This window comes from Genypterus blacodes, unplaced genomic scaffold, assembly GCF_046128005.1.
Source record: "Genypterus blacodes isolate CSIRO-AG114 ecotype Tasmania unplaced genomic scaffold, CSIRO-AGI_Gbla_v1 ptg000192l_1, whole genome shotgun sequence".
In the NCBI taxonomy this organism is placed as follows: Eukaryota; Metazoa; Chordata; class Actinopteri; order Ophidiiformes; family Ophidiidae; genus Genypterus; species Genypterus blacodes.
The window spans coordinates 58,398-199,873 of record NW_027466992.1 but is presented as its reverse complement, the minus strand read 5'-3'; the positions used below and the strand labels follow the sequence as shown (position 1 = coordinate 199,873).

At 46.9% G+C, this 141,476-nt stretch overlaps 6 protein-coding genes, 1 long non-coding RNA gene, 16 other non-coding genes and 1 pseudogene across 26 annotated transcripts; 3 read left to right on the top strand and 21 right to left on the bottom strand.

Moving 5' to 3' along the window:
• Window positions 1–6,945: 6,945 nt before the first annotated feature.
• nrarpa (NOTCH regulated ankyrin repeat protein a) lies at window positions 6,946–11,576 on the bottom strand. The gene is made up of 2 exons (XM_076169167.1): window positions 11,392–11,576; window positions 6,946–11,172 (listed from the first exon to the last, which is right to left on the bottom strand). Exon 2 carries the CDS (start codon window positions 10,645–10,647, stop codon window positions 10,309–10,311), a length of 339 nt encoding a protein of 112 aa, XP_076025282.1. The 5' UTR covers window positions 10,648–11,172; window positions 11,392–11,576; the 3' UTR covers window positions 6,946–10,308.
• A 4,643-nt stretch (window positions 11,577–16,219) lies between these two features.
• exd3 (exonuclease 3'-5' domain containing 3) lies at window positions 16,220–46,247 on the bottom strand. 2 transcript variants are annotated; one of them, XM_076169165.1, is made up of 22 exons: window positions 45,945–46,247; window positions 45,531–45,644; window positions 44,903–44,962; window positions 42,545–42,609; window positions 41,837–41,998; window positions 41,572–41,757; window positions 41,431–41,484; window positions 41,190–41,329; window positions 40,978–41,084; window positions 40,801–40,874; window positions 40,654–40,692; window positions 40,409–40,566; window positions 40,151–40,307; window positions 39,848–40,046; window positions 39,648–39,757; window positions 39,361–39,544; window positions 39,110–39,279; window positions 37,484–37,720; window positions 37,344–37,397; window positions 37,121–37,252; window positions 17,220–17,286; window positions 16,220–17,129 (listed from the first exon to the last, which is right to left on the bottom strand). In XM_076169165.1, exons 3-22 carry the CDS (start codon window positions 44,928–44,930, stop codon window positions 16,771–16,773), a joined length of 2,682 nt encoding a protein of 893 aa, XP_076025280.1. In that variant the 5' UTR covers window positions 44,931–44,962; window positions 45,531–45,644; window positions 45,945–46,247; the 3' UTR covers window positions 16,220–16,770. The 2 variants fall into 2 exon arrangements, with proteins under 2 accessions (XP_076025280.1, XP_076025281.1); XM_076169166.1 differs by having other exon boundaries at window positions 45,531–45,641.
• Window positions 46,248–46,698: 451 nt separating this feature from the next.
• Window positions 46,699–53,705, top strand: cdc37l1 (cell division cycle 37-like 1). 3 transcript variants are annotated; one of them, XR_012965373.1, is made up of 9 exons: window positions 46,699–47,004; window positions 47,894–48,196; window positions 48,339–48,432; window positions 48,536–48,651; window positions 49,009–49,131; window positions 49,221–49,397; window positions 50,234–50,360; window positions 50,472–50,565; window positions 53,257–53,705. XR_012965373.1 is itself a non-coding variant. In XM_076169163.1 (8 exons), the coding sequence occupies exons 1-7, from the start codon at window positions 46,924–46,926 to the stop codon at window positions 50,348–50,350; spliced, it is 1,011 nt and encodes a 336-aa protein (XP_076025278.1). In that variant the 5' UTR covers window positions 46,699–46,923; the 3' UTR covers window positions 50,351–50,360; window positions 53,257–53,705. The 3 variants fall into 3 exon arrangements, 2 of the variants coding, with proteins under 2 accessions (XP_076025278.1, XP_076025277.1); XM_076169163.1 differs by lacking the exon at window positions 50,472–50,565; XM_076169162.1 differs by lacking the exon at window positions 53,257–53,705 and having other exon boundaries at window positions 50,472–52,768.
• A 323-nt stretch (window positions 53,706–54,028) lies between these two features.
• On the top strand, window positions 54,029–54,374 carry LOC143015204 (uncharacterized). Its single transcript, XR_012965374.1, has 2 exons — window positions 54,029–54,171; window positions 54,219–54,374. It is a non-coding gene; the product is annotated as an uncharacterized LOC143015204 (long non-coding RNA).
• ak3 (adenylate kinase 3) lies at window positions 54,168–59,610 on the bottom strand. Its single transcript, XM_076169164.1, has 5 exons — window positions 59,234–59,610; window positions 57,689–57,808; window positions 57,199–57,371; window positions 55,682–55,800; window positions 54,168–55,174 (listed from the first exon to the last, which is right to left on the bottom strand). The coding sequence occupies exons 1-5, from the start codon at window positions 59,379–59,381 to the stop codon at window positions 55,063–55,065; spliced, it is 672 nt and encodes a 223-aa protein (XP_076025279.1). The 5' UTR covers window positions 59,382–59,610; the 3' UTR covers window positions 54,168–55,062.
• Window positions 59,611–68,767: 9,157 nt separating this feature from the next.
• Window positions 68,768–68,857, bottom strand: LOC143015255 (U6 spliceosomal RNA; annotated as a pseudogene).
• Window positions 68,858–72,630: 3,773 nt separating this feature from the next.
• On the top strand, window positions 72,631–75,218 carry LOC143015208 (N-alpha-acetyltransferase 25, NatB auxiliary subunit-like). The gene is made up of 3 exons (XM_076169168.1): window positions 72,631–72,808; window positions 72,898–73,038; window positions 73,581–75,218. Exons 1-3 carry the CDS (start codon window positions 72,722–72,724, stop codon window positions 73,701–73,703), a joined length of 351 nt encoding a protein of 116 aa, XP_076025283.1. The 5' UTR covers window positions 72,631–72,721; the 3' UTR covers window positions 73,704–75,218.
• A 1,594-nt stretch (window positions 75,219–76,812) lies between these two features.
• On the bottom strand, window positions 76,813–79,112 carry LOC143015212 (ATP-dependent translocase ABCB1-like). Its single transcript, XM_076169175.1, has 9 exons — window positions 79,107–79,112; window positions 78,793–78,939; window positions 78,598–78,702; window positions 78,270–78,406; window positions 77,993–78,083; window positions 77,680–77,877; window positions 77,377–77,583; window positions 77,114–77,260; window positions 76,813–77,010 (listed from the first exon to the last, which is right to left on the bottom strand). The coding sequence occupies exons 1-9, from the start codon at window positions 79,110–79,112 to the stop codon at window positions 76,813–76,815; spliced, it is 1,236 nt and encodes a 411-aa protein (XP_076025290.1).
• Window positions 79,113–90,927: 11,815 nt separating this feature from the next.
• LOC143015245 (U6 spliceosomal RNA) lies at window positions 90,928–91,033 on the bottom strand. The gene has a single exon (XR_012965402.1). It is a non-coding gene; the product is annotated as a U6 spliceosomal RNA (small nuclear RNA).
• A 3,168-nt stretch (window positions 91,034–94,201) lies between these two features.
• On the bottom strand, window positions 94,202–94,307 carry LOC143015241 (U6 spliceosomal RNA). The gene has a single exon (XR_012965398.1). It is a non-coding gene; the product is annotated as a U6 spliceosomal RNA (small nuclear RNA).
• Window positions 94,308–97,476: 3,169 nt separating this feature from the next.
• On the bottom strand, window positions 97,477–97,582 carry LOC143015239 (U6 spliceosomal RNA). The gene has a single exon (XR_012965396.1). It is a non-coding gene; the product is annotated as a U6 spliceosomal RNA (small nuclear RNA).
• A 3,168-nt stretch (window positions 97,583–100,750) lies between these two features.
• LOC143015244 (U6 spliceosomal RNA) lies at window positions 100,751–100,856 on the bottom strand. Its single transcript, XR_012965401.1, has one exon. It is a non-coding gene; the product is annotated as a U6 spliceosomal RNA (small nuclear RNA).
• A 3,152-nt stretch (window positions 100,857–104,008) lies between these two features.
• On the bottom strand, window positions 104,009–104,114 carry LOC143015238 (U6 spliceosomal RNA). The gene has a single exon (XR_012965395.1). It is a non-coding gene; the product is annotated as a U6 spliceosomal RNA (small nuclear RNA).
• A 3,169-nt stretch (window positions 104,115–107,283) lies between these two features.
• LOC143015237 (U6 spliceosomal RNA) lies at window positions 107,284–107,389 on the bottom strand. The gene has a single exon (XR_012965394.1). It is a non-coding gene; the product is annotated as a U6 spliceosomal RNA (small nuclear RNA).
• A 3,166-nt stretch (window positions 107,390–110,555) lies between these two features.
• Window positions 110,556–110,661, bottom strand: LOC143015249 (U6 spliceosomal RNA). Its single transcript, XR_012965406.1, has one exon. It is a non-coding gene; the product is annotated as a U6 spliceosomal RNA (small nuclear RNA).
• A 3,168-nt stretch (window positions 110,662–113,829) lies between these two features.
• Window positions 113,830–113,935, bottom strand: LOC143015236 (U6 spliceosomal RNA). Its single transcript, XR_012965393.1, has one exon. It is a non-coding gene; the product is annotated as a U6 spliceosomal RNA (small nuclear RNA).
• A 3,168-nt stretch (window positions 113,936–117,103) lies between these two features.
• Window positions 117,104–117,209, bottom strand: LOC143015248 (U6 spliceosomal RNA). The gene has a single exon (XR_012965405.1). It is a non-coding gene; the product is annotated as a U6 spliceosomal RNA (small nuclear RNA).
• A 3,168-nt stretch (window positions 117,210–120,377) lies between these two features.
• On the bottom strand, window positions 120,378–120,483 carry LOC143015235 (U6 spliceosomal RNA). Its single transcript, XR_012965392.1, has one exon. It is a non-coding gene; the product is annotated as a U6 spliceosomal RNA (small nuclear RNA).
• Window positions 120,484–123,651: 3,168 nt separating this feature from the next.
• Window positions 123,652–123,757, bottom strand: LOC143015234 (U6 spliceosomal RNA). Its single transcript, XR_012965391.1, has one exon. It is a non-coding gene; the product is annotated as a U6 spliceosomal RNA (small nuclear RNA).
• Window positions 123,758–126,910: 3,153 nt separating this feature from the next.
• LOC143015233 (U6 spliceosomal RNA) lies at window positions 126,911–127,016 on the bottom strand. Its single transcript, XR_012965390.1, has one exon. It is a non-coding gene; the product is annotated as a U6 spliceosomal RNA (small nuclear RNA).
• Window positions 127,017–130,171: 3,155 nt separating this feature from the next.
• Window positions 130,172–130,277, bottom strand: LOC143015232 (U6 spliceosomal RNA). Its single transcript, XR_012965389.1, has one exon. It is a non-coding gene; the product is annotated as a U6 spliceosomal RNA (small nuclear RNA).
• Window positions 130,278–133,429: 3,152 nt separating this feature from the next.
• On the bottom strand, window positions 133,430–133,535 carry LOC143015247 (U6 spliceosomal RNA). The gene has a single exon (XR_012965404.1). It is a non-coding gene; the product is annotated as a U6 spliceosomal RNA (small nuclear RNA).
• A 3,169-nt stretch (window positions 133,536–136,704) lies between these two features.
• LOC143015231 (U6 spliceosomal RNA) lies at window positions 136,705–136,810 on the bottom strand. Its single transcript, XR_012965388.1, has one exon. It is a non-coding gene; the product is annotated as a U6 spliceosomal RNA (small nuclear RNA).
• Window positions 136,811–139,976: 3,166 nt separating this feature from the next.
• LOC143015246 (U6 spliceosomal RNA) lies at window positions 139,977–140,082 on the bottom strand. Its single transcript, XR_012965403.1, has one exon. It is a non-coding gene; the product is annotated as a U6 spliceosomal RNA (small nuclear RNA).
• Window positions 140,083–141,476: the final 1,394 nt, after the last annotated feature.

The following is a 141,476-nucleotide window of genomic DNA, read 5'->3' as shown; positions in this document are numbered from 1 at the left end:
TGACCTTTCTGTGACATACACACACACACACTGAGAGAGAGGGAGGCTATGACCACTTGGTGACACTAGCAGACAGACAGACACAATAGGAGACCCGGCACATTCCATTCCCCAGGTGGCATAAGAGCCTCAACCGGATCAATGGACCTAATGGGCTCCAAACCAATGGCCAATGATCATTAACCCCTGACGAGTGTGAGGTCCTCATAACCCCGGCCAGACTATTGTGTGTGTGACGAGTGTGTGTCCGTATACAGACTATTGTGGAGCTGTTTAACTGCGGGATGAGAGGGGTCTAACTTAGGCAACAGGTTCTCAGAGGGCCTGAACGTGTGAGACCTGAGGAAACTGGGAAAATGGAAATTGTGTGTGCCAGAAAATGACATCTAATGCAGAAAAGCTGTCTTGTCCATTTGATTTGCAATTGCATTAGTGGTAAATAACACATTAGTGTTGTAAATCGTGTAATGGGTCTATATATGTTGTGTACTAAATATTCCTACATGTGTAAATTGCATGTGAAAGTAAGTCTCATATGCAAATGAAGAATTCCTATTTAAATTGGAACCTTTTCATTGATTGATCCAATGGTATACAGTATTTTTAATATGAATGGGCACATGTATGTAAAGACAGATCGGTAGGGGGGGCGGTCCCTATATGTATGACCATATGTAACACATACAGTATATAGAAAGAGAGAAAGGGCCTTTACAATCTTCCTCCCATCTGCTGCTGCTGCTGCTGCTGCTTCCTTCCACCAGATCCCCTCTTTTCCTCACTTCACCCCCCGAGGAGGAGCTCCCTCATCCGCCAAAACTCGATCCCTCATTCTCCTCCAGGCCTCCACTCCAATTCCCCCATGTGTGTGTGTGTGTGTGTGTGTCAGGAGTTGGTGGTGGGAGGACAATGGGCAGTAAGGGGGCCGGCTGAATGGGACCATTGAGTCTGCTCAGCCAAACAGAAAAGCATCTCCCATCTCACTTCAAACCCCACAGTTTCACTCCGTACAACCAGGCCTTTATTCTCCATAATTACTCTCTGACACACACGTGCACGCGGCGCACACACACTCACACATACACGCACAAATGCAATAACATAATCAGTTTATATAGAATAATCCCTGATCACTGATGTCATCACAGTGTCTGACTGAGACAAAGAGGAAAACCTTTAGAGTTTAAAGTCACAGTTACACCTTTAACACCTTAAATGCCTGTTTGTATTACTGTAAAGTGACTGGTTGATTGATAGAGTCAAAGTAAAGTCATTATGGGATGGTAGATTCTATTTCAGGCCTGCAGAGACGTGATTTCTTCCTCACTTCTATCTTTAATGTACAGGTTTGCTCACTGTAGCTTTTTAAAGTTTAAAACGTTTACAAAACGACGTCAGCCTCTGAGTTTGTTTAATCAGAAAACAAATGGCAACAATTTTGTGAGGCAACAGCTGTGGAACAATGTGCATTAAGAACCTAATTCACTGTAAATCCTTGAACAGAATGTATTATCATAAACACCTGTCACACACACACACACACACACAAGCGCGGCGGGCCGTATCACACACAGGATTTGTAAGCGTTACACTGGGCCATTTAAAGTCCACCGAGCTCGTTAGCCTACATCCAGCCTGCTCTTTGTGTGCCACACACACTAAATCATTGTGTAGGGGGATAATCCATACGTACACACACCATCATGCAACGTATAAGGACAGTTTAAGTATGAATGCATGAGAAGATAGATAGATGGATGGATGATAGATGATAGATGGCTGGGAAGATACACACACACACACACACACACACACTTGTTTGGCAGATCTGGTGGGGCGGGGGCACAGTGTCATGACCCTCATCCAGCTGGACTCTGTGTGTGTGTTTTCATGTGTCTATCTATCTATCTATCTATCTATCTCTCTCTCTCTCTCTCTCTCTCTCTCTCTATCTCTCTCTCTCTCTCTCTTTCCCTCTCTCTCTCTCTCTCTCTCTCTCTCTCTCTCTCTCTCTCTCTATCTATCTATCATGCATTTACCAATATAAACAAACCCAAATCCCTCCACAGCCTCCACCCCCACTCTGCCTCTCTGTGTTGGAATGGCATGGCATCACACACACACACACACACACACGCACGCACACACACACACACACACACACACACACACACACACACACACACACACACACACACTCACACACACACACACACACACACACACAAACACACACACACAAAGGAAAAGGTGAAACAAAGGGTGCAAGCAGCAAGAGATGTGTGTGTGTGTGTGTGTGTGTTGGGGGGGGGGAGGGTGTCTCGTGGCTTGATGCTCCATATGGGCACCCCACCCCCTGCTCTCCATGCCCCCACACCCCCACCCCCCCTCCCTCCAGGCAGATGTCATATGGGACATCCCTCCCCAGTGGGGCACAGGGTCACACACTGCACAGAGAGAGAGAGGGAGAGAGAGAGTAAGGGAGAGAACTTCCTGCCAACAACCCCCCCCCCCCCCCCCAACCCCACCCCACCCCCAAAACACATGGCGCGCACACACACACACACACACACACACTGCAAGCAATGTACACCCCATAAAGCTCACAAACATGCCAGCACAGCACAGAGCATCAGGCAGAAGCATCACTGTCAACTTTACTCTTCATCAAATATATTCACTTCCAATAATGTGGGACACATGAAGAGTAGAATCTAATATCTATAAATACAAACACTCATTGATCTGCAAAGAATGGACATTTCCAATAAAGGGTGAGGTGAAGTTTACCTGCTTTTATTTACTGCAGTAAAAGCTTTTATTTTGTAGTATTTTCTGCTGGATATCAGAGGGGAAAAAACAACATTCACCTGATGACAATATTGCTGATGTCAGCTATAATTTTTGAAGTGTAGACGTCCCTCTGGAAAGGAACATCCAATCAGCTGATCAGACAGCTTCAGATCAATCAATCTTTTCATTCATTCTCCCTCATTTTGAAGATTTAACACCATTTACCATTACCAAGGTTTTTGTGTTTCTTGCGTGTGTGTGTGTGTGTGTGTGTGTGTGTGTGTGTGTGTGTGTGTGTGTGTGTGTGTGTGTGTGTGTGTGTGTGTGCATGCACGGGGAGATGCAACCAGGCTGGAGGACAGGTGTCAGTTGTGTGTGTGGAGGTATGGGCTGCAGTCCCAAACAAAGCAGGGGAATGGTCTCTCACTCACTCACACACACACACACACACACACACACACACACACACACACACACACACACAGTGTATTGAGTCCTGAATGGCTGTGCCTGCAGGGCAGGAGTAAGGTTACTTTACATACTGCACTTACAGCTCCCTTTACCACTGGGGTATAAAATGGATTTGAATGAGAAAGAGGGGAACAGAGGGGAGGAGGGGGGAGGCAGAGAGGGGGAGGAGGAGAGTGGGGGGGTCTCCCTTTGTGTAACAGGAGGTCTGCTGCTGCTCTGGCATGGCTATGGAGATTGAGGAGCGGGGTCACTCTCTGCTCTCCTTTTTACTATAGGCTGGCTGCTCTGTCTCTCCTCTTCATCCCTCCTCCCTCCATCCATCCCTTCCTCCCTATTAGCATAGCAGCTGCCTGATGCAGGGCGTAGGGTGGGGAATGGCCAGGTTGCTGTGTGCATATGTGTGTGTGAGGGTGTTTTGTGGAGTGGGGAGGGTGTGTGTGTGTGTGGAAAGGGGGTGGGGGGGTCCAGTCAATGGCAGTCCGTCTGGCTGGTGAATAGCAGCTAAAGCAGGCCCCCACGGGCGAGACAAAGGAGTGGTGAGGGAGGGGATGGGGTCGGGGTGGGGCGAGAGGAGGGAGGGGTGGAAGAATGAGGCAGTGAATGGAGCGCCTTGTCACCAGCGCTGTGGAAAAAACACAGAATGAACTGGAAGAATGAAAGAAAAGTTCAAAAAGGAGCGGAGGGCAAGAAAAAGACCGGCCTGGCCACCTGTCTCTCTCTCTCTCTCTCTCTCTCTCTCTCTCTCTCTCTCTCTCTCTCTCTCTCTTTTACTCCCAACCAGACTTTGGGGATGTGTGGGGGGATGCATGAGTGTGTTGGTTGTGTTTAGCGACAGACATGTTTTTGTTTTTCCAGAGAGACTGCGAGAACGTGCAGCATCAGCGGGATTTAAAACTCGCCGTCATCCAGCAGCATCACTGCATCGCCGCCGAGCAGTAAACAATCCAACTCTGGAGCCACAGTGAACGGAACTGTGGGAAAAACACCAGCACCTGTTAGGCAGAGACACATGTTTACACTGAGAGCCACAATGTCAAGCAGCAGCCAATTAAAACATCAGGAAACTGGGATCAACTGATGGCATAAATAACAACAATAAAGACAAAGTTGATACATAAAAACCCCAAAACATCAAGATATTATGTGAATAGAATTGAATGGTTTAAGGGGGAAGTCCTACTACGTGAACTCCAAATATCTCCAAACTACAAGAAAACCACATCAGTGACTAAGTTCAGATGTAAACTCTCCTGTGCTTCACTTACAGCAGCATTTGAAGTGAGAACGGGAAGCTTGGGGACTTTTTATAAGGAACATGCTGGAGGAAGTCCAGATCACTGAAGAGATGATGATGATTATTCATCCTTCTCCAGGCTCCAGCTGTTCTGGAGCCGAACCTCAGAAACATCATTTTCCCACAGGGATCAATACAGACTCCTGTTGTTATTGCACAAAGAGGAGGAATGATTACTGTACGTCACTTTGACAGATTTCAGAATTTCAGCCGTGACATATCGGTACACATGGAGGACAAAGAGAGAGAGAGACAGGAGAGGAGAGACGTGCATGTTCTCACAGATCTGGATAGAGGAAAGGGAGGGAGGTCCAACATGCGGTGCCAAGGACCAGGAGGAGAGAACATGTGTCCACACTGATGATTTGCTTTTTGCTTTGATGCTTTGTTTTTGTTTTGGTGATATTGCTGTTGAATGTAAAGGGACTCGAGCCAAAAGCTGCAGAACTGAAGGTCAAATCTCTGCAGAATTGTTTTTCGGTATGAAGCAGAGATCCAAACTTTGGACCTCAGCAGTCCTCACCCTGGCAGAGTGTGTGACTGAGTGTCCCAAACCCAATAAAGTTGTATTTTACACACATAACAAGACGCTTGGTTTGTTTTTGTCTCTTACAGGTCGTGCGTATCCGGACAAATGAGGCAGAAAGCAAGATATGAATATTTGATGAGGCGCTGGACAAAGAGCTTTTCAACGCACTGAGGCTGAGCTGCGACACGGAACCATAACACACACATCCAACAACAACTCCACTGACTCTCCTCCAAACACACACACAGCAGTAAATGACTGTGTATATTATTGTTCCCTGCCACTAAGGCATGAAAGCGACTCTCCTCGTACCATTCTTGATCTCAATTTCTCTCACAGTAAAAAACCGCTTCCAAAAATGCCTTGTGTTGTCTGGCTGACTTAGAGTATGAGGCTGCTTACAGGGCCAGACCAAGACGAGTGCACAGAGCCAAGGCACATGAAGAACCTATTAGGGGGCCTAGCAGCCAGCAGCAACCCTGGGAGGCCGGCCAACTCAGTGTGTGAACAATGGGAACCCAGCTCAACAAAAACATCCTGCAGAAGTGAGAGACTGGGAGGGAGGGAGGGAGGGAGGGAGGGAGAGAGGGAGGGAGGGAGGAAGGAAAGGAAGAGCGAGCAGCAAGCCAGCTCGCTCGCTGGGCCGCCACGGTATCAAAACACGCGGAGGGGCCTGGACTGGCTCTCTACACCGTCAAACTCGCATCTGACGGGTTCAGCTCTGGAAACTCAGAAAAGCGAATTGGACAGCTGCTGGAGCAAAAAACCCCGAACTCACCGCAGCCATGACCACATTCAAGATGCAAACCCCCAAAACTCCCAAAGCACCTAATAATTGTTCAAGCTCTTTCCATCCAACCAGCGAAGTGCAGAGCAATGCCGAAACCGCCGACACCCAGGCGGTGTCGCAACACGAACAGGTCTGACATGCGCACAGACGTATTGTCACGGCAGCTTTCCCACGGTCCTCACAGACGCACAGTCACAGTTTGCAACTCAGGGGCAAAGTATGAGCAGACGACGTGCAGCAGGCCAGCACAAGAGGTTTTACACCTGTGAGTCAAACAGAAACTCTGCAGCACAGAAACCAGTGAAAACGGTCGTATGCACGCCAGATTCAATCAAAACACAAGTTTGGTTTGCGGCACATTGGATCAGTGTGACTGTGGCTGCTTCATCTGTGGCTCCATGAAAGGAGGCTGGCATGATTCACATGGAGACATCTGCACAATCACACACACTTCAGTGAGCAACACAACCCATAAAGTGATACACATTGCAGTAGTAAGTGTGTTTGAGGAGTAGAGAGATGCAGTATAGGTGCTGGGGTTTGTAAAATGTAGCGAAACCAAGAGGATTCTGGGATAGAATGAAAGAAGTGAAGTGTGTGGAGAACCGTGCAGAGCTCAGGCTTTAATCATTGGAGAGAGAGAGTGTGTGTGTGTGTTTGGAAGTTTTGAGTGTGTGGGGGTAACATAAAACCAGCTCTCCCACAACACACACAGGGGAGGGGACCCTTCTTTAAACCGAGCCTATACCCACAATGCACCGGGGCTCTTTTATCCCGGCAGTGAAAGGATGAGGCCAGATGAATGACAAAGGGAGAGAATGGGGATCTGGGCTGGGCCCGGCGTAGAAGACAGAAAGAGAGAGAGAGAGAGAGAGAGAGAGAGAGAGAGAGAGAGAGAGAGAGAGAGAGAGAGAGAGAGAGAGAGAGAGAGAGAGAGAGAGAGAGAGAAGAGAGAGAGAGAGAGAGAGAGAGAGAGAGAGAGAGAGAGAGAGAGAGAGAGAGAGAGAGAGAGACTTTCTATGAAAAATTAAGAGGGGAGTGAGGAAGAAATGTATGCAAACACAGAGATTGGAGTTTAATGATTTCTTTACTGGCTTGTACACAAACGTACAAAAAATAATACAGCACTCATCTCCACATCGCACGTCATTATCACAGTGTTACAAACATTCAAAAATAAATCAAAAGAATATAAACAAAAAAAAAGAAAACCCAAAATCAATCAAAAAAGATGGAACATCTGCATCACTCATGAAATCAACCGTTTCCTCTCTCGCTTGAAATGAAGCAAGACCGGAAACACAACTTGGTCCAAAGAAGTCAGCACTTTTAAAAACAACAAGTCCTCTCACTCATGTACACCAATCCGGCGGCCGGCTCATTACGTCATAAATGTTATGACACCGGTGAGCCAAACAACCACACAACCGTGCAATTTTAATCATGTTACAATGATCTTACCATCAAATGTATTATTCCCCTTTCAAAAACAAACAGGAAGACAGCACTTCAGAAAAGAAAGTGCCCTGCGATATCATCATCATCTTTATCATCATCATCATCATCATCAGCGTCGATATATATATCCATATGTATATATACATACACCCAATCACAGAGATACACGCATCTTTGTCAGAAAAACATCACGTCTTTCCTCACAAAGTTAACACACACCCTTACGGACATCACCTGGAGCGTCTTTATACAATAGTATTTTGTTGTGTTTGTTTTTTTTTCTATTCAGAAAAAAATTAAATTGTTGACACATAAAAGCCAACTTTTCAACGACAGTCATCAGTGCAATATTCAAACCAAAAAAAAAGTCAAAAGAAAAATAACAAAACTCAAGTTTAAGACAAAGCGATGCATATTTCATTTTGTTGCTTGAAACCAATCGAGACCTGCGTGGGATGGATCAATCGCTTCAGTTCAATGTGGTCATTCCAGGTTTGTTAAGTGGGAAGTTCTCAGTCACTGGTTTCTGTGGCTGAGACACACACACACACACACAAACACACACACACACACACACACACAGCCACAAGGGATCTCATGACAAGCAATCACACACACATACGCAAAAGTACACAGACTTCAGTTTAAAAACACACACACACACTTGCAGCTTCTCATGAAATGACCCAGTGATGCTGTGAAGCTTTTACTCTATCTCTCTAACTGTTGGCCATTGAGCAGTAGGCTTTAAAAAAAAACAACATCAACAAAAACAAACAAAAACAAAAACACACAAGCAGCATTGATACAAATGTTAGGGTGCCATGACTTTCAAAATGCAGCAGGCCGAAAGTTTTCCAAACCAAATTCCTTTTCTTCCTTTATCCTTTTTTTCTGTGACATCCTGCAAACAGTCATGTGTTGTAATTAAGTCTTCATCATCCAACAGTATTAGGGTCCTGCTCAGTAGTAGTAACTATTCCAAAGCCTTGGCTCCTGCAGTTACCCCGTAGAAACACTGGGGGCGCACAAGGCTCCGCATTTTGTGCAATAAAACTCCCTGCGTTTACGACAAGTCATGTCATACGATTCCACTCAGGGACGAACGGAAAGAGAAACTTTCAAAACTACATGACCACAGATAGCGATGAAGAGAGCGAAGACTAAAGAATTATAGGGAAAACACGCAACAATGGCACTGTGTGTGTGAGTGTGCGAGAGAGAGAGAGAGAGAGAGAGAGCGAGAGAGCGAGAGAGCGAGAGAGAGAGAGAGAGCCACAGATTACCTTGCAGAAAAGGCAAAAATGATGCTATGCTTGTCAGAATTGGTTTGGTTGTAGTGTGAGATCATACTGTCCCAACCGAGGATACAGGAGGAGGTGACGATGACGAGGGCGTCTTCAGCGTGAAGTCCACCTGCCCGTTAAGGCTACACGTAGCAGAAACATACTGACAATCGGATGAATCACAGACAAGTCGCAGGCGTCTCTTACGGACTCCGGAGCAACTTGGCAGAGAGCGAGCGGTGAGGGAGCTGGAACACCTTGAGAATACTTTACAGTCGAGGTAGCTGGCAAAAGGAAACCAAACAAAGTCCTTGGGAGGGGTCAGAAAAGTCCTCTGGATGGGGTCAACGGGGTCAACGGAGGGGGTTTGTGGGGTGGTGAGGTGAGGAGGGGACAGTTTATACTACGAGTGTGAAGCAGCTTGAGTCACCCTAGATATTCTTAAACGTATAGATCTGTTTGTTTTTTTAAAGAAGAACCACAACATATTAAAAAAAATGCATCTTCTCAATGTACCTTCATAAATAAAATAAAAAACCCAGCCTGCTTTCACAGTGATGACCAGGATGTTAATAAAATACTGAAAGGAGATTATAAAGTGAATTCCAAATGCGACTTGATTTTCTTTCTTTTTTTGATACAAAGCAAAAGCAGCGGTTTTGTTGTTTTGTTTTTTTTAAAGTAACACAAACGACCACCGGGCAAAGCGGTCGCACTGGCCTGGAAACGATGGACGCCAGTGTGGCAAAGGTCTGCGGGCAAGTATAGGCAAGAGCGCGTTCGGCTATACTGTCTCTTTAACAAAAACAGAAAAGTAAAGCTATTGTGTACAGTACTTCACAAAAAAAATCAAATATCGTCAAAGTCAATCGTTCTTACATCATGATTACACGTCTCGGAAAGCGAATTGTATATAATGCCGCTCTTAAGTAGGAAATAAAAAAATCACAGAAATAACCAATTGGATTAAGGAAATGAGACCTGGTGGCCGACAGGGGGCGCCCCTTCTTCTCTTATTCGTGTTCTTCCCTTTTCAGATATTCCAGCATGCAGCCGTGTAGCATCAAGTGCTGTGTTTTCATATAAAATAACTTAAAAACAAAAACAAAAGAAGGGATCTTACAAGTGAACAACGAGGAGCGACAGGAGAGGAACGAACCAACTGGACTGAGGCTGCTGGGAGGGGGGGAGAGACAGAGGGACGACCCGGACCGGATCAGACCGGACCAGACTGGACCGGACCGTTTGCACTCAGGTGTCCAAACACACACACACACACACACACACACACGCAGGCAGGCACACACACGGACTGGCTTCTTGTTATACTGGACGAGACACACATCTAGTATAGACATTCAAGAGGAAAGCTTTAGTACCAACAAAACGGCCTTTTTTTGTCTTTTTGTTAAAGGTTCGCGTGGTGCGCCAGGTGCGTGTTTGGACGCTGGAGTGGAGGTCCACGTTTGGCTTTGACAGTCTGGGCAGATTGAGTACTTTTCCTTTTTATCTTTTCTTTTATAATTTGGCACAACTATATGGACAATGGCAGTGTTTTGTGACAGCCTGGCTTTCCCGTGTGATGTCATTTGTTTTTACTTTCTACTTGAAGATGTTTTGTTTTTTTGATTCTATCCTCTTTTTTCTTTTCTCTCTTTTTTTTTTTTTACCTGACAGCAGACACAGATCACCGGGCGCCAGAGGAGTACTTGGCCTTGGTGATGAGGTATAACACAATGTCTTGGTGGCCCCCGAAGGCGGCGATGTGTAAAGCGCTCCACCCTTCCCTGTTGGCGAGTCGGATGTCTGCGCCAAACTTTACCAGCAGCTTGACCAGCTCCAGGTTGCCGTCGATGACCGACTGGTGCAGAGCCGTCTGCCCCTCCGGCCCGAAGGAGTTGACGTTGAACTCGCAGTTTGTCATGTTCTGCAGCAGCGAGTGCAGCTCCTTGGTGTTTCCCTTCTTCACCGCCTCCTGGAAAACCCTCTGCGGCGCGGAGCACGTCGACACGTCCGCCTGGCTCATGGCTGCAGCTCGCTGGAGTGATGCGGGGGAAACGATAATCCTGCCTGCGCTCGAAGGCTGAGAACAACGATCGTCTTCTGCCTGTGGAGCGTCTCTGGTCTGGTAACAATGCCAAAGTTACACTGGATTACAACCAGCTATGAAGGCACTTAAAGGTACTAAACAGGAACAAAAGATCACTGTGTATATCCCAAAAAGGACAAGAGAGGAAATAACACACTTGGTGTGCAAAAATGTCAATATTTGAGAGATCCTAAAATCCCTAAAACATTAATGGTGCTTTCGAGCGATCCCGGGGTCTGTGGGTGCGTATCTCCTCTTCTGAGCCTCCGTAGCAGCAGCAGGTAGCCCCGAGCAGGGATGGAGAAGGCTTCAGATGGACAAAGTAGAAGTATGACCGCTGTCTCCGCGGGATCGCCCCCTCCGTGTTGGTGGATCCCCCGGTAGGTTTCCCTCGGTGAACGGTCCGACCTGTTTCCCGGCTACGCGTCCCTGCAAATGCCGCTGCACTCTCGGCCAGGGTGTCTGAGGGAGACAACAACAACATAAGACAAGAGAGTCCCGCAGCAGAGCAAAGACACACAGAGAGAGAGATAGAGAGACGCTGCATTCCGCCACATCCGAGAGAGAGAGAGAACCGGGGATCCGTGCGCGCACGTTTACGCACGGCCACACTGCCCGGTGTCTGCCCGCTACACACGTCTGGAGGAACCCGTAATCCGCCGCAGATTCGAGGGGACTTACCTGAGACAAGTGGACGGGTCGGTAGCGACGAGAACGTTAGAAATCCACCGTGTGTCCCCGGTCTGCGTCCTCCGCGCGGCCGTGTGAGTGTCTGTCCTGCGCTGCGCTCCGGGGGAAGATTTTACGCGTCCTTGATTTGCATGACAATACCTCTCCAAAGAATCAACTGTGGAGGAATGGGCGGCAACCAGGGGAGGTTATAGGCTGCCGGCTCGGCGAGGGGGAGGGACCAGAACCCTGGGAGAAATTCGGGGGGAAGGAGGCGTGGCTAAGGGTAAGGGAGCTCCAACGGTGCTGCAGAACTATTAAACAAGCAGGCTGCGGGGATATTACGGTGAGTTCTGTATTCGAGCCCCCGCGACCCCCGGGAGCGGACAGACAGCCGGAGGCGCCATTAAGCACCGGATCATTAGGGGGGGGGAAGGTGTGAAACCGAAAATAAAGTGAATCTTTCTACTCTGGACATCTCTGGCAGGGATGAGAGGTCTGGAGGAGCATCAGTGATCAGCTCATGCAAAGTGGAAAGGTTGTGGAGATATTGTAGAATAACCAAATTAATGAGTGAATCCGTGTTTAAAATGTGAAATTGAGCTTTAATTAAACTTCAATCTCACTCGGGACAGAAGTGCAGGATTCCAGACAGACACTCTTTACATTGGGAGCTATAAACTGGATTCATTTAACGGCCTGTTTGGCGCTCATGTGGGGATGAAAGGGTGTCGAGACTGACACACTAGCCAGGAGAGGGTGCGGTTCACGACTACGTGCTGCTGAGACGTTCATGGCCCAACTTTCTATGTGTGTGTGTGCGCGTGTATGTGAGAGAGAAAGAGACGGCGAAGGTCTCAATCACTAAAAGGAGGTGAAACATGCGGTTCTGTCTCATCAGGTTATTAAAGGACTGTAGATCTTCTATTTAAAGGGCATATGTCAAATCCCCAAAACTTGTACTGGTGTCACCTGGAATCAGCGTAAACTCACAATTTAGCGCATCCGGAACGCAAAGGAAACGCACACGTAAAAGTCACGTCCATTTGTCACGTTATTTAAAGCTTTTACTACCTGTACTAGTACCCCCACACACACACGCACGCACACGCACGCACACACACACACACACACACACACAGAGACACACACACACACACACACACACACACACACACACACACACATATATGCTGCAGTACAAGGACCGTAAACGCCTCGCCGCCTCCGCCACACCTCGCGGATGAGCGGCTGTTTAGAAGCATAAAGTGCGGATTTATTCCAGTTGTTTCAACGACTCGACCGCGGCACTTCAATAACAAAAGCACCGCGCTACTTCCTCTCTGCGAGTGAAAAGAGTGACGCTGTGCGCAGATTGACACGCCGCTCAGCTGCCCCCGCCACCGTGGGAACTGGGCGCCTGTGTGTGTGTGTGTGTGTGTGTGTGTGTGTGTGTGTGTGTGTGTGTGTGTGTGTGTGTAAGAGAGAGAGCAAAAGAATGTATGTGTGTGTGTGGGGAGGGGGACAGACAGACAGACAGACAGACAGACAGACAGACAGACAGACAGACAGACAGACAGACAGACAGACAGACAGACAGACAGACAGACAGACAGACAGACAGACAGACAGACAGACAGACAGACAGACAGACAAGACAAGACAAGACAAGACAAGACAAGACAAGACAAGACAGACTGTGCGTAAAAGGTAAGGTGGAGATGGACAGATAGGACCGTTTACTCCGTTTGGCCTCATCGCTGCTTATGGTTCAGTGTTTCCCACGCTGAGTTGTACATTTTGCGGCCGCCGGTGCTCGCATGCGTGCATGTGTGTGTGACCTCGAGAGCGTCGCAACACACACCTCATGTGATCAAAGCCACAACCTATATAATAGAAACAGGAGATTCATATCTGTGAATGCAACTGACTATGGAGTCCTGACTGTTCTGGCTCAGTGGCCTACATGTCAACACAGAGGAGACGCTGCTCTGCTGAGGCCTCAGAGGGGATCACAACATGGACTTGAACATATGGGGGTCTGGCTGTGTGCTAATTCGCCCTATGGCTCTGAATCTAAAGGTTAAAGGTCATAACTCAGTCTGTGTTGTTTTGTGAATCAGGTGCATTCATATGGAATCATCTCTGAGGTCATAACAGATGTGTCTCTATAACAACATATATACAACATTGCTCATCAACTCACACAGGCAAACACATTTCATTTGAGGATGAAGGAGGAACACTCATGCCAGAGGAAGAGTGATGCAGTCTGATTCTCCTGCTTGTGACTGCACGCCGTTGCAGCTTGTTTGTTCCTCTGCAGCTGGAGGCCACAGCTGCAGAGCTTCTGCCATCTGAAGGCTGGGAGACCAAGACTGAAACAAAGAGCGAGCAAGAGTGCGGTGCTGAGTCATTCTGAGAGATGCTGCTGCGGTGTGGTGGCAGGCTAGATAGTGTGTGTGTGTGTGTGTGTCTAAAGATCACATGTTCCTGATGCACTACACAGGTTATTACAGCTACTATAGGATCACTGCTCTCCCAAACCTCCATTACAGTGATTTTCCCGTGTGGGAGCTTCCTGCGCCTGAACATCTTCTGGAAAAGCAGGAACATCTGTCCGCTATCAGAGACTTTGGCTGCAGCACGTCTGGACACTTGAAAAACATTTGCACAAACCACAGGAGCCAGAAGCTTCTCTGACCCCCCCACACACACCGCACACCCCCACACACCCCAAACCCTGTGGCATTTGCTCTCTGCCCCCCCCCCCCCCCCTCCTTGGAAAGCAGCCCAAACCAAATCCAGTTGTGCAGATATACTCGAAATGAGGAAAAAAAAACTCTGGCGTGCCTCGAATCATTTGTGGAATTGGCCTGGAGGCGCCAATTATCGTGATTAATTGGTTCTTTTTGTTGCCTCGTAAAGAAATATGCACGTCGGAGCGCGTACAAGGCTCGCGCGAATCACGGCAACATTACCTCACTACCTCGCGCCACCGGTAAACCGCCGTCTCACCTTTGGGTGGGAGCGAGAAGCCTGAGAGGGGTCACACACTCTCTCTCTCTCTCACACACACACACACACACACACACACACACACACACACACACACACACACACACACACACACAAGATAATACACATCTATTCTGGTTCTATTTATGCGGCCGTATCTCGGTCCTATTGCTGTGTGATGATAAACAAGTCTCTCTCTCTCTCCAGCGACAGAGAGAGAAACCAGAGCCGTGCGTGCCGCGTTGCGCACCGGCCAGTCTCGGCGCAATGTGCCGGGGTTTGGCGCCGAGACCCGGGGCAGCTGGGGCCAGACGAGACGGAAGCCCCCCGCCCCGAGCCGTCCCGAGCGCGTGGCTGAAGAGGCTCGACACACACACACTCACACAAGCCACATAAGTCCAGAAATGTTCAACTTCAACATCAAAATGCTTTTGATTATATCGATCTTCATAGCGAGAGAGAGAGAGAGAGAGAGAGAGGGAGGGAGAGAGTATGTGTGTGTGAGAGAGAGAGAGAGGTGTGACGTTGTAACAGGAGGGAGGGTCCTCTGAATCCAATTCATTCCGGGCACCACGTGTCCTCAGAGCGTGGGAAAGAGGCGAGCTTTTCTTCCCAGCAAAGAAAGAGCAAGGATCAAATAACACGGTGCTGCAGCAGAAAGCTCGCACTCTGCAGAGAGGCATGAGGGGCTGCGACCACCCGGACAAGGACGGGACAAGACACACACACATATACACGGGGAGGAAGAGAGAGAGGTCGGCTTCATTTCATAACAATAATTTAAAAACATTCGGGAGTATCAAAGTTTAGATCATTTATGCATCGTGTTCAAACCTCACTTTCTGGATCTGCTGGATGTTTTATGGTTGTATGCGTGATGCTGAAGTGAAGCAGCAGCCACGCAATCCAGTCAATACACTGTTGGCGATATGAGTCACATGCAGATCCTCATTAATCTCCTCATATCTCCATCAAATCAGGAGAGCGAAGCACACGAGCTGCATTTTCCCACAGAATCACAAACAATACCATGGTATTCCTGTGAAGGATTAACGCTCCCAGCCAAGTGTAAATGCCATAAATCTCTCAAATCATATGGTGTCGCCCGCACAGCGGGGCTCTGTGACCTCCATCCTGCGGTGGCCACCTGCTCCGGGTCCAGTCATCCTCTTCATCATCATCATTCTTCATCCAGAGCTACAATTTTTTATTGTTTTCCCACAAGTTCAAGTTATGAGTTTTCTCCAGAGAAGGTGAACCTCCATTTACATCTTCACGGGTCATCGACCCCATCCGATTGAAATGTGATTCTTTAGAAACGACACCCAGCAGGTAAATCTATATGGGTGGAGCATCAGGGGCCTTCATCTCATCGTCTTCCTCGAGGATGTGCCATTGCTTAAACGGTGTTACGTGACTCGTACGTATAGAACATTGCTGCCCCTCTGCTGACGTGGCTTTGATTTCTATGAATGTGTGTGTGTGTGTGTGTGTGTGTGTGTGTGCGTGAGACGGGAGGGAAACATTTGGCCCTGGCGTGTGTTTTTAGTTTAAGTTCATTATCAGGAATGTGGTACAGGTAAAGTGGACGAATGCTTCATTACATTTACTTCTGCCAGGAGAAACACTGTGGGATGAGGTTTCAGAGTGTGTTGGGTTACTGTGTGACCTAAGTGCTCTTGAGCCTGAGGGCAGTAACCCAGCATACTGTTAGTGTTGCACCTGACAGAGGTCACATCAGTGTGTCAGTGTCGGTTTCATCAATGGAAATGTTGCGAGAGGTAAAAAGAAAAAGGTCAACATTTGTGTTCAAACTGATAAATGAGGTCATAAATGCCTTTAATAACACATGATCAACATTAGGATAAATTATTACATATTTATCATAAAAATATAGCACAATAGGCAACTGTGTCAAATGAATTTCGGAACAATACATCAAAACAAGCAACAGCAAGTTTGATCTCAATAAGAATAAGATTGAATAAAACAGTAACTTAACACCGGAGGAACAAACTCATCTCAAGTCTCTTCATAATGTAAACGGCACTTTAAAGAACTGTAAACGCATAAAATGAATACGTAAGTCAAATGACATTTTGATTTAAACTCTTGTGATTGAAGCTGATCAAAATCATGTGAAAAACATTTTGATAATATATAAGAGAGATTTGGAGGACGAAATGTGCAAATGAGGACGCAGCAAAAGATTCTGGTTTCATCCACGGGCGCAGCGGTGCATTATGTAATGGAGATGACATAATTATGCAAATCAGAAGTATTATTATTGAGTTGAATAAATGTTCAGCTCATAACTGTAGAAACAGGTTTAGGATGTGATGAAGTGTGTGCAGTTGTAAACTTTGCGGCCGCTCAGTTTCGTGGTGTCGCTCTGCCATTTGAGTCACTGACCTCATCCTTTAGTCGCAAGATGTCTTCGAACTGCGTGAGGACGCGGCCAAAGTGCGAGCCCTCCCAGAACACCTTGCCACATCTGGTGCAGGCGTAGAAGAGCGGTATGCGCGGCAGGAGGCCGGGGGGCACGGCGTGGAGCTGGACCTGCGCCCCAGAGGGAAAGGTCAGCGTGTCGGGGTCCAGCGCTGACGGGGGGGCCCAGCGGCACTGAAGGGCGTACCTGGGGAGGTCGGGGGTCGCGCTAGAGGTCGGGACGTCGCCAAGCGCCTCCTGGTCCTGATGGGGGGAGTTTGGCTGAGCGTGATCCTGCAGAAAGCCTACGAGGAAAACAGCGACAGTTCTTACATTATAGATTCTATACAGGATGGAACAGAAGGGTGTGTGTGTTCTCATGGTATTTCACTGACCTTTCTGTCTAAGCATCGTGGTCATGTTCTCTCTGGGCACTGCCAGGTATTCGTCATTGTTACACACCTGGAACAACACAGGAAGTGGAAACACACACACACGAGCAGGTTTAGTAAAGTGATTTGATAGGAGCGAACCCACCCAGAGTGAGCCCTCCTGACTGAGCTCCTCTCCTCACGCCGCCCTGAGTTTACACCGGCCAGCAAATCACACGAGCTGCAACTAATTTAAGGAGAAATCTGCAATACGGAAAACAGATGTGTTCCTTCTGCAGCCGTGCCGCAATTTTATTTGAAGTCCTTACAAAGAACCTCATCTGCTGTCCCGACGGCGAAAGAGACTGACGGATGCGGACAAGTAAGACAAAATAAATGTAAACACAGTTGCCAAGAAACTTTCACTGCATCTACAAGAGACGCAGTGCCGCCACCACACACACACACACACACACACACACACACACACGGTTTAAACAACTGAAGCAAAACCTGTGCGAGGACCTCAAGGTTTACTGTTGTCATGTAACTATGGCAACCAGGTGCACCATTACCTGTGATGACCCAACGGCAAACACAACTTTTCCCCAGGTTGTTGCTTTAGTGTGAAAGGGGTTATTGTGTATGTGTGTGTGTGTGTGTGTGTGTGTGTGTGTGTAGACAGCGTTTACGCCTCAGTAACGTTCACGTCTGTGCTGCTCTGTCTTCCATAGTAAAGGTTCCCCTTTTAGGACATTAGTGACCTCTTGTCTGCCAGCCCCTGACACAAGTGCACACACACACACACACACACACACACACGTGCACACACACACACAGAGCTGTCTGTAGGCCATCCTGCCAGCATGTCAGTGCTAAAAGCCTTGTCAACACACCTGAGCTCCACCCAGCAAACAGCATTCCACTTAGAGCCGAGCTGTAAATCAGCACGCGCATGCGCGCATGCACACACGCACACACGCACACACACAGGCCTCTCTAACAGCCGTCCTTCATTATGTGCTAATGCTCAGTTAAAGCTCTGTGTTACTCCCGCCTGCACACACACACACACACACACACACACCTAGGAGCACATATATAGTGTAATGAAGCATGCATTCCATGCAAAAGTGTGTGTGTGTCTGTTCTGTGTGCACAGGCAGCGCTGTGTTTGCCTCTGTGGTGAGCGAGGGCCTGGCTGAAGCGAGCAGCGAGACGGTGGAGGTGTGGGAATAGCAGAGGTGTCGTCTGTCTCGTCTGTGGGAATGGAGCTCATCTCTCCGTCCACATGTCGCACATTCAACACTTTGTATTCCACCTCGCACATGCACGCGCGCACACACACACACACACACACACACACACAGAAATTAACCACACAGACAAAACACTTTTGCCGTGTGCGCAGGCTGTGAAAAACTGCATGCAACACGAATACTCACAGCACACACACACGCACACACACACATCACACGTAAGACTGTGGCCGCAGCCAGGAAAACACACTCAGCTATTTGCTCAGCTCAAAGTTTCCCAGAGTTGAGCAAGCCAGAACCTGCACTGAACTCTCAAGGCTAAGCCACGGAGCGGCAGGCACACACGCACACTCACACACACACACTCACACACATGCTGATTTATTGTCTTAATCCAAGTTTTAAAGTGCAGGTAAATGTGTGTGCTGTCATTAACTGCATCTTTACGAGTCCTCCAGTGGTTTCTTTCCCAAGCGTCACTCAAATGCCATAATGAGATTGAACCTGCAATCATCCAGAGTCACTGCACGGCGATTAACAGAGCGACGCTACGCCGCCGTGACTCGGTGAACTCGTAACACGTGAACTGCACACACACACACACTCGCTCTGATGGCCTTTAAGTCCAAAGCAAACAAAGCAACGCGTCGAGTAGATTCAGAGAGTGATCAAATTCTTCACACGTTCACGAAAAAACACGTGTGTGTGCGTGTGAGTGTGTGTACAAATAAACTCTATACTCTGGCCTCCTCAGAGCTGTCGTCATGGTGATTCACCCCACACCATAATCCTTTTAAATGCCATCTACAGGTGTTTTGAACATATTTCTAGCTCGTCACAATCTTTTATTTATTGACTTCATACTTCTCCTCTTCGCAGCATTTCTACTGAACGTGCTGTAACTGTCCACATCTCCCTAAGGCACAGACCCACTGATGAAGCTGCATGACAGTTCACACACTGTGAAGCTGAGTGTGTGTGGCAGGTCTTCACAAGAGAAGAATCTCATACAAAAGCTCCAGAAACTCCAACCACCAAACCCAAAGTCTGCATTTTAAAGTTTTATTTTACTCGCACTCATTAAACCGCCGCATTCGTTTTGTTTAGGGTTTTTTTTACTCCTTCCGTCTTTGTGTTGTGGCCGTTTCTTCCAGGGGAACCTCATGCGTTCTCACACCCCGTGTGGCCGCGCCAGAGAAAGAACGCTCCTCGCCGTGACAACAAAGGCTATCTAAAGTGTGATACTGTGTTTCAAAGGATGGGAGCTGGTGGAAAGAAAAAGGACGTAGGGGAGAGGGAGGGAGGGGGCCAGGGAGGAGGGTGGGAGACTTTCCCCTAATGCACTCACACACACACACACACACACACACACACGCTGCTCCGGCTCTGTGGGCTGCTCTCATGGGAAAAACCCTGGACCAATCTGAAAGGTGGAGCCTTTTGGGTCTGCGGGTCACATGGTGGGATCGGCCAATGGGGCTCGGTGATTTGATTCAAACGGTGGTGAGTCAGGTAAGGGACAGCGTGGGAACCAGGGGGACGGAGAGCGAGCGAGCGAGCCAGCGGAGGACGAACGGCTGCAACGTCTGTCCCGTTTGTCTTGTGGAGCTCCAAACTGCACCTCAAAGTAAAAACAGTGGAAAACACATAAACATCTCCAACACCATCGATTCCTCGCTTGCGTGGATTGACCTATTTTCTGGCAGCTTTCATTCTGTGTCACTGGCTTTTATTACAGCTGTGGAAACCCAATCTGAACTGGAAAAACCGGTCTCCTAACGCGCCACAGAAAGCAGCAGTAACTCTTTGACCTTTCCTCTGCGTCCTGGGGTCACACCAGGTGATCTGCACACTTTCCCACAGTGGGCTGCCTCACTTTCACCTATTCATCACACTTTGGCTGGAGAGCAGAAAGCCGTAGAGCTGAGAACTGAGTGAAAACGTCTCTCGCCTCACTCAGCACGTTGAGCAATTAATCATAGTCAAGTGGAAATTCCGATATCAGAACTCAGCGATGTGACACAGAGCCAGAGGTCATGTTGTGTCATTCAAACGTGACTTTAGTATATGGATGATGTCGTGATAGTGGCAGATCCGCGTTCTCAACTTCACCTATGTCCCTCAGTTTGTGTTTACGTGCAAGTTAGAACTTTGATTTCAATGCGATTAAGCCACTTAGTGGATTTCTTCACGTATGAACCGTGATGCATTTAAAATCAGTGTAAACTCTGAGTAACAGACTTCTATGTGCAGAGTGTAAATCAATTTATGTGTGCAAGTAAACGTCTCATGCGATTACGTGACACGCCATGTATACTCAGAATCCTGTTAATGCTGTGTGTGTGTGTGTGTGTGTGTGTGTGTGCATGCATTTATCACATTATTGCTTTAATTGCAGTACAAACTCATAATCAGTACTGAGTGTATGTTAACAAACTTCTACTTTTTGACAGGTCAACTGACTTTGTGTCCCACTATTCTGTCCCATGTCTTTGATTCTGAAGTGTTACACACATCCTGTATGACCGTGTGTCGGCTCTGTTCTGCTGCAGCGAGCCAGCGAGCGTGAATGAAGTACTGGACCGGCCGGTACAGGAGTGTGTGTACTTTCCCACAGCACCCTGAGGGTTCCTGGCCAGTGTCTGAGCTCAGCAGTCTGAGGTAATTACCAGCTCTGCTAACTAACCACTACCACCTGACTGCAAACCTGAACTTCGACCACAGAAGAGCCTGTCTGGGCTTGACATCACACACACCTTCCTCTGACTCACTGCATACACACTCACACACACACACACACACACACGCAAAAACTGGCATGCACAGATGCATAAGCTGAAGCGATTCACGCACGCACGCACACACACACACCCTTCCCTGAGTCACCTCACACCTCCACGTTTCACCCGCATGAGGACAAGTATGCTTCCGTCCTTAGGTTGAAGCAAATCGTTCACTGTGGACAGTAACGGAGCGACAGTGAGGATCAGTGGTAAACTATGATGTAGGACGGGGAAGTGGAGTTTGAATTTGGGTTATGGTTTTATATGATTGATGAGATCATAACAGAGGGCGACGGTGTTATAGAAATGTCGAAGGCTTCTTTTACTTTCCTTTTTTCCATTCATGAACTGGAAATGTTACTGGAAATGCTCAAAGCTTTGCTCACTGAGGTGTGGTTAGATTTCACATGCAGACCATCCAGACACTCCACCTGCGTTTACCTTCTCATTGAAAAGCTGCAGCATGTGATCTGTATGTTCATCCCCTCTTACATGTACATATGGTATTACTTTGCTTTGTGTCCTCCATGTAATGGTAGTAAGAAGTTCTGTGTCGTCCCTTCTAACTCCTCAGACTCTTCCTCCTTCCCTCTGCTTCCCTCACTCGACACCTTTTTGTTTCCTCCTTTCTCATCCATGTTCTCACCCTCCGCTTGGCCCTCCGCATGTCTGCCCTCTCCTCCCTCTGTCCCCCTCCTCCCTCCTTCACCTCCCTCCACAGTCCCTCTTTATTGGAGCTCAGTAAAATGGGTGTAATGAAGAAGATAATAGTCTGGAGTCTAGAAGATAACAGTCCAGGCCGTCACACAAACAGCACTAATGCTTTCCCTCGGCTTGGCACAGTCGGTTCATTCTGTTTTTTTTTTTTTACCCACTCAACCTTCAACCTCAACCTCCATCTGCCCCCTCCTCACTCCTTCTCTCCATTTGAACCCATGTCTTCCCTCTTGTTCCGTGTCTCCCTTCTTCTAACTCTTTCTACCCCCTTCCAGTCCTTCCCTTCAGTCTCTCTCTCTCTACCCCTGTCTCTCTCTCTCTCTCTCTCTCTCTCTCTCTCCGGTTGTCCCTCACCTCTAACCTCCTTCTTTCTCTCCTCCTCCGAGCCCCCCTCCTTCAGATGCCAGATAGCTGGGGCCGGCCTAAGCCAAACAGGCTCAGGAAAACAACGCGGTGAAAAGGCTCGGCTGACAATGCGGCTCGCCGGGTAATGGGTTTTGAAGAGGGATAAAAACAGCTCATCTTAAAAACATTAAGCTGGATTAAACCTCCTGATAGACTCTATTGATATGTTGCCTTTCAGTGTGGAGTAAAACTGAAATAACTTAACATTCTTAAGTTGCCGGGGGGGGCGATGCGACGGCGGCGTGTAACGAGCAGCAAGCACTTTAACTTTCGCCTGTCAGGGAAGTTTGCTTTCTGCTCCGAAACGATGATTTCTAAGGATTTCTCTGGCTTTGTTTTGTAGCAGAACATCAGAAAAATTACCTAAAGAAACTAGAAGGCACTCAGAGGGCCCATACCTCCACCGAGGCAGATAAGTCCTCCAATTGTGACTCTCCCAATAATCAAATGTAACAGGTTATTGACATATATAGACAATGATCACTGACAAACCAACACATGTTTGAGTGACTGACTTAAGGTAACAGTTGCTGCTACAGCGTCACCATCAGGTCTGACTGAGTCGTGAGTGCACTATGTCTATGTCTACCAAGTGTGGCTACCGGTCGACCGACTCATTCACAAGACACAGCAGGTTTGAAGAATGAGCCTCGCCCACTCGACTTTGGCAGCTGATTCTAGCAAAACGATGAAGAAAATCTAAACTTTCTATAACACGACCTCCCTTGGTGGTGGATTGTTATCCCAGTACAAATTGGGAACGTTTGAGCCTGGGAAACCCTGGGATCCCTCCCGCTCTGCTTTGTGTGGAGTCATGTGTGCCGCAGAGACAACTGGCTCCAACTAAAATAGAGGATCCATGCAACTGGCCTGGAACATTTGTCTGTCTGAGCGAGTTAGGGCGCTCCAAATGTTCTCCCCCCCCCCCCCATCTGTCGAACGTGCACACACGCACTGGTTACAACACCAACGCTTCCCTTCGCCATGCCTCTTGATGTGACATGCACAGACAGTCTTCAAACTGCCAATACACCCACACACACTGCAAACTGAAATTTCATCCAAGTCTACCTGAATCTATTCACCCAGAACTCCAGCTGCTCTCTCACACACACACACACACACACACACACACACACACACACACAGAAAAAGAGAGAGAGAAAGAGAAAGACAGAGAGACAGACAGCTCCGTCATGGGAGAGCCACCGGCAGATTCCTTTGCTCAACGTTTATCGCTGCTGGCGCATATTTCTGTCCCCCCCCCCTCACCCCTGCCCACTCTCTCACTTCTCTCTTCCCTTTCTCTCATCTATCCCAGATGCACGGGGCAGGCAGGCACGCCGGGAATGTTATTGTAATGCAGAGCGATTCATCCAGGACTGTAAATATTGACAGTGTTGATGGTCGCCGCGTCGCTCAAGCTCACACTGCCCCCGTTTCAGCCGGGTCTATCTTCAAGCTCCCCGGGAGGGAACAGGAAGGAGGCGACTCTCCCATAAAGCCTTTTTTGACAGACAAAGTGTCACTGACGGGGCCTGTAGGAGCCGGCCAAACAGTTTACACACGGATAGACCAGACCGGTTTGAGAGTCAAGCGATGACATCATGACGTGAGGCTATTATTTTGTTGATACTTTCGTTCAACTTGATGATGTGCGACCCAGATGCGTCTGTTTCCTGTCGTTTCTACCAGCACGTACACTCGTTTCTTTACTTCCTGCACCACCGGCAGGTTCCAGCAGGTTATGAAGTCTTGAGGCTTGTTTGACGATGATTTCATACAATTATTAACATAAAACGCCAATAAAATCAATCCACCTCTGGACTGAATGAGATCTCATTTCCAGATAAGGCATTGGCAGCTCAGGCAGTCTTACCAGCATGACAGGCAGACTTTATATGAGCCTGTAAGGATGTCATTTTCTACTTCATACCAAATATGTCTCTCTGATCCATCATGGGACCGTCAGGAGGTTAAATATATCTGAAGTCCCAACGCGCTCATTTAGCTGCAGACCAGAGCTGAGGATGGATTAGTTTGCTGTATTTCCTGTGGATTGCCATCTAACAACAAAACCTGCATGCATTCACACAATTGCAATCCTGGCAAATGCGGCGAGACCACCGCGATGTTCCACACTTACAAGCCGCCTGTGACATTTAGTTTCTGTCATTACGTCAGCCATGCAGGAGAACAGGCCAAGAAGCATCCTCCCCTCCCTCTCTCTCTCTCTCTGCACGCCCATAAAGCCAAGCGGGTGTTTATCTTAAGACAAAGGCGAGCTCAGGGTGCTGCGTCGCCTGCCAACACTGATTTTATTGGGACCACAAATGACCAAATGGGCCTTTGGGACAATGGAGTCAGCGACATCATTATGGCTGCAAACTGTTATCTGACTGAGATCACTGCTGAGCTGGTGTATCGACACACACACACACACACACACACACACACACACACACACACACACACACACACACACACACACACACACACACACACACACACACACACACCCTTCAACATTTCTATCAGGATACCCACATTTATTATCACACACACACACACACACACACTCACACATATAGTGGACAGGCAATGGCCGGCAGTTTGAGATAAAGGCAAATAAAAGAGGCAAGGGGCTCGGGGTTAAGTGGCAATGATCTGGCAACGATGCAGGATAACGTGCGCGTGTGTGTGTGTGCGTGTGTGTGTGTTCAAACTCACTTCAAAGTGTCTATGGGAGCCTTGTTCATGTCAACAGGAGATGCAGGAGCATAACACACCATTAGAAATGCAGAGAGGTATAGAGGGGCAGACAGGGGGGTTAAGGTGGGGGGGGTAAAAAAAGGAAGCAGTACACGATGGCGAACAAAGGCTCAAGGGAAAAAGAAGAGTGGGGTGGAGGAGGGTGAGGGAGGGTTAAGGAGAAGTGGGTCGGAGGTGAGAGGTTGGGGGTATTCGGGGCGGAGGGGGGGGTCACCTCTGGTGTGAATGCAGCGAGGTAAAACCAAAAGAAAGGACGATGGAGAGTTCCTGTGTCATAGACCCTCTTTAATCCCCCCCCCCTTCTCTCCCTCTCTCTCCCCCTCTCTCTGCGACCGGCCCCAACAAATTCCCCAGGGCCAGGGGCAGTCCCCTTTCAGTCTCCAGTGACACAGTAATTAGAAGTGTGGGAACTGAATCCGTCCCTCTTCTCTGAGCACCGCACTGCCCCCCCCTCACCGGCCCCCCCACCACCCCCGACCCCCCTGCCCTCCCTAACCAGCTCCCGGCTCCGCTCTGCCCCCTCCGCTTCCTTGCCACCTTCTCTTTAAGCACCACACCTCAGGAAGTAGCGTGACCGTGACACCCTCCCCCCCCATTCCGTCCCGGTCTCTCTGGGTAGAGGTCTCAGATGGGATTCAGGCGAATAGATGTGATGTAACAAGCAGATATTGTTTGTTACCGTCCAACATGAAGACTTGATCCAGACATCAGATATGATATTGCACGAGGTCAACTGCTGTCAGAATCATTAGGAAGGCTTATCTGTAATGAAAAACCATTTCAAATGAACCCTCATAGGCCACCTGTGATGTTCATGGGAGCCACACACACACACACACAACCCCATACCCTTCCCTCGCCCCCTCCCCCCGTACAGCCACAGAGTCCCCTATCTCCTCGAACAGAGCAACGCTGTCTCTCCCGCTCTCTGTCAAGCCCACCACCGCCATCCCAACCCCCTTCGCTATCTCCGCGGCGATAACCATGGGAACAGCAGCACTGTGGGAACGGGCCACAAGTTGACCAAAATAGACAGCAGGAAAATGGAGGGAAAGAAAGAAAAGAAAGGGCTCCCTGCGTCCAAGGCGGCCAGTGTGTGTGTTTACGTGTGTGTGTGTGTGTGTGTAGGAGCTCCATGGGATCATCCAGACAGACAGGTACTCAGGCACTCAAGTCACCTCTGGTTTCCACCGGCAACAAAAGGGGGACGCTGGGTGGTTTGAGTCGGAGACGTTGAGGCATTAATGCAAACTCTGCCTTGGTTTGAGTCGGTACGATCTGCCAAGAGCTGCCACACACACACACACACACACACACACACACACTAGATAGCACGAGTCCCACGCAAAACGCTACACCCATAACCACAAAACGTCCACACCCATACAGCACACTAAAACTACACCATCGCACACACACAGGCACATTTACAACCACACACACACATCGAGGCTGCAGGGTGAAATAGGAACTCAAATAGATTTTAAAGCATCATAATGTTTAATCATGGGAATATTCTTTTTCAAATATTCAAAATCAAACTTCAAATCTAATTCTTCTCCTTCTAAACAGGAGAGATGTATTTGTTATATAAATGTGCATGTGAGAGTTTAAACACACACCAAAATAAAACAATATAGAATAGCAGTTAAATGTATAGAATCTTGTTATTGGGTCTGAACTTGTGATTGCTCCACAGGCGGTGCAGTGAGCCGCCCGATCGGGGAGACATGTATGGAAATACTGGTTGCCGGGTTACAGGATTCCTCAAGAGTTCCTATGAGAAAAAATTGGTTTTCCTTGGCCTGTGAGAGGAAGAGGAGGAGGAAGTCGGGCAAAGACGCAAGCGGCGCATCATAATAATCATCATCTCATATTTATCCTCTACCTACTGAGGCTCCAAGTTTCCATTCCATTTATATCCGGCTCGTCTCTCAGAAGCCATCTTTCATCGTTTTATCATTACTGATCCCCCGCAAACACACACACGCTCTTTACTCCTCCGATCTGGTTCTGTCCATACGGCCCCTTTGCTCTTTCTACTCTCTCTCTTTTCCCAGGCCGAGCAGCAGCGGCCTCTCCAGTCCTCTACCTCTCTGGTCCCTGGGGGTGGGGTTGGGGACGGGGTGTCTGCTTGGGACCATTCCCATCCTGCCAGGACTTTCACTTTAATCTGTCTGCGTGAGCCAGTGAGAAAAACAGAGGGAAGGCATGTGTGTGTGTGTGTGTGTGTGTGTGTGTGTGTGTGTGTGTGTGTGTGTGTGTGTGTGTGTGTGTGTGTGTGTGTGTGTGTGCCCGTCAAAGTCTCGAGCTCCCAAAGCAAACAGACTTCTAACCTCCTGATAGCATCGCATCACGCAAACGGCCGGCTTTGGGAAGAGCCACTGCAGGGCTTTAGTTAGTTTGAAAGCTGGGCCGGCCTCCCATTCCTGAGACCAACAGGCACACACAAGCAACCAAAACATGAAAGCGTAGCAGACACTTGAAGAATGTTCACGGGAACACACACACAGACCCACACACGCGCAAGCGGGCGAAGTCAGAGGGCTGCGAATACACACGGGCAAAATCTCACAGTGATGGATGACACACAAGCGACTTGCACACTCGAGAAGGAGAGAGAAGTCAAACACTTGACAAAAACAGCAACATCACCAGAGCATCCAGTGTGACACACACAGTCACAGTACAGTGGCTGAGTTCATAAATCTAAAGCGTGGAGTATGTGGGGGTTGCCAGCTATTATCTCTGCTTTCATGAGGTTTAAATTTACATGTTGACACAACTCATTCTCGGAAACCCCGCACGCACAAGCCCGCGCAAACGCACACACACGCAGGAATGCAGTTAAAAACAACTCCACAAAGGATGGGGCGAGGGATGTGATGATATAGGTCAGCCGTTCTCAGTTTTGGTCGGGGTGTATTGTTCCCTCTCCCTGGCCTATCGGTGGCTTTAGGGCAAAGTGGTGATAGGAGGTGCACACCAGTGCCCCATTACAGACTGACTCTCCAACTATCACACCAAGACTTCAACCTGGTGAGTGACGCGTTTAGCAGCAGCATGTTAGGTTACAGAGTAGACTGCAGGTGTCTGTGTTGTGTTGCAACTTTTTCTTTGACAATAGACAGAGCAGACAATGCCTGAGTGGATTCCTAGACAGTGTTCTAACCTCAGCGCCAGGAAGCTTGCCAATTGGCTATTCACGCTGTGGTTGATGATCACAGACTTGAGCAAGACTCTTAATGTGATATACTACACACACACACACACACACACACACACGCACACACACACATACATGCACATGATGGAATGGAACAGAGTAAGGGTCTCCAACTGGTACCATCTGGTTCTTTTGGTCTTTGGATTCTGCATGAGGGAAAGCAAATGTATATTCAAACCCTACCACGCCTTTAAGGCAACGGCATAAAATTGCAGAATATTCATCCAAAGGACGCAGCCAATCTTGCGAGTTGGAGGTCTGGTCGTAACTAACTACTGACTGTCTATCTACTCAAGGCTCAACAGGAATGCTGTGTCTTCTGTGTGTTTCTCTTAATCCCTGCAGGACTATAAACTGGGATCTTGGAACGGCACACACTTTCAGTTTGACTTCTCTCCGTTAAGCCCAGACTAAGTTTACAGGCTCTCAAAGCTCTCCTCGTAAACACGACGTGTTGCATCATCGCATTACGATCCTGTAGGTCTGTTCCTTAGACGGACCGTGCAAAGACTTCGCATTAAGCGTGACATTAGACGTGACAATTAGTTGCCGTACTTCTTGCAATATAATCAAAGTGTTGAATCACACGGGAAAGCTGGAAAGGCAAACAAGACACAGATGATGTTGTCTATCACACCTACGAACAACTCCGGAGTGGAGGGAGTAAACCAGCGCGCCCAGAACGCAAACAATCGTCAAGAGATCAAGGGATAAATTATTTGATGACGCCAAATCCTTCCTGCCAGAGGGGACGTTAAAAGAGGAGCTGAGTGAACTTGGCGAGGACTCGGCTTTCTCTTCGCGCGCTGCGGTTTAGAGATTTCATCGCCGCAAAACAACGTCCACCGGAGCTGCAACACTAAACCACATGTGCAACGCATTTAGCGACTCGACGGGATGATGCAACGAGTGAGCGAAGCTAGACTGGAATAAAGTACTGTGGTCATGGCAACTACGGGAAGGGGGAATAATCTGTGAAGTTGTCTGTATCCACGAAAAATGATGTAATTCTTTAACGGGCATATCCTGCAGGGAGCAAGAAATGGAGAAAGTGGCTGTTTAGTAACAAACGTGAGCAAGCGTGGTTACGTAAAAAGCATGAATGTGTGTGTAGGAGTCACACAAGCTCGTCTAACAGGCGTGTGTGTGTGTGTAGAGAGTGTGTGACAGAATGACCTGCAGAGCTATCAAACATGTCTCTGCGATTGGAGTTATCATGGTAAAGGGGGCGAGCGAGCGAGGCGAGGTGAGGTGGCGTTGGAGTGTGGGAGAATGATCTACGATTCCCTGAGCTGCAAAGGAGGAAGATCACGTTTCACCATGGTGGGGGGAAACCATTATACCATGACCACAGACGCAAAAGGCGGTCGTGCCAGCAGGACCCAACAGATGAAGTTGTTGTCTTCTCTGCAGCTTCTCCTCATCGTTCTGAGGCTCGATTCCACTAAATGTTTGGCTGACGGAGGGAACAAATGGTTAACCTACTTTTGCAAACTGGTTTTTGTGAATCTTAAAAAAGGCATCCGAGCGCACAACAAAGCGTTTTCCAGTGGCTCGGTATCCCTCCTTTGCTGTGCGTCGGCCGCGTTGTCACTCGCTGAACCGGAGCTTTGTTTTTCTCCTGATCGCAGAGAGGACGCCGCCTCCCACAGGAGACTGTTTAGAAGCAGAGGGCAATCACTCACAGAGGAGAGGCACAGTCTGGATATGCTGCTACTGTGCTCGGCAAAACATGAGAAACTTCCTCTTTCTGTGCCTGTGTGTGTGTGTGTGTGTGTGTGTGCGCGCATGTTTGAGAGGAAGGCATCAGTAAGTGGTTCCGTCCAGCACTCCTACCCACCACCACCCAGAGCAGCAGGGGAAAGTAGACCCCCCTCGAGTGCCTCTTTGGCTTCCCCCACCTCCCCCGTGAGCCAATAACACAGTCAGAGAGAGAGGGGCACACACACACACACACACACACACACACACACACACACACATTCTCTCTGCCGCACACAGACACACACGCACGGTGTGGTTTCTCCTCTGGAGGGGAACATAAACAGGGCTGTCTGTCTGCGAGCGGCGAGCTAGTTCTCATGACATCACCACCCAGCAGGAATGCTGCTCTCTCTTCCTCTCCCTCTCTCTCCTTCTCTCTCTCTCCCCCCTTTCCCTCCCTCGCTCCACTCTGGCCCGTCAAAACCCCTCTTCCGACCCTTTTGGTCGATCTATTTTCTAGTCTGTGGAATTTTCTTACTCCATTATTGTTTTTCACTTCTCAGCACTCGTCCCTCCCCTTCTCCTGCCCTTTATTTCCCCTATAATTTCTCATTCTGCCTATATTGCCTTGGCCGTCCTCAGAGTCAGACCACACACACACACACACACACACACACACACACACACACGCATGCGTGAGAGAGACAAATAAGTGTGAAGCATGTTGTGTAATGAGTCGATATCTTCAGCATCACCTATGAGAAACTGTGTGTGTGTGTGTGTGTGTGTGTGTGTGTGTGTGTGTGTGTGTGTGTGTGAGGGTGGGTGGGTGAGGGTGGGTGGTGGGGACATGGGAAATTACGCACTACTTCATTGTATTAGTGTTTGGAGGAAAAGCTCTATTGAAGCTCTCCCTCCTTCCTTCTCACCTCTCTTCCTCTCCCTCTAACTCTCTCCTCCCTTTTCCATCCCTCCATCACTTCCTCACTCATCTGTCTCTTCCCGGAGGTCTCTCACGCCATCTCTACCCTCTCTAACCCGCCCCCCCCCCTGCAAACCTTGTATCCGTCACTTCCATCTCAACCTGTCACCGCCGGCGTATTCTATAAATTCCTCTCGCGTCTCTTATTCCTCCGCTCGTTCTCTCAGGCTAGTGGGGGGGAGGGGGGGGGGAGGGCAGGGGGGGGTAGCACAGGCAGGAAGCAGCTTGGCCCTCAGACAATGGAACACATCAAAAAGCAGCACCAGCCTCACCAACTTCACACACACACACACACATACACATACAACAACAGAGCAAGACAAACAGGACATTCCAGCTGCCGGCTGCACCGGATTCCTCGCCATGGCTAATCTGAAACGGAGAGTGAGACGACTGGGAGTGGAGCGGAGAGGGAGAGGGAGAGAGTCAGAGGGTGAGAACGGGTGGACGAAGCAGAGAGATGGAGGGGGGGAGAGAGAGAGAGAGAGAGAGAGAGAGAGAGAGAGTGTCAGAGAGAGTCAGAGGGTAAGAACGGGTGGTTGAAGCAGAGAGACGGATGGGGGAGAGAGAGAGTGAGAGAGAGCGAGAGAGAGAGTGAGAAGGTCTGAACAGGTGTGAATGTGCAGTGTTATACTTCATATAGAATCTTTGAATTCAAACGTGACAAAATATACAAATCAAACAGATTTCTCAACTAAAATTTGGGCTGGGAATTATTTTCATAGTTAATCTTGGAGCTACAATGAAATGAAAAAGTTCTCGATACAAAATGAATATAAGGTGTGTGTGTGTGTGTGTGTGTGTGTGTGTGTGTGTGTGTGTGTGTGTGTGTGTGTGTGTGTGTGTGTGTGTGTGTGTGTGTGTGCGTGCGTGCGCAGATCAACAATTGAAAGTCCTGGAGAGCGCAAAAATCTCACAGGTGCTCATCTTCAAGTATGCACAGAAACCTCAGGGGCTTCTGGGTAACGAGTCAAGTTTCTCCTGTCACGCACACAGACAGACACACACACAGGTGTCATCGTGTTGCTCTGCTATCCTGGGGCTAAAATGGAGCGTGGGAAAAAGAAGAGGAGAAGTGGGCGCCATTTCTTTACAGCGCTCGCCGGCTCGTCATTTTCCTTATCTATGCAGGCGTGCGCGCGCATCGCCTGTTGTGTCTGCAGAGGCGGCTGTGAGAATCGACCTCAAAAACGAGACAGCGACACCAAAGAGGAAGAAGAAGTCCAACAGGTTAGAAGCTGCAGGGATCTACTTGTTGGACGGCGTCATCGTGTCACAGCTCAACTCAACGTTCTCAAGCTTCTCCAAACAGTCACACAAAGAGCTGAGCGGCATCAGACGCAGCAGAAATCAGAGTGGATGTGTGTTTATGTTTTCTCTTACATAAGACGTCTTTAGGGTTTGAGCCGCAGCTTCCTCTTGGCTTCAGTCTGAGTTACACAGCTGAAACCATGTGAGGGGAAATGAGGTCTGAGACGTTTAGGAGCGACTTAATGATTGTGACGCGGATGCCCATCCATGTTTGTGCGGTTACCAGATGTTTACCCACCCCAAAAAACCTTCCTGAGGTGATTAAAGTGATTGAATTTGCCGTGTTTACAGTCAGGACGGGGATGTGACGCCTCCATGTTGCTTCAGTTCCGACACGACAACGAATCATCGCAGTGAACGCGACCGCCCGAGTGTCTCGGCCGGATTCTTATTTGCCGTCTGGCTGTAACTGCGCTTTACTCGCTCACTCATTCATAAATTCACACACACACATTCGCAAACACACACAGGAGTCACAATGGAGCTTTCCTGACTCGGAGCCTCGACAGATAAACCGAGAAAAGAGGCGAAAAACGCAGACTAAAGAAAACTCGTAAATGTCCGTCGCTCCTCTAGGCTGCCACCGTTTCTGCACGTGTGAAAGTCAGACGCTGCCGAACACTTTCTCCTTCTCTGTGTGTGCGTGTCTGTGTGTATGTGTGTGTGTAACAAGAGACGCGTAGCCCTCGCCACACACAGTGGGAAATATTTGGGATGGTTTCCCTCGGAATGTCTTGGCGTGCCTATGGAATGCCCCGCTCACCCCCCTCCCTCCTCTCCACCCTCCCAACCCGTCTCCTCCTCCTCCCCTTTCTTACCATCGCTCCTTCTCGTCTCCAGAGGAAAGGGAGAGCGACACAAACACACACTCACACAGAGATTCAGTACAAGTTCTGCTCTTGTTTTTAATGGACCAAACAGTAAACATGCAGAGGTGGCACATTACACTCACTCACTCACTCACACTCACACACAAACACACAAACACACACAACACACACACACACACACACGTTCATGTAGCAGTGTTGTGTAGCTCCGGTTACACACTCACAGGCGCTGCAGGAACCTGATCGCTCACAATCCTGTGTTTACACAGAGCCGGTCAGTAATCCGATTTGTTTTTCTATTCCCAAAGCTCCATTAGTGAACCTGGACAGACTCAGAGTTTGTTTGTTGGTACGACGCTGCAGCTTCGGCTTATTTAGCCTCAGTTTGTCCCGTTTCCTTGTCGCAAACAACTTCTTGCAATCTTAAAGGTATGAATCCTCAACTACAGTAACACATCCTGCAGATTGAGAGGTGTACACATCTGGAGCACAAGTCTGCCTTAAATGTATATAATTATGGTGACTGATGTGCGTTTAGAGTCGTCGTTGTCATGGACACACACACTCTCACATGCACAACGCCTGATAACTCGCCTCGAAGTCAGTCAGTCAGTCTGTGAATCACTTAGACCAATTCAGGAGAACACACATACACACACACTTGCACACAGACGCACACGGACACACAATCTACAGTCATAACCGTGTGTGTGAGCTGCAGGTTGTGGTTTGGCGGCTGCAGTGTGACGCTGTGTGTTTGTGATGAGCGACTCCAGTGAGTGAGGCAGCGGCGTCGCAGGAGAGAGCGACGCGGCTTCAGCGCAAACGAGACTTTAAATACATGTGTACGGCGGAGCAGACTGACCCTTTCACTCGCACAAACTCTCTCTCTCTCTCTCTCTCACACACACACACAGTGAAGGGTAACTTTAAACGTGTCTCAACCTCTCACATTCCTCCCGTTTCTCAGCCCGCGGCTCTCTTTATAGATCAAAGGACAGACAACAAGTCTTTCTATCGCCTCGCCCTCCTCTAACCCCCTCTTCCCTCAATGCCACCTTTTCTCAGACACTCTCTCTTCCTCCCTTCCCCTCTCTCTCTCTATCACTGTCTCTGACACCGCAGCCTTCTCGTACAAACTGAAATACCTTCGCGATCGCTTTAAAATTAAAATCCCTCACTCCTTCTCACTCACTCTCCCTGTCTCTCTCTCTCTCTCTCTCTGCCATCACCTCTGTTCTCACCCCCTCCCCCCCACCCGCCCTCCTCCTTTCCTCTCTGCCCCCCCCTCCCCACCGTCTTTCCCACCCCTCCTCTCATGGTGTGGCAGTTCCTGTTGCTCTTGTTTTCACTTCCCCAGCAGTCTGGTGCGTGGGAACCGGCATCGCTGCAGTAACACCGTCTACTACTGTGTGTGTGTGAGAGTGTGAATGTGTGTGGGTATGTGAAGGTGTGCAAAGGTGTCAGTATTTGCCTATGCGTCATTTTTCATGTATGGGTACGTCCATGTCCAAGAAATATGAAATGTGTGAGTTTGTGACTGTGTGAGAGTGTGTGTGTGTGTGTGTGTGTGTGTGTGTGTGTGTGTGTGTGTGGCTGGTTGGTTTGACGTCTATCTCTCAGGCAATCTCTGCTATCTCAACATGTCTATAAAAGGCCAGTACGGGACATTCGATGCGACCTTGGAACCCAGCGGAAGTGTGTGTGTGTGTGTGTGTGTGTGTGTGTGTGTGTGTGTGTGTGTGTGTGTGTGTGTGTGTGTGTGTGTGTGTGTGTGTGTGAGTGTGTGTGTGTGACAATATAGACGCAGGAAAAGGATAGAACTGAATAAGTTTCCTACCAAACCTAAGAATCAAATTCTAGACAAACTTGAACAGCAGGAAATGTGAACAAGTTAAACATATTAATAAATAAAACACAGCCCGGATCGTATTCTGACTCGTGAGGCGCCTGCTCGCTCGCTCGTTGGATGCCATGAGTGTCTGAACAAGCCCATGGCGCTCTGGACTGAGGCGGGAGTTGCCCGGTTGTGCCGTGTTGGCAGAGTGGAGCTCTCTCTTCCTGTGGTTTTTGGCAGAGACGCCTCAGAGTCACAAAGACGTTTATGGCGTCTGCTGCTGCTGCTGCTGCTGCTGCTGCTGACACCCAGAGATTTAATAATCAACCGTCTCACCCGAGTGCTCACTCTGGCAGAATGAAAAAGGGATGTGGCGTCGTTAAGTGAATCATTTAGCCGGCATGCAAATACTGAAGAGGTAGAAGCTTTGACACACACACACACACACACACACACACACACACACACACACACACACACACACACCCCCCAATACCTCTGTGTGGCCTATTGATACACTGACACACACACACACGCAAGGCAGTTGTTAATCCTCTCTTCTTCTTCCGTCCTTTACCTCTCTGCCTGGTGCTATTCATCAGCGGTGTGTGTGTGTGTGTGTGTGTGTGTGTGTGTGTGTGTGTGTGTGTGTGTGTGTGTGTGTGTGTGTGTGTGTGTGTGTGTGCGTGCGGAGCGCGGGAGAGACAAAGACGGAGAGAGAAACGAACCCATCCATCGCTAATCAGAGAGCTTTACAATCAAGATAACAAAGGGGTTAACTTCGCCTGGGTGGGCCACAGAGCCCAGCAGCCAGACCCCCCCCCTCCCCCCTCAGGGGTCAAAATAACCTCTCTCACTCACACAAATCACAGCCACAATAAAATGTAAATATGAACTGGTTTATTAAGCAGCCTGACTCACTTAACGCTCCTCCTCTCTCACCTCTGAGCGGCACATTTCCTCCTCTAGAGCTACAGTACAGCCAGAGTGAGGCTCTTTAATGGGTTTTTCACCTCCAAATCACAAGAAACCCAAGATTGCGAGACGCCCAGCCCACCACACACACACACACACACTTGGGTTGTCAGGAGGACATACGGACAGGAAAGAGCGGAGACGGCATGGAACCTTATGTGCTTTATCAAAGTGACCCGATGGAAACAGACAGACGGCTGAGCAATAAACAGAGTCTGCGGCTGCACTGACATTTGCCCGCCGCGTCACACGTTATACGGTTTCGTCTGTGTGTGAGTGTGTGTGTGTGTTATTAGGTAGCATCAAGGTGGTCTGAGCTCCCCGACAGACCAACACACTCCAGTGATGCAGCTGGACACATTTTGACCGGAACACCCAGGTTAAGAGGCAGATACTCTCCAACCACACACACACACACACACACACACACACACACACACACACACACACACACACACACACACACACACACACACACACACACACACACACACACACACACACACACACACACACACACACACACACACACACACACACACACACACACACACACACACACACACACACACGCATTCCCTAAACAGCCGAGGAAGAGATCCACGCGTCAGACACCTGAACTGTGAAGTTGACGACTACCAGCTGATGCACCGCCAGAACTGAAGGAAGATAAACTACCAAAATAAAACCTAAATGAATCCCAATGCTCCTGACTTCTTCTGGTTAAATGAAGGACTTTCTTTCCCACAGTACAGTTACTCAGTGTATCAAACTGGACGGTTCTGTTTCTTCTCCCCTCTGGATCTCCTCTTCCTCCTTTCACTTCACCAGAAATGTAGAGGGGGAATTTCTGATTGGATTTGAATTTGTTTGTCTGTGATACATTTCTCGTTTTCACACGACCTCACTTCTTCAAAGGCTTTTTCAGGTTGAAGAAGAAAGCTGTGGACATTTTCTTATTTGTTGCAAAGGTCATGGGGTCATATGTTCACTACAGTATGTTGTGTGTCACTGCTAATAAGTCACAATAACAACAAAATGCGATCAGGTTTGTTTAAAACTACAAACACACACACACACAAAAACACACACACACACACACACACACACACACACACAGGTACCTGGCAGCGGCTGAACACGTGGCTGGGCGTGGGCTGGACGTTGAAGTGTCTGAGAACGCGTACAGCCTGGTCCCTGGCCTTCTCTGAGCAGTCCAGGGCCAGACAGCGCCCCTCGCCAACCTGAGAGCGCAGCTACCATACACAGCATGTAGGAAAATGAGTGACACACACACACACACAGGCTGACACACACACACACATACCAATCCTTGATCCTACTTACACTCTGGTACGGCTGTCCACATGTGAGTATGACGCGGCCTTCCTCTTGTGCCAGCTGAGACACAAACACACATCACGTCAGCACAACACACCAACACACCGCCGCATCAACAAACTGTGTGCGTGTGTGAACATTTGTACCTTGGCCGCCTCTCTGTGGTCGTCCGTGTTCTCCAGTATCACCACGTCGATGCCCAGGCAGCGCAGGTACCTCCCCAGCCCCTGCAGCATGTTGTCACACACCACCCGCAGCTGCTGAGGGGCCAGAGAGGTGGCGGCGTTGGCGGCAGCGGCGGTGGGGGGCTCCTTCTCGCCACACAGGAGGCCTTTCTCCGCGTCGCAGCGAGTCGGGCTGACCCTTTGAGCCCCCTGACATTCCTTAAATGGACAGAGACAATAATGTGATACTTAACTGATCCCCACAGGGAGACTTTCCTTTCACTCGCACCCCGCTGCCCGGGGGGGTCAGAGCTCAGAGTGAGGCCATAGAGGCGCACTCCTGGAGCCCACGGGCGCTACTCCAGAAGTCTCGGTCAAACGTTTCATTCCCACAGCAGGGGGCAGGGGGATCCTTGAACCCGGGGTCCTTCGGTTGGGAGGTTTTTGCCATAATCACTTCGACACCCTGCTGCCCGGAGCTTATCACAGACCTAAGACTTGTTAAATGCATAAAGGGGCTGAAAGGGAGGGAAAAGAAGAGATTAAGTGACTACGTGCAGGAGTTTAGGAGAGACTGTAGAGGGCGCTGTCAACGTAACCCAACAACCCTCGGTGATGTCATAGAGGTCCTTTTACCCTCGACTCAAAGCTCCTATCAGGCATTCTGCAGCCTGTTCACTTTGATCATGTGTGCCTGTGTAATGTTTTGAAGTAAATCTAATGTATCGTGATACATTAGAAAAAATGATGGCGATCGTGAAAAAATGGAAGCGTCAAGTCAGAAATGAAGCGTCAGCAGCAGTCGGATGTATTTTCCCATCAGGTCTGTTTGGGCAGCAAAGGCAGCATGTGGGCGGCTTCGCTCTCACCCACAGATCTGTTTGCTTTTCCCATCGATTTCTTCCGTTGCTGGTGTGGAAATGCAGCTGCAGGCCGGGCGACCCGCCTGTATTGCCGACTGTATCTGTTGAAACGGGGCATCAGTGTGTAATCGTATTGGGAAAAAGGACTTAAGGCCTAATCAGCTTGTGAACACAACGCTGTTTTGCTCCTCGCGCTCAGCCTGTGGGAAAGCGTCGGTCGGCCGTACACACACACACAGGCCGATGTCGCAACACACTCTGAGTTACAGACACACTCCAATGTTCTACACTGACAAAAGGCCCGAGAACCAATGTCCTTATAGGAGTGTGTGTGTTTAGATTGAAGGAATTGTAAGTGAAGTGATCAAATGTGGGAATCCCTGTTGACTGCACCGTTAAACATGTTGACTCAATATATTAAGACACAAAAATAAGCCAAAGCAGGACAAACGACCTGTCAGGCTCAGTCTTTCCCTGTAACAAAGCTTCAGTTCTAAGTAAATTCTCTTTTCTACAGTATTTTCTATGAATCATTGAGTTTCCTCTTCCTGCTTTCCCGTCTCTCTGTGAGCAGAAGTGAGTCAGTTTCCCCCAGACTTTGTTGTGAACGTGTTTTTGACCTCGCATCTTGAGTTTGCTCATCTTTTCGACACAGACAACAAAGCGTTTGCTAAAATGACAAATGACAACATCGACACCAGCGCTTCCCTGTGCAGGGACAGCGTGGGACCTGGGACCTCCTGACCTGGTTGTCGCTGTTCCGCTTCTTCTGCTTGGCTCGTTTGTCCCTTTGCTTCTCCGATGAGGAGAAGGAGGAGGAGGAGGAGGGGGCGCGAAGGTCCGCCGGCAGCCCGAAGCGCGCTGGGTCGCCAGAGAGGGCGGAGTAGACGTCCAGCAAACAGTAAGCATCTGCAGCTGAAGGGAGGGTGAAGGTATTTGTAGACGAGGTTGCAGATTTTAGATAAAGGATCGGTCTGTGCGTGTCTAAACTCTTACCGGCGTATCTGATCTGGCTGGTGCGTAGAGGACGTTTTTTCCAGTTGGACATCTGCTCCGTCTTGTCCAGGGGCTTTCCCAGGATCTGTCGTACCAGCAGACTGAGGCCTTTCTCCGCCGAGTCCTCGCCTACCAGCACCGCCTTCGGCCCGCTACGAGTCCTGCTGGCCGGAGCGCGCTGGATCTGGAACCGGAAGGAGAACAGCACATCTGTAAAACATGTTTCCTGTGGAGTCGGCGGGCCGCTGCGTCGGTTTTGGAGGATGGGAGGATAATGGTGATGTTACCTTTTGGTGAACGCTGAGGAGGTCCAGCACTCCTTCCATTTTCAGTGGCTCCTCTGAAAGCTGCTGCCACGTGGCCAAGAGACACTTCGTATCGCCGCCCATACCGTAACCTAGGCGACAGGGTGCGGGAGAAGACAAAGAAAGATGAGAAGACCCTCACCTGGGCTTGATTCAGATGTTTGTTAACTCTGCTGCTTTACCCAGTTTGAGGATTTTGCGCTCAGAGAAGAAGTCCCTGATGAAGGCGATGGTGTCCGGGTTCTGACGGAAGCTGTTGGCGCTCAGGTCCAGTAAGAACACCTGGCCCACCACCGCGAGCTGGATCAGGGCGACGTGCTGAGCGGAGACGCAGCCGAACGTGGGCGGCCACTCCATGTCCACGCCGACGATCGCACCTTCCTAGGGAAATAAAGACGGGAAAATGAAGGCCAATAAACTTCGATGCACATGATGTGCGTGAGGGGAAACGTTTTCCTGGTCCGGATCCGTGTGCGTCTCCCTACCTGGAGCGCAACGTGCCGGCACCTCTGCAGGCCCTCTGCTGTGTCCACGAAGTGAACCTGCTCCTTTGTGAGGGGCAGCTGGTAGAACCTCTGGCGGTGAGAGTCGGGCGGCGTCCACTCTGCCGCCGTGTTCGCTGGCTCGCTCACACACTCGAGTCTGACCGGGCGGGAGGAAAGAGGGGGAGGGGAGGGGCACAAAAAATCAGCCACTGCAGGAAGAGAAAATGAGATTAACTACAATTTTGTGATCCTACTCACTGTGGCACTGTCTGCTGCGCGTCCCAGACTCCAAAGGGAAGCCGGTATTTGGGAATTCTGTACCTCAGCGACCACTGGGAGGCTTTACGGACACCACAGTACTTCACCAGCATCTCCACCAAGAGGATCTGCAGCTCCGGGTCGTCTGCCACCACCGACTGCAAATGCACACATACTTACTGACACTGATAATGTACAGACACACACACACTCTATCACATAGAGGAGGAAGAAGGAAGACTTACCTGAACATGGTCGCTCCAGTTCTCCTCTATCATGCTTTTCTAAAAAGAGAGCGAAGCGTATACAGGGTTAAAATGAGAGATGCGGCACTGCTACCATTCGAAATGTAACCTTTGACCCTGGTTAATGTTTTAGGTGGACTCACTCACCTCCACAAACCTCTTGTACATTAGGAAACGCAGTGAATCCAGTCTCTGCTTGTGCAAGGCATTAGGACACAACGCTGGGCCAAGAAGAGAGAGAAAGAGAGAGAGAGATCATACCCAACTGTTGCACACACCTAACAACAACAAACTCTACATGTACTGTGCCTATAACACACACACCTGAGTCAATGTTGAACTTCTCCATGAGCCTTAAGACACGTTTGGCGAGCATCTTGGCGTTGATTTGGCTCATGCAGTGTGTCGACAAGGACAGATGAGGGAACTGCCTGCCCACACACACACACACACACACACACACACACATGTAGATCACCCTATCAAGAGGCCATTGCGTAACATCAACAACAGCAGGCTCCCTCACGTTCCCATACCTGCGTATCTCTCCGGCGTTGAAGCTGGGGTGGCACCAGGAGTCCAGCAGGGTGACGAGCCGCTCCTCCAGGTGCCTGTGTCCAGTCACAAAGGACTCGGCTAACGACATCTTATCCTGCAAGATCAGCGGCACGCAAATCTGCAGAAGAAGAGAGTGAAGAGGCCACAGTGTCAGACCTTTGTCAAGAGAAGGTTGAATGTGGTTAAATGCGTCCAGTAAGCAGGTCTGTCTCTTCTTACCTCCTCCATGTTCACTACATTCTGTAGTTTCAGTTTTATACTGAGTGTCGCCGCCTGTGAAGGACAGGAATCTATTTTAAAACCAGTAAAGGGTCTGAATGACTGGACTCTGTGTCGTCTGCACTGTTCCGTGTCCCTCACCTCTTTATAGGAGGTGAACGCCTGCAGCCTCTCCACGTGCTGACGCAGCGTCGCCGGGTCCAGGGCATTCAGCTGATAAATGTTGACCACGGCGTCTATAAAGTTATTCTGGGAATCTGTGAGTATGCCGAGAGCCCGATGCTGGAGCGCCAAGGCCTCCTGGTCTGAGTGAGCGTCCAGGCTCACCTGGCAGAGCGACACAAACCACGGGATGAAGAAAGAAACACCACTTTATTTGCATGTTTTCACCATGACTCTTGTTTACCTGCGGATTGTCCTGCATCCACGTCTGGAATTCCATGAGGACGTGATGGCCGAGGGTGTGGCCCCGGCCCTTCTGCTTGCCCGGACAGCCCTCCAGGATGGTCAGTATGGCCTCCAGAGGCTCGCGCAGCTTTGAAAACCCCTGGTGGGCTGCCAAGTGTAGCTGGGGTGGGGACGGAAGGTCAGAGAGGGGAACGTCAGCAGGAAGACGGTGAATGTCTGCTAACCGATAACTTGGGGACATTTTCTGCCGTTTAAAGAGACGGAGGCGTCAGGAAAGGGAAGGATCTGACTTGTGTCATGTTGGTGAACCCCAAAAATGCCGCCATAGTTCATTTGCCTCCCGGACCGGGCGGAGGCAGATCCTGTGACACAGTTTGGGTCCTAAGCCGCGATTTGAGAATGTAAAAAGGCTGGCCTATAAAACTTCCGAGGCGGGAATATTATCTGTGTGAGAATTCCTCGCGCCGCGTCTTAATTTGTAAAACAGATGTCATCCACTCAATATCCTCCTCACACACATCTCAAGTTCATTCAGTGCACGCACAAATTCCTTCCTTCCTACCGCGAACACACTCTGGTTTCCTCATTAACACACACACACACACACACACGTGACCTTCATATTAAAAACATGCAGGTATATAACACACACACACACACACACACACACACACACACACACACACACACAGAAAATGACCCTCACCGTCGTTAGATCTTTCCAGTTCCACAGCTCGAAGAGTTGGTCTCTCAGCACGGCGGGGTCAACACCTGGGGGTCACACACACACACACAAAGGAGAGGTGGGGTTTCACTTTGACCTTTGACCCCCATCAACCTGTCACCAGAGCACTCCAGACGATCTCAGCCGTTTACTTGTCCCTGTATTTTCCCCTGCAGCTTCCTGTCGAAACATTCAACACACTCTTTCTTATCACGTTTTCTAACAACGACTTCTGTAATTTCATTCCTCGATCGGTCCGGCCCCTTGTTGTTGTGCGTCCAAACCTGGATTGCAGCTTGTAGGTAACCCGATACACTGGAAATATTGATTTTTTTCAAAACACGCATAGCTGAGCGGCCATAATGTGCAATATAATGTTTAACAGGCAGAGCAGAGCAGCCATAACATCGGATTAACAGCTGAGGAACCGAGGCATTAGCTCTGCATTCCAGCCCAATCTGCGGCCGGAATACTCCAGGGAAGCCTCTCGGGAACGCCTTTGGGAAAGGCCGACCAATTTGCGTTACACCTTTTGCGTCTCTCTGCCTCTGTGTGTGTTAGTGTGTCTTTCTCCCTCGTTCACGCTGTGTGGGCTCCGCCGTACCTGCTCCCCTCTCTCTCTCTCCCCCCCCCCCCCCTCCTTCCCAGGGCTAGTTTTCCTGTTCTCCTCTGCCTCCTCTCCCTCCTCTCCCTCGCTCCGGCAGCCCTCTCTCGGTTTTGTTTCGGATTTCCCCAGGAAAGAGGGCAAAGCGGTGGTCATGGTGTAAAAAATACAGCCTTTCCTGACGCGCAGCCTGGGAAAGTAGACCAAAAGGCCGTCCGTCCGTCCATCCCCCCGTCCGTCCGGCCCCCCCCTCTGGATGCGTCAGCCTCTTTTATTGCGACTCCCTCTGACTGACGCTTCCCAAAACCCACGCCGTCTCAGAATCTGTGAGGACAGTTAAATCCCTGGCAGACACGTCTCCACTCCAGACTGTGTTTGCTCGGCCACAACACTTCATCCAATCGCTCAACTTCCCTCCATAAATCTCTGGGAATTTCTGTGTAAAACTGCCCCGGCCACTCTAACGTACATCATCACTGTGTTCTTGTTTTCCCTCTAACTCTCTGTCGTTCTGTTCCTCACTCTAAAACAGCTGTGGAAAATGAATAAATCGTTTTTTAAGCAGAAAAAACAAAATCATATTTCACATGAATCACATATACTTTACATTATTATTACAATAGGAAAAAGGTTCCCCACCCCTGATCTAATAGGTGATTTCTGATGCTTTTACAGACTCAGACATTGTGTTAGATTAGTTTTAGTGTGTCGATTAGAGACCTGGAACCTGCTGAAACAGGCGGTACAGGTCGACGTTCCATCACAGGCTTACGTAATGAAGTAAAAGTAAAAAGTGTGAGCTGTTATGTTGTGGTTGGATTGGCTCATGTGACCGAATACCCAGGTTTCTGCTTTCAAAAAACACAACTCCAGCCCATTGATGAACACGCACACACACACAGGAGGAGGGGAGAGGAGAGGAGAGGAATTTGGAGCATGCAGCGTCTTCTGGTTTTGGCTGGAGAGTGAATGACAAAGCTGGAGGTTCTTCTCCATTCACTTCTCCATAATAACCCCCCTCCATCCATGCCCCCACCCAATCGTAAAAAAAGACAAAACAAAAAAACCTATTACAGTCCAATTTCACCGAGTGTAACCGAACGTGATCCGACTCCGTCCTCGCCCTGTCTTGCTCGCACAACAATACAGGTCAAACTTTGGTTCCAACAAAGCCAGACGGAGGTTAAATCCACAGGCGAGTCTAATCGGCCGTTGCCAGGTAGCTGCCAAAATAAAGGAAACGCCACTGTGGAGTGTCTAAATCAGGCGTTTGGTGTAACTGCAGCCACCAGAGCAGCTTTGGGGTGAGACTTGGCAGAGGGTTTGGAGTGGCTCAACTCCACTGGAGAGACGCCACAGCATTCTTCAACAAACACTTCTCCCCCTTTTGTCTGGTGTTGTAGGTGCTTGAGAAAGCTTTGATTCGCTGCCATGACAGAATCACCAGGAGAAGAGAGTACCAGCACTTGCGAGAAGATCACACTTTCATGCTTTTCTGGAAATCAGGTATCCCAAAAATAACCTAGAGCAGCTTACTGAGGACTGTAGACATCATTTGAAGCTATAATTAGTGTTTTACTGTGAGAGACCGTGAGAGTATGTTGATATCAGTGAACACCACATGAGCTCAGACTGTGCAGTAGTCTGAAGGTTTCCCAGTATCACAGCTCGCCTCAGCCTCTCCTGAGTAGCTACAAACATAAAGGAACTGTATGTGGTAGATTTGTGATACACACCCATAGCGTCTGGAGTAGCAAGGTTCATTTTCTTCCACTAGATGGCGACCTGGGGTCTCTCTGTCAAACAGGGCAGAGAGGAACAACACAGTTTAATAAACTGAAGAGGACACAAAGGTGATGTCATATGTCATATGTGATGTTGTGATGTCATATGGGATGTCGAGACATGTCATATGAGACATCTTGAACTATTGGGACTACTTATGTTTAAATGTATGAATGGAACTGTGTGTTGTTTATTTATTGTTATTTATTATTTATCTATAGTGGTTTTTTTATAGTTTATTGCTGTCATTTATTACTGTTCAAAGATTCAGGCACAGTACAAATGCATTTCGTTGTATTATCATATACAATGACAATGAAAAGCTATTCAATTATATTCTATTATATATATTATTGTAAATCCACAACAGGCCACGATATGGAATCACACACACGCTGGCCGACATCGTCCAATCTTCTCCTGTGGCCTCTGTTCATGCATGAAACCAAACTATAGGGATATTATTATAATTACTTATTGGACTGTGTTGTGATCACGCTACACAGGTGTAACTGATGACATCACGGTACATATGGAGTTACTGTTGGACCTAATACGCACGCACGCACGCACACAAACCTGTGGGAACAGCAGCCTGAGAGAGGGCAGGATGCCAGCTGATGTCAGGCTGAGGTTGTTTGTTTCTCCTCCCTCACTCACTGTCTGCACTCTGGGGTCTTCTAGCGCCACCTACTGGTAAAACACATCTGTTTTTTTTCTCTCGGATTGAGCTCACTTTACTTCTGCCGTTGCATTCGCTCAAAGGTCTGTCAGGTCGTGTGTGTGTGTGAGTTTGTCATAAGTTATTTCTTCGAGTTTGACTCTGTATTCCTCCATATCTCCATATAAAAGTCGTCGTCTTGAATGTTGGCTCGTGACTCACGTTAGGTTCACTCATTTGTTAACAGGCGGGTGTTTCAGACAAGACAAACGAAATAATTCATTACAAGCTAAACGTATTTAAAGTGTTGTCATTAGTGCGGATTAACTCACCATGTGTTGTTTCATATCACTTTGCTAACATCATGTAGTTCAGGAAATGGATTTAGCTGGACGTTGGTGTTTTCCCGCCCTGAATTTCGCATTTGAGGCATATCTTGCTCGCGTAATGTGTAACAATCTTGGCTTCTTCCCCAAGACTGACGAACCCTGATTCCTAACCGTGACTTTAGCGTAACGATTAAAGCTTTACTCAAAAGACATTGGGTATGTTATTGAGACAGTTTACGCACAGCAACAGAAGATGTTTTGCTATTAGACGAAAATCAGGGCATAGAAAGCTCATATTCTTCCTGACCTGCTCTTCTTCTGCTTGGCTGTTTGCCCTGTGAGTGACTGTCATACGTGCTCAAGTCGCATTACTGCCCCCCTGCGGAGAATCGGTGAACACGTCTCCAAAGATAAATTAAATAAAACATTTCCGAACGTTAAATTATATTTATTCATAATTCTAATTTAAATAACTGTAAATTCAGTAACCGATATTTTACAACGATATAAAACTTGGCGTGAAGGGGAATGGTCATTAATTATTATCACCAAGTTTAAGAGTTCGCTTAATATTTACAAATATTACGTAGCTTGAACCCTTTATTTGAATAAAAACAACAAAAGCAACTTTTGAATCGCAGCCAATAATATTTAAATTAAGAACCAAGAGCATCGTTTTTTTCTGTTTAACAGCGCAGTAAAGAAAATGTTACAGAAATAGACAGTGAGTCACGTGACCAAAGTTATTTACCACGTGTTCTGCGTCCAGTTAGGAAGACGCCTGCGCTCTTTGTAACGGGGACAGCTTGAACGCAAACCTACGTTATTTGCGGCGCATCATATTTACCGATCCGTCTGGCTGGATCCTCCGCCTGATAGTTACATTCAGTCTGTAACTCAGCGGACCTCCGGGTGCAGCGCGTGACTGTTACTGTTAACACGGCTAACTAGCTTAGCGTGCTAGCGTGGTTACTCAGCAGAGATGGAGTGGAGGGGCAGCGGCGATCAGGACCCGAACAGGGACTCGGCCCGGAGCTTCAGCGCGGTTCACCCTCACCAGCAGGTAAACCAGCACGCGTGGCCTGGCCGAGTTTGAGGCGTTGAAAAGCCGCTAAGATGCCAAAGCGTGTGTGGATCAGTCTCACCTGGATCTACCGAGAGTGTGTTTAGAGACAGTACAGGGGCGACCAGGAAGGGCTTATCATACACAAGCGCACGGAGACGTAGAGAATATAGCAATTACACGTAAAGTGATCTTTTAAAAGTATTTTTGATCAAGTTTACACGTTTCTACGGTCACCACACCCAGCTCCCACTTGTAAACACACTTGACCCATTACTGCCTCTCACACACACTCCTAATGAACCAAAAACAAACCAGCTAGTCAGACCAGAAAGGGATCACAGATAACCACATACTGAAACAAAATCGACATTAGACAGGAGAATGTAGTGAAACCGTGAAGTGTGTAAGCTGCAGTGTTTAGTGGATGATGTCACTGTCATCGTCCTTCAGCCTCTGAACAGAGCTGACCGAGCTAAAATCACTGCTATAGATCATCCATTTGAGATCAGAGACCAAAATACTTCCCTGTTACCCCCGGGTCCTTGATATTTTCAGACCCTGACAGGGTGTGAGTGTGTAAGATGGGTACAGACGTTTGGGTATTTATAGCCCTGCACCAAACACAGCGTGATGTGAGACAGATACTGTCACTTTAATTGAATTTGCAGTCTTGCCGTTAAATTGGACAGAATGCCGTCTTCATTTCAGTCATCTCAGTGTTTGGTCATCATGAAGTCTCCAGCTGTCTGGGACTGAATCCTGTGGAGTAACAGCTGGTGGAGAGGTTGTAAATGAAATTAACTCTTGTTCCACCCGGAATCACGTTTTATTCCTGACTTGACTCACTCTTGTTCCTTCATTCTTTCTCCCCTCCCTGCCTCATCAGTCAGCGTTGTCCCACCCCAGCGACGGCACCACGCCCTCGCTGTGCCAGAGGCAGCAGCACTGTGTGAAGGCCTCAGTCATATCCAGCTGGAGGCTGGCCGAGGCCCAGGACCAGCTGTGTTCCCTGGGGGTCCACAGCTCGGAGTCGCTGGAGCAGGAACAGGCTCGGATGTCGGCCTGCCCCACCGAACACACGTACACGGAGGAGGAGTGGCGGCGGAAGGAGAGCATGCTGGGAGGGGAACAGGACTCCAACCGCAGCCCGGTACTTGGGACGGTGGGGAGCTGGGATGTGTTCAATAAGGTATAGCAGGCAGCATCAGCAGAAACCAGCAGGTCCTATGCTGCTTAGTATGAGCTTCATTAGATACAGCTCTCTGCTATACATAAAGTAGATAAGACAAACATTTCACATGGGACCTAAATCTGAACTCCTCCTCTTCCAGAGTATCATCAATGTCCAGTTTCAACCCATAGAGATGGAACAGGACACGTGTAAGACCTTTCTCCAAAAGTATGAAACAGAACTCAGGCGCTTTGGTAAGAACAAGAACATCAAGTTAAGATCAAGCAAGGCAGTTTGTAATTTACTGTTTTTTGCAGTAAACATTGATAGGCAGCACTTGTGTTGTTGTGTCTTCAGGCATGTTGAGGAGGTGGGACGACAGCCAGCGTTTCCTCTCAGCCCTGCCTCAGCTCATCTGTGAGGACACGGCCAACTACCTGATCCTGTGGTGCATCAGACTACAGCAAGAGGGGGTAAGACACTCCAGGCTGACACACACACACGCACACACACACACACACACACACACACACACACTAGGTCACAGGTTTGAAAATAGTTAGGATAACATGAACAATTACTCTCCAAAGATGAAGTTTAATCAGAAACGGTATATTCTTGCAGCACTCATTCTCTGGGAAACCAAGCTGGATAAATCTCTCCTCAGCTGTGTCATGTGTTCATTTGATGTTTAATATGTAAGCTTAGTATGTTCGTACTTATGTAAGAGTTAGTTTGTTCATTGGAGCAGATGAAAGTTGACAAATGAATTATCCAGATATGTGCTTTCTGACCCGGTCTCATGGTTGTTTGTGTTCTGTTACCTGCAGAAAGAAGCTCTGATGGACCAGGTGGCACACCAAGCTGTGGCCATGCAGTTCATCCTGGAGATGGCCTCCAACTCTCAGCAGGACCCTCGAGGCTGCTTCAGACAGTTCTTCCACAAAGCCAAAGTAAGAACACGGCTGTTGCTAAGCGCACGTTTGATTCTGCGTTTTTAGTTGTGTTGCCTTGTCCTGATATTGTTTCCTTTCATGTTTAGGCAAGACAAAATGTCTACTTAGAAGTCTTCCACACGGAGCATGAGGCCTTCAAAATGCGAGTCAGGGAACATGCACTGAGGTCGAAAGCGGACGCGGCCAAAGACGGTGGACAGCAGAGCACCGGCACACACACACACAGGCTCGAGCCCAAAGAAGCTCTAGACTCTTTCACTCCAGTAAGTTCTCCCTGTTCACCTCAACACACACACACACACACACAAGCACAAGCAGAGAAACCAGTTTGACCTAAGCTTTAAAAGTCGTCTGACGTCTGTGTCTCTGTAATAAGGAAACTTTCCGCGTCATTTAGTGTAGTAGGTCATATTTTAGGTCATATTTTCCTTCAAATATCTGTTTCTTTCCTGGTTGAAAACACACACAGACCGCTGCAGTTGTGCCTCCTGGCCGAGAGATGGTGCCATTGAGGCATTATAGCTGTTCTAGCTGTAGTAGTAACTATCTGATGTGCAGATGTTCCATCTATTTACATAAGAGGAATAAGAGACAGTTGTGAGAAATTCAATTCAATCGTTTATTATACACATCCCCTGTTTATTTTCAGCCTTATTCATAAAGTAATTAATTTTCAAGGGAGGGAGCCTGGAGTTGCGTAATGTCTCATACAGTTAAATGTAAGCACCTTCACTCAGTGTTGTGACCTCACTGCAGTCTGTAGTGAGATCGGCCCAAAGTGGCACTTAAATGTCGCTATCAAGGCATTCCAATGCTTTTGTGAGAGATGGAATGAAGCTTCTCCTCCCTTCCTCCCTCCCTCCCTCCTCCTCCTCGCTTTGGCCCCTTCAGCTTGACGAGCTGCAAAACACCGACTCAAGAGACGGGACAAAGCAGGGGGGGGGGTCTCTCTCTCAAAGTGTGACATTGATCTTGGATTGAATGTGGGACATACAGAGTGCTGTTATGTAACACTTGTAATCATGTAACAGTTGCTTTAATCCCTGGTTCTGACCTTGTTTTTCATCACGATTGACCCACTCTGCACTTTTTCCACTAGGTGGCAGAATACACTACAAAGCGCTGTTTAGAGGCCGGACTGTGGACAAACACGGGGAGGTGGACAAAAGACGAAACGACGGAAACAGACGATATAAGCGTGATGGAGACCTCCTAGCGAATGCAGGGTTAGTCTGCTCCTCCCTCCCCTCTTCACCCCACAACTTTACACCCAACAGGAGGAGAAGAAGAAGAAAAAGAAAATCACTTCTAACCCATATTTGCCCTTCTGGCCTCAGTGTTGTCTTGGAATGCCATGTGCTCGACTCCACAGCTCACTCAGGTGATGGGGAGCGTGGTTGTTCGTGTTCAGAGTCGCCTCAAAGAAAACAGGTAATACTAGTTTGAGCGAACTGAAGTGAACTGAGTATTGTTGTGGCGACGCAGAGCAGCCTTCACCCTCTCATGTCTGCGAAGAGGAAGAATTCAGGAGAGGAAGCTGGCCCCTCCATTACATCTGTAGTTACGAGGTGTCTCTGACAGTCACATCTCACCTAGATTGTGTCGTGTTCAAAATACTTCATCAGGGCGGCAAGAAGGACTTCAAGTTGAGAGATCTCACTTAAGCTGTTTAATAAGCAAAAGAGGTTAAAGTTGTGATACAGAGCAAAACTCAGCTGAGGTCTCATGGTCTCAGCCGAGGTCTCACTGAGTTTCAGTGGTCCACAGACTGCAACCCAGTCCTGTGTGCACCTCCACTCAATGAGCCCCGAACTCAAGATCTTCATAGAATTTAAAGTGTTCCAATGTGGGTGTGTTTCTTCCTTTGTGTTGGTTGGAGGTTGGTGATCCCCTCCTCTTGGCACATCCCTCTTCATGCATCCTGTGCATTGTAGATGATATGATAGTGGCATCTTCTCCATCTTGATTCAATCACCACTTCTTTTAGTGATCCCCTTCCAATGATCACATCATCCAATATCCCTGATGTACCACATGTGATGCATTCCCTCATTGATCCTGAAAACCTCTGGACTTGATATTACTGTCCTTTGATAGATGTTCCACTCAACAACACAGTGCTCTGTATTGTCTTGCATTGTCCTCTCATACTAACTGACTCAACATGTGAACTTTGAACCTCCACGCTGTGGACAGAAGAAGAATCTGATCTTGTCAGTTATAGATCACCTTAGTTGAAGCTTCCTGAGATCAAAATCTCTATCTCTGTGTCAGCAGACTTCTCTGTATCATAGTTAACCCTTAGACATAGATCACACAATTCTTAATGACAAGCACAGTTAAATGGAAATGAATATGGTCAAACAATTGCTACTTTAACCCGAGATACAAACCGATCTATAATCGATGGCCTGCAGAAATGTGTTTACATGCTTCTAAGCTCAAGTTTGAGAGGATTTCTGTGTGCTGTGTCAGCTTCTATTGTCTCACAGAACAATGGCCGCTTGGTTCTGTAAACGATCAATTTCACACTTGGCAAAGATGATTTGTCCCAGTTCATGACTTAAGATGTAAAAGTGGGGCCACTTTGTCAGAACAAAATTTTAACAGGCTGAAGATTTTATAAGTTAAACACAAGCCAAATCATGATTGTGGCAAACTCCTAACCGACTGAACTCTTCCTCACTGGTGTCTTCAGGCTGTGTCTGAAGTCCATACACACACGCTCTGTTTTGACTGTTTGGCTCAGTGCGCTGGTTTAAGGTCTCACTCGTGTGTATCGGCACGTCAGAGGAAGAAACAAAGCACCAAGTATGGGGGAAGAAGAGGAGGAGGGTAACAAAAAGGGCTGAGCTCTCCACAAAGAGACTTTTTTATTTGTATGCAGTAAAGGAGCTCACTGCATCTCTGAATGTGTCCTGCTGTCGCAGGGTTCTTCCTCCAAACTCCACAAACACCAGGCGTAGTTGGAAGATATTGTTGATGTTCTTTTATTACCGGACTCCAAGGTGCAAATTGTGAATATATTCCCGATGCAAAACAAAAATACCTTCAATAACAGGTTTCACACTCTAAGAAAAAAAAGGAGTTCCTCACTAACTCTAACAGTTTTCCAAAAACTAAACTCGATCCAATACATAGCATGTGTCACTGTTACCTTCGTTGTCACCAGACCACGACTGCCGGCTCCCAGGCTGAAGTCTCTCTTTTATGTCCATAGCCCCTCCCACTAGGCTTAAACAATTTCACAAATCAATTAACACAATTTCTAATCACAAGAACAGCAGTCATAGTTTCCTTAAACTCAAATAGAAATTACACAAATTATCCCGAATTTATCTCATTCTACAGCAATGAAAAACAGGTCATTTGTTACTCAAAATGAATTCTACAAACAAAAACGTACTTATCCCCTTTCACGTCACCGTGCAAGGGCGCGAACACATTCTTTTTAAACAAAGGAAAGATACGCCTCTGTTTGGCAAACCCACTCCAGCTGGGACATCGCGGAGCGAACGCGCAGCACATCTTAAACCACATAGTGCGTACATGTATGTTGAGACCACCAGTGTGCACCTTTGGTTGCGCTACTGACGGCGAAATAATAACGGGGTTATTCAAAACTGAGGGAGAACGGGAGGGGGGGATGTGCGTGTGTGCGCTGACCACAGTCATTGACGGGGCCGCTCCGTCACACCTGCACTTTATATTCCTCTTTTTTTGCCACAGAAACGGTTTCAACGGAAAAAAAAGAAGAGGGTGTTGACGGAATGGTTGAACGCTTTATAGTTCTTCCTCATCTCTTTGGTTCACCCTCGAGTCATCTATAAGGGAGTGTTTTTTATTTGACCTTCAGGTTTTAGTCCAGCTTGTGTTTGAACCCTGGGAGATTTTATTCCATTCTTTTATTTGATATTTTCTTTTTTCCTGACTTTTTGCCACTGTTGCCAGATCGATCAGGCTTTTCCGCTGCACTGCCCCCCATAGTAATAATATGAATATTAATATAATAATACGCCGAGCAAGATGATCTAGGAAGAATAGATCTCATTGTACATTCAAGTACTCGCATTTGATGCGTGAAGCTGCAGTGTGATGCATTTTTTTGATTCCGCATTGCAGCCGTTCATCGTTCCCGCCGTTCAATGACATCATCGTCTCTATCTACACACGGAGAAGTATCCTAAACTGAGGCTGATGGAATGTGCTGGATTTGACTTTTTCCACTTTTTATTTCCCCAGAGTGAAGTTTCAGCTATGCAAACTGATTGTCTTGACTGTTATGTCATACATGGCCTAACTCTGCTTTGTTTACACACTAACCCAGCTCTAATTTAAGATCATAACACAGTCATGCCCATCAATCGATTTCAATGTTTTATCTGCTACATTTTAGACGCAAGAGTAAATGATTCTATGGCTCTCTGTGATGTGTCAGTTTGGTTGACGTGTGTGTCCCAACTCCAGTATACAGTGCAGAGACATGGCTTCATCCCTAAGTCGTCATTTGTCTTGTTTTAGGGACAGGTGTGTTACTGAAGAAGTTTGAAATTAAAAGCAAGTGAATGGAACTCTGTGGCCTGTCGCTGTTATTCAGCCGTATGAGAGATGAAGCCAGGATGTCAACAGAAACACAGGAGTGCAGTGACTCGCATCAGAGATTTATTAGGATTCTTCATAAATATTCATGATTCATTTGTTTGTCTGTGAAGAAGAATAAGAGCTGTGCTATGAACATGAGATTCAAGTGTTTAGAGACGCACACAGCATAACATTCACTGCATCAGTCTGCGCTGCAAGGCAAAGTGTGTGTGCATCTCTGTGGCATTTAACATTTTAAACAAAGGAGGACCAACAAGATCTTACAAAACTTCACAACTTGACCCGGAGGCCAAAATAAGACTTTGATAGTTGGGATAAAAGTGTTTTCAAAAGGAGCACCACACACACGGGTTCCACGCGTTAGTCACGTCTGAACTCTTTTCATTACTGCTGAAGTGAGGGGGATGTATCTGCAAAACGTGACAAACTGATCAAGTTATGCAGTGATTGACTGGCCAGGTATCATGAGGGGTCAGCTTGAGCCTAAGGTCACACCAGAGGGGCCAAAAGAGGACAGGACCCAGGACAACGGGTGAAACAAAGCCATGTCCTGATCACACCTCACTGGATTCACATTCACAAGAACTATTCACAGCCTACATTCATTCAACTACTTGATGTAGAAAAGCAGCAAAAGGCACTGGAGTGAAAAAGAGGAAATTAGATGATCTGTCAAACGTTAGCACATTTCCCTTTAGGAACACAATGTTGACCAGATTAAAGACAATTATGCTTAATATCTAAAACATTGGGGTAAAAAGGAAGTTCATGATGGCAATGTTTCCTTAAAAGGATTTCTTATTTTTGAACTGTGTCAATATGGAAAGAAGCTGTTAGACATCCAGGACTGGACCATTGATTAAGAAGATGGGATTTAAATAAAAAAATACTGAAGGATATAGTTTGAAATTGACACAGACTATTAAAGAGGATCAGAAATCAAATCCATTGGGGATTTCAGATCAAATAAATCAGGAGCGATTTCACAAAGCACAAAGATCAGAAGTTAATATTTGATTGTCAGCGGAGTGGCCCGGTGTTCTGAAGGCACATTAGAGAAGAAAACGTCAATCTGGGTGAATGCAAACCAATGATTGAGGGATTGGAGAACATTACAATTTCAACAGTAGTGCAAGGAGCAACATAGAAGTGGAACTATCCCGTTAACATCCATAGATATTATTGCTTCCTGACAATCTTCACATTCATCACACAGACGGCAGAGAGTGGCACCATGAAGACGGTCAGTCATACAGTAAAGGATATGATCATGTACGTATGTAGTGTTTGTGTCGGTAAACCTTTACATTCCCGCTTTTGGGCTTTCTAGGAAATGTTCCCAGCGCTTGCAAAGAGTTTTTTGTGGAGGAAAGCCTCGACGTGAGGCCAGATCTTATTGGTTTCAGTCCCGGTGAAGGTCGCCAGCACCCCTTTACACCTGTAACAGGAAGGAAGTAAAGCAGAGATTAGTTTTGTTCCTATATATCTGTACATTGTGCAACATTCAGAACGGAAGAGCAGTGCTTTGCTTCCAAGTTTGCCCAGAAATAGAAAGCTGACGCATCATTCAATCTGCGTGCACAGTCGTGTCCCAGCTGTAGGGTTGTGTGCGTTATGTAGGTGACTCATTGTTCAGTTGTGTATTTTCTTGTCTGCACATTCATGCATTTCCTTTAACAAAGAGGAAACAGCTGAGTTGTGCAGGGAGAAGTCTTTCCTAAGCCACTTCTTGATCTTGTAAGGTTGAGGAATGTTAATGAAGGACAGAGGTCAAGGTTCAAGAAGATTTAAGGGACTTTGAGGTGAACAAAGGAAGAAGGAGAAGAGTAAAAGGGGCCGATTTGAAACATTAAGGGGCCGTTAAGGACATTTTAAAGGGCCGGCATCCATTCTTAACTCTGACATTGATGAGTTAGTTGGTGGAGTTGGAGGTTAACTTTTTTACCTGAAATACTCTAAAACTGGCTCCGTCTGGTTCTCGTAAGCCTTCAGTCTTCGCATTACTGTCACAGGAGTGTCGTCGTCCCGTTGGACCAGAGCCTCGCCCGTCACGTCATCTGTACCCTGGAGACGCCATGACAACACACACGGTCACCACAAAATAAGAGATTACAAACATATATACATCATAGAAGGAGTAACAATGCAGTAAAGTAAGCGTGGCAAGTACGCATGTGTGAAGGCATGTGTGTGTACGTGCGCGGGGGCAGGCAGAGACGCGGCACTGAGACTGGAATGTAAACAATGGAGAAACACAAAAGTGCTGCATTTGCTTTCATTGCGGCCGATCAGAGGCAGAGACAAAGATGAGCCTGTGTGAATCTGCATGGTTACAGATTCACCTCATCATGCAGTGTGGAGGACTGAGGCATTCTATTTCAACATGCAAGATCTTGATTCAATCAGATTTACAAACACAGACAGCTGGGATCCTGATAAGGCTTCTATCCATCCGCTCTCCTTGCTGACTTCATCCTGTGGGCTGGAGCCGATCCCGGTAAAGATTACCAGCACTCAACACTATCTGACATGTTTGACAGAGTTGACGAAGGGCTGATAAATATATCAGTCATCCCTCCCGACCCCTCTATGTGAGGCAGGAAGACGAGCCGATCTAGATTTGCAGTTTGTGCATTGAGCACAGAGAACAAATGTGTTCCTTGGTTTTCCTCTTCAACTGGACTCCTCCCCGTGCTTCTGTTCCCTCCAACTGCCTTTCTGAAGCAGCACTGAGACCGGCAACCTCCAGCCGATTAACCCTGAATCTGTAACTTCTGCAAATGGCAGGAAATCAAGCCATCGATCACTGCAACTGTGTGACCAACTTTGGCTTTGATTCCATCAGAAACGGGCTTTTTTCTTACACCGCTCTTATCTTATCTTGGATGACTCAGTGTTATGTGGAGGACGCCTACAGGCCTATGCTCTCTCTCTCTCTCTCTCTCTCTCTCTCTCTCTCTCTCTCTCTCTCTCTCTCTCTTCTCTCTCTCTCTCTCTCTCTCTCTCTCTCTCTCTCTCTCTCTCTCTCTCTCTCTCTCTCTCTCTCTCTCTCTCTCTCTCTCTCTCCTCATGAATACAAATGCTCTTCAAGCATGCTGCAAGTAGCTTTGTTTACTGTCACATAATTGAACTGAATGAGAGCAAAGGTCCCCACTCGTATTTGGACAGTAAACAAAAGGCCCGTTGTCTTATCCCCTGTTGTCCTTGTTGCCACCTCACACTTTTCCTCTGTTTATTCTGCAGGCTGCTGTCTTATTTACCTCAACTGGTTTTTCAACCTGGCTTTCCTAAATTGTTGCAACTTGTTCTGTTCAGCTCAACCCACCACAAAGTATGCAGCCTAGTGAAAGCTCAAGCTCATTCACAGTGAAGGCATTTGTGAATGGACGCAGCCCTGCCAAACACATGAAGGAGAGAGTTGTGTCTTTTGCATTTGTAATTGTAGTCTTTAAATGTATTTACCACGACTTTAGGGGGGTTGAAGTCTGTGTTGTAGACTCTGCCGCTGGGAAGGTGAGTCCAGCGAGAGGTCAGCCTCTGCTTGATGGTCTGGAAGGGGACGTTCAGGTTGATGACCGTGTCCACGCTGTACACGTCCTCCAGAGCCTCTGCCTGGGCCACTGTGCGAGGGAATCCTGGTGGAGAGGCAAAGGAACATGGAAACAAGGTGGGTGGGTGCGGTGACGTGTTTTTATTATACAAGGATTTGGATCAAGAGGGGATAAAGGGGACACATAAATCCACAACCTTCTCATGAAAGACAGACATTAAACACTAATATATGTGATTCCATGATTGATTGACATTATATGATTGACTGTGATCATGGGATTTACTTAAAGGTTAAAGATTAGATGAAGGAAGCACTGTGAGAAATTTGATGTGATTGGTTATGGTCAACTGGAGCTGTGCGTGTGCGTGTGCGTGTGCGTGTGCGTGTGTGTGTCGTTACCATCAAGCAGCCAGCTGGTGTTGCCCAGTGCTCTCAGGTCACCCAGGATGAGACGAGACATGACGCCATCAGGGACCAGCTGACCCTGATCAATACAGGACTTCATCAGCAGGCCGAGCTCTGACACACACACACACACACACACACCGAGTATACACACACACCATAACATATCAAACGGCATTAACGTTCCAAAGAAATCTTCATCTTGTGCTAAGAGGCCATAGAGCTACTTTACTACTTTAGAGATACTTTTATTGGTCGGCATCCAGCTGAGGGGAGGAATGTCCTGACGAGCTCCGCAGAAATGAAACGTCTGCACTTGAGCTTCACTTTGTCTCTATGGAACAGAGCCAAGGGTCAAACTGACTCTACTTTAACTGATAGTTGGCAAATAACGAGCTAAATATGGAAGAGATCCCAGAAATGAAGCGTCAGGCTCTGTTGCTGTTGCACACTCAGGTGTTTGAGTTAAATTTATCATTCTTTGTTTATTCCTTCTTGAATTCAGCGTTGGGTTCACTGCTTTGGTCCTCTCGCATACCCGGTTATCATGGCAACCACTTGTTAAGAGACGGGCTTGGGTTATTACCGTGCATTTCAAGCATTGTGACTTACAACAATCTCTACGCAATGCCAACAATTTCTATTTTAACCTTCTGTTTACTCTTGCAAAGCCACTTGCGATCGTCTTGATGACCCGTGAGAGCCTCGAGCAGCAGGCCGGACACTGAGGAGTCACTGGGTTACATCCAAGGACATCTGGGGAAAGTCTGAGCAGGGAAAGTCAATCCGTAGTGATGTGACTACCAGCTGCTTCACCGGAGCTGCTCAGGGTCTAACAATAGCTGAATTCGGTTAAAACTGTAGAACATGAAAGCCACTCAGCGTCTTATGGATCTGATACAGAGGGGAATGTTCACTATGCAACGCTTAATACTGCAAAACATCCTACATCTGCTTTGCGCTAGCTCTCCCCAGCTCAGCCCGAGCTTTAATTGCTCTGGAGTGCTGGCGGAAAAACAAACATCTCCATCTTGAAGTCGCTCCTGCAGGAGAGCACAAACGTTTTGTCTGGGTTTATCTTCACAATTTCCTTGATCTGTTCCTTCCAAGGTGATTTTGCGGATTATAGCGGGCCTCGTTCCAACCTGCAGGTGATGCAGGGTCAGGTGTGTGCACTATAAACACACACGCACAACTGTGGCCCTGTTAATCATTGTGACATTGGCCAGAGGCTGCAAGATAAGGAATGAAACTGTAAAAGGGAGTGTTTGAGTGTTTCCCTTATCACGTTTCAACAGAAATTAAACCTTAGTGTGGCTCTCTCTTAACTTAAACAGTGTGAGTGAGTGTGTGTGGCTTCTTGTACTCTATCTGTCCTTTCACGTGCAAAAAAAGTCTGCTTAAATGTTGCACAGCTGCAGGTTATTACAATCATTTGTGATTAGGAAGGTTCCTTGTGAGAACACGTGAGCTTCACGTGTCTTCTTGTTCACCTGGGCGGTGGTTAGAGGTGGAACACTCATAACTACGCTCACTTACCGGTTTTGGCGTTGACGTTAGCTCTCAAAATGTCCCCACTGGAAACGTGTTTCAGCTGGAAAGTTTTGGTGATGCGACCGGACACCGTCCCTTTCCCCGATCCTGGGGGTCCCATGATGACGGCACGAAAAATCCTTTGCAGAACCATTTTTTCCAGGCGAGTGTTGGTTCTTCCTCCGGACGGGATGGTGGTATCCTCCCCGCGAAACGCCCCTGTGGATACTCCGCCAAAAGTCTCATGCGTAACCGGAGAGGGTTTACTTTCTATTCCAAGAAGTGCGCAGCGGCCAAGAGTGGGCGCGTCTTCCCTCGAGCAGCCTGGACGCCCACTGGACCTTGACTGTTTGTGTTTGCTTTCTCAGCCCTGCAGGAGGAGGAGGAGGAGGAGGAGGATCTGCGTAGTGAGGAGGAGCTGTGACGAGAAGAAACACATAGAGCGACACACGGGGGCACATGAGGACCCAGCATGACGCACACTTGGCTGTGAAACACTTTCTCCGCCCTTCTTTGGCGAAACTTCACCGCTCTGTGTGATTTTGAATGGTTTGACGGTTTGAATGGAGATGATAATGGTTACGTCACCGACCGAGGCTGCAGCCGGGCAGCTTGGAGGCGAGGTTGCTGGTATTAATCCTTCCCGAGCCGAGAGTGTGTGAGGTTTCATCTGCTCATTCACACAAACGCCCCCTTTAGCAGCATTCCAGAACTAGTCTATTATCTATGTCTATTCTGAGTCGTTTTTAGTGCATTTCCTTTATAAATTCATGTAAATCTAATAAGTGAGTTGTTCCACTACAATTCTTCATAACCGCGACTCTCCCCCTTCTTATTTAAGGCATTCTCCAAATTATACCATGCAAAGTGCAAGAGTTATGAAAGACCACATTAAATTAACTCCCTATGTCCGCAGTTGTAATGTTAAATGTTACACTGGCTGTATTCCTTTATGTTGTGGGTCTGTAAAGCCCTTTGAGACATTGTATGGGATATTGGGCTATACAAGTAAAATCGACTTGACTCGACTTGACTTAACTATTGATACTGTTGTGTGTTTCTGTCCTTTCTAATTTGTCCTTTTTTCTCATTCATCATAGAACCTAACTTATTGCACTTCTACTCTAGCTCTAGTTATGTTCTTAGCTGTTGGTTTTGGGAGGAAATGCGCTTACGATTTCTTGTGACCTGAAGTTATTTTATCTACCTTTGTTGAACGCACTTATTGGAAGTCGCTTTGGATAAAAGCGTCTGCTAAATGACCGTAATGTAATGGTAAACTACAGTTCAGATCAAGCGTTCTTAAAGTCTCAAGGTAGTGGTACGTTACTACATGTGATTGCGACATCTACTGGTGGGATGTAGCAACTACACTCAGGCCCAGTATAGTGGAAAAATAGCCATTTGCCATTCTGCAGTAGAAATGCAGCTAGATGGCCAAAAAAAGATGAAAGTTAGCTAGTAGACGAACTGAAGGATGTGCAGACACAGCTATATATAATAATAATATAAGATTATAATAGATCATGGGTGTATGTGTAGTTTATAATTCACAGGTAGTGGAGTTTGTTTGTACTTTACTGTACAATTATTACATTTTTTTAAGGACATGTTTCCCTAAAAAAGCTAATGGGTTGTATTTGTAAGTGTATTTCTGGTTAAAATTTAATGATTTCTCCTCACTTTTGGTGTTCTTCAAGTCCAATTATACAGCAAAAAATAAGTTGATTTTCACAAACTGCCGTAAGACTACCAAAGAAAAAGGAAAGCCAGACTTCACTTTCATTTAATTTATTCATTCAATTCATTGAAATTTTTATCATATTTCTTATTTGCATTTCAAAATTAGTAGTGGTTGAATGGAAACCACCCCAGCGTGTCACAGTTGTGAACAACATCATGAATGTAACCATCCCAGCACCCCAATAATGACCTCATAAATGATGTCATAGTTGGCAGTGACATCATGATTGAGTCCCTCAACTGCCTCCGAATTCAGGCTCCATCACTCGGTACACAGTTACAGTGGGACACAGGTAGGAAACTTTATCTTATAGAATAGTATAGAATAGCTTTTATTGTCATTGTATATGATGGTACAACGAAATGCATTGTTATGCGTCAGATACGTTAAAACACAACGAAATATACAAGCCATTGTTGGTTAATGGGCGGAATGTGTTTATAGTCTGATTTCAGGTTAATCGGGGGACTAAAGGGGAAATAATGCCACCGGAGGTGGTGCAACAGCTGGCAATGCTGCGGCAAGGGCTGCCAATGCTATCACCACTGCCACGAACGCTGCCGACTGTGCTGACGTCACCGGCGCCACTGCCACCATTGCCGTCTACACCGATGCCGTCAACACCGATGCCGTCAACACCGATGCCACCAACACTGCTGCCACCAACACTGCTGCCACCATCGCCGCATGTGCCGTTAGCTTTCGCTATACTGCCGCCACTGGCTCCACTTGCGCCACAGCCACTTCTGCCGCCACTACTGCCATTACTGCCACTGGGCACTTACCCATTGCTGGAGGGGGATTTTTATTGAGAAAATTGCAACTGTTGTTTCCCTTTAATTCAATAAAGTGTTGTACATTTCTGTCCGTTTTTGTGCAAATTTTTAGCTTTTTCTAGTAGCCTGGCCAAGAACAGCAGGTCCCCAGCTCTGTGTATGGGTCTGCTGCTCTGTTCATGAGGGCTTTCAAGGGCTATTTTTCGGGTGAAGACCACTTAATACTCTGCTAAAGGCTTGCAGAGGTACAGCCAGCGGTGTAAGTATCCGTACACATAGAAACTGGTTCAAGATGAACGCCCAGTAGCGGAGCTCTAGCGACTTCTCTTAGGTGTTTGTGCAATTCTATACAAACTTTAACCAGGAAAGGCCTACCTCGTCTTTATTCTCCAGTGAAAGTATATTTTGTGTCCGTCCCGCGAACGAGAAGAAACTTTGTTAATGCAGACCGGCAAGCTGAGGATGTTTTTATGAATGCCTTGTTATTGTGTTTAGTTTACCGTGAAAGTGATTTAGGTGCGTTTGTCCCCGCTAAAGGACAAATAACTTTGTCAATGCGGGTTAGCCAAGGAACGGAGACATTACTTGGTCAATGCTGGACCTTTGCTGGAGGTGTCTTTATTATCCCGTGGATTTTGGTGTGTGTCTACGTACCTGCAAAAGTTGTATTAACTGTGTTTGACCATGGACTACGGCCAGGTACGGACACACACACACCGCAAAAGGTTAGATACGCCTGACACGCTTGATAAATGTGAATTGGACGTTACATTGAAGCAGGTAACTTGACAGTGATGATATATTTTTTTATTATTTATTAACAGTGGTTGTTTTCGCTTTTGTAGGAGATATGGATCACAGCCGCGAGTTTGTGGTGCAAGCAGGCTCTGCTGACCTGAGGCTCCAAACCACGCCGGACCAGAAGAGGACAGGGACCAGAGTAGGGCGACTGCAAGGTGGGGTTTGGCCTGCATGCTGAGCTCACCTACGGTGAATGAGGGGAAGATCAGAGCTCTCACATCGCCAGATCTTAAGTCAGCGTGTTTTGATAAATCCCGTGCATATGTCTTCCTGTGCCATTTCAGATTGCGGATTTGTCCATCAACCTGGATGACGCAGAATTTTGGGCCCCCTCCCAGCCACTCATCGCTGCGAGCCCTGTTGGTGCCCAGGAGGAGAACTCGCATGAGGTTGGACATTTCCCAGGGCATTTCCTTTGCTTCTTTGGTCTGATTTGGCTAGTTGTTTTCATTGCTATTAGAAGTGAGCTCTTTTTCACTGACGTGACTGATCTTACACAGGACAGCCTGGGTCCAGGTGGGGCTCCTGGGTACCAACACGTTGTCTGGCTCGCCGGCAGTCTGGTGAAGCTGCAGCATCAGGGCTACATCACCCAGGGTCAGGTGAAGCTGTGTGTCATCCATCCAGCCCACTGGAAAATTTAAGGGGTGTTGATAACCCGGCGGATCCCTATCCTAAGGGATTATAACACCATCAGGGACGCGGTTATGAGTCACCCAACACTACGATCCCAGGCAAACATTCACCTGTTCTCCATCAACCAGGAGACGCTGCAACAGTGGTAAGAATAATGTGTGTGTGTGTGTGTGTGTGTGTGTGTGTGTGTGTGTGTGTGTGTGTGTGTGTGTGTGTGTGTGTGTGTGTGTCTTGATTTAAAAAAAAAACATTTTATCTTATTTTCCTTGCTGGATGTGTCTTTGTTTATCTACATTTTTTAACCTGTAAAAGTAATTGCGTCGTGTGTGTATGTCCCTTAAGTACTTTAACTGCGTGTTTCACTGTGGGTGACAACGGTCATGTGCGGCCACACCTGTGTCTGAAAAGAAGTAGTTTTTTTTCTCTTTTTTGTCCACATAATTGACATTACCTTGCTTGTGTCCTGACAGTGTGTGTAAGACTCTACAGCAGTATTGGTTGGGGGGGTAAAACTTCTGAGTGAGCTGGACCTTTTTGCCACTGAAATCACAGCACCTCTTCATCCTTCCTGTGTCATGAGAGTGTTATAATGTTCTGTTATTGTGATTTGTCAATGAAGGGGTTTGTTTTTCCTTTCCTGTCCTTCCTTTCTAGCAGTATTGACCTTAGGCCAAAGTTTGTGTTGAAGGCCGGCTCTGCCAACATCAGGCTCCAGGCCACGCCAGAGGCCCTGGCTGTAGTGTGGAGCGCGCAGGCCAGAGGCAGCAGGTGCACGTGCAAGGCCCCGGCCGCGGTCCTGAGCGTGGCGCTGGCGGCCGTCCGAGCAGCGGGCAGCGACTCGGCCCGCAGAGGCCAGGTACTGAGCCAGATGAAGGTTCAATTTGGCCAGTACAACGGCAAAAATTTCCAGTGGCTGCTGACCAATGACGTGGGTTACGCTGCCAGTCTGCTGGCGGGCCACCTGAAGGAGCGTGAGGGGGGGGATGTCAGCTGGGCTTCGGTCCACATGCACAGCTCACATACAGTCAGCTGTATGAAGGGCAAAGCACGGGACTCACCAGGTAAGACAGCGTGTGAAGCGCACAATGAACAATGTTGGCATAATTAAATGCTTCTCCCACATTTCATTTTATCATAGTGTGATGTCATCAGAGGCTGGGTCATAGATGGAAGATACATCCCCTCCCGGTGGCTGCAGCAAGAACTACAAAACCCATAGGCAGCCGGTGAGTAGGAACAAAGGTCGCTGCCCAGCTGAACATGGTTGAGCTGATTGTCCCAGGGAGGGACAATCAGCAAGGGGTGAACACAGTATAAAGAGTGGAGAAAGCTGAGAGGCAGGGAGAGAGAAGGAGCTTATTTGTTAGGTTGTCAAGAAGATAGAGGCTGAGAGTTTTGGTTCAATTACATGTTTGTTTTGTTTGCCTTTGAACTGCCATTTGTTAAGTTTACCTGTTAGATAAGAATTAATACAAAAGAATTTAAGTTGAGAAGCAAGCCTGTCTGTCTTCCTTTCCTACACCCACACCTCGGAATCTACAAGAGGAAAGCTCCCAACCTCTCAGGACATCACAATAGTTACAGGGCACGGTTGGTGACAATGACCCCTCTGGGTGTGGGCACCTGGTTGGCCCTGCTGCAGCGCTACATGAAGCATAAGGACATATGAGTTTCTCTTCAGGACACGCTCCTCAGACTCCTCACGCTCAGGCTGCTCTCCTCCCCCGCCCCGCTCCCTCGCCTGAGGTTTGTATTTTTGCTGGGTGGGAATGACAGCCAGCTGTTAAGCGGTGCGTTTCAATCAATCCCGTGTGCATGCCCTCTCGTGCCATTTCAGGTTGCCTTGCCAGAGCCCTGGAATTGATCTCTGCCACGAGAGCAGCAGGTGTGGCTTAGCAAGGCCCTGTTCACCCGTGACAGGACGGGGAGGGTGGTTTTGAGGCAGGATCCGAGGATGATGTACTACCGCCAGGGCTTTGTGTAGAGAGTACAGCCAGCCGCCGTCCAGCCCTGACGTGTTTTTCCAGCGGCCTTCCTCTGGGCCCCGTTCCGTTTCTGGCACGTCAACCTAAAGTGCCCCGTGTGCCAGCACAAACTCACCAGCTGTGGGTTTTACAAGACGGTGCGCAAAGTTCTTGACAGAGACGGCTGGTACTACATGGGTACAGAGTACCTGGAGTGCCAGTACTGCAGGAAAAAGGTGGCCGCCTGGGCAGACTGCGTCATGTCCCAGCTGCGCCCTGGCCAGAGGCGACAGTTCCCGGCTGTGCTAACATACAGGTAGAAAGAATCTTGCGTTCCTTTGAGCAGGGAATGTGATGCTATATGGGTTTAACTGGGAACCACAGAAAAACGCCAATCAAAAGGCATCATTGCACGTTTGAAAAGTAACCGCCTGTCCTGTTTGTGCCGCAGGCTGGCGTGTGACAAGAAGGTGATCGAACCGATGAAAAGGAGGACACTTGGCAACAGCGCCACCAGCCTGCTGTCCACACTGGAGGATCAGCACCAGAATGACTGGAATAATAGAGCCAACCTCTACCTTGAAATCATTCAGGACTTTGGCGTTCCTGTGCCACAGGGAGCTCCTCTTCCGCCCTTGCCCAGCTACCACTGGATAGGACACGTTCAGCAGGATAGACGAGCTAAGTCTTCTCACCTTGTTAGTCTGATGCAGTACAACGTGGCCTTCTAGTATCTAGAAATGATGAAATAAGATGTAGTCCATCAATCTTTATGATCTTGTTTATGAGTTTGCTTCAGGACTTTTTTAGATTCCAGTGTGACTGCAGTCGAGTGCTTTATTCTGTTTCCTGAATCATTTACAGGGAGTTCTCTAACTGGTTGATTTGATTTATAGGACTCAGTTACAAATAAATAAATCTTATTTTGTGGGTTTTTTGCTTCGTATCATCCTGTCTATGTTGAGATCGTTTTACACTTGTGACGCCTACCTGCGCCCCTTCAGGCTCGGCCCTGCCAGTGCATGGGTAGAGGCTGAACCTGAGCCTGAGTGCCTAATCGTCTGCACCTGTGTTAGGGTGGGCCTACATAAAGGGTGCTGTCTCTCATCTGTCGCTCTTCTTTACCTACTGACGCATTCATGCACGCACCCCCACGCAACATCTAAGATTACCTTGTTTATTCACACACTCATGCACGACCTAACATTACTTTTGTCATACTCCTATTTTTGATTGATTGATTGCTACAAAGAGTAATAAATTCTTATTATTTGAACTGTCTTGTGTCTTGTCCCTCATTATGTGACGGTAAATGAGTCTGCCGTTACACACTTTTCTAATCATTATCACCGACGATCATTATCTGGCCTTTCTGGTGGAGCCAATCTTGAGGATGGATGTGATGGAGGCTTTGGTCTGGTCTACTCTGCTGTAAACATTTTAGGTAGATTGAGGCGAGCCAGGACAAACTGGGTATAGGCCGCATGACCAGTAGAGACGCTGGTTGCAAGATGACATCCTTCAAGAAGAGGGAAGAGCGACACAAAGCTGCAAATGTCTCACAGCACAACTCGAGACAGAATATGGAGAAGCAGAAAAGAGAAAAGCACTATATGAAGACGTGTGCTATCCACATGAAGTTTATGATGCTGAAAGTAAATACGAATTGCCAAAGTAACTCGTAAATGCAGGTAAAAAAAAGAATGAAAAAAGTCACAAGCCACCATAATAGACATCGTCATTTGAAGAAAGAATCAGAAAACTGCAGTCAGACACTGTTTTCAGTGTTTTCTCCATGATCAACGGCAAACACGCATAAACCACCAAATTCTTTATCGTTATTGAAACCATTGGGGTTAGATTTAATCCGTCGGACAGTAAATGCTTTAACATATTTCTTTCAACCTCAGCACATCTTCTGCAACCTCCGCTGGAACAGACCACAAAAGCAGTGCCAACAGGATGACAAATACTGAATCTACGCCCCAATCTACTCTGCAGAGGATTTGATTGATGATTGATTTTGGAACATTCTTTTTTACACAAGTGATGTTTTCTACAGCTAAATCCTTTTAAGCAATCATTTCTGGATACACGTTCTAAAACTTGGTTATGGTTTATTCGATTCAAAATTCCACTTTATTTATACAGCACCATTCGCAACAAACTATGACTTTATTTATTACCTATCTTATCACGGTCACTGCTGGGGTCCTGGCTGGAAGTGTGAAGAGGAGAGGTGCGAACAAAATGGCTGCCGTCACCGCCGCCACTGGCGAGAAATCTGTCCTGTAACATTGATTTCGACTCTTTAATTTGATGAATTGACAGTTAAACTTTCTCCAGAAGTTTCGTCACAGATTGAGTTCGGTTCGTTAGGTCAATGGCCTCATTTCAGGTTCTTTTTTGTGATTTGTTTTTTGTAGAGGGCAAGGTGGGGGGTCAATTAAGGAATTTTAAGGATGCTTGGAGTTTCTTTACGTGGTGTCTTTATCTTTACTGTGAGCTTTAAGTAAGGGAAGTTTCAAGTGTAGGCGAAATTACACCGTCATTTAGTAGCTGAAAGTAAAATTGTCGACGAAAACTATGCTTTTGGACATTGTTCGCAAAGGAAGCCGAGGGCGCCATGACAGTTTGGTAGCCCATGTACAGGTGTCCATCCGACTCTGATTCTCGGCAGCAGACGCGTCCGGACCACCCCCGCTTCATCCCCAGTGACATTTTGGATAACACTGACATTCGGACTGTTACTGAAAAAACAAACACAGAACTCACTACATCGTTTAGTGAGTTGGCCGAGCTCTGGTGAGTAGAGGAAAACACTCAAAACCAAACTGCAGAATCACAGGTTTTATTATATTCGGCTGAACAGACGTCTCATATACAGAACCTCATGTTCATGTACCTCGCATCAGTGTTTATATCCCCTTCATCAATACTGCTGAGTCATGTTTGACTATGTCTGCTAAGAGTTGTTGTTCTTGATTTTGCAGAACAGAGAAAACTCCTCTACTTTGTGACAGGATGCATCTGGTCTGGTAGCAGTGGTTTCGACTTAGGTCAAGTCTGGTTTCTTCCGCTTGGGAACCGGAGGGTTGCCGGTTCGAGCCCCTGCTGAGGTGCCCCTGAGCAAGGCACCGAACCCTCAATTGCTCCCCTCTCTGCGAAGGGTGGTAATGTAATGTAAGTCGCTTTGGATAAAAGCGTCTGCCAAATGATCGTAATGTAATGTAAATCACAGTCTCAACCACTTAACAATATTATACACGCACTTAATCATACAAGAATAAAAATTTTCATCCACAGGACCACCATGGCGGAATTTTCATATATTTTGGTGTCTTTATTTGGTCTGCTGATTCACTTTTGGTTAGCGCTTCGAAATTCTCACAACTTGATAATGATTTTATTTGTAAACGTGGAATGCTGCAGTACTGCTTTCGACCTGAATTGTGAGAGGGGCGTTGCGCTGTTTGACCGTTGAACCTACCCGGATGTAAGTGAGTCCTGTGTTTGTTTGCCAACGTTTTTTTGGGGGGAAAATGTCAGATTTGGGGCGCAATTGTCCCCCAAACCTCAGCTGATTCACTTCACGGAAGTAGACTTTTCTTTTGAACTTAAAATGTTGATAAATGTTAAAATGTGGAACGCTCCATGCTAATCTTCTCTGTATCGTTCCAATTTTAGTATATGTGCTTCCGAAGAAACATCAAGAGAACTTTAGTAATATGTAACGGGACCAATAATCGCCCAATCTACCAAGTTCTGGTAGAGACGTCTGGATCATGCCGGGGCTTGGGAACACGTTTTTAACTCAACCTGCAAACTATACAATACATATGGCACCGATTTACCCCTCAAAACACACGGCACTGATTTGCCATTATAGCATGTATCGTGTCTACATCATATGTCTCAACAGTGACGTCAAAAAGATTCTGCAGTAAACGATCATAATGCCATTCAAAGTGATGCGCGCTGTGTGGGCATTGTGGGAAATCTGAAAAGCATGCGTGACGTCAGCACCGACGGTTGGACGGCTTCGTAGGTAGGAGACAAAATAGTATGGATATCTACATTACGTCATTATTTAAACGATCATGTGATGTTTACTCTAACTCTATGCTGAGTTTATAGTGTTTTAGTGCTGAGTCTGACTCAAGGACGTACAACACGCCAAAAGAAGTAGAGTTGATTCCCCCTCATCGTGCAAATCGGTCTTGGAGTGCCATCTAGCGGTGATAGCGCTGCACTACCATAGAGAGACCTACTCGAATCAAAGTCCACACTGAACACACAGCGTGCTGTTCACACAATTCTCACAATGCCAAAGCAGCGCATACTGGGTAAGTGCATGCAAATTCGGCGCGATATTCAGGGGGACCCCCATGCCACTCCCCCGGCGGCTAGCGTAGTAGTGATCGATTGTGGAGAACCAGTACAAAGAAAAGACGACTAAAGTTGTGAGAAAACTTCTGTTTCATGCCAGTTACGTCAATGTTTGGATGTGCAGCTGATTCCATTTTGATTAACAAATGTAAATAAGTTTAAACCAAAGAGTCATGAAATCAAAACAAATGAATTACTCAAGAAACATCTATATTTTTAGTGGGAACACTCAAACAGTAACTTTATCAAACAAAAAGTAACACAGAAGTCAGTCGGTCACAAATTACTTGATAATTCACGTGACAAACAGATTGTAATTGAAGCAACCAAATGCCCTATGAAACAGCTGTGCCTCCAATTGTCACAGCACTGACTGTCCAGTTTCTCCTTCTAATTAGCAGCTGAGGTTGCGGAGGTCAGCGGGATAGATGTCGGCTGTGAAGAGGCCTCAAAACTCAAATGTTCCCGAAATCGTCAAGCTCCACCATCTCTCCAATGTTGTCCTCCAGCTGTTCATCCTCAGCAGTTTGCTCCTTGCTGCTGTCTAACTCATCCAGGTCACGGTTAAAAGTCCAAGAGGAAGTGGCCAGTCTGCGCATACAGGGTAAGGGAAAAGAATATTAGCTTCTATTGTTCCACAAAATACATGGATTTGTGTAAATAAGCTTTGCAAACGTGAAGTATTTTGCTACATGTGTTGTAGTAAAGATTCCCAATTTCTTTTATTCTGACTTATTTTCTCAACCTTCCTCACTTACCTCACTTCCTTTCTTACCTATCCCTCACTCAGCACTGATTGAGTTCACCTGTTCACTCCCGTTTCAAACCCTGCTCTCACCCTTTCACTCACTCTTTTCCTGATCACCACATGGGGCGGCAGTGCTGGTAAGCAGTTTCTTAACTTTTATTCCATGCATGTGCTGAACTCAACTAAGAACATTATTTAGCCTTATTTCCTCAAGATGATGCCCCCCCCCCCTTTATGTTGTGTGCAATTTATTGAATCTGGAGAGATACATTTTGTTGTGATGAAAGTAAAGTTCCTTGGCAGTGCATTGTACCCGGTGGCTTGGTGTCGCCCGCAAACATGAGCCCATCAACCTTCTGACACGGTCAGCTCGGTGTGCGGTGTGTTTGAATCATTCCCCTGTGCTTGTCTTCCTGTGTCAATTCAGAGCCCTGGAAGTGATCTCTGCCATGAGAGCAGCAAGAGTGGGTCAGCACGGCTCTGTTCACCAGTGACAAAGACAGGGAGGGAGATTCTGAGGCTGATCTACCAGCCGCGGGGGATGCGTCCCATGTACAAGCAGTCGCCCTCGGCCCTGGATGCTTGCTTCCAGCGGCCCTTCTCTTGTGGCATAACCACCTGAAGAGCCCCGTGTGCAGAGCACAAACTCACCGGCTGTGGGTTCTACAAGCAAGGTGTGGGACACGAATGGCTGGTACTACATGAGTACAGAGTACCCAGAGTGGCTCTACTGCAGGAAGGTTACAACAGTAACGATGACATTCAATGTATCAGCACAATGTTGCATAGACAACAAGAGTAAGGAAATAAATGATATATCAATATATATTTATAAAATGCATATCAACAATCAAACAAATTTAGGAAGGCAGGCAAGCCACTCCTCTGGGGACTTCCCACCAGCTTTGGTAGGGCAGAAGTAAACCTTTTGCCCTTTTGTGTTTTTCATTACCCTGTGGCCCAGTTAGATTTGGGTTGACCACAGTCCTTGCACTTGATGGTCCACGTCTTTCGAGGCGTAAGAGGCAACCCTCTCTGCGCTGCCTCTGCTTTCCTATGTCCTAGCCTTTTCTGGTCCATGCCGTCGTTCTCGCCAACACAGGGGCGTCTGTGCCGGCCGAGAAGGCAGTGGCAACAGAAGATCCGCTGGCCGGGGCACTCGGGCCCAGAGGGACCGGGGAGGGGATCCTCTGGTAGAGGCGCCGACGAAGGGAGCGGATCAGTGTGGACGATGGGCTGCCGTGCTTGGGGAGCAGCACTTGTGGCGGGGATGGTGGCCACCACACGAACGGGGACCTGTGGCAGAGGCGCTGACAGAGGAGGGAGCAGATCTTTGTAGATGATGGGCCCCTTTGCTGCTGCCCTCGCCGTCATGCCTTCCCTGGCGGGCAAGATGGGCTTGCTGGTTTGGGGAGCAGCACTCATGGCAGAGATGGCGTCCACCACCTCGGCTGTTAACCGGGCAGTCACACCCCGGTTGTGCCTATGGAGTCATATAACATTGGTTAAGTTGTATCCAAATCGCCTCGTGTAGCGCCACGACGCTGCTGATGCTGTTGTAGTCCTGGAGCATCAGAGTCAACCTGGTGACGGTCATCCCCTTCAGCTTGCGATTGGCGGGATGGAGTACGCACAGCTGCCTGAAGATGGCATCCACCAGCCAGTTGCAATCGGGCCACTGAGCCGTGGAAGTGATCCCTTGTCGTCCTAGACACCTAGGATGAGAATGAGCATCCAGGTACGTAAGCTGGTGCGAAAACAGTCACACTGCCAACAACAAGGACATAACATTACATTACGACAATACCACCCATTACAGAGGGGGGAGCAGTTGGGGGTTCGGTGCTTTGCTCAGGGGCACCTCGGCAGGGACTCGAACCTCTGACCCTCCGGTTCTCAAGCGGAAGCCCTACCGACTGAGCTACTGCCTCCCAAAAACGTACTGCCTCATGCTCCCAACACCGGGAACCAAGCTGGGAGCTTTGGACCTCAAATCGCCCCTGCACTGATCCTGTGATGTGGGGCGTACACTCAAGGGCCCTTGTCTGACTCGGGGAGATTCTGCCATAAACCCACAAGCTCCTCCACCTGGACCTGGGTTACGAAGCCCTGATCCCGGAGTTCCACCAGAGCTTTAGCCAGCTTGACGATGCATAGATACCCAAGAAACCCATGGGAATCCACGCTGTCCCCCTGGGCGGCGACAGTAGCAGGGCTGGTGATGACTGTAGAGGAGCTGGTGGCGGTGGTGGTGGCGGCGTCAGCCGCATCAGCAGGGTGGGTGATCACAGTAGAGGAGCTGGTGGCAGCGGCGGCAGGATCAGCAGGGTGGGTGATGACAGTAGAGGAGCTGGTGGCGACGGTGGCAGGATCAGCAGGGTGGGTGATGACAGTAGAAGAGCTGGTGGTGGTGGCAGCAGTCCTGGACCTGAGGACATGCAGACTAAGTGCCAGGTCCTGCGACCACTCAAGTCAAGTCTACAGAAAAAGAAAAAGAAGAAAACAGACACAAACACAGCTCTGGTACCGTCTCCTTCAAATCCTCTTTTCCAGTGAACACGCCCTGCATCCCCTGATCTCATGACCTCTGCCCATGTTTCTGACCTTTACAGCCGGCAGTGGCGTGTGGCTACCAGGACTTGGTGTGGAGTTTGCAGGACCTGCTTACCCAGGCATTGGAGCACATAGAAGGGCAAGAGACTGGAATGATGGCCCTTAAACTGGCCAGTTTAAACTTAACAGGATGCACACAGGTAACTTCATTTGTTTTATGAACAGTAATGAGACTTGGAAGCCACCTGTGAAAGTGAAGGTACTGTAGCTTGAATATAACAGTTGATGTTACATATCCACAGTTATACAGGGTTAGTCTTTGATTATACAGCCAGGACATTGATCTGAGACCATCTAAAGCCTTAACTGTCCATTTTAACAGGCTGAATGTTTATATGATTGAAGACAACTGTGATACCAACTAATGATCAATCAATTAATGTGTCCAGGCAAAGTATAATTATTATTAAAATGTTTCAATTAACATGAAAAGCAAAGTGTTAGTTCTATTGAATCTAGAATAATTACCGGCCTTTTGTCAGTTTGAACTTATTTCACAGGAATCTTATTTAATTTAATTTTCGGGAGTGAAACGAACATTTGTCGCCACATCTGTAGAAACATTCGTCTTAAGCAGAAAGCTGCAAAAGCTGATGTGTTTGCTTGATACAATCTCCTGTTGTGTGTAATCGTTCATGATGAGCGGAGTTAAGACAAGCTTTTGTGTGTGTGTGTGTTCCAGGAGGAAGAGTCATTTAGCAAGGCTGCTATGGACAAAGTGCACAGCAGTTACCTGTGCTCGCTACAGGAGGTGGGAGATCTGCTAAAGAAGAGAGCAGAAACTCTTAAGAACCTCAAGATCTGAACATCACCACAAATCAAAATGACTGTACTTCCTCCCGACATCTGCTGCCAGCTCACCAACTAAACACACAAATCTGACTCTACCCCACCCCACCCGACCCGACCTGAGCCGTGCTCCCCGTTCACTCCCTCACCTCCCTTTCCAACACATCTCTGGGTTTGTTAAGCTCCCAGTCTGGATTTTCTTTTCTTTTTTGCCTTTCACTCGCACACTCAATTGGAAGAGTCGCAAATGTTATTGCACATAACCTTGTAATTAAACTCGTAAATTTATACGGCAGTTATAGAAAACAGGGAAACATTGTCCTTTTAATACCAGAGCACATTGGGGCAAATGACTACGCAATTTAGATGAACTTCTCTAATAAATTATTGTACATAGTCCAAGTAAAGAGCAACTACAACTCTGAATGAGAATACAAAAGACAATAAACCACTATTCACTTTGTTGGTTAGTTATGTTTACCCTCTATTCTTCACCTTGTTTTTTCCGAGAACGATCCATGTCCCTCTGAGCGAGGACACGGGGAGACACCTGGGGGGGGGTGGGTGGTTGTGGATTCAGTTTCCAGCACAAACATTCCATCTGGATCAGACGGGCAGAATTATTTAAGCGAAACATCTTGTGAACTTTCTTGGCTCAAGTCACCTGTGATGGGACTTTACCCAGCATCATTTCTTCTGATGCTGGAGAAAAGCTTTTCATAAACGTTCATTTTTCATAGAGATCGTTTCCTGGGACCGGAACATTTTCAGGGTATGTGTTGGAAACGTTTTGCTGTTTAAGATCTTGAGGATTTGTTTTATATTGACCCCCAATTTCATTCTTTTCAAAGAATTTCTCTCAGCATGGAAGCGGTTCTGTAGATTCCTTATCTCTGGGATGAGGAGGTGCGTTTCACACACAAACATTGGACCTAATTGTAAATAATTGTTGAGGGAGCCTTTGAAAGTGCAGTGTGCGAGGATATTAGTTCAACATACGATTTAAAAGCTGCAGTAGATTTGAGGTTTGTCCTGTATTCTTATGTCGTTCCCACTAAAACACTCTGCTGTTCCAAAATGTTTCATGAATCAAAAACGATTTGTTCAGTTGCTGCACCTCTTCAGTTTTTCATACAACTTATGAAGCAAATCCACATGCCACCGTTTGGTATAAGTGACAACAGAGAAGACGGTGACATTGTTTACAGGTTCAAATATCTCCTAGGAGCACTGATGATAACTTTACTGATTGGCTGTGCAGCCTGTGGGCAACTGGGGTTATTACATTATTGGTTTTTACTCTTATTTTTAACAAATTGGAAGAGAAATGTGAAGAATTGGTACATGGCCCCTTCTGTTAGCTGTATATGCAAACAAGCACACATCTACAAATAAATGCCTTCTGAAGTCCACCTGTCGAAATGGAACTACGGCTGGAACAAAGTCATTTGTGTTCTGACATGCTGTTGAAGTTCAGAGTAGTGGTTGACAATCTGGAGTGTCAGCTCACCTTCTTTTGTTAGAAAATGGAAAATAAAAACAAGTTAATGTAAGAATTTTGTCCTGTATGTTCGTGAGGAAGAAATCAAAGATCGACAGTCATCATAATAGCAAGACCTAATACTCATTATCATGTTAACAGCATTATAGGTGGTGACCAGATGAGAATGCTATGTGTTGCATACTTGTAGTGTTGTGGATTCATCAACTTGGACTGCAGTTGGCTGCATTGACATTTTGTTTATAAACAGCAAAAAAGCAAAATTCAACTTTTGCCTAAAAGACTTAATAACTTACATGTTCAAGCGTTTATTGGATTGATTTCATTTATTGGGGTTTCGTAAAGTTTATGTATGATCACAACATTACTTAATGTCTGCTTTAAACAATTCAAAGGTTTAATTACTGCATAGGAAACTTTCATAGTTTTTATAGAAACATGAATAACATCAAACATCACATTGGTACGTCCCTGAAACAAGTCTCAGTGGACTTAACCCTCGTAATGTCCTGGGGTCAGATTGACCCCAAGGACAATACAATACTAAAAAAGTTGATAAAATGTGTTTTCTTTGATCAAATGGTCTGAAATTTATAGGGGTAGTTGGATATGATGCTCTTCGTGATTAGAAGTCATTTGATTGAATTTTGGGTGTTTTATTGATTTTTTAACTCCTTTGCTCCTGGGGTCAAAGTGGTCCCGAAGCACAAAGTGGTGCACTGGGGCAAAAGTCACACCCTACTGCACTTCAACACATTTTTTATCTTGGATGTTTGATGTGTGTGGTCAAGCAATGGTTATTTAATAATGGGACAACAACAGGAGGTATGGGCAGCATGCGATGCCAGGTCCAAAAACATGCATTTTTTTGGGTGCAGCAGAAGCCCAAATCCCTGCCTTACTTTATCTACTTTTATGTAAACGAGCGCCATTGGCCCTAGATTCTAAAATTAAGGGACATTTTTGTGGTAATGGGTTGGACTGGAGTTAGACTAAAGGTGTAACACAAAATTAATTGAAAATTTATACTTAAAGCTTCAAATAACAGTCATTCATCATAACCATTTTGGGGTAATTTTGACCCCAGAGGATAATAGGTGTTAGTATTTGCTCTCATTCAAAAAATTCAAAAACGGCACCCTCACTAAACTTTGACAAATTCCACTCAGGTTCATGTCAAATAGTTAAGATCATATCAAATATTTCAGAATTTTTTTTTTTTTTCATTTTTTAAACTAAAAAATAGGGTGTTTTTTATGTAAACAAGGCCTTTTGGCCCTAAATTCCAAAATAAATGGAAAGAAATTTGTGGTGATGCGTTGGACTGGAGTCAGACTAAAGATGTGACACACAAATAATTGAAAATTTACACTTTATGGTTTAGATAACAGTCGAACAATTTGGGGTTAATCTGACCCCAGAGGGCCTTAGGTGTATGTAACACGGGAGGACATTAAGAGGGTTAATTGAATCACAGTTATTTGAGTATTTGGTCATTAAGGCTTATTCAGTGCTGATGAGGCATCTAGTGGTATAAGGCATCATAGTATAAATCTGGCCCCACTGGAAGCATCCAGGTTGGAGTCGGCACCTCCCTCTTCTTACTTCCCCGCCTCCTGTTGTCTCACACCCGGCCGTGGCAGAGCTGCATGGCGACCGACATGAAGTACACCCCCTTCTTGGCCAGCAGCTGTTGGTGCGTGCCCTGCTCGACCACCACGCCTCCCTGGAGGACGGCGATGCGGTCGGCCTTCCGGAGGATGGACAGGCAGTGGGTCACGACGATGCAAGTGCGGCCCTGCCTGGCCTTGTCCAGCACCACCTAGAGGAGGAGAAGAGAATGACATGAACACAACCCTTTCCTATCCACGTTCCTCTTTCAGGTTGACTTTCTTTGAACCTAATGGTCACAGGTACACTCTCACCATTTCACTCTCGGTGTCGAGGGCAGAAGCGGCCTCGTCCAGCAGCAGCACTTTGGGGTTGCGGAGGATGGCTCGGGCGATGGCTATACGCTGCTTCTGACCGCCCGACAGCTGCATCCCCTTGTCCCCAACCTGAGTCTCATACTTCTGCTCATACAAATGAATGGAGAGAGAGAAGTTATACTGCTAATAATTACACATGAGATAAGATAAGTCATCCATAAGTTAGTTTGATGAATGAGGCTTATTTTAAGTCGGAATACCTGTGGCAGTTCTTCAATGAAGGTGTGAATGTTGGCTGCCTCTGCGGCCGCCTGAATCTCCTCCATGGTCACAGTGCGGCTGTTGTCTCCGTAGGCGATGTTTTCGGCCAGAGAGCATTTAAACAGCACGGGATCCTTGGACACAAAGGCGACCTGAGCTCTCACCCAGTGGATGTTCAGCTGCTTCATGTCCCTGCCGTCCAAAACCTGAGAGGAGTTTCAAAAACAAAGAACTTTTCCATTAACCCACTTCCAGAGAGATGAGAAGAGTTAATCTGGTTTCAAAAGGATTTGTTTCCTCACCACTCGGCCTTCTCTGGGGTCATAAAACCTCTCCAACAGCTGCATGATGGTGCTCTTCCCACAGCCGCTGCTGCCCATCAGGGCCACAGTTTCTCCCTGTGCCACCTCCAGGTTCAGCCCTTTGAGGATGGGCACATCAGGGCGTGACGGGTAATTAAACCAGACATCCTCAAAGCGCACGTTACCATCAAAATGGTCCTGAAGTTTTGGAAATGAAAACAGGAGAAGACAGAACAGCTTTAGAGTGCATGCGTGTGTGTTTATTGTGTGTGTGTGTGTGTGTGTGTGTGTTTGGGTGCTTAGCGCTGTATACCGGGGACTCTCCCTCCTGAGAGAGGTTGTCAATAGCAGGCTTCATGATGTGGGCAGCAGCCCAGGCGCCGCAGAGAACAAATATCGCACTGCTATAGGAGTTGTGTAGAAAAAGGAGTTACAGCAAATTATAGCAAATGGGAAAAGAAAATGCAAACATTTTGTCCACTGCTACCATCTGAAATACATCTCTAGTCAGCTGTAGCCATCTGTAATCTACTCCAGGCAGTCACGCTGACTAAACCAAACTAAAACATTTAACCATGCTCTTCACTCACAAGATCACAGATTCAAAGTCCATCCTTCCTGTGGTGAGGAACCAGATTCCAAAGGCGCAACAGGTTGCAAGGGCAAAGGAGATCATGGCACGGCCCAAGGCGATATTGATGGCGTATATGTAAGCACTGAGTAAGTCCTGTTAGAATACATAAGTTTCAGTTTCATGGTCAGAATCCCGCCAGATATCCTAAAACAGATTCCCTGGTGGTGTAACATAGTTAGACAGATAAAATGCATCAGGATGGACTATTGCAGACGTGCTTGTACTGCAACAATGCAAAGTTGCAGTACAACTGTGTGTGCTGGTGTATGTGTTTCAATGCATACCATTAGACGGAATGTGACAAAGGACAGCACTCCCGATAAGACAAACATGAAAGAGAAGGACATGGCTTGTTCCCCGATGGCCTCTTTGTCTGTACCAACAAACACCTGAGCAACACATTCACATTTTATAAACAACTGACAGAAAACTCACTTTGTCACTTTTAAGAGAGGCCATGAGATTACAAGGAAACCGACGGCAATGATCTTTGAGAGGATGATGGTGAAGAAAGGCTCCAAGGCTTCTTGGATGAAGGCAGAGATGAGTCCTACCACGATGTAACGCCACTCAGGAAGGTTAAGATGCAACTCCTCCAGGAAGGAAACTGGGGGAACGTTTTCGTCCTACAGAGACAAAGAGGTAACGCACGCAAATGGTGAACGAGTGAGTCCGGCCTTGAAGGACAGCTGAAGTCGATGTTCTTGAACTCAATGTTTCCTTTGATGGAATCTGGCTTGAAGCCGGCGTCTGAGTCACTGTTGATGCTTGGTACCTGATGAGACAATGTTACCAGCATTTCACTTCACAGTATTCAAACTGCAGCCGGCCTCTGTTTATGTGCGATGCTGATGTTAATTCAAGCTGTATATAATGTCTTTAAATATTAAGTATTACTTTACTCTCCAGCTCTAAACCATGACAATTGAACTCGTAGGCCAGATAACCTGCTATTACTTCCTTCAAACAGCAGGTGCTCTAATTAGAGTACAATCTCATCTCATTATTGACTCAAAGTTGTCGGCTTCATCAGAGCAGCTCAGTGACAAACTGACAACTGTCTGAAAGGCAAAGACGGTAGAAACCTGCTGTGTTTTCTTTTAAAAAGTGTTTTGTTGGGAGGAAACTGTGCAATCCTTACACTGTCAATGATGCTGTAGACTTTATGTGCAACCGTCCGGGCACTTGCAAAGGACGGGATGTGGAGAAGATACTTTGTTACGGCAGAAGGAATTTCGTGATTCAAAGTAGGGTGTGTGTGTGTGTGTGTGTGTGTTCCGCAATAGATAGGTCAGTGTTTGTTGTTCTCTGCCCCTCGGGAAAAGAACAGTATGTTACTGGAAAAGCTATATTGTTTTGTAAGTTGCAAGTAAGTAAGTAGCTTTTCTGGTCACTTTTGGATTTTGAGGCAAAAACTTGAGAAAAGTAAAATCACAATGAGAGGACACACTGATTCTGCCATTCTTATCTTACTTTACAACTCTGTAGGTTTTGCCAGACTAGGGGCTGGTTTAATGGATGCTAGATGGTGTGGTGGTGTATTGTGTGTGTGTGTGTGTGTGTGTGTGTGTGTGTGTGTGTGTGTGTGTGTGTGTGTGTGTTTCTTTTCTCACCTGGTCACTGCTGTTTTTACTGGAACTGTTAAGACAAGACAGACATCATTTTTGTGAAGACATCAAATAAGAATAATTAATAATTAATTTAATTAATCATGAGATTTGATCTTTTATCAAGTAAAGATGTTGACAAAAACTAATAAATAAATGTTCAACAGTTTACATTTCTGTGTTAATATATAGTATTACAGCTAAAACTTTACTGTTATCTGCAATTACTTTAACGTGGTTTTACCGTTAACTGTTACAAAATGTAACGCATAGATATAAAATCAATCGGCTAAAATATTGTGATCTGCTCCTTCTTACTGTAAAATATGATATATCATATAACGTACGTCGATCGCGATCGACCGGTCGAGTCGGCACCCTCATCTAATGGTCTATGAGAATAAAGTATAGTGCACAAGACGGTGTTGTTATAGGTTGTAAAGTAATACGTTTGACCTGTAACCTACTGACAGATAGATACAATGTTGTCAGCTGTGCAGCACCAGGAGCATCAGCACCACAGAGAGCAGAGAGTAGCAACATGACAAATCAGGAAAAGCAGTGAGAGAGAGAGGCGGTTTGACGCCGCTAACGGGTGTTGGAATGTGTGAGAGTTGCCGGTTCAATGCCGAGCAAGACACAATCCTGACTGAGTGGGTGAATGTGAGGTCATCATGAAGCGCAATACCATTATTCAGTTAGGTCACATTAGCGAAACGCCAAAACAAAATTGTGTCTTTAGACTAACAAGAGTTTCGAGGATATTTTCTGCAGCATGACACAATCATTACATTCCACTGTAGCATGCAGCTATGTACAAAATGTGACTGACATGTTTTTAAATACTTTGAAATGTTATTAAAACACGAGACTTGTTTAAACAGTGTTCACGGCTCAAACTTTAACACTTTAAAGTTTGTTTACCTTTCATCTTCGTTTTGTATATATGAAATGAACTTTAACGACATTAACCATGCGCGATCCACACATACACACATGTGAAATAGAAAGCACATACCTCGCAAAGTCTCTGCAGAAAGCCTATCGTCCGGTCTCTGATTGACGGAGGTGCTGGGCTCACACACGGCCTTCATCCCTATTTATTATCTCCTCCTATGCACGTCACCCTCACTTTTGGGCCAACCCTACATTCGGAGCGCACGCGCATTTCCATCATTACGGCGAATGTATTGAAACGCATTGAACGTAGCGCAAGGACAGTGTTGCTTAATTACTGGTTTGGAAATAGTAATGCGTTAGATTACTCGTTACCAAAAAAGAGGTCAGATTACATTACGGTCATTTTGCAGACGCCTTTATCCAAAGCGACTTACATTACATTACATTACATTACCACACTTCGCAGAGGGGGGAGCGACTGAGGGTTAAGTGCCTTGCTCAGGGGCACCTCGGCAGGGACTCGAACCCCCGGTTCCCAAGCGGAAGCTCTACCCACTGAGCTACTGCCTCCCTAGATTTGCTTCACTTAGTAACACGTTACTGCGTCCAACACGCCAAAAGTAGTGGGGTTGATTCCCCTCACATCGTGCAAATCGGTCTTGGAGTGCCATCTAGCGGTGATGGCGCTGCACCACCACGGAGTGACCTACTCGAAGCAGAAAGTCCGCACTAAACACACAGCCTGCTGTTCACACAATTCTCACAAGGAGGGATAGTGTATGTTCCAAGTGACAGTTTAATCCCAAGTTTACTTGGAACAGGCAAGTCTGCTTGAACAGGTAAATCTACGGGCAGTTCCAAGTAGTTTGGGGAGAGTCAAATAAAAGGCCGCGCCCGCTCACCGGCGCTGTTGGACCGTTGAACCTAACCGGAGGTGAGTGAGTCCTGTGTATGTTTGCCAACGTCTGTTTTGGGGGAAATGTGTCAGGTTTGTCTCCTTAACCTCAGCTGGTTCACTTTCGATGCACTTGTGATGGTTTGTGTATGTGACGTGCTTGTTTTATGTATGAATGTGAAAAGCTGCAGTACCGTTCTCGGCCTGAATGGTGATAATACAAGTGGGGTGGCGCTGTTTCACCAAGGAACCAAACCGGAGGTAAACAAAGAATGATTGAATTAATTTTACTTTTGAGCTAAAAACGTTAAAATGTGGAACGCTTCACGAATTTGCGTGTCATCTTTGCGCCCAGAGGGGAGGGATATTCTCGGTTCCTAGTTCCTATTTTACTAGAAACTGCTTGAACATGTAAGTCTACGGGAGTTCCTACTTTAGGGTGAGAGTCTAATTGGCCTAGCGTTTGAACCTGAGAGCCAGATTGGCTGAGTTAACTGGAAGGCCGCGCCCCCATAAATTGCCGTGAGCGAGCTCAGTTTGCGTTGAACTTTGCAAGCGAGAGGAGAGAGCTAGCGCACGCTGCCGTCATTCATCGGTCGTTTCCACTAGAGAGAAAGTTATTTGTATTGCGCTATACAATTGCAAGAAATAACTTTCAGCTACAAACTCGAACCAGGTAACGTATTACAACCTACTAATTTAATGGTCTTTTTTGTCTCCCAGCAGCCAAAGTAGTGTCTAACAGAATTTCAAATTTCATTTGAAATTATTTCCAACTGCAAACTCGAACCAGGTAAGAACATACTACCTACTCCTTGCTTATATTTTTTGTCCCCAGGCAGCCAAAGTAGTGTATTAAGTTTGTGTAAAGAAGAAACTTGTAATTAGCGCCGAATGGCTGGCAAAGCTATGTCCACGCACATGTCGGTAAATTAATTAATTAATTTGTGTGTGTGTGTGTGTGTGTGTGTGTGTGTGTGTGTGTGTGTGTGTGTGTGTGTGTGTGTGTGTGTGTGTGTGTGTGTGTGTGTGTGTGTGTGTGTGTGTTTCTCCGGTAAGGAGGACGACCGTTATGATAACCATACTTCAATATTGCAGTGATTTATTGAAGTGTGCAGTGATTTATTGAGGTGTTCAGTCAAGTGCGGCGCTGGCTACGCACATGTCCGTAAGAAATGTAATGTTCTGTCGAAGATAGTGCTTGTACTTGGTCATTGTCTTAATTTGCCCGTTCCGTTTTTTTTAAGTGTTGAAGTGGTTTATTTAAGTGTGTTTTTGAAGTTTCCGCCATGAATGGACAAATGACGTTGAAAGGAAAGCCTTTTGAAAATAATATATATATATATATATATATATATATATATATATATATATATATATATATATATATATATATATATATATATATATATAATTCTTTCTTTCTCCTTGCTGGATGTGTCTTTGTTTATCTACCTTTTTTACCAATAAAAGTAATTGCAGCGTGTGTGCGTGTCCCTGAAGTACTGTAACTGTGGGTTTCACCGCAGCCATTATGATTTGTCAATGAAGGTGTTTTTGTTTTTTTTCCCCTTTCTAGCAGTATGGACCATAGACCGGCGTTTGTGCTGATGGCGGGCTCTACCAACATCAGGCTCCAGGCCACGCCAGAGGCCCTGGCTGCGTGGAGAAGCATGCAGGCCCAAGACAGCAGGCGCACGTGCAAGGTCCCGGCCACGGTCTTGAGGGAGGCGGTGGAGGGGGTCCGAGAGGCGGGCGGCAACCTGGCCCACAGAGGCCAGATACTGAGCCAGATGACCATTCAATTTGGCCGGTACTACGGGAAAAACTTCCAGTGGCTGATGACCCACGACGTGGGTTACGTCGCCAGTCTGCTGGTGAGCCGCCGGAAGGAGCGCGAGGCGGGCAATGTCAGCAGCAGTCCCCTCATGATCAACAAGGACGCGCTGCTGGAATACGCTCGCCTCTTCCCGCCCATGGTGGCCGCCATCGCCAACAAGGGGAGGACGGGTACCGTGTCGGAGGGTGACTGTAAGGTGGGCTTCGGCCTGCACGCGGAGCTCACTTACAGTCAGCTCTACGAAGGGCAGAGCACGGAACTCGCCAGGTAAGATGACGGCATGTGAAGCGTACTGTGAACAACGATGCCGGCATAGTTTCATGCTTCTCCCACATTTCCTTTCATCATAGTTATAGGGCGAGGCTGGTGATGTTGACCCCCCAGGGTGCGGGCACCCGGTTGGCCCTGCTGCAACGCTACGTCAAGCGGAGGGACCGTGAACGGCGGCAGCAGCAGCAGCAGCAAGCCGGGAGCTCGTCTCTCCCCTCGACTTCTGCCTCCACTTCCTCTCTGGCTGCGGCGGCGCCACATCGACCCAAGAAGAAGCAGCAGTCGGCGGACCACGTCCCGTCTGGTGAGTAGCCATTTCCCGTCTATGAAAAAGACTACACTATATGTGACCTCGTACGCTTGTCTGACTGTTGTCGCATAATGTCAGCTTCCCAGGCCTCCTCCACTCCCTCTCGGGCTGCCACGGCGACACATGGACCCAAGAAGCAGCGGTCGGTGGACCACGTCCAGTCTGGTGAGTAGCCACTTCATAGCAATGAAAAAGACTACACTATATGCGACCTCGTACGCTCCTCTGACTGCCTCCTCCACTTCCTCTCCGGTTCCCGCTGCCAAGAGGCGACGCTCGGAGGACCACGTCCCGTCTGGTGAGTAGTCATTTCCCGTCCCCTGTCAATGTGAAAGACTATACGTGACCCCGTATGCACGTCTAATTCTAGATTTTTATTTTTTATTTTATTTTTGGATAAGCAAAAGCCTGACGAAGATGACCGGTTGATGATGGAAGCTGCAGACGCCTGTGAGGAGAGCATCGGGGCTTCCGGTTAGTATTATGCGCCTGTAGTATCAGCTCTTACCATTTGTACTGCAGGCTGGCCTGCGAAACGAAGGTGATTGAGCAGATGAGAAGGAAGACACTTTGAAACAGCGGCACACGCCTGCTGTTTTTTTGACAGGTTAACACGTGAATTTCTCATTACATGTGGATTTCTTCTCAGGACACGCTTCTCAGACTCCTCCCGCTCTGGCCGCTGCCCTCCTCCGCCCCGCTCCCTCGCCAGAGGTTTGTATTTGTGCCAAGTGGTAATGACGTAGCCGGCCGTTAAGCGGTGTGGTTCACTCAATCCCGCAATCAATGTCCTCTCGTGCCATTTCAGATTGCCTTGCCAGAGCCCTGGAAGCGATCTCTGCCACGAGAGCAGCAGGCGTGGGTCAGCAAGGCCCTGTTCACCCGCCTGGGTTTTACAAGACGGTGCGCAAAGTGCTGGACAGGGACGGCTGGTACTACATGGGTACAGAGTACCTGGAGTGCCAGTACTGTAGGAAGAAGGTGGCAGCTTGGGCAGACTGCATCATCTCCCAGCTGCGCCCTGGCCAGAGGCGGCGCTTACCAGCTGTGCTGACGTACAGGTAACATTACATTACAATACATTACGATCATTTGGCAGACGCTTTTATCCAAAGCGACTTACATTACATTTCATTACCACCCTTCGCAGAGGGGGGAGCAATTAAGGTTTCGGTGCCTTGCTCAGGGGCACCTCAGCAGGGGCTCGAACCGGCGACCCTCCGGTTCCAAAGCGGAAGCACTACCCACTGAGCCACTGCCTCCTAAGGTAAGAAAGCATCCAGCGTTCCTACAGGCGTGGGGGAAATGCATCGTCGCACGTTTGAAATGTAACCGTCTGCTCCGTTTGTGCGGCCGCAGGCTGGCGTGCGACAAAAAGGTCATCGACCAGATGAAGAGGAGGACGCTCGGTAACAGCGCCACCAGCCTGCTGTCCATCATACAGGATCAGCACGAGACTGACTGGAACGAGCGAGCCGGCCTCTACCTGGACATCATGCGGGACTTTGGCCTTCCCGGGACACAGGCCGCTGCTCCTCTTCCCGTGCCGGCCATGCCTGCGTTGCCCAGCTACCAGTGGATGCTGTCTGTTTACGCCAAGGCCACATTCGGTAGGATAGACGAGCTCAGGGCCAAAGTTACGTCTGTCTTTGGCTCTGTCCTAAAGTTGGACGCCACAAAAAAGGTAGGTAGCTTTTTTTTAACACGGGCTCCTCTCACTCCATCCGTAATGTCAGCAACACTTTAACACCGGATACAGTCGTCCGCAGGTGACCAAGAAGCTGGCCGGGGCCGACGCCGGCACCGCAAAGTGGTGCGTCAACGTGGGGAATGAACAGGGCCAGGTGCTCATGTCCGTCCTCACTGCGGCCGAGGGCTACGGTCTAAGGGACATGGCCGACGGCCTCCAGGAGCGGTACCGGCAGGCGGGGGTGGAGCCGCCGTCCCTCCTCTATGTGGACCGGGACTGCTGCCGGAGCGACGGGGGGGAAGTGTGCGCTGGCGGCTCTCTTTCCGCGGTGGAGCCACTTGCAGGTGAAGCTGGACATCTGGCATTTCATACGCAGGCTGGCGTCGGGGGTGGTCACGGACAGCCACATTCTCTATCCCGCTTTCATGCGGAGGCAGTCCATGGCCATTTACGAGTGGGACCCTGAGGACCTGGCCCGCTTGCGGAGAGCCAAGGGGGCTTCGGCCGGCACGGACCTCCTCGAATCCGGGAGATGGCTCGGCACTGTCGCCGACGCACGCGGGGCGCGCTGGAGACGGAGCGTCTCCTGGAGGAGGCCCTGGCAGATTTCGGCGTGGCTGTGGACCAGATGGGCATTCCCCTCCTGGACAGCGCCCGCATGGCGACCACCTGGGCGACTGAGAAGCGGCATCTGCCTTGTATCCAGGTAATATGCGCGTGCACAATACGTCGACCTTGTCTTTACATTGCCTCGCATCTTACCCCTGTGTGTGTCGTCACGTACAGGACCCACCGGGCATCCCGCTCTACACCAGGGTCGGACAGGTGACCAAGGGCGGGGTGGTGCTGCCCGTGTTCAGGTGCGCGCGCGGCTCTACGTCCTTGGAGTCGTTCCACCTCAACAGGTTCGTTCCGGGTGAGCAGAAGCGACAGCCACTTGAGGCTCTGACTGTGAACTCAGACATTTGATGTTGTGCTCCTGCGTGTGTTTTTTGTGAAGTTATCAATGTCAGTAGGAAACATCTTGGCACACACTGTCAAAGTCAATCATAAGACTGTCTCTAGTCAGACTGCTTGTTTCCTCCTGTACTGGACTTCAGCATGCTCTTATCCCATAGTATAACTCAATCGACATTTTTCTAACAGTTACTCCTTAGGCTAAGTACAGATTTAGCAAGGCCATGAGAGATGCTAAGAAACGGTACTCAGAGAAACTGAAGGAGCAATGCATCTGTGTGGAAGCCTGTCACTTTAACTATAAACCTGTCGGTCTCTAAATGATCTGTGCCTCGTTGACAGGCTGAATGAGTTTTACTGTCGCTTTGATGGCCAAGCTGTTAGTGCTGACACCGTCCCACACGACACCTACAGCTATCAGCAGACCCTCCACCTCCTCACATATGGCCCTCACACCCACCTCGTCAATGACCCTCTCACCTCTAGAGAGGGATGTTAAGGTGCTGTTCACGAGACAGAACCCCCGCAAAGGTGTTCACCGTCACCTTTAACACCTCATTGGAGACATGCCATGTACCAGCCAGCTTCAAAGCCTTCATCCTCATCCCAAAGGGACCCCTGGATTTAACGACTACAGACCCATTGCTCTGAGCGCCTGTTGCCCCCCTCCACCTGAAATCCCTCAACGACCCAGCCCCCCTGCAGTTTGCCCTCAGAGTGCCCTCATCAAATATGTTTGATACTTGTCTTTTTTTTTTTTTACATGTTATATGTTCGCACCAAGGACCAGAGCATGTTCCTCTTAAGTGTAAACTTCATTGGCGAATAAAGCTATTCTGATTCTTACAGGCACGAGTGCAAATGGCTTGCACTTCCAAATGTACCTGTTGGACGGGCTGGCGGCGTGGAATGAGGACGCGGCGCGTGCCACGACTGACGTACAGTCTGGGCAGCGGACTGAGCGACGGCGGCGCGGCTACGCAAGCCAAGATGTGCACACATTAAACCAGATGGCCATGGAGATGTACGGGCACATTCTGGTAGAGACGTCTGGATCATGCCGGGGCTGGGGAACACGTTTTTAACTCAACCTGCAAACTATACCAAACATATGGCACTGATTTACCCCCCAAAAACACATGGCACTGATTTGCCACAATTGCTGTATCATGTGTACATCATATGTCTTAACAGTGACGTAAAACAGATTCTACAGTAAACGATGATGAGGCATGCCATCCAGAGTGACGTAATGTGAAACAGTCTGTACAGCGTAATAAACAACGATCATGACGCCATCCAAACCGACCAAGTCACAACAGTGATTTTAGAATAGAATAGAGGTTAGAATAGAATTTTCTCTGACCTAACAGTTACAATACATACATGTTAAGAATCTCGGTCCAGTCTGACCTCGCGCGCGCGCTGTGTGGGCACTGCGGGAAATCTATAATAGCCATGCGTGACGTCAGCACCGACGGTTGGACGGCTACGATGGTAGGAGACAAAATAGTGCGGATTTCTGCATTACTACGTAATTTAAACCATCGTGTGATGATTGCTTTTGACTCTAACTCTATGCTGAGCTTAACGTGTGTTAGTGCTGAGTATGACTCCAGGACGTACAACACGCCAAAAGAAGTGGAGTTGATTCCCCTCACATCGTGCAAATCGGTCTTGGAGTGCCATCTAGCGGTGATGGCGCTGCACTACCACGGAGTGACCTACTCGAATCAGAAAGTCCACACTAAACACACAGCGTGCTGTTCACACAATTCTCACGATGCCAAAGCAGCGCCTACTGGGTTAGTGCATGCACATTCGGCGCGATATTCAGGGGGACCCCCATGCCACTCCCCCGGCGGCTAGGCGTAGTAGTGATCGAGTGTGGTGAACCAGAACAAAGAAAAGACGACTAAAGTTGTGTTCTTCCCAAACTTGATGTGTGTTGCTACGGAAGAATGGAATGAACAAATACAGGTAGGATAAGGGATTATTCATTGAAGAATACAATGAACGACAGTGGTTACAATGGGTAAATTGAAAGACTATAACCACCCGTTGCCCGCTGCAATAGAAGTTGTGAGCATGTAGAATATTGTTGTTGTGAGTGTGTTTTTCAAGTCCTACAATGTCCAGGGAAACCTTCTGTTTTATGCCAGTAACGTCAATGTTTACAAGTGCGCAGATTCCAGTGTGACTGCAGTCGATTGCTTTATTCTGTTTTGTCTCCTGAATCGTTTACAGGGAGTTCTGTAACTGGTTGATTTGATTTATAGGACTCGGTTACAAACAAATATATCTTATTTCATGGGGGGGGTTGCTTCGTATCAACCTGTCTATGTTGAGTTCGTTTCACTGTTTTCTAATCATTATCACCCACGACACGATCATTTTCTGGTGGACCCAATCTTGAGGACTTCCTTGAAGATGGGTGTGATGTGGTGGCTTTGGTCTGGTCCACTCTGCCGTAAACATGTGTTGGGTAGATTGAGGCGAACCAGGACAAACTGGGCAGACGCTGCATGACCAGTAGAGACGCTGGTTGCAAGATGACATCTGTCACATATAGTTTCTGCGTGGTGGGGAGGTACAGCGTGGAGGGGGTCATGCAGTCTGCTCTGCTCCTCGACCACAGAAGCACGGGGGAAGAAAGATATCAAGCTGCAGGTGTCCCATAGCGCAACTTGAGACAGAATATGGAGAAGCAGGAAAGAGAAGAGCACTATATGAAGACGTGTGCTATCCAGATGAAGTGAACGATGCCGAACGTAATCTACGAACTGCCAAAGTAACTCGTGAAGGCAGTGCTTTAAAATATAGAAGAATGAAAAGTAACAAGCCACCATAAAAGACTTCAAGGACATTTGAAGAAGGAATCAGAAAGCTGCAATCAGACATTTTGCTTTCGGTGTTTTCTCGATGATCAACGGCAAACGATGACAAACCACACAATCCGTTATTGTTATTGAAACCATTGGGAGTAGATGTAAGCCGTCGGACAGTAAATGCTTTAACATGTACTTTTCTTTAACCATCAGCTCATCTGGTTTTTCCGCACCCTCCGCTGCAACAGACCACAAAAGCAGTGCCAACAGGATGACAAATACTGAATCTACACCCCACCTCTACTCTGCAGAGGATTTGATTGTATTATTGTATTTGTATAATTTATCCAGCCTCATTGTGTGCGCACTCTGCATTGTGGATTTTGGCCAAAATGTTGTCACAATATAATAATAATAATCTTGCTTTCCACCAACTGGCTGCATTGGGTCATATTTTCTTCCATATGAAATCACTTGGTCAAACGTCGTCTTTATTAGGACAACACATTGTTAAACCAACCAATACAGCAGCACCAACATTATTGAAATAAAATTCATTAGAAGTCACAATTGACAACAGTCGGTCGGTCGCTCAAATAATAATAATGCGCTCCCCGGTGAGCGCTCCCCCACCACCAGCTGAGCGCTCGCGACAACAACAATAACAAACATTCCACGTGGAGGGGCGGGCGCTAGCCAGCCGAAGAAAGTTCACACGGCCAGCTGAAGAAAGTTCTCACGGCCCGGCTCGAAAGTCGGGACGAAACGGCCTGCAGTTCAGCGGCGCGCCCGCTAGAGGACCCCGAGAAGATTGTCATCCAGAGGGGGGGGGAAGGGGAAGATGGATAGTTGATGTTCCAAGTGACAGTTAAATCCCAAGTTTACGTTGAACGGGCAAGTCTGCTTGAACAGGTAAGTCGACGGGCAGTTCCAAGTAGTTTGGGGAGAGCGAGATTGGCTTAGCTCGTTTGTAGAGCGACATTGGCTCAGTCAATTAAAAGGCCGCGCCCGCTCACCGGCGCTGTTGGACCGTTGAACCTAACCGGATGTAAGTGAGTGCTGTGTATGTTTGCCAACGTCTGTTTTGGGGGAAATGTGTCAGGTGTGTCTCCTAAACCTCAGCTGGTTCACTTTTGATGCACTTGTGATGGTTTGTGTATGTGACGTGCTTGTTTTATGTATGAATGTGAAAAGCTGCAGTACCGCTCTCGGCCTGAATAGTGATCATGCAAGTGGGGTGGCGCTGTCTCACCAAGGAACCAAACCGGAGGTAAACAAAGAATGATTGAATTAATTTTTCTTTTGAGCTAAAAACGTTAAAATGTGGAGTGCTTCACGAATTTGCGTGTCATCCTTGCGCAGGGGCCATGCTAATCTTCTCTGTATCGTTCCAATTTTAGTATATGTGCTTCCGAAGAAACACAATGATGGAGAGAGAACTTTCACAACATGTACTGGGACCAATAATCGTCCACTCGAGGTTCTGGTAGAGACGTCTGGATCATGCCGGGGCTGGGGAACACGTTTTTAACTCAACCTGCAAACTATACCAAACATATGGCACTGATTTACCCCCCAAAAACACATGGCACTGATTTGCCACAATTGCTGTATCATGTGTACATCATATGTCTTAACAGTGACGTAAAACAGATTCTACAGTAAACGATGATGAGGCATGCCATCCAGAGTGACGTAATGTGAAACAGTCTGTACAGCGTAATAAACAACGATCATGACGCCATCCAAACCGACCAAGTCACAACAGTGATTTTAGAATAGAATAGAGGTTAGAATAGAATTTTCTCTGACCTAACAGTTACAATACATACATGTTAAGAATCTCGGTCCAGTCTGACCTCGCGCGCGCGCTGTGTGGGCACTGCGGGAAATCTATAATAGCCATGCGTGACGTCAGCACCGACGGTTGGACGGCTACGATGGTAGGAGACAAAATAGTGCGGATTTCTGCATTACTACGTAATTTAAACCATCGTGTGATGATTGCTTTTGACTCTAACTCTATGCTGAGCTTAACGTGTGTTAGTGCTGAGTATGACTCCGGGACGTACAACACGCCAAAAGAAGTGGAGTTGATTCCCCTCACATCGTGCAAATCGGTCTTGGAGTGCCATCTAGCGGTGATGGCGCTGCACTACCACGGAGTGACCTACTCGAATCAGAAAGTCCACACTAAACACACAGCGTGCTGTTCACACAATTCTCACGATGCCAAAGCAGCGCCTACTGGGTTAGTGCATGCACATTCGGCGCGATATTCAGGGGGACCCCCATGCCACTCCCCCGGCGGCTAGGCGTAGTAGTGATCGAGTGTGGTGAACCAGAACAAAGAAAAGACGACTAAAGTTGTGTTCTTCCCAAACTTGATGTGTGTTGCTACGGAAGAATGGAATGAACAAATACAGGTAGGATAAGGGATTATTCATTGAAGAATACAATGAACGACAGTGGTTACAATGGGTAAATTGAAAGACTATAACCACCCGTTGCCCGCTGCAATAGAAGTTGTGAGCATGTAGAATATTGTTGTTGTGAGTGTGTTTTTCAAGTCCTACAATGTCCAGGGAAACCTTCTGTTTTATGCCAGTAACGTCAATGTTTACAAGTGCGCAGATTCCAGTGTGACTGCAGTCGATTGCTTTATTCTGTTTTGTCTCCTGAATCGTTTACAGGGAGTTCTGTAACTGGTTGATTTGATTTATAGGACTCGGTTACCAACAAATATATCTTATTTCATGGGGGGGGTTGCTTCGTATCAACCTGTCTATGTTGAGTTCGTTTCACTGTTTTCTAATCATTATCACCCACGACACGATCATTTTCTGGTGGACCCAATCTTGAGGACTTCCTTGAAGATGGGTGTGATGTGGTGGCTTTGGTCTGGTCCACTCTGCCGTAAACATGTGTTGGGTAGATTGAGGCGAACCAGGACAAACTGGGCAGACGCTGCATGACCAGTAGAGACGCTGGTTGCAAGATGACATCTTTCACATAAAGTTTCTGCGTGGTGGGGAGGTACAGCGTGGAGGGGGTCATGCAGTCTGCTCTGCTCCTCGACCACAGAAGCACGGGGGAAGAAAGATATCAAGCTGCAGGTGTCCCATAGCGCAACTTGAGACAGAATATGGAGAAGCAGGAAAGAGAAGAGCACTATATGAAGACGTGTGCTATCCAGATGAAGTGGACGATGCCGAACGTAATCTACGAACTGCCAAAGTAACTCGTGAAGGCAGTGCTTTAAAATATAGAAGAATGAAAAGTAACAAGCCACCATAAAAGACTTCAAGGACATTTGAAGAAGGAATCAGAAAGCTGCAATCAGACATTTTGCTTTCGGTGTTTTCTCGATGATCAACGGCAAACGATGACAAACCACACAATCCGTTATTGTTATTGAAACCATTGGGAGTAGATGTAAGCCGTCGGACAGTAAATGCTTTAACATGTACTTTTCTTTAACCATCAGCTCATCTGGTTTTTCCGCACCCTCCGCTGCAACAGACCACAAAAGCAGTGCCAACAGGATGACAAATACTGAATCTACACCCCACCTCTACTCTGCAGAGGATTTGATTGTATTATTGTATTTGTATAATTTATCCAGCCTCATTGTGTGCGCACTCTGCATTGTGGATTTTGGCCAAAATGTTGTCACAATATAATAATAATAATCTTGCTTTCCACCAACTGGCTGCATTGGGTCATATTTTCTTCCATATGAAATCACTTGGTCAAACGTCGTCTTTATTAGGACAACACATTGTTAAACCAACCAATACAGCAGCACCAACATTATTGAAATAAAATTCATTAGAAGTCACAATTGACAACAGTCGGTCGGTCGCTCAAATAATAATAATGCGCTCCCCGGTGAGCGCTCCCCCACCACCAGCTGAGCGCTCGCGACAACAACAATAACAAACATTCCACGTGGAGGGGCGGGCGCTAGCCAGCCGAAGAAAGTTCACACGGCCAGCTGAAGAAAGTTCTCACGGCCCGGCTCGAAAGTCGGGACGAAACGGCCTGCAGTTCAGCGGCGCGCCCGCTAGAGGACCCCGAGAAGATTGTCATCCAGAGGGGGTGGGAAGGGGAAGATGGATAGTTGATGTTCCAAGTGACAGTTAAATCCCAAGTTTACGTTGAACGGGCAAGTCTGCTTGAACAGGTAAGTCGACGGGCAGTTCCAAGTAGTTTGGGGAGAGCGAGATTGGCTTAGCTCGTTTGTAGAGCGACATTGGCTCAGTCAATTAAAAGGCCGCGCCCGCTCACCGGCGCTGTTGGACCGTTGAACCTAACCGGATGTAAGTGAGTGCTGTGTATGTTTGCCAACGTCTGTTTTGGGGGAAATGTGTCAGGTGTGTCTCCTAAACCTCAGCTGGTTCACTTTTGATGCACTTGTGATGGTTTGTGTATGTGACGTGCTTGTTTTATGTATGAATGTGAAAAGCTGCAGTACCGCTCTCGGCCTGAATAGTGATCATGCAAGTGGGGTGGCGCTGTTTCACCAAGGAACCAAACCGGAGGTAAACAAAGAATGATTGAATTAATTTTTCTTTTGAGCTAAAAACGTTAAAATGTGGAACGCTTCACGAATTTGCGTGTCATCCTTGCGCAGGGGCCATGCTAATCTTCTCTGTATCGTTCCAATTTTAGTATATGTGCTTCCGAAGAAACACAATGATGGAGAGAGAACTTTCACAACATGTACTGGGACCAATAATCGTCCACTCGAGGTTCTGGTAGAGACGTCTGGATCATGCCGGGGCTGGGGAACACGTTTTTAACTCAACCTGCAAACTATACCAAACATATGGCACTGATTTACCCCCCAAAAACACATGGCACTGATTTGCCACAATTGCTGTATCATGTGTACATCATATGTCTTAACAGTGACGTAAAACAGATTCTACAGTAAACGATGATGAGGCATGCCATCCAGAGTGACGTAATGTGAAACAGTCTGTACAGCGTAATAAACAACGATCATGACGCCATCCAAACCGACCAAGTCACAACAGTGATTTTAGAATAGAATAGAGGTTAGAATAGAATTTTCTCTGACCTAACAGTTACAATACATACATGTTAAGAATCTCGGTCCAGTCTGACCTCGCGCGCGCGCTGTGTGGGCACTGCGGGAAAACTATAATACCCATGCGTGACGTCAGCACCGACGGTTGGACGGCTACGATGGTAGGAGACAAAATAGTGCGGATTTCTGCATTACTACGTAATTTAAACCATCGTGTGATGATTGCTTTTGACTCTAACTCTATGCTGAGCTTAACGTGTGTTAGTGCTGAGTATGACTCCGGGACGTACAACACGCCAAAAGAAGTGGAGTTGATTCCCCTCACATCGTGCAAATCGGTCTTGGAGTGCCATCTAGCGGTGATGGCGCTGCACTACCACGGAGTGACCTACTCGAATCAGAAAGTCCACACTAAACACACAGCGTGCTGTTCACACAATTCTCACGATGCCAAAGCAGCGCCTACTGGGTTAGTGCATGCACATTCGGCGCGATATTCAGGGGGACCCCCATGCCACTCCCCCGGCGGCTAGGCGTAGTAGTGATCGAGTGTGGTGAACCAGAACAAAGAAAAGACGACTAAAGTTGTGTTCTTCCCAAACTTGATGTGTGTTGCTACGGAAGAATGGAATGAACAAATACAGGTAGGATAAGGGATTATTCATTGAAGAATACAATGAACGACAGTGGTTACAATGGGTAAATTGAAAGACTATAACCACCCGTTGCCCGCTGCAATAGAAGTTGTGAGCATGTAGAATATTGTTGTTGTGAGTGTGTTTTTCAAGTCCTACAATGTCCAGGGAAACCTTCTGTTTTATGCCAGTAACGTCAATGTTTACAAGTGCGCAGATTCCAGTGTGACTGCAGTCGATTGCTTTATTCTGTTTTGTCTCCTGAATCGTTTACAGGGAGTTCTGTAACTGGTTGATTTGATTTAAAGGACTCGGTTACAAACAAATATATCTTATTTCATGGGGGGGGTTGCTTCGTATCAACCTGTCTATGTTGAGTTCGTTTCACTGTTTTCTAATCATTATCACCCACGACACGATCATTTTCTGGTGGACCCAATCTTGAGGACTTCCTTGAAGATGGGTGTGATGTGGTGGCTTTGGTCTGGTCCACTCTGCCGTAAACATGTGTTGGGTAGATTGAGGCGAACCAGGACAAACTGGGCAGACGCTGCATGACCAGTAGAGACGCTGGTTGCAAGATGACATCTTTCACATAAAGTTTCTGCGTGGTGGGGAGGTACAGCGTGGAGGGGGTCATGCAGTCTGCTCTGCTCCTCGACCACAGAAGCACGGGGGAAGAAAGATATCAAGCTGCAGGTGTCCCATAGCGCAACTTGAGACAGAATATGGAGAAGCAGAAAAGAGAAGAGCACTATATGAAGACGTGTGCTATCCAGATGAAGTGAACGATGCCGAACGTAATCTACGAACTGCCAAAGTAACTCGTGAAGGCAGTGCTTTAAAATATAGAAGAATGAAAAGTAACAAGCCACCATAAAAGACTTCAAGGACATTTGAAGAAGGAATCAGAAAGCTGCAATCAGACATTTTGCTTTCGGTGTTTTCTCGATGATCAACGGCAAACGATGACAAACCACACAATCCGTTATTGTTATTGAAACCATTGGGAGTAGATGTAAGCCGTCGGACAGTAAATGCTTTAACATGTACTCTTCTTTAACCATCAGCTCATCTGGTTTTTCCGCACCCTCCGCTGCAACAGACCACAAAAGCAGTGCCAACAGGATGACAAATACTGAATCTACACCCCACCTCTACTCTGCAGAGGATTTGATTGTATTATTGTATTTGTATAATTTATCCAGCCTCATTGTGTGCGCACTCTGCATTGTGGATTTTGGCCAAAATGTTGTCACAATATAATAATAATAATCTTGCTTTCCACCAACTGGCTGCATTGGGTCATATTTTCTTCCATATGAAATCACTTGGTCAAACGTCGTCTTTATTAGGACAACACATTGTTAAACCAACCAATACAGCAGCACCAACATTATTGAAATAAAATTCATTAGAAGTCACAATTGACAGCAGTCGGTCGGTCGCTCAAATAATAATAATGCGCTCCCCGGTGAGCGCTCCCCCACCACCAGCTGAGCGCTCGCGACAACAACAATAACAAACATTCCACGTGGAGGGGCGGGCGCTAGCCAGCCGAAGAAAGTTCACACGGCCAGCTGAAGAAAGTTCTCACGGCCCGGCTCGAAAGTCGGGACGAAACGGCCTGCAGTTCAGCGGCGCGCCCGCTAGAGGACCCCGAGAAGATTGTCATCCAGAGGGGGGGGGGAAGGGGAAGATGGATAGTTGATGTTCCAAGTGACAGTTAAATCCCAAGTTTACGTTGAACGGGCAAGTCTGCTTGAACAGGTAAGTCGACGGGCAGTTCCAAGTAGTTTGGGGAGAGCGAGATTGGCTTAGCTCGTTTGTAGAGCGACATTGGCTCAGTCAATTAAAAGGCCGCGCCCGCTCACCGGCGCTGTTGGACCGTTGAACCTAACCGGATGTAAGTGAGTGCTGTGTATGTTTGCCAACGTCTGTTTTGGGGGAAATGTGTCAGGTGTGTCTCCTAAACCTCAGCTGGTTCACTTTTGATGCACTTGTGATGGTTTGTGTATGTGACGTGCTTGTTTTATGTATGAATGTGAAAAGCTGCAGTACCGCTCTCGGCCTGAATAGTGATCATGCAAGTGGGGTGGCGCTGTTTCACCAAGGAACCAAACCGGAGGTAAACAAAGAATGATTGAATTAATTTTTCTTTTGAGCTAAAAACGTTAAAATGTGGAACGCTTCACGAATTTGCGTGTCATCCTTGCGCAGGGGCCATGCTAATCTTCTCTGTATCGTTCCAATTTTAGTATATGTGCTTCCGAAGAAACACAATGATGGAGAGAGAACTTTCACAACATGTACTGGGACCAATAATCGTCCACTCGAGGTTCTGGTAGAGACGTCTGGATCATGCCGGGGCTGGGGAACACGTTTTTAACTCAACCTGCAAACTATACCAAACATATGGCACTGATTTACCCCCCAAAAACACATGGCACTGATTTGCCACAATTGCTGTATCATGTGTACATCATATGTCTTAACAGTGACGTAAAACAGATTCTACAGTAAACGATGATGAGGCATGCCATCCAGAGTGACGTAATGTGAAACAGTCTGTACAGCGTAATAAACAACGATCATGACGCCATCCAAACCGACCAAGTCACAACAGTGATTTTAGAATAGAATAGAGGTTAGAATAGAATTTTCTCTGACCTAACAGTTACAATACATACATGTTAAGAATCTCGGTCCAGTCTGACCTCGCGCGCGCGCTGTGTGGGCACTGCGGGAAAACTATAATACCCATGCGTGACGTCAGCACCGACGGTTGGACGGCTACGATGGTAGGAGACAAAATAGTGCGGATTTCTGCATTACTACGTAATTTAAACCATCGTGTGATGATTGCTTTTGACTCTAACTCTATGCTGAGCTTAACGTGTGTTAGTGCTGAGTATGACTCCGGGACGTACAACACGCCAAAAGAAGTGGAGTTGATTCCCCTCACATCGTGCAAATCGGTCTTGGAGTGCCATCTAGCGGTGATGGCGCTGCACTACCACGGAGTGACCTACTCGAATCAGAAAGTCCACACTAAACACACAGCGTGCTGTTCACACAATTCTCACGATGCCAAAGCAGCGCCTACTGGGTTAGTGCATGCACATTCGGCGCGATATTCAGGGGGACCCCCATGCCACTCCCCCGGCGGCTAGGCGTAGTAGTGATCGAGTGTGGTGAACCAGAACAAAGAAAAGACGACTAAAGTTGTGTTCTTCCCAAACTTGATGTGTGTTGCTACGGAAGAATGGAATGAACAAATACAGGTAGGATAAGGGATTATTCATTGAAGAATACAATGAACGACAGTGGTTACAATGGGTAAATTGAAAGACTATAACCACCCGTTGCCCGCTGCAATAGAAGTTGTGAGCATGTAGAATATTGTTGTTGTGAGTGTGTTTTTCAAGCCCTACAATGTCCAGGGAAACCTTCTGTTTTATGCCAGTAACGTCAATGTTTACAAGTGCGCAGATTCCAGTGTGACTGCAGTCGATTGCTTTATTCTGTTTTGTCTCCTGAATCGTTTACAGGGAGTTCTGTAACTGGTTGATTTGATTTATAGGACTCGGTTACAAACAAATATATCTTATTTCATGGGGGGGGTTGCTTCGTATCAACCTGTCTATGTTGAGTTCGTTTCACTGTTTTCTAATCATTATCACCCACGACACGATCATTTTCTGGTGGACCCAATCTTGAGGACTTCCTTGAAGATGGGTGTGATGTGGTGGCTTTGGTCTGGTCCACTCTGCCGTAAACATGTGTTGGGTAGATTGAGGCGAACCAGGACAAACTGGGCAGACGCTGCATGACCAGTAGAGACGCTGGTTGCAAGATGACATCTTTCACATAAAGTTTCTGCGTGGTGGGGAGGTACAGCGTGGAGGGGGTCATGCAGTCTGCTCTGCTCCTCGACCATAGAAGCACGGGGGAAGAAAGATAACAAGCTGCAGGTGTCCCATAGCGCAACTTGAGACAGAATATGGAGAAGCAGAAAAGAGAAGAGCACTATATGAAGACGTGTGCTATCCAGATGAAGTGGACGATGCCGAACGTAATCTACGAACTGCCAAAGTAACTCGTGAAGGCAGTGCTTTAAAATATAGAAGAATGAAAAGTAACAAGCCACCATAAAAGACTTCAAGGACATTTGAAGAAGGAATCAGAAAGCTGCAATCAGACATTTTGCTTTCGGTGTTTTCTCGATGATCAACGGCAAACGATGACAAACCACACAATCCGTTATTGTTATTGAAACCATTGGGAGTAGATGTAAGCCGTCGGACAGTAAATGCTTTAACATGTACTTTTCTTTAACCATCAGCTCATCTGGTTTTTCCGCACCCTCCGCTGCAACAGACCACAAAAGCAGTGCCAACAGGATGGCAAATACTGAATCTACACCCCACCTCTACTCTGCAGAGGATTTGATTGTATTATTGTATTTGTATAATTTATCCAGCCTCATTGTGTGCGCACTCTGCATTGTGGATTTTGGCCAAAATGTTGTCACAATATAATAATAATAATCTTGCTTTCCACCAACTGGCTGCATTGGGTCATATTTTCTTCCATATGAAATCACTTGGTCAAACGTCGTCTTTATTAGGACAACACATTGTTAAACCAACCAATACAGCAGCACCAACATTATTGAAATAAAATTCATTAGAAGTCACAATTGACAACAGTCGGTCGGTCGCTCAAATAATAATAATGCGCTCCCCGGTGAGCGCTCCCCCACCACCAGCTGAGCGCTCGCGACAACAACAATAACAAACATTCCACGTGGAGGGGCGGGCGCTAGCCAGCCGAAGAAAGTTCACACGGCCAGCTGAAGAAAGTTCTCACGGCCCGGCTCGAAAGTCGGGACGAAACGGCCTGCAGTTCAGCGGCGCGCCCGCTAGAGGACCCCGAGAAGATTGTCATCCAGAGGGGGTGGGAAGGGGAAGATGGATAGTTGATGTTCCAAGTGACAGTTAAATCCCAAGTTTACGTTGAACGGGCAAGTCTGCTTGAACAGGTAAGTCGACGGGCAGTTCCAAGTAGTTTGGGGAGAGCGAGATTGGCTTAGCTCGTTTGTAGAGCGACATTGGCTCAGTCAATTAAAAGGCCGCGCCCGCTCACCGGCGCTGTTGGACCGTTGAACCTAACCGGATGTAAGTGAGTGCTGTGTATGTTTGCCAACGTCTGTTTTGGGGGAAATGTGTCAGGTGTGTCTCCTAAACCTCAGCTGGTTCACTTTTGATGCACTTGTGATGGTTTGTGTATGTGACGTGCTTGTTTTATGTATGAATGTGAAAAGCTGCAGTACCGCTCTCGGCCTGAATAGTGATCATGCAAGTGGGGTGGCGCTGTCTCACCAAGGAACCAAACCGGAGGTAAACAAAGAATGATTGAATTAATTTTTCTTTTGAGCTAAAAACGTTAAAATGTGGAGTGCTTCACGAATTTGCGTGTCATCCTTGCGCAGGGGCCATGCTAATCTTCTCTGTATCGTTCCAATTTTAGTATATGTGCTTCCGAAGAAACACAATGATGGAGAGAGAACTTTCACAACATGTACTGGGACCAATAATCGTCCACTCGAGGTTCTGGTAGAGACGTCTGGATCATGCCGGGGCTGGGGAACACGTTTTTAACTCAACCTGCAAACTATACCAAACATATGGCACTGATTTACCCCCCAAAAACACATGGCACTGATTTGCCACAATTGCTGTATCATGTGTACATCATATGTCTTAACAGTGACGTAAAACAGATTCTACAGTAAACGATGATGAGGCATGCCATCCAGAGTGACGTAATGTGAAACAGTCTGTACAGCGTAATAAACAACGATCATGACGCCATCCAAACCGACCAAGTCACAACAGTGATTTTAGAATAGAATTTTCTCTGACCTAACAGTTACAATACATACATGTTAAGAATCTCGGTCCAGTCTGACCTCGCGCGCGCGCTGTGTGGGCACTGCGGGAAATCTATAATACCCATGCGTGACGTCAGCACCGACGGTTGGACGGCTACGATGGTAGGAGACAAAATAGTGCGGATTTCTGCATTACTACGTAATTTAAACCATCGTGTGATGATTGCTTTTGACTCTAACTCTATGCTGAGCTTAACGTGTGTTAGTGCTGAGTATGACTCCGGGACGTACAACACGCCAAAAGAAGTGGAGTTGATTCCCCTCACATCGTGCAAATCGGTCTTGGAGTGCCATCTAGCGGTGATGGCGCTGCACTACCACGGAGTGACCTACTCGAATCAGAAAGTCCACACTAAACACACAGCGTGCTGTTCACACAATTCTCACGATGCCAAAGCAGCGCCTACTGGGTTAGTGCATGCACATTCGGCGCGATATTCAGGGGGACCCCCATGCCACTCCCCCGGCGGCTAGGCGTAGTAGTGATCGAGTGTGGTGAACCAGAACAAAGAAAAGACGACTAAAGTTGTGTTCTTCCCAAACTTGATGTGTGTTGCTACGGAAGAATGGAATGAACAAATACAGGTAGGATAAGGGATTATTCATTGAAGAATACAATGAACGACAGTGGTTACAATGGGTAAATTGAAAGACTATAACCACCCGTTGCCCGCTGCAATAGAAGTTGTGAGCATGTAGAATATTGTTGTTGTGAGTGTGTTTTTCAAGCCCTACAATGTCCAGGGAAACCTTCTGTTTTATGCCAGTAACGTCAATGTTTACAAGTGCGCAGATTCCAGTGTGACTGCAGTCGATTGCTTTATTCTGTTTTGTCTCCTGAATCGTTTACAGGGAGTTCTGTAACTGGTTGATTTGATTTATAGGACTCGGTTACAAACAAATATATCTTATTTCATGGGGGGGGTTGCTTCGTATCAACCTGTCTATGTTGAGTTCGTTTCACTGTTTTCTAATCATTATCACCCACGACACGATCATTTTCTGGTGGACCCAATCTTGAGGACTTCCTTGAAGATGGGTGTGATGTGGTGGCTTTGGTCTGGTCCACTCTGCCGTAAACATGTGTTGGGTAGATTGAGGCGAACCAGGACAAACTGGGCAGACGCTGCATGACCAGTAGAGACGCTGGTTGCAAGATGACATCTTTCACATAAAGTTTCTGCGTGGTGGGGAGGTACAGCGTGGAGGGGGTCATGCAGTCTGCTCTGCTCCTCGACCATAGAAGCACGGGGGAAGAAAGATAACAAGCTGCAGGTGTCCCATAGCGCAACTTGAGACAGAATATGGAGAAGCAGAAAAGAGAAGAGCACTATATGAAGACGTGTGCTATCCAGATGAAGTGGACGATGCCGAACGTAATCTACGAACTGCCAAAGTAACTCGTGAAGGCAGTGCTTTAAAATATAGAAGAATGAAAAGTAACAAGCCACCATAAAAGACTTCAAGGACATTTGAAGAAGGAATCAGAAAGCTGCAATCAGACATTTTGCTTTCGGTGTTTTCTCGATGATCAACGGCAAACGATGACAAACCACACAATCCGTTATTGTTATTGAAACCATTGGGAGTAGATGTAAGCCGTCGGACAGTAAATGCTTTAACATGTACTTTTCTTTAACCATCAGCTCATCTGGTTTTTCCGCACCCTCCGCTGCAACAGACCACAAAAGCAGTGCCAACAGGATGGCAAATACTGAATCTACACCCCACCTCTACTCTGCAGAGGATTTGATTGTATTATTGTATTTGTATAATTTATCCAGCCTCATTGTGTGCGCACTCTGCATTGTGGATTTTGGCCAAAATGTTGTCACAATATAATAATAATAATCTTGCTTTCCACCAACTGGCTGCATTGGGTCATATTTTCTTCCATATGAAATCACTTGGTCAAACGTCGTCTTTATTAGGACAACACATTGTTAAACCAACCAATACAGCAGCACCAACATTATTGAAATAAAATTCATTAGAAGTCACAATTGACAACAGTCGGTCGGTCGCTCAAATAATAATAATGCGCTCCCCGGTGAGCGCTCCCCCACCACCAGCTGAGCGCTCGCGACAACAACAATAACAAACATTCCACGTGGAGGGGCGGGCGCTAGCCAGCCGAAGAAAGTTCACACGGCCAGCTGAAGAAAGTTCTCACGGCCCGGCTCGAAAGTCGGGACGAAACGGCCTGCAGTTCAGCGGCGCGCCCGCTAGAGGACCCCGAGAAGATTGTCATCCAGAGGGGGGGGGGGAGGGGAAGATGGATAGTTGATGTTCCAAGTGACAGTTAAATCCCAAGTTTACGTTGAACGGGCAAGTCTGCTTGAACAGGTAAGTCGACGGGCAGTTCCAAGTAGTTTGGGGAGAGCGAGATTGGCTTAGCTCGTTTGTAGAGCGACATTGGCTCAGTCAATTAAAAGGCCGCGCCCGCTCACCGGCGCTGTTGGACCGTTGAACCTAACCGGATGTAAGTGAGTGCTGTGTATGTTTGCCAACGTCTGTTTTGGGGGAAATGTGTCAGGTGTGTCTCCTAAACCTCAGCTGGTTCACTTTTGATGCACTTGTGATGGTTTGTGTATGTGACGTGCTTGTTTTATGTATGAATGTGAAAAGCTGCAGTACCGCTCTCGGCCTGAATAGTGATCATGCAAGTGGGGTGGCGCTGTTTCACCAAGGAACCAAACCGGAGGTAAACAAAGAATGATTGAATTAATTTTTCTTTTGAGCTAAAAACGTTAAAATGTGGAACGCTTCACGAATTTGCGTGTCATCCTTGCGCAGGGGCCATGCTAATCTTCTCTGTATCGTTCCAATTTTAGTATATGTGCTTCCGAAGAAACACAATGATGGAGAGAGAACTTTCACAACATGTACTGGGACCAATAATCGTCCACTCGAGGTTCTGGTAGAGACGTCTGGATCATGCCGGGGCTGGGGAACACGTTTTTAACTCAACCTGCAAACTATACCAAACATATGGCACTGATTTACCCCCCAAAAACACATGGCACTGATTTGCCACAATTGCTGTATCATGTGTACATCATATGTCTTAACAGTGACGTAAAACAGATTCTACAGTAAACGATGATGAGGCATGCCATCCAGAGTGACGTAATGTGAAACAGTCTGTACAGCGTAATAAACAACGATCATGACGCCATCCAAACCGACCAAGTCACAACAGTGATTTTAGAATAGAATAGAGGTTAGAATAGAATTTTCTCTGACCTAACAGTTACAATACATACATGTTAAGAATCTCGGTCCAGTCTGACCTCGCGCGCGCGCTGTGTGGGCACTGCGGGAAATCTATAATAGCCATGCGTGACGTCAGCACCGACGGTTGGACGGCTACGATGGTAGGAGACAAAATAGTGCGGATTTCTGCATTACTACGTAATTTAAACCATCGTGTGATGATTGCTTTTGACTCTAACTCTATGCTGAGCTTAACGTGTGTTAGTGCTGAGTATGACTCCGGGACGTACAACACGCCAAAAGAAGTGGAGTTGATTCCCCTCACATCGTGCAAATCGGTCTTGGAGTGCCATCTAGCGGTGATGGCGCTGCACTACCACGGAGTGACCTACTCGAATCAGAAAGTCCACACTAAACACACAGCGTGCTGTTCACACAATTCTCACGATGCCAAAGCAGCGCCTACTGGGTTAGTGCATGCACATTCGGCGCGATATTCAGGGGGACCCCCATGCCACTCCCCCGGCGGCTAGGCGTAGTAGTGATCGAGTGTGGTGAACCAGAACAAAGAAAAGACGACTAAAGTTGTGTTCTTCCCAAACTTGATGTGTGTTGCTACGGAAGAATGGAATGAACAAATACAGGTAGGATAAGGGATTATTCATTGAAGAATACAATGAACGACAGTGGTTACAATGGGTAAATTGAAAGACTATAACCACCCGTTGCCCGCTGCAATAGAAGTTGTGAGCATGTAGAATATTGTTGTTGTGAGTGTGTTTTTCAAGTCCTACAATGTCCAGGGAAACCTTCTGTTTTATGCCAGTAACGTCAATGTTTACAAGTGCGCAGATTCCAGTGTGACTGCAGTCGATTGCTTTATTCTGTTTTGTCTCCTGAATCGTTTACAGGGAGTTCTGTAACTGGTTGATTTGATTTATAGGACTCGGTTACAAACAAATATATCTTATTTCATGGGGGGGGTTGCTTCGTATCAACCTGTCTATGTTGAGTTCGTTTCACTGTTTTCTAATCATTATCACCCACGACACGATCATTTTCTGGTGGACCCAATCTTGAGGACTTCCTTGAAGATGGGTGTGATGTGGTGGCTTTGGTCTGGTCCACTCTGCCGTAAACATGTGTTGGGTAGATTGAGGCGAACCAGGACAAACTGGGCAGACGCTGCATGACCAGTAGAGACGCTGGTTGCAAGATGACATCTTTCACATAAAGTTTCTGCGTGGTGGGGAGGTACAGCGTGGAGGGGGTCATGCAGTCTGCTCTGCTCCTCGACCATAGAAGCACGGGGGAAGAAAGATAACAAGCTGCAGGTGTCCCATAGCGCAACTTGAGACAGAATATGGAGAAGCAGAAAAGAGAAGAGCACTATATGAAGACGTGTGCTATCCAGATGAAGTGGACGATGCCGAACGTAATCTACGAACTGCCAAAGTAACTCGTGAAGGCAGTGCTTTAAAATATAGAAGAATGAAAAGTAACAAGCCACCATAAAAGACTTCAAGGACATTTGAAGAAGGAATCAGAAAGCTGCAATCAGACATTTTGCTTTCGGTGTTTTCTCGATGATCAACGGCAAACGATGACAAACCACACAATCCGTTATTGTTATTGAAACCATTGGGAGTAGATGTAAGCCGTCGGACAGTAAATGCTTTAACATGTACTTTTCTTTAACCATCAGCTCATCTGGTTTTTCCGCACCCTCCGCTGCAACAGACCACAAAAGCAGTGCCAACAGGATGACAAATACTGAATCTACACCCCACCTCTACTCTGCAGAGGATTTGATTGTATTATTGTATTTGTATAATTTATCCAGCCTCATTGTGTGCGCACTCTGCATTGTGGATTTTGGCCAAAATGTTGTCACAATATAATAATAATAATCTTGCTTTCCACCAACTGGCTGCATTGGGTCATATTTTCTTCCATATGAAATCACTTGGTCAAACGTCGTCTTTATTAGGACAACACATTGTTAAACCAACCAATACAGCAGCACCAACATTATTGAAATAAAATTCATTAGAAGTCACAATTGACAGCAGTCGGTCGGTCGCTCAAATAATAATAATGCGCTCCCCGGTGAGCGCTCCCCCACCACCAGCTGAGCGCTCGCGACAACAACAATAACAAACATTCCACGTGGAGGGGCGGGCGCTAGCCAGCCGAAGAAAGTTCACACGGCCAGCTGAAGAAAGTTCTCACGGCCCGGCTCGAAAGTCGGGACGAAACGGCCTGCAGTTCAGCGGCGCGCCCGCTAGAGGACCCCGAGAAGATTGTCATCCAGAGGGGGGGGGGAAGGGGAAGATGGATAGTTGATGTTCCAAGTGACAGTTAAATCCCAAGTTTACGTTGAACGGGCAAGTCTGCTTGAACAGGTAAGTCGACGGGCAGTTCCAAGTAGTTTGGGGAGAGCGAGATTGGCTTAGCTCGTTTGTAGAGCGACATTGGCTCAGTCAATTAAAAGGCCGCGCCCGCTCACCGGCGCTGTTGGACCGTTGAACCTAACCGGATGTAAGTGAGTGCTGTGTATGTTTCCCAACGTCTGTTTTGGGGGAAATGTGTCAGGTGTGTCTCCTAAACCTCAGCTGGTTCACTTTTGATGCACTTGTGATGGTTTGTGTATGTGACGTGCTTGTTTTATGTATGAATGTGAAAAGCTGCAGTACCGCTCTCGGCCTGAATAGTGATCATGCAAGTGGGGTGGCGCTGTTTCACCAAGGAACCAAACCGGAGGTAAACAAAGAATGATTGAATTAATTTTTCTTTTGAGCTAAAAACGTTAAAATGTGGAACGCTTCACGAATTTGCGTGTCATCCTTGCGCAGGGGCCATGCTAATCTTCTCTGTATCGTTCCAATTTTAGTATATGTGCTTCCGAAGAAACACAATGATGGAGAGAGAACTTTCACAACATGTACTGGGACCAATAATCGTCCACTCGAGGTTCTGGTAGAGACGTCTGGATCATGCCGGGGCTGGGGAACACGTTTTTAACTCAACCTGCAAACTATACCAAACATATGGCACTGATTTACCCCCCAAAAACACATGGCACTGATTTGCCACAATTGCTGTATCATGTGTACATCATATGTCTTAACAGTGACGTAAAACAGATTCTACAGTAAACGATTGTGGCATGCCATCCAGAGTGACGTAATGTGAAACAGTCTGTACAGCGTAATAAACAACGATCATGACGCCATCCAAACCGACCAAGTCACAACAGTGATTTTAGAATAGAATAGAGGTTAGAATAGAATTTTCTCTGACCTAACAGTTACAATACATACATGTTAAGAATCTCGGTCCAGTCTGACCTCGCGCGCGCGCTGTGTGGGCACTGCGGGAAATCTATAATAGCCATGCGTGACGTCAGCACCGACGGTTGGACGGCTACGATGGTAGGAGACAAAATAGTGCGGATTTCTGCATTACTACGTAATTTAAACCATCGTGTGATGATTGCTTTTGACTCTAACTCTATGCTGAGCTTAACGTGTGTTAGTGCTGAGTATGACTCCGGGACGTACAACACGCCAAAAGAAGTGGAGTTGATTCCCCTCACATCGTGCAAATCGGTCTTGGAGTGCCATCTAGCGGTGATGGCGCTGCACTACCACGGAGTGACCTACTCGAATCAGAAAGTCCACACTAAACACACAGCGTGCTGTTCACACAATTCTCACGATGCCAAAGCAGCGCCTACTGGGTTAGTGCATGCACATTCGGCGCGATATTCAGGGGGACCCCCATGCCACTCCCCCGGCGGCTAGGCGTAGTAGTGATCGAGTGTGGTGAACCAGAACAAAGAAAAGACGACTAAAGTTGTGTTCTTCCCAAACTTGATGTGTGTTGCTACGGAAGAATGGAATGAACAAATACAGGTAGGATAAGGGATTATTCATTGAAGAATACAATGAACGACAGTGGTTACAATGGGTAAATTGAAAGACTATTACCACCCGTTGCCCGCTGCAATAGAAGTTGTGAGCATGTAGAATATTGTTGTTGTGAGTGTGTTTTTCAAGTCCTACAATGTCCAGGGAAACCTTCTGTTTTATGCCAGTAACGTCAATGTTTACAAGTGCGCAGATTCCAGTGTGACTGCAGTCGATTGCTTTATTCTGTTTTGTCTCCTGAATCGTTTACAGGGAGTTCTGTAACTGGTTGATTTGATTTATAGGACTCGGTTACAAACAAATATATCTTATTTCATGGGGGGGGTTGCTTCGTATCAACCTGTCTATGTTGAGTTCGTTTCACTGTTTTCTAATCATTATCACCCACGACACGATCATTTTCTGGTGGACCCAATCTTGAGGACTTCCTTGAAGATGGGTGTGATGTGGTGGCTTTGGTCTGGTCCACTCTGCCGTAAACATGTTTTGGGTAGATTGAGGCGAACCAGGACAAACTGGGCAGACGCTGCAGGACCAGTAGAGACGCTGGTTGCAAGATGACATCTTTCACATAAAGTTTCTGCGTGGTGGGGAGGTACAGCGTGGAGGGGGTCATGCAGTCTGCTCTGCTCCTCGACCACAGAAGCACGGGGGAAGAAAGATATCAAGCTGCAGGTGTCCAATAGCGCAACTTGAGACAGAATATGGAGAAGCAGAAAAGAGAAGAACACTATATGAAGACGTGTGCTATCCAGATGAAGTGAACGATGCCGAACGTAATCTACGAACTGCCAAAGTAACTCGTGAAGGCAGTGCTTTAAAATATAGAAGAATGAAAAGTAACAAGCCACCATAAAAGACTTCAAGGACATTTGAAGAAGGAATCAGAAAGCTGCAATCAGACATTTTGCTTTCGGTGTTTTCTCGATGATCAACGGCAAACGATGACAAACCACACAATCCGTTATTGTTATTGAAACCATTGGGAGTAGATGTAAGCCGTCGGACAGTAAATGCTTTAACATGTACTCTTCTTTAACCATCAGCTCATCTGGTTTTTCCGCACCCTCCGCTGCAACAGACCACAAAAGCAGTGCCAACAGGATGACAAATACTGAATCTACACCCCACCTCTACTCTGCAGAGGATTTGATTGTATTATTGTATTTGTATAATTTATCCAGCCTCATTGTGTGCGCACTCTGCATTGTGGATTTTGGCCAAAATGTTGTCACAATATAATAATAATAATCTTGCTTTCCACCAAACTGGCTGCATTGGGTCATATTTTCTTCCATATGAAATCACTTGGTCAAACGTCGTCTTTATTAGGACAACACATTGTTAAACCAACCAATACAGCAGCACTAACATTATTGAAATAAAATTCATTAGAAGTCACAATTGACAACAGTCGGTCGCTCGCTCAAATAATAATAATGCGCTCCCCGGTGAGCGCTCCCCCACCACCAGCTGAGCGCTCGCGACAACAACAATAACAAACATTCCACGTGGAGGGGCGGGCGCTAGCCAGCCGAAGAAAGTTCACACGGCCAGCTGAAGAAAGTTCTCACGGCCCGGCTCGAAAGTCGGGACGAAACGGCCTGCAGTTCAGCGGCGCGCCCGCTAGAGGACCCCGAGAAGATTGTCATCCAGAGGGGGGGGGAGGGGAAGATGGATAGTTGATGTTCCAAGTGACAGTTAAATCCCAAGTTTACGTTGAACGGGCAAGTCTGCTTGAACAGGTAAGTCGACGGGCAGTTCCAAGTAGTTTGGGGAGAGCGAGATTGGCTTAGCTCGTTTGTAGAGCGACATTGGCTCAGTCAATTAAAAGGCCGCGCCCGCTCACCGGCGCTGTTGGACCGTTGAACCTAACCGGATGTAAGTGAGTGCTGTGTATGTTTGCCAACGTCTGTTTTGGGGGAAATGTGTCAGGTGTGTCTCCTAAACCTCAGCTGGTTCACTTTTGATGCACTTGTGATGGTTTGTGTATGTGACGTGCTTGTTTTATGTATGAATGTGAAAAGCTGCAGTACCGCTCTCGGCCTGAATAGTGATCATGCAAGTGGGGTGGCGCTGTTTCACCAAGGAACCAAACCGGAGGTAAACAAAGAATGATTGAATTAATTTTTCTTTTGAGCTAAAAACGTTAAAATGTGGAACGCTTCACGAATTTGCGTGTCATCCTTGCGCAGGGGCCATGCTAATCTTCTCTGTATCGTTCCAATTTTAGTATATGTGCTTCCGAAGAATCACAATGATGGAGAGAGAACTTTCACAACATGTACTGGGACCAATAATCGTCCACTCGAGGTTCTGGTAGAGACGTCTGGATCATGCCGGGGCTGGGGAACACGTTTTTAACTCAACCTGCAAACTATACCAAACATATGGCACTGATTTACCCCCCAAAAACACATGGCACTGATTTGCCACAATTGCTGTATCATGTGTACATCATATGTCTTAACAGTGACGTAAAACAGATTCTACAGTAAACGATGATGAGGCATGCCATCCAGAGTGACGTAATGTGAAACAGTCTGTACAGCGTAATAAACAACGATCATGACGCCATCCAAACCGACCAAGTCACAACAGTGATTTTAGAATAGAATAGAGGTTAGAATAGAATTTTCTCTGACCTAACAGTTACAATACATACATGTTAAGAATCTCGGTCCAGTCTGACCTCGCGCGCGCGCTGTGTGGGCACTGCGGGAAATCTATAATAGCCATGCGTGACGTCAGCACCGACGGTTGGACGGCTACGATGGTAGGAGACAAAATAGTGCGGATTTCTGCATTACTACGTAATTTAAACCATCGTGTGATGATTGCTTTTGACTCTAACTCTATGCTGAGCTTAACGTGTGTTAGTGCTGAGTATGACTCCGGGACGTACAACACGCCAAAAGAAGTGGAGTTGATTCCCCTCACATCGTGCAAATCGGTCTTGGAGTGCCATCTAGCGGTGATGGCGCTGCACTACCACGGAGTGACCTACTCGAATCAGAAAGTCCACACTAAACACACAGCGTGCTGTTCACACAATTCTCACGATGCCAAAGCAGCGCCTACTGGGTTAGTGCATGCACATTCGGCGCGATATTCAGGGGGACCCCCATGCCACTCCCCCGGCGGCTAGGCGTAGTAGTGATCGAGTGTGGTGAACCAGAACAAAGAAAAGACGACTAAAGTTGTGTTCTTCCCAAACTTGATGTGTGTTGCTACGGAAGAATGGAATGAACAAATACAGGTAGGATAAGGGATTATTCATTGAAGAATACAATGAACGACAGTGGTTACAATGGGTAAATTGAAAGACTATAACCACCCGTTGCCCGCTGCAATAGAAGTTGTGAGCATGTAGAATATTGTTGTTGTGAGTGTGTTTTTCAAGCCCTACAATGTCCAGGGAAACCTTCTGTTTTATGCCAGTAACGTCAATGTTTACAAGTGCGCAGATTCCAGTGTGACTGCAGTCGATTGCTTTATTCTGTTTTGTCTCCTGAATCGTTTACAGGGAGTTCTGTAACTGGTTGATTTGATTTATAGGACTCGGTTACAAACAAATATATCTTATTTCATGGGGGGGGTTGCTTCGTATCAACCTGTCTATGTTGAGTTCGTTTCACTGTTTTCTAATCATTATCACCCACGACACGATCATTTTCTGGTGGACCCAATCTTGAGGACTTCCTTGAAGATGGGTGTGATGTGGTGGCTTTGGTCTGGTCCACTCTGCCGTAAACATGTGTTGGGTAGATTGAGGCGAACCAGGACAAACTGGGCAGACGCTGCATGACCAGTAGAGACGCTGGTTGCAAGATGACATCTTTCACATAAAGTTTCTGCGCGGTGGGGATGTACAGCGTGGAGGGGGTCATGCAGTCTGCTCTGCTCCTCGACCATAGAAGCACGGGGGAAGAAAGATAACAAGCTGCAGGTGTCCCATAGCGCAACTTGAGACAGAATATGGAGAAGCAGAAAAGAGAAGAGCACTATATGAAGACGTGTGCTATCCAGATGAAGTGGACGATGCCGAACGTAATCTACGAACTGCCAAAGTAACTCGTGAAGGCAGTGCTTTAAAATATAGAAGAATGAAAAGTAACAAGCCACCATAAAAGACTTCAAGGACATTTGAAGAAGGAATCAGAAAGCTGCAATCAGACATTTTGCTTTCGGTGTTTTCTCGATGATCAACGGCAAACGATGACAAACCACACAATCCGTTATTGTTATTGAAACCATTGGGAGTAGATGTAAGCCGTCGGACAGTAAATGCTTTAACATGTACTTTTCTTTAACCATCAGCTCATCTGGTTTTTCCGCACCCTCCGCTGCAACAGACCACAAAAGCAGTGCCAACAGGATGGCAAATACTGAATCTACACCCCACCTCTACTCTGCAGAGGATTTGATTGTATTATTGTATTTGTATAATTTATCCAGCCTCATTGTGTGCGCACTCTGCATTGTGGATTTTGGCCAAAATGTTGTCACAATATAATAATAATAATCTTGCTTTCCACCAACTGGCTGCATTGGGTCATATTTTCTTCCATATGAAATCACTTGGTCAAACGTCGTCTTTATTAGGACAACACATTGTTAAACCAACCAATACAGCAGCACCAACATTATTGAAATAAAATTCATTAGAAGTCACAATTGACAACAGTCGGTCGGTCGCTCAAATAATAATAATGCGCTCCCCGGTGAGCGCTCCCCCACCACCAGCTGAGCGCTCGCGACAACAACAATAACAAACATTCCACGTGGAGGGGCGGGCGCTAGCCAGCCGAAGAAAGTTCACACGGCCAGCTGAAGAAAGTTCTCACGGCCCGGCTCGAAAGTCGGGACGAAACGGCCTGCAGTTCAGCGGCGCGCCCGCTAGAGGACCCCGAGAAGATTGTCATCCAGAGGGGGGGGGGAGGGGAAGATGGATAGTTGATGTTCCAAGTGACAGTTAAATCCCAAGTTTACGTTGAACGGGCAAGTCTGCTTGAACAGGTAAGTCGACGGGCAGTTCCAAGTAGTTTGGGGAGAGCGAGATTGGCTTAGCTCGTTTGTAGAGCGACATTGGCTCAGTCAATTAAAAGGCCGCGCCCGCTCACCGGCGCTGTTGGACCGTTGAACCTAACCGGATGTAAGTGAGTGCTGTGTATGTTTGCCAACGTCTGTTTTGGGGGAAATGTGTCAGGTGTGTCTCCTAAACCTCAGCTGGTTCACTTTTGATGCACTTGTGATGGTTTGTGTATGTGACGTGCTTGTTTTATGTATGAATGTGAAAAGCTGCAGTACCGCTCTCGGCCTGAATAGTGATCATGCAAGTGGGGTGGCGCTGTTTCACCAAGGAACCAAACCGGAGGTAAACAAAGAATGATTGAATTAATTTTTCTTTTGAGCTAAAAACGTTAAAATGTGGAACGCTTCACGAATTTGCGTGTCATCCTTGCGCAGGGGCCATGCTAATCTTCTCTGTATCGTTCCAATTTTAGTATATGTGCTTCCGAAGAAACACAATGATGGAGAGAGAACTTTCACAACATGTACTGGGACCAATAATCGTCCACTCGAGGTTCTGGTAGAGACGTCTGGATCATGCCGGGGCTGGGGAACACGTTTTTAACTCAACCTGCAAACTATACCAAACATATGGCACTGATTTACCCCCCAAAAACACATGGCACTGATTTGCCACAATTGCTGTATCATGTGTACATCATATGTCTTAACAGTGACGTAAAACAGATTCTACAGTAAACGATGATGAGGCATGCCATCCAGAGTGACGTAATGTGAAACAGTCTGTACAGCGTAATAAACAACGATCATGACGCCATCCAAACCGACCAAGTCACAACAGTGATTTTAGAATAGAATAGAGGTTAGAATAGAATTTTCTCTGACCTAACAGTTACAATACATACATGTTAAGAATCTCGGTCCAGTCTGACCTCGCGCGCGCGCTGTGTGGGCACTGCGGGAAATCTATAATAGCCATGCGTGACGTCAGCACCGACGGTTGGACGGCTACGATGGTAGGAGACAAAATAGTGCGGATTTCTGCATTACTACGTAATTTAAACCATCGTGTGATGATTGCTTTTGACTCTAACTCTATGCTGAGCTTAACGTGTGTTAGTGCTGAGTATGACTCCGGGACGTACAACACGCCAAAAGAAGTGGAGTTGATTCCCCTCACATCGTGCAAATCGGTCTTGGAGTGCCATCTAGCGGTGATGGCGCTGCACTACCACGGAGTGACCTACTCGAATCAGAAAGTCCACACTAAACACACAGCGTGCTGTTCACACAATTCTCACGATGCCAAAGCAGCGCCTACTGGGTTAGTGCATGCACATTCGGCGCGATATTCAGGGGGACCCCCATGCCACTCCCCCGGCGGCTAGGCGTAGTAGTGATCGAGTGTGGTGAACCAGAACAAAGAAAAGACGACTAAAGTTGTGTTCTTCCCAAACTTGATGTGTGTTGCTACGGAAGAATGGAATGAACAAATACAGGTAGGATAAGGGATTATTCATTGAAGAATACAATGAACGACAGTGGTTACAATGGGTAAATTGAAAGACTATTACCACCCGTTGCCCGCTGCAATAGAAGTTGTGAGCATGTAGAATATTGTTGTTGTGAGTGTGTTTTTCAAGTCCTACAATGTCCAGGGAAACCTTCTGTTTTATGCCAGTAACGTCAATGTTTACAAGTGCGCAGATTCCAGTGTGACTGCAGTCGATTGCTTTATTCTGTTTTGTCTCCTGAATCGTTTACAGGGAGTTCTGTAACTGGTTGATTTGATTTATAGGACTCGGTTACAAACAAATATATCTTATTTCATGGGGGGGGTTGCTTCGTATCAACCTGTCTATGTTGAGTTCGTTTCACTGTTTTCTAATCATTATCACCCACGACACGATCATTTTCTGGTGGACCCAATCTTGAGGACTTCCTTGAAGATGGGTGTGATGTGGTGGCTTTGGTCTGGTCCACTCTGCCGTAAACATGTTTTGGGTAGATTGAGGCGAACCAGGACAAACTGGGCAGACGCTGCAGGACCAGTAGAGACGCTGGTTGCAAGATGACATCTTTCACATAAAGTTTCTGCGTGGTGGGGAGGTACAGCGTGGAGGGGGTCATGCAGTCTGCTCTGCTCCTCGACCACAGAAGCACGGGGGAAGAAAGATATCAAGCTGCAGGTGTCCAATAGCGCAACTTGAGACAGAATATGGAGAAGCAGAAAAGAGAAGAACACTATATGAAGACGTGTGCTATCCAGATGAAGTGAACGATGCCGAACGTAATCTACGAACTGCCAAAGTAACTCGTGAAGGCAGTGCTTTAAAATATAGAAGAATGAAAAGTAACAAGCCACCATAAAAGACTTCAAGGACATTTGAAGAAGGAATCAGAAAGCTGCAATCAGACATTTTGCTTTCGGTGTTTTCTCGATGATCAACGGCAAACGATGACAAACCACACAATCCGTTATTGTTATTGAAACCATTGGGAGTAGATGTAAGCCGTCGGACAGTAAATGCTTTAACATGTACTCTTCTTTAACCATCAGCTCATCTGGTTTTTCCGCACCCTCCGCTGCAACAGACCACAAAAGCAGTGCCAACAGGATGACAAATACTGAATCTACACCCCACCTCTACTCTGCAGAGGATTTGATTGTATTATTGTATTTGTATAATTTATCCAGCCTCATTGTGTGCGCACTCTGCATTGTGGATTTTGGCCAAAATGTTGTCACAATATAATAATAATAATCTTGCTTTCCACCAAACTGGCTGCATTGGGTCATATTTTCTTCCATATGAAATCACTTGGTCAAACGTCGTCTTTATTAGGACAACACATTGTTAAACCAACCAATACAGCAGCACTAACATTATTGAAATAAAATTCATTAGAAGTCACAATTGACAACAGTCGGTCGCTCGCTCAAATAATAATAATGCGCTCCCCGGTGAGCGCTCCCCCACCACCAGCTGAGCGCTCGCGACAACAACAATAACAAACATTCCACGTGGAGGGGCGGGCGCTAGCCAGCCGAAGAAAGTTCACACGGCCAGCTGAAGAAAGTTCTCACGGCCCGGCTCGAAAGTCGGGACGAAACGGCCTGCAGTTCAGCGGCGCGCCCGCTAGAGGACCCCGAGAAGATTGTCATCCAGAGGGGGGGGGAGGGGAAGATGGATAGTTGATGTTCCAAGTGACAGTTAAATCCCAAGTTTACGTTGAACGGGCAAGTCTGCTTGAACAGGTAAGTCGACGGGCAGTTCCAAGTAGTTTGGGGAGAGCGAGATTGGCTTAGCTCGTTTGTAGAGCGACATTGGCTCAGTCAATTAAAAGGCCGCGCCCGCTCACCGGCGCTGTTGGACCGTTGAACCTAACCGGATGTAAGTGAGTGCTGTGTATGTTTGCCAACGTCTGTTTTGGGGGAAATGTGTCAGGTGTGTCTCCTAAACCTCAGCTGGTTCACTTTTGATGCACTTGTGATGGTTTGTGTATGTGACGTGCTTGTTTTATGTATGAATGTGAAAAGCTGCAGTACCGCTCTCGGCCTGAATAGTGATCATGCAAGTGGGGTGGCGCTGTTTCACCAAGGAACCAAACCGGAGGTAAACAAAGAATGATTGAATTAATTTTTCTTTTGAGCTAAAAACGTTAAAATGTGGAACGCTTCACGAATTTGCGTGTCATCCTTGCGCAGGGGCCATGCTAATCTTCTCTGTATCGTTCCAATTTTAGTATATGTGCTTCCGAAGAATCACAATGATGGAGAGAGAACTTTCACAACATGTACTGGGACCAATAATCGTCCACTCGAGGTTCTGGTAGAGACGTCTGGATCATGCCGGGGCTGGGGAACACGTTTTTAACTCAACCTGCAAACTATACCAAACATATGGCACTGATTTACCCCCCAAAAACACATGGCACTGATTTGCCACAATTGCTGTATCATGTGTACATCATATGTCTTAACAGTGACGTAAAACAGATTCTACAGTAAACGATGATGAGGCATGCCATCCAGAGTGACGTAATGTGAAACAGTCTGTACAGCGTAATAAACAACGATCATGACGCCATCCAAACCGACCAAGTCACAACAGTGATTTTAGAATAGAATAGAGGTTAGAATAGAATTTTCTCTGACCTAACAGTTACAATACATACATGTTAAGAATCTCGGTCCAGTCTGACCTCGCGCGCGCGCTGTGTGGGCACTGCGGGAAATCTATAATAGCCATGCGTGACGTCAGCACCGACGGTTGGACGGCTACGATGGTAGGAGACAAAATAGTGCGGATTTCTGCATTACTACGTAATTTAAACCATCGTGTGATGATTGCTTTTGACTCTAACTCTATGCTGAGCTTAACGTGTGTTAGTGCTGAGTATGACTCCGGGACGTACAACACGCCAAAAGAAGTGGAGTTGATTCCCCTCACATCGTGCAAATCGGTCTTGGAGTGCCATCTAGCGGTGATGGCGCTGCACTACCACGGAGTGACCTACTCGAATCAGAAAGTCCACACTAAACACACAGCGTGCTGTTCACACAATTCTCACGATGCCAAAGCAGCGCCTACTGGGTTAGTGCATGCACATTCGGCGCGATATTCAGGGGGACCCCCATGCCACTCCCCCGGCGGCTAGGCGTAGTAGTGATCGAGTGTGGTGAACCAGAACAAAGAAAAGACGACTAAAGTTGTGTTCTTCCCAAACTTGATGTGTGTTGCTACGGAAGAATGGAATGAACAAATACAGGTAGGATAAGGGATTATTCATTGAAGAATACAATGAACGACAGTGGTTACAATGGGTAAATTGAAAGACTATAACCACCCGTTGCCCGCTGCAATAGAAGTTGTGAGCATGTAGAATATTGTTGTTGTGAGTGTGTTTTTCAAGCCCTACAATGTCCAGGGAAACCTTCTGTTTTATGCCAGTAACGTCAATGTTTACAAGTGCGCAGATTCCAGTGTGACTGCAGTCGATTGCTTTATTCTGTTTTGTCTCCTGAATCGTTTACAGGGAGTTCTGTAACTGGTTGATTTGATTTATAGGACTCGGTTACAAACAAATATATCTTATTTCATGGGGGGGGTTGCTTCGTATCAACCTGTCTATGTTGAGTTCGTTTCACTGTTTTCTAATCATTATCACCCACGACACGATCATTTTCTGGTGGACCCAATCTTGAGGACTTCCTTGAAGATGGGTGTGATGTGGTGGCTTTGGTCTGGTCCACTCTGCCGTAAACATGTGTTGGGTAGATTGAGGCGAACCAGGACAAACTGGGCAGACGCTGCATGACCAGTAGAGACGCTGGTTGCAAGATGACATCTTTCACATAAAGTTTCTGCGCGGTGGGGATGTACAGCGTGGAGGGGGTCATGCAGTCTGCTCTGCTCCTCGACCATAGAAGCACGGGGGAAGAAAGATAACAAGCTGCAGGTGTCCCATAGCGCAACTTGAGACAGAATATGGAGAAGCAGAAAAGAGAAGAGCACTATATGAAGACGTGTGCTATCCAGATGAAGTGGACGATGCCGAACGTAATCTACGAACTGCCAAAGTAACTCGTGAAGGCAGTGCTTTAAAATATAGAAGAATGAAAAGTAACAAGCCACCATAAAAGACTTCAAGGACATTTGAAGAAGGAATCAGAAAGCTGCAATCAGACATTTTGCTTTCGGTGTTTTCTCGATGATCAACGGCAAACGATGACAAACCACACAATCCGTTATTGTTATTGAAACCATTGGGAGTAGATGTAAGCCGTCGGACAGTAAATGCTTTAACATGTACTTTTCTTTAACCATCAGCTCATCTGGTTTTTCCGCACCCTCCGCTGCAACAGACCACAAAAGCAGTGCCAACAGGATGGCAAATACTGAATCTACACCCCACCTCTACTCTGCAGAGGATTTGATTGTATTATTGTATTTGTATAATTTATCCAGCCTCATTGTGTGCGCACTCTGCATTGTGGATTTTGGCCAAAATGTTGTCACAATATAATAATAATAATCTTGCTTTCCACCAACTGGCTGCATTGGGTCATATTTTCTTCCATATGAAATCACTTGGTCAAACGTCGTCTTTATTAGGACAACACATTGTTAAACCAACCAATACAGCAGCACCAACATTATTGAAATAAAATTCATTAGAAGTCACAATTGACAACAGTCGGTCGGTCGCTCAAATAATAATAATGCGCTCCCCGGTGAGCGCTCCCCCACCACCAGCTGAGCGCTCGCGACAACAACAATAACAAACATTCCACGTGGAGGGGCGGGCGCTAGCCAGCCGAAGAAAGTTCACACGGCCAGCTGAAGAAAGTTCTCACGGCCCGGCTCGAAAGTCGGGACGAAACGGCCTGCAGTTCAGCGGCGCGCCCGCTAGAGGACCCCGAGAAGATTGTCATCCAGAGGGGGGGGGGAGGGGAAGATGGATAGTTGATGTTCCAAGTGACAGTTAAATCCCAAGTTTACGTTGAACGGGCAAGTCTGCTTGAACAGGTAAGTCGACGGGCAGTTCCAAGTAGTTTGGGGAGAGCGAGATTGGCTTAGCTCGTTTGTAGAGCGACATTGGCTCAGTCAATTAAAAGGCCGCGCCCGCTCACCGGCGCTGTTGGACCGTTGAACCTAACCGGATGTAAGTGAGTGCTGTGTATGTTTGCCAACGTCTGTTTTGGGGGAAATGTGTCAGGTGTGTCTCCTAAACCTCAGCTGGTTCACTTTTGATGCACTTGTGATGGTTTGTGTATGTGACGTGCTTGTTTTATGTATGAATGTGAAAAGCTGCAGTACCGCTCTCGGCCTGAATAGTGATCATGCAAGTGGGGTGGCGCTGTTTCACCAAGGAACCAAACCGGAGGTAAACAAAGAATGATTGAATTAATTTTTCTTTTGAGCTAAAAACGTTAAAATGTGGAACGCTTCACGAATTTGCGTGTCATCCTTGCGCAGGGGCCATGCTAATCTTCTCTGTATCGTTCCAATTTTAGTATATGTGCTTCCGAAGAAACACAATGATGGAGAGAGAACTTTCACAACATGTACTGGGACCAATAATCGTCCACTCGAGGTTCTGGTAGAGACGTCTGGATCATGCCGGGGCTGGGGAACACGTTTTTAACTCAACCTGCAAACTATACCAAACATATGGCACTGATTTACCCCCCAAAAACACATGGCACTGATTTGCCACAATTGCTGTATCATGTGTACATCATATGTCTTAACAGTGACGTAAAACAGATTCTACAGTAAACGATGATGAGGCATGCCATCCAGAGTGACGTAATGTGAAACAGTCTGTACAGCGTAATAAACAACGATCATGACGCCATCCAAACCGACCAAGTCACAACAGTGATTTTAGAATAGAATAGAGGTTAGAATAGAATTTTCTCTGACCTAACAGTTACAATACATACATGTTAAGAATCTCGGTCCAGTCTGACCTCGCGCGCGCGCTGTGTGGGCACTGCGGGAAATCTATAATAGCCATGCGTGACGTCAGCACCGACGGTTGGACGGCTACGATGGTAGGAGACAAAATAGTGCGGATTTCTGCATTACTACGTAATTTAAACCATCGTGTGATGATTGCTTTTGACTCTAACTCTATGCTGAGCTTAACGTGTGTTAGTGCTGAGTATGACTCCGGGACGTACAACACGCCAAAAGAAGTGGAGTTGATTCCCCTCACATCGTGCAAATCGGTCTTGGAGTGCCATCTAGCGGTGATGGCGCTGCACTACCACGGAGTGACCTACTCGAATCAGAAAGTCCACACTAAACACACAGCGTGCTGTTCACACAATTCTCACGATGCCAAAGCAGCGCCTACTGGGTTAGTGCATGCACATTCGGCGCGATATTCAGGGGGACCCCCATGCCACTCCCCCGGCGGCTAGGCGTAGTAGTGATCGAGTGTGGTGAACCAGAACAAAGAAAAGACGACTAAAGTTGTGTTCTTCCCAAACTTGATGTGTGTTGCTACGGAAGAATGGAATGAACAAATACAGGTAGGATAAGGGATTATTCATTGAAGAATACAATGAACGACAGTGGTTACAATGGGTAAATTGAAAGACTATTACCACCCGTTGCCCGCTGCAATAGAAGTTGTGAGCATGTAGAATATTGTTGTTGTGAGTGTGTTTTTCAAGTCCTACAATGTCCAGGGAAACCTTCTGTTTTATGCCAGTAACGTCAATGTTTACAAGTGCGCAGATTCCAGTGTGACTGCAGTCGATTGCTTTATTCTGTTTTGTCTCCTGAATCGTTTACAGGGAGTTCTGTAACTGGTTGATTTGATTTATAGGACTCGGTTACAAACAAATATATCTTATTTCATGGGGGGGGTTGCTTCGTATCAACCTGTCTATGTTGAGTTCGTTTCACTGTTTTCTAATCATTATCACCCACGACACGATCATTTTCTGGTGGACCCAATCTTGAGGACTTCCTTGAAGATGGGTGTGATGTGGTGGCTTTGGTCTGGTCCACTCTGCCGTAAACATGTTTTGGGTAGATTGAGGCGAACCAGGACAAACTGGGCAGACGCTGCAGGACCAGTAGAGACGCTGGTTGCAAGATGACATCTTTCACATAAAGTTTCTGCGTGGTGGGGAGGTACAGCGTGGAGGGGGTCATGCAGTCTGCTCTGCTCCTCGACCATAGAAGCACGAGGGAAGAAAGATAACAAGCTGCAGGTGTCCCATAGCGCAACTTGAGACAGAATATGGAGAAGCAGAAAAGAGAAGAGCACTATATGAAGACGTGTGCTATCCAAATGAAGTGGACGAAGCCGAACGTAATCTACGAACTGCCAAAGTAACTCGTGAAGGCAGTGCTTTAAAATATAGAAGAATGAAAAGTAACAAGCCACCATAAAAGACTTCAAGGACATTTGAAGAAGGAATCAGAAAGCTGCAATCAGACATTTTGCTTTCGGTGTTTTCTCGATGATCAACGGCAAACGATGACAAACCACACAATCCGTTATTGTTATTGAAACCATTGGGAGTAGATGTAAGCCGTCGGACAGTAAATGCTTTAACATGTACTTTTCTTTAACCATCAGCTCATCTGGTTTTTCCGCACCCTCCGCTGCAACAGACCACAAAAGCAGTGCCAACAGGATGACAAATACTGAATCTACACCCCACCTCTACTCTGCAGAGGATTTGATTGTATTATTGTATTTGTATAATTTATCCAGCCTCATTGTGTGCGCACTCTGCATTGTGGATTTTGGCCAAAATGTTGTCACAATATAATAATAATAATCTTGCTTTCCACCAAACTGGCTGCATTGGGTCATATTTTCTTCCATATGAAATCACTTGGTCAAACGTCGTCTTTATTAGGACAACACATTGTTAAACCAACCAATACAGCAGCACTAACATTATTGAAATAAAATTCATTAGAAGTCACAATTGACAACAGTCGGTCGCTCGCTCAAATAATAATAATGCGCTCCCCGGTGAGCGCTCCCCCACCACCAGCTGAGCGCTCGCGACAACAACAATAACAAACATTCCACGTGGAGGGGCGGGCGCTAGCCAGCCGAAGAAAGTTCACACGGCCAGCTGAAGAAAGTTCTCACGGCCCGGCTCGAAAGTCGGGACGAAACGGCCTGCAGTTCAGCGGCGCGCCCGCTAGAGGACCCCGAGAAGATTGTCATCCAGAGGGGGGGGGAGGGGAAGATGGATAGTTGATGTTCCAAGTGACAGTTAAATCCCAAGTTTACGTTGAACGGGCAAGTCTGCTTGAACAGGTAAGTCGACGGGCAGTTCCAAGTAGTTTGGGGAGAGCGAGATTGGCTTAGCTCGTTTGTAGAGCGACATTGGCTCAGTCAATTAAAAGGCCGCGCCCGCTCACCGGCGCTGTTGGACCGTTGAACCTAACCGGATGTAAGTGAGTGCTGTGTATGTTTGCCAACGTCTGTTTTGGGGGAAATGTGTCAGGTGTGTCTCCTAAACCTCAGCTGGTTCACTTTTGATGCACTTGTGATGGTTTGTGTATGTGACGTGCTTGTTTTATGTATGAATGTGAAAAGCTGCAGTACCGCTCTCGGCCTGAATAGTGATCATGCAAGTGGGGTGGCGCTGTTTCACCAAGGAACCAAACCGGAGGTAAACAAAGAATGATTGAATTAATTTTTCTTTTGAGCTAAAAACGTTAAAATGTGGAACGCTTCACGAATTTGCGTGTCATCCTTGCGCAGGGGCCATGCTAATCTTCTCTGTATCGTTCCAATTTTAGTATATGTGCTTCCGAAGAAACACAATGATGGAGAGAGAACTTTCACAACATGTACTGGGACCAATAATCGTCCACTCGAGGTTCTGGTAGAGACGTCTGGATCATGCCGGGGCTGGGGAACACGTTTTAACTCAACCTGCAAACTATACCAAACATATGGCACTGATTTACCCCCCAAAAACACATGGCACTGATTTGCCACAATTGCTGTATCATGTGTACATCATATGTCTTAACAGTGACGTAAAACAGATTCTACAGTAAACGATGATGAGGCATGCCATCCAGAGTGACGTAATGTGAAACAGTCTGTACAGCGTAATAAACAACGATCATGACGCCATCCAAACCGACCAAGTCACAACAGTGATTTTAGAATAGAATTTTCTCTGACCTAACAGTTACAATACAAACATGTTAAGAATCTCGGTCCAGTCTGACCTCGCGCGCGCGCTGTGTGGGCACTGCGGGAAATCTATAATAGCCATGCGTGACGTCAGCACCGACGGTTGGACGGCTACGATGGTAGGAGACAAAATAGTGCGGATTTCTGCATTACTACGTAATTTAAACCATCGTGTGATGATTGCTTTTGGCTCTAACTCTATGCTGAGCTTAACGTGTGTTAGTGCTGAGTATGACTCCGGGACGTACAACACGCCAAAAGAAGTGGAGTTGATTCCCCTCACATCGTGCAAATCGGTCTTGGAGTGCCATCTAGCGGTGATGGCGCTGCACTACCACGGAGTGACCTACTCGAATCAGAAAGTCCACACTAAACACACAGCGTGCTGTTCACACAATTCTCACGATGCCAAAGCAGCGCCTACTGGGTTAGTGCATGCACATTCGGCGCGATATTCAGGGGGACCCCCATGCCACTCCCCCGGCGGCTAGGCGTAGTAGTGATCGAGTGTGGTGAACCAGAACAAAGAAAAGACGACTAAAGTTGTGTTCTTCCCAAACTTGATGTGTGTTGCTACGGAAGAATGGAATGAACAAATACAGGTAGGATAAGGGATTATTCATTGAAGAATACAATGAACGACAGTGGTTACAATGGGTAAATTGAAAGACTATAACCACCCGTTGCCCGCTGCAATAGAAGTTGTGAGCATGTAGAATATTGTTGTTGTGAGTGTGTTTTTCAAGCCCTACAATGTCCAGGGAAACCTTCTGTTTTATGCCAGTAACGTCAATGTTTACAAGTGCGCAGATTCCAGTGTGACTGCAGTCGATTGCTTTATTCTGTTTTGTCTCCTGAATCGTTTACAGGGAGTTCTGTAACTGGTTGATTTGATTTATAGGACTCGGTTACAAACAAATATATCTTATTTCATGGGGGGGGGGGTTGCTTCGTATCAACCTGTCTATGTTGAGTTCGTTTCACTGTTTTCTAATCATTATCACACACGACACGATCATTTTCTGGTGGACCCAATCTTGAGGACTTCCTTGAAGATGGGTGTGATGTGGTGGCTTTGGTCTGGTCCACTCTGCCGTAAACATGTGTTGGGTAGATTGAGGCGAACCAGGACAAACTGGGCAGACGCTGCATGACCAGTAGAGACGCTGGTTGCAAGATGACATCTTTCACATAAAGTTTCTGCGTGGTGGGGAGGTACAGCGTGGAGGGGGTCATGCAGTCTGCTCTGCTCCTCGACCACAGAAGCACGGGGGAAGAAAGATATCAAGCTGCAGGTGTCCCATAGCGCAACTTGAGACAGAATATGGAGAAGCAGAAAAGAGAAGAGCACTATATGAAGACGTGTGCTATCCAGATGAAGTGAACGATGCCGAACGTAATCTACGAACTGCCAAAGTAACTCGTGAAGGCAGTGCTTTAAAATATAGAAGAATGAAAAGTAACAAGCCACCATAAAACACTTCAAGGACATTTGAAGAAGGAATCAGAAAGCTGCAATCAGACATTTTGCTTTCGGTGTTTTCTCGATGATCAACGGCAAACGATGACAAACCACACAATCCGTTATTGTTATTGAAACCATTGGGAGTAGATGTAAGCCGTCGGACAGTAAATGCTTTAACATGTACTCTTCTTTAACCATCAGCTCATCTGGTTTTTCCGCACCCTCCGCTGCAACAGACCACAAAAGCAGTGCCAACAGGATGACAAATACTGAATCTACACCCCACCTCTACTCTGCAGAGGATTTGATTGTATTATTGTATTTGTATAATTTATCCAGCCTCATTGTGTGCGCACTCTGCATTGTGGATTTTGGCCAAAATGTTGTCACAATATAATAATAATAATCTTGCTTTCCACCAAACTGGCTGCATTGGGTCATATTTTCTTCCATATGAAATCACTTGGTCAAACGTCGTCTTTATTAGGACAACACATTGTTAAACCAACCAATACAGCAGCACTAACATTATTGAAATAAAATTCATTAGAAGTCACAATTGACAACAGTCGGTCGCTCGCTCAAATAATAATAATGCGCTCCCCGGTGAGCGCTCCCCCACCACCAGCTGAGCGCTCGCGACAACAACAATAACAAACATTCCACGTGGAGGGGCGGGCGCTAGCCAGCCGAAGAAAGTTCACACGGCCAGCTGAAGAAAGTTCTCACGGCCCGGCTCGAAAGTCGGGACGAAACGGCCTGCAGTTCAGCGGCGCGCCCACTAGAGGACCCCGAGAAGATTGTCATCCAGAGGGGGGGGGAGGGGAAGATGGATAGTTGATGTTCCAAGTGACAGTTAAATCCCAAGTTTACGTTGAACGGGCAAGTCTGCTTGAACAGGTAAGTCGACGGGCAGTTCCAAGTAGTTTGGGGAGAGCGAGATTGGCTTAGCTCGTTTGTAGAGCGACATTGGCTCAGTCAATTAAAAGGCCACGCCCGCTCACCGGCGCTGTTGGACCGTTGAACCTAACCGGATGTAAGTGAGTGCTGTGTATGTTTGCCAACGTCTGTTTTGGGGGAAATGTGTCAGGTGTGTCTCCTAAACCTCAGCTGGTTCACTTTTGATGCACTTGTGATGGTTTGTGTATGTGACGTGCTTGTTTTATGTATGAATGTGAAAAGCTGCAGTACCGCTCTCGGCCTGAATAGTGATCATGCAAGTGGGGTGGCGCTGTTTCACCAAGGAACCAAACCGGAGGTAAACAAAGAATGATTGAATTAATTTTTCTTTTGAGCTAAAAACGTTAAAATGTGGAACGCTTCACGAATTTGCGTGTCATCCTTGCGCAGGGGCCATGCTAATCTTCTCTGTATCGTTCCAATTTTAGTATATGTGCTTCCGAAGAAACACAATGATGGAGAGAGAACTTTCACAACATGTACTGGGACCAATAATCGTCCACTCGAGGTTCTGGTAGAGACGTCTGGATCATGCCGGGGCTGGGGAACACGTTTTTAACTCAACCTGCAAACTATACCAAACATATGGCACTGATTTACCCCCCAAAAACACATGGCACTGATTTGCCACAATTGCTGTATCATGTGTACATCATATGTCTTAACAGTGACGTAAAACAGATTCTACAGTAAACGATGATGAGGCATGCCATCCAGAGTGACGTAATGTGAAACAGTCTGTACAGCGTAATAAACAACGATCATGACGCCATCCAAACCGACCAAGTCACAACAGTGATTTTAGAATAGAATTTTCTCTGACCTAACAGTTACAATACAAACATGTTAAGAATCTCGGTCCAGTCTGACCTCGCGCGCGCGCTGTGTGGGCACTGCGGGAAATCTATAATAGCCATGCGTGACGTCAGCACCGACGGTTGGACGGCTACGATGGTAGGAGACAAAATAGTGCGGATTTCTGCATTACTACGTAATTTAAACCATCGTGTGATGATTGCTTTTGGCTCTAACTCTATGCTGAGCTTAACGTGTGTTAGTGCTGAGTATGACTCCGGGACGTACAACACGCCAAAAGAAGTGGAGTTGATTCCCCTCACATCGTGCAAATCGGTCTTGGAGTGCCATCTAGCGGTGATGGCGCTGCACTACCACGGAGTGACCTACTCGAATCAGAAAGTCCACACTAAACACACAGCGTGCTGTTCACACAATTCTCACGATGCCAAAGCAGCGCCTACTGGGTTAGTGCATGCACATTCGGCGCGATATTCAGGGGGACCCCCATGCCACTCCCCCGGCGGCTAGGCGTAGTAGTGATCGAGTGTGGTGAACCAGAACAAAGAAAAGACGACTAAAGTTGTGTTCTTCCCAAACTTGATGTGTGTTGCTACGGAAGAATGGAATGAACAAATACAGGTAGGATAAGGGATTATTCATTGAAGAATACAATGAACGACAGTGGTTACAATGGGTAAATTGAAAGACTATAACCACCCGTTGCCCGCTGCAATAGAAGTTGTGAGCATGTAGAATATTGTTGTTGTGAGTGTGTTTTTCAAGCCCTACAATGTCCAGGGAAACCTTCTGTTTTATGCCAGTAACGTCAATGTTTACAAGTGCGCAGATTCCAGTGTGACTGCAGTCGATTGCTTTATTCTGTTTTGTCTCCTGAATCGTTTACAGGGAGTTCTGTAACTGGTTGATTTGATTTATAGGACTCGGTTACAAACAAATATATCTTATTTCATGGGGGGGGGGGGTTGCTTCGTATCAACCTGTCTATGTTGAGTTCGTTTCACTGTTTTCTAATCATTATCACACACGACACGATCATTTTCTGGTGGACCCAATCTTGAGGACTTCCTTGAAGATGGGTGTGATGTGGTGGCTTTGGTCTGGTCCACTCTGCCGTAAACATGTGTTGGGTAGATTGAGGCGAACCAGGACAAACTGGGCAGACGCTGCATGACCAGTAGAGACGCTGGTTGCAAGATGACATCTTTCACATAAAGTTTCTGCGTGGTGGGGAGGTACAGCGTGGAGGGGGTCATGCAGTCTGCTCTGCTCCTCGACCACAGAAGCACGGGGGAAGAAAGATATCAAGCTGCAGGTGTCCCATAGCGCAACTTGAGACAGAATATGGAGAAGCAGAAAAGAGAAGAGCACTATATGAAGACGTGTGCTATCCAGATGAAGTGAACGATGCCGAACGTAATCTACGAACTGCCAAAGTAACTCGTGAAGGCAGTGCTTTAAAATATAGAAGAATGAAAAGTAACAAGCCACCATAAAAGACTTCAAGGACATTTGAAGAAGGAATCAGAAAGCTGCAATCAGACATTTTGCTTTCGGTGTTTTCTCGATGATCAACGGCAAACGATGACAAACCACACAATCCGTTATTGTTATTGAAACCATTGGGAGTAGATGTAAGCCGTCGGACAGTAAATGCTTTAACATGTACTCTTCTTTAACCATCAGCTCATCTGGTTTTTCCGCACCCTCCGCTGCAACAGACCACAAAAGCAGTGCCAACAGGATGACAAATACTGAATCTACACCCCACCTCTACTCTGCAGAGGATTTGATTGTATTATTGTATTTGTATAATTTATCCAGCCTCATTGTGTGCGCACTCTGCATTGTGGATTTTGGCCAAAATGTTGTCACAATATAATAATAATAATCTTGCTTTCCACCAAACTGGCTGCATTGGGTCATATTTTCTTCCATATGAAATCACTTGGTCAAACGTCGTCTTTATTAGGACAACACATTGTTAAACCAACCAATACAGCAGCACTAACATTATTGAAATAAAATTCATTAGAAGTCACAATTGACAACAGTCGGTCGCTCGCTCAAATAATAATAATGCGCTCCCCGGTGAGCGCTCCCCCACCACCAGCTGAGCGCTCGCGACAACAACAATAACAAACATTCCACGTGGAGGGGCGGGCGCTAGCCAGCCGAAGAAAGTTCACACGGCCAGCTGAAGAAAGTTCTCACGGCCCGGCTCGAAAGTCGGGACGAAACGGCCTGCAGTTCAGCGGCGCGCCCGCTAGAGGACCCCGAGAAGATTGTCATCCAGAGGGGGGGGGAGGGGAAGATGGATAGTTGATGTTCCAAGTGACAGTTAAATCCCAAGTTTACGTTGAACGGGCAAGTCTGCTTGAACAGGTAAGTCGACGGGCAGTTCCAAGTAGTTTGGGGAGAGCGAGATTGGCTTAGCTCGTTTGTAGAGCGACATTGGCTCAGTCAATTAAAAGGCCACGCCCGCTCACCGGCGCTGTTGGACCGTTGAACCTAACCGGATGTAAGTGAGTGCTGTGTATGTTTGCCAACGTCTGTTTTGGGGGAAATGTGTCAGGTGTGTCTCCTAAACCTCAGCTGGTTCACTTTTGATGCACTTGTGATGGTTTGTGTATGTGACGTGCTTGTTTTATGTATGAATGTGAAAAGCTGCAGTACCGCTCTCGGCCTGAATAGTGATCATGCAAGTGGGGTGGCGCTGTTTCACCAAGGAACCAAACCGGAGGTAAACAAAGAATGATTGAATTAATTTTTCTTTTGAGCTAAAAACGTTAAAATGTGGAACGCTTCACGAATTTGCGTGTCATCCTTGCGCAGGGGCCATGCTAATCTTCTCTGTATCGTTCCAATTTTAGTATATGTGCTTCCGAAGAAACACAATGATGGAGAGAGAACTTTCACAACATGTACTGGGACCAATAATCGTCCACTCGAGGTTCTGGTAGAGACGTCTGGATCATGCCGGGGCTGGGGAACACGTTTTTAACTCAACCTGCAAACTATACCAAACATATGGCACTGATTTACCCCCCAAAAACACATGGCACTGATTTGCCACAATTGCTGTATCATGTGTACATCATATGTCTTAACAGTGACGTAAAACAGATTCTACAGTAAACGATGATGAGGCATGCCATCCAGAGTGACGTAATGTGAAACAGTCTGTACAGCGTAATAAACAACGATCATGACGCCATCCAAACCGACCAAGTCACAACAGTGATTTTAGAATAGAATTTTCTCTGACCTAACAGTTACAATACAAACATGTTAAGAATCTCGGTCCAGTCTGACCTCGCGCGCGCGCTGTGTGGGCACTGCGGGAAATCTATAATAGCCATGCGTGACGTCAGCACCGACGGTTGGACGGCTACGATGGTAGGAGACAAAATAGTGCGGATTTCTGCATTACTACGTAATTTAAACCATCGTGTGATGATTGCTTTTGGCTCTAACTCTATGCTGAGCTTAACGTGTGTTAGTGCTGAGTATGACTCCGGGACGTACAACACGCCAAAAGAAGTGGAGTTGATTCCCCTCACATCGTGCAAATCGGTCTTGGAGTGCCATCTAGCGGTGATGGCGCTGCACTACCACGGAGTGACCTACTCGAATCAGAAAGTCCACACTAAACACACAGCGTGCTGTTCACACAATTCTCACGATGCCAAAGCAGCGCCTACTGGGTTAGTGCATGCACATTCGGCGCGATATTCAGGGGGACCCCCATGCCACTCCCCCGGCGGCTAGGCGTAGTAGTGATCGAGTGTGGTGAACCAGAACAAAGAAAAGACGACTAAAGTTGTGTTCTTCCCAAACTTGATGTGTGTTGCTACGGAAGAATGGAATGAACAAATACAGGTAGGATAAGGGATTATTCATTGAAGAATACAATGAACGACAGTGGTTACAATGGGTAAATTGAAAGACTATAACCACCCGTTGCCCGCTGCAATAGAAGTTGTGAGCATGTAGAATATTGTTGTTGTGAGTGTGTTTTTCAAGTCCTACAATGTCCAGGGAAACCTTCTGTTTTATGCCAGTAACGTCAATGTTTACAAGTGCGCAGATTCCAGTGTGACTGCAGTCGATTGCTTTATTCTGTTTTGTCTCCTGAATCGTTTACAGGGAGTTCTGTAACTGGTTGATTTGATTTAAAGGACTCGGTTACAAACAAATATATCTTATTTCATGGGGGGGGTTGCTTCGTATCAACCTGTCTATGTTGAGTTCGTTTCACTGTTTTCTAATCATTATCACCCACGACACGATCATTTTCTGGTGGACCCAATCTTGAGGACTTCCTTGAAGATGGGTGTGATGTGGTGGCTTTGGTCTGGTCCACTCTGCCGTAAACATGTGTTGGGTAGATTGAGGCGAACCAGGACAAACTGGGCAGACGCTGCATGACCAGTAGAGACGCTGGTTGCAAGATGACATCTTTCACATAAAGTTTCTGCGTGGTGGGGAGGTACAGCGTGGAGGGGGTCATGCAGTCTGCTCTGCTCCTCGACCACAGAAGCACGGGGGAAGAAAGATATCAAGCTGCAGGTGTCCCATAGCGCAACTTGAGACAGAATATGGAGAAGCAGAAAAGAGAAGAGCACTATATGAAGACGTGTGCTATCCAGATGAAGTGAACGATGCCGAACGTAATCTACGAACTGCCAAAGTAACTCGTGAAGGCAGTGCTTTAAAATATAGAAGAATGAAAAGTAACAAGCCACCATAAAAGACTTCAAGGACATTTGAAGAAGGAATCAGAAAGCTGCAATCAGACATTTTGCTTTCGGTGTTTTCTCGATGATCAACGGCAAACGATGACAAACCACACAATCCGTTATTGTTATTGAAACCATTGGGAGTAGATGTAAGCCGTCGGACAGTAAATGCTTTAACATGTACTTTTCTTTAACCATCAGCTCATCTGGTTTTTCCGCACCCTCCGCTGCAACAGACCACAAAAGCAGTGCCAACAGGATGACAAATACTGAATCTACACCCCACCTCTACTCTGCAGAGGATTTGATTGTATTATTGTATTTGTATAATTTATCCAGCCTCATTGTGTGCGCACTCTGCATTGTGGATTTTGGCCAAAATGTTGTCACAATATAATAATAATAATCTTGCTTTCCACCAACTGGCTGCATTGGGTCATATTTTCTTCCATATGAAATCACTTGGTCAAACGTCGTCTTTATTAGGACAACACATTGTTAAACCAACCAATACAGCAGCACCAACATTATTGAAATAAAATTCATTAGAAGTCACAATTGACAGCAGTCGGTCGGTCGCTCAAATAATAATAATGCGCTCCCCGGTGAGCGCTCCCCCACCACCAGCTGAGCGCTCGCGACAACAACAATAACAAACATTCCACGTGGAGGGGCGGGCGCTAGCCAGCCGAAGAAAGTTCACACGGCCAGCTGAAGAAAGTTCTCACGGCCCGGCTCGAAAGTCGGGACGAAACGGCCTGCAGTTCAGCGGCGCGCCCGCTAGAGGACCCCGAGAAGATTGTCATCCAGAGGGGGGGGGGAAGGGGAAGATGGATAGTTGATGTTCCAAGTGACAGTTAAATCCCAAGTTTACGTTGAACGGGCAAGTCTGCTTGAACAGGTAAGTCGACGGGCAGTTCCAAGTAGTTTGGGGAGAGCGAGATTGGCTTAGCTCGTTTGTAGAGCGACATTGGCTCAGTCAATTAAAAGGCCGCGCCCGCTCACCGGCGCTGTTGGACCGTTGAACCTAACCGGATGTAAGTGAGTGCTGTGTATGTTTGCCAACGTCTGTTTTGGGGGAAATGTGTCAGGTGTGTCTCCTAAACCTCAGCTGGTTCACTTTTGATGCACTTGTGATGGTTTGTGTATGTGACGTGCTTGTTTTATGTATGAATGTGAAAAGCTGCAGTACCGCTCTCGGCCTGAATAGTGATCATGCAAGTGGGGTGGCGCTGTTTCACCAAGGAACCAAACCGGAGGTAAACAAAGAATGATTGAATTAATTTTTCTTTTGAGCTAAAAACGTTAAAATGTGGAACGCTTCACGAATTTGCGTGTCATCCTTGCGCAGGGGCCATGCTAATCTTCTCTGTATCGTTCCAATTTTAGTATATGTGCTTCCGAAGAATCACAATGATGGAGAGAGAACTTTCACAACATGTACTGGGACCAATAATCGTCCACTCGAGGTTCTGGTAGAGACGTCTGGATCATGCCGGGGCTGGGGAACACGTTTTTAACTCAACCTGCAAACTATACCAAACATATGGCACTGATTTACCCCCCAAAAACACATGGCACTGATTTGCCACAATTGCTGTATCATGTGTACATCATATGTCTTAACAGTGACGTAAAACAGATTCTACAGTAAACGATGATGAGGCATGCCATCCAGAGTGACGTAATGTGAAACAGTCTGTACAGCGTAATAAACAACGATCATGACGCCATCCAAACCGACCAAGTCACAACAGTGATTTTAGAATAGAATAGAGGTTAGAATAGAATTTTCTCTGACCTAACAGTTACAATACATACATGTTAAGAATCTCGGTCCAGTCTGACCTCGCGCGCGCGCTGTGTGGGCACTGCGGGAAATCTATAATAGCCATGCGTGACGTCAGCACCGACGGTTGGACGGCTACGATGGTAGGAGACAAAATAGTGCGGATTTCTGCATTACTACGTAATTTAAACCATCGTGTGATGATTGCTTTTGACTCTAACTCTATGCTGAGCTTAACGTGTGTTAGTGCTGAGTATGACTCCGGGACGTACAACACGCCAAAAGAAGTGGAGTTGATTCCCCTCACATCGTGCAAATCGGTCTTGGAGTGCCATCTAGCGGTGATGGCGCTGCACTACCACGGAGTGACCTACTCGAATCAGAAAGTCCACACTAAACACACAGCGTGCTGTTCACACAATTCTCACGATGCCAAAGCAGCGCCTACTGGGTTAGTGCATGCACATTCGGCGCGATATTCAGGGGGACCCCCATGCCACTCCCCCGGCGGCTAGGCGTAGTAGTGATCGAGTGTGGTGAACCAGAACAAAGAAAAGACGACTAAAGTTGTGTTCTTCCCAAACTTGATGTGTGTTGCTACGGAAGAATGGAATGAACAAATACAGGTAGGATAAGGGATTATTCATTGAAGAATACAATGAACGACAGTGGTTACAATGGGTAAATTGAAAGACTATAACCACCCGTTGCCCGCTGCAATAGAAGTTGTGAGCATGTAGAATATTGTTGTTGTGAGTGTGTTTTTCAAGCCCTACAATGTCCAGGGAAACCTTCTGTTTTATGCCAGTAACGTCAATGTTTACAAGTGCGCAGATTCCAGTGTGACTGCAGTCGATTGCTTTATTCTGTTTTGTCTCCTGAATCGTTTACAGGGAGTTCTGTAACTGGTTGATTTGATTTATAGGACTCGGTTACAAACAAATATATCTTATTTCATGGGGGGGGTTGCTTCGTATCAACCTGTCTATGTTGAGTTCGTTTCACTGTTTTCTAATCATTATCACCCACGACACGATCATTTTCTGGTGGACCCAATCTTGAGGACTTCCTTGAAGATGGGTGTGATGTGGTGGCTTTGGTCTGGTCCACTCTGCCGTAAACATGTGTTGGGTAGATTGAGGCGAACCAGGACAAACTGGGCAGACGCTGCATGACCAGTAGAGACGCTGGTTGCAAGATGACATCTTTCACATAAAGTTTCTGCGTGGTGGGGAGGTACAGCGTGGAGGGGGTCATGCAGTCTGCTCTGCTCCTCGACCATAGAAGCACGGGGGAAGAAAGATAACAAGCTGCAGGTGTCCCATAGCGCAACTTGAGACAGAATATGGAGAAGCAGAAAAGAGAAGAGCACTATATGAAGACGTGTGCTATCCAGATGAAGTGGACGATGCCGAACGTAATCTACGAACTGCCAAAGTAACTCGTGAAGGCAGTGCTTTAAAATATAGAAGAATGAAAAGTAACAAGCCACCATAAAAGACTTCAAGGACATTTGAAGAAGGAATCAGAAAGCTGCAATCAGACATTTTGCTTTCGGTGTTTTCTCGATGATCAACGGCAAACGATGACAAACCACACAATCCGTTATTGTTATTGAAACCATTGGGAGTAGATGTAAGCCGTCGGACAGTAAATGCTTTAACATGTACTTTTCTTTAACCATCAGCTCATCTGGTTTTTCCGCACCCTCCGCTGCAACAGACCACAAAAGCAGTGCCAACAGGATGACAAATACTGAATCTACACCCCACCTCTACTCTGCAGAGGATTTGATTGTATTATTGTATTTGTATAATTTATCCAGCCTCATTGTGTGCGCACTCTGCATTGTGGATTTTGGCCAAAATGTTGTCACAATATAATAATAATAATCTTGCTTTCCACCAACTGGCTGCATTGGGTCATATTTTCTTCCATATGAAATCACTTGGTCAAACGTCGTCTTTATTAGGACAACACATTGTTAAACCAACCAATACAGCAGCACCAACATTATTGAAATAAAATTCATTAGAAGTCACAATTGACAGCAGTCGGTCGGTCGCTCAAATAATAATAATGCGCTCCCCGGTGAGCGCTCCCCCACCACCAGCTGAGCGCTCGCGACAACAACAATAACAAACATTCCACGTGGAGGGGCGGGCGCTAGCCAGCCGAAGAAAGTTCACACGGCCAGCTGAAGAAAGTTCTCACGGCCCGGCTCGAAAGTCGGGACGAAACGGCCTGCAGTTCAGCGGCGCGCCCGCTAGAGGACCCCGAGAAGATTGTCATCCAGAGGGGGGGGGGAAGGGGAAGATGGATAGTTGATGTTCCAAGTGACAGTTAAATCCCAAGTTTACGTTGAACGGGCAAGTCTGCTTGAACAGGTAAGTCGACGGGCAGTTCCAAGTAGTTTGGGGAGAGCGAGATTGGCTTAGCTCGTTTGTAGAGCGACATTGGCTCAGTCAATTAAAAGGCCGCGCCCGCTCACCGGCGCTGTTGGACCGTTGAACCTAACCGGATGTAAGTGAGTGCTGTGTATGTTTGCCAACGTCTGTTTTGGGGGAAATGTGTCAGGTGTGTCTCCTAAACCTCAGCTGGTTCACTTTTGATGCACTTGTGATGGTTTGTGTATGTGACGTGCTTGTTTTATGTATGAATGTGAAAAGCTGCAGTACCGCTCTCGGCCTGAATAGTGATCATGCAAGTGGGGTGGCGCTGTTTCACCAAGGAACCAAACCGGAGGTAAACAAAGAATGATTGAATTAATTTTTCTTTTGAGCTAAAAACGTTAAAATGTGGAACGCTTCACGAATTTGCGTGTCATCCTTGCGCAGGGGCCATGCTAATCTTCTCTGTATCGTTCCAATTTTAGTATATGTGCTTCCGAAGAAACACAATGATGGAGAGAGAACTTTCACAACATGTACTGGGACCAATAATCGTCCACTCGAGGTTCTGGTAGAGACGTCTGGATCATGCCGGGGCTGGGGAACACGTTTTTAACTCAACCTGCAAACTATACCAAACATATGGCACTGATTTACCCCCCAAAAACACATGGCACTGATTTGCCACAATTGCTGTATCATGTGTACATCATATGTCTTAACAGTGACGTAAAACAGATTCTACAGTAAACGATTGTGGCATGCCATCCAGAGTGACGTAATGTGAAACAGTCTGTACAGCGTAATAAACAACGATCATGACGCCATCCAAACCGACCAAGTCACAACAGTGATTTTAGAATAGAATAGAGGTTAGAATAGAATTTTCTCTGACCTAACAGTTACAATACATACATGTTAAGAATCTCGGTCCAGTCTGACCTCGCGCGCGCGCTGTGTGGGCACTGCGGGAAATCTATAATAGCCATGCGTGACGTCAGCACCGACGGTTGGACGGCTACGATGGTAGGAGACAAAATAGTGCGGATTTCTGCATTACTACGTAATTTAAACCATCGTGTGATGATTGCTTTTGACTCTAACTCTATGCTGAGCTTAACGTGTGTTAGTGCTGAGTATGACTCCGGGACGTACAACACGCCAAAAGAAGTGGAGTTGATTCCCCTCACATCGTGCAAATCGGTCTTGGAGTGCCATCTAGCGGTGATGGCGCTGCACTACCACGGAGTGACCTACTCGAATCAGAAAGTCCACACTAAACACACAGCGTGCTGTTCACACAATTCTCACGATGCCAAAGCAGCGCCTACTGGGTTAGTGCATGCACATTCGGCGCGATATTCAGGGGGACCCCCATGCCACTCCCCCGGCGGCTAGGCGTAGTAGTGATCGAGTGTGGTGAACCAGAACAAAGAAAAGACGACTAAAGTTGTGTTCTTCCCAAACTTGATGTGTGTTGCTACGGAAGAATGGAATGAACAAATACAGGTAGGATAAGGGATTATTCATTGAAGAATACAATGAACGACAGTGGTTACAATGGGTAAATTGAAAGACTATTACCACCCGTTGCCCGCTGCAATAGAAGTTGTGAGCATGTAGAATATTGTTGTTGTGAGTGTGTTTTTCAAGTCCTACAATGTCCAGGGAAACCTTCTGTTTTATGCCAGTAACGTCAATGTTTACAAGTGCGCAGATTCCAGTGTGACTGCAGTCGATTGCTTTATTCTGTTTTGTCTCCTGAATCGTTTACAGGGAGTTCTGTAACTGGTTGATTTGATTTATAGGACTCGGTTACAAACAAATATATCTTATTTCATGGGGGGGGTTGCTTCGTATCAACCTGTCTATGTTGAGTTCGTTTCACTGTTTTCTAATCATTATCACCCACGACACGATCATTTTCTGGTGGACCCAATCTTGAGGACTTCCTTGAAGATGGGTGTGATGTGGTGGCTTTGGTCTGGTCCACTCTGCCGTAAACATGTTTTGGGTAGATTGAGGCGAACCAGGACAAACTGGGCAGACGCTGCAGGACCAGTAGAGACGCTGGTTGCAAGATGACATCTTTCACATAAAGTTTCTGCGTGGTGGGGAGGTACAGCGTGGAGGGGGTCATGCAGTCTGCTCTGCTCCTCGACCACAGAAGCACGGGGGAAGAAAGATATCAAGCTGCAGGTGTCCAATAGCGCAACTTGAGACAGAATATGGAGAAGCAGAAAAGAGAAGAACACTATATGAAGACGTGTGCTATCCAGATGAAGTGAACGATGCCGAACGTAATCTACGAACTGCCAAAGTAACTCGTGAAGGCAGTGCTTTAAAATATAGAAGAATGAAAAGTAACAAGCCACCATAAAAGACTTCAAGGACATTTGAAGAAGGAATCAGAAAGCTGCAATCAGACATTTTGCTTTCGGTGTTTTCTCGATGATCAACGGCAAACGATGACAAACCACACAATCCGTTATTGTTATTGAAACCATTGGGAGTAGATGTAAGCCGTCGGACAGTAAATGCTTTAACATGTACTCTTCTTTAACCATCAGCTCATCTGGTTTTTCCGCACCCTCCGCTGCAACAGACCACAAAAGCAGTGCCAACAGGATGACAAATACTGAATCTACACCCCACCTCTACTCTGCAGAGGATTTGATTGTATTATTGTATTTGTATAATTTATCCAGCCTCATTGTGTGCGCACTCTGCATTGTGGATTTTGGCCAAAATGTTGTCACAATATAATAATAATAATCTTGCTTTCCACCAAACTGGCTGCATTGGGTCATATTTTCTTCCATATGAAATCACTTGGTCAAACGTCGTCTTTATTAGGACAACACATTGTTAAACCAACCAATACAGCAGCACTAACATTATTGAAATAAAATTCATTAGAAGTCACAATTGACAACAGTCGGTCGCTCGCTCAAATAATAATAATGCGCTCCCCGGTGAGCGCTCCCCCACCACCAGCTGAGCGCTCGCGACAACAACAATAACAAACATTCCACGTGGAGGGGCGGGCGCTAGCCAGCCGAAGAAAGTTCACACGGCCAGCTGAAGAAAGTTCTCACGGCCCGGCTCGAAAGTCGGGACGAAACGGCCTGCAGTTCAGCGGCGCGCCCGCTAGAGGACCCCGAGAAGATTGTCATCCAGAGGGGGGGGGAGGGGAAGATGGATAGTTGATGTTCCAAGTGACAGTTAAATCCCAAGTTTACGTTGAACGGGCAAGTCTGCTTGAACAGGTAAGTCGACGGGCAGTTCCAAGTAGTTTGGGGAGAGCGAGATTGGCTTAGCTCGTTTGTAGAGCGACATTGGCTCAGTCAATTAAAAGGCCGCGCCCGCTCACCGGCGCTGTTGGACCGTTGAACCTAACCGGATGTAAGTGAGTGCTGTGTATGTTTGCCAACGTCTGTTTTGGGGGAAATGTGTCAGGTGTGTCTCCTAAACCTCAGCTGGTTCACTTTTGATGCACTTGTGATGGTTTGTGTATGTGACGTGCTTGTTTTATGTATGAATGTGAAAAGCTGCAGTACCGCTCTCGGCCTGAATAGTGATCATGCAAGTGGGGTGGCGCTGTTTCACCAAGGAACCAAACCGGAGGTAAACAAAGAATGATTGAATTAATTTTTCTTTTGAGCTAAAAACGTTAAAATGTGGAACGCTTCACGAATTTGCGTGTCATCCTTGCGCAGGGGCCATGCTAATCTTCTCTGTATCGTTCCAATTTTAGTATATGTGCTTCCGAAGAATCACAATGATGGAGAGAGAACTTTCACAACATGTACTGGGACCAATAATCGTCCACTCGAGGTTCTGGTAGAGACGTCTGGATCATGCCGGGGCTGGGGAACACGTTTTTAACTCAACCTGCAAACTATACCAAACATATGGCACTGATTTACCCCCCAAAAACACATGGCACTGATTTGCCACAATTGCTGTATCATGTGTACATCATATGTCTTAACAGTGACGTAAAACAGATTCTACAGTAAACGATGATGAGGCATGCCATCCAGAGTGACGTAATGTGAAACAGTCTGTACAGCGTAATAAACAACGATCATGACGCCATCCAAACCGACCAAGTCACAACAGTGATTTTAGAATAGAATAGAGGTTAGAATAGAATTTTCTCTGACCTAACAGTTACAATACATACATGTTAAGAATCTCGGTCCAGTCTGACCTCGCGCGCGCGCTGTGTGGGCACTGCGGGAAATCTATAATAGCCATGCGTGACGTCAGCACCGACGGTTGGACGGCTACGATGGTAGGAGACAAAATAGTGCGGATTTCTGCATTACTACGTAATTTAAACCATCGTGTGATGATTGCTTTTGACTCTAACTCTATGCTGAGCTTAACGTGTGTTAGTGCTGAGTATGACTCCGGGACGTACAACACGCCAAAAGAAGTGGAGTTGATTCCCCTCACATCGTGCAAATCGGTCTTGGAGTGCCATCTAGCGGTGATGGCGCTGCACTACCACGGAGTGACCTACTCGAATCAGAAAGTCCACACTAAACACACAGCGTGCTGTTCACACAATTCTCACGATGCCAAAGCAGCGCCTACTGGGTTAGTGCATGCACATTCGGCGCGATATTCAGGGGGACCCCCATGCCACTCCCCCGGCGGCTAGGCGTAGTAGTGATCGAGTGTGGTGAACCAGAACAAAGAAAAGACGACTAAAGTTGTGTTCTTCCCAAACTTGATGTGTGTTGCTACGGAAGAATGGAATGAACAAATACAGGTAGGATAAGGGATTATTCATTGAAGAATACAATGAACGACAGTGGTTACAATGGGTAAATTGAAAGACTATAACCACCCGTTGCCCGCTGCAATAGAAGTTGTGAGCATGTAGAATATTGTTGTTGTGAGTGTGTTTTTCAAGCCCTACAATGTCCAGGGAAACCTTCTGTTTTATGCCAGTAACGTCAATGTTTACAAGTGCGCAGATTCCAGTGTGACTGCAGTCGATTGCTTTATTCTGTTTTGTCTCCTGAATCGTTTACAGGGAGTTCTGTAACTGGTTGATTTGATTTATAGGACTCGGTTACAAACAAATATATCTTATTTCATGGGGGGGGTTGCTTCGTATCAACCTGTCTATGTTGAGTTCGTTTCACTGTTTTCTAATC

Coding starts and splice junctions, on each gene's coding strand:
- ak3 (XM_076169164.1), bottom strand. CDS start 59,381: ATGGTTCTGCAAAGGATTTTTCGTGCCGTCATCATGGGACCCCCAGGA. Junction 55,801..57,198: donor TCAACCCCCCTAAAGTCGTG/GTAAATACATTT, acceptor TGGCGTCTCCAG/GGTACAGATGACGTGACGGG. Junction 55,175..55,681: donor CCAGTTTTAGAGTATTTCAG/GTAAAAAAGTTA, acceptor TTCCTGTTACAG/GTGTAAAGGGGTGCTGGCGA.
- LOC143015208 (XM_076169168.1), top strand. CDS start 72,722: ATGCAGACTAAGTGCCAGGTCCTGCGACCACTCAAGTCAAGTCTACAG. Junction 72,809..72,897: donor CAGACACAAACACAGCTCTG/GTACCGTCTCCT, acceptor TGACCTTTACAG/CCGGCAGTGGCGTGTGGCTA. Junction 73,039..73,580: donor ACTTAACAGGATGCACACAG/GTAACTTCATTT, acceptor TGTGTGTTCCAG/GAGGAAGAGTCATTTAGCAA.
- nrarpa (XM_076169167.1), bottom strand. CDS start 10,647: ATGAGCCAGGCGGACGTGTCGACGTGCTCCGCGCCGCAGAGGGTTTTC.
- LOC143015212 (XM_076169175.1), bottom strand. Junction 78,703..78,792: donor TCCTCTCAAAGATCATTGCC/GTCGGTTTCCTT, acceptor TGTGTTGCTCAG/GTGTTTGTTGGTACAGACAA. Junction 77,878..77,992: donor CTCAGGAGGGAGAGTCCCCG/GTATACAGCGCT, acceptor CCAAAACTTCAG/GACCATTTTGATGGTAACGT.
- cdc37l1 (XM_076169163.1), top strand. CDS start 46,924: ATGGAGTGGAGGGGCAGCGGCGATCAGGACCCGAACAGGGACTCGGCC. Junction 48,433..48,535: donor AACAGAACTCAGGCGCTTTG/GTAAGAACAAGA, acceptor TTGTGTCTTCAG/GCATGTTGAGGAGGTGGGAC. Junction 48,652..49,008: donor TCAGACTACAGCAAGAGGGG/GTAAGACACTCC, acceptor TGTTACCTGCAG/AAAGAAGCTCTGATGGACCA.
- exd3 (XM_076169165.1), bottom strand. CDS start 44,930: ATGAACCTTGCTACTCCAGACGCTATGG. Junction 40,875..40,977: donor GAAGTTCAACATTGACTCAG/GTGTGTGTGTTA, acceptor TTCTTGGCCCAG/CGTTGTGTCCTAATGCCTTG. Junction 40,693..40,800: donor TGTACAAGAGGTTTGTGGAG/GTGAGTGAGTCC, acceptor CTCTCTTTTTAG/AAAAGCATGATAGAGGAGAA.